This window comes from Spermophilus citellus, assembly GCF_964194105.1.
Source record: "Spermophilus citellus genome assembly, contig: SCAFFOLD_58, whole genome shotgun sequence".
In the NCBI taxonomy this organism is placed as follows: Eukaryota; Metazoa; Chordata; class Mammalia; order Rodentia; family Sciuridae; genus Spermophilus; species Spermophilus citellus.
In genome coordinates, this window is record NW_027672891.1 from 108308 (window position 1) to 212145 (window position 103838).

General features: G+C 35.5%; 2 long non-coding RNA genes and 2 pseudogenes across 5 annotated transcripts; 3 read left to right on the plus strand and 1 right to left on the minus strand.

Annotated features, from left to right (window-relative positions):
• Nucleotides 1-6264: 6264 nt before the first annotated feature.
• On the plus strand, nt 6265-52018 carry LOC308640461 (tRNA (cytosine(72)-C(5))-methyltransferase NSUN6-like; annotated as a pseudogene). The gene is made up of 11 exons (XR_014024356.1): nt 6265-6340; nt 9410-9565; nt 13198-13277; nt 21970-22079; nt 23465-23618; nt 25442-25522; nt 36231-36350; nt 39584-39728; nt 47408-47556; nt 50730-50855; nt 51785-52018. The product of XR_014024356.1 is annotated as a tRNA (cytosine(72)-C(5))-methyltransferase NSUN6-like (transcript).
• Nucleotides 52019-53201: 1183 nt separating this feature from the next.
• LOC308640456 lies at nt 53202-57435 on the plus strand. Its single transcript, XR_014020282.1, has 3 exons — nt 53202-53253; nt 55920-56045; nt 57359-57435. It is a non-coding gene; the product is annotated as an uncharacterized lncRNA (long non-coding RNA).
• LOC308640454 (voltage-dependent L-type calcium channel subunit beta-2-like) lies at nt 56520-86739 on the minus strand (annotated as a pseudogene). The gene is made up of 10 exons (XR_014024357.1): nt 86609-86739; nt 83355-83431; nt 78361-78494; nt 74406-74486; nt 73330-73389; nt 64255-64364; nt 60975-61126; nt 59481-59576; nt 58237-58416; nt 56520-57567 (listed from the first exon to the last, which is right to left on the minus strand). The product of XR_014024357.1 is annotated as a voltage-dependent L-type calcium channel subunit beta-2-like (transcript).
• On the plus strand, nt 57435-88965 carry LOC308640455. Of its 2 annotated transcripts, none has more exons than XR_014020280.1 (4): nt 57435-57602; nt 59435-59632; nt 66976-67142; nt 88768-88965. It is a non-coding gene; the product is annotated as an uncharacterized lncRNA (long non-coding RNA). The 2 variants fall into 2 exon arrangements; XR_014020281.1 differs by having other exon boundaries at nt 59435-59620.
• The last annotated feature ends 14873 nt before the right edge of the window (nt 88966-103838 follow it).

Consider the following 103838-nt stretch of genomic DNA (forward strand, 5'->3'; position numbering starts at 1 on the left):
CTGGGTTCTCGCGTGTTTTCTCGTCACCGTTTGGAAAGTTGATGGGGCTCACTTTACTGCGTGGTCTAGAGTTTTGTCTGGAAACGAGGAAAGTCCTAAGTTTCCCTGATTTAGCAGCTACTGTTTTGCTATTCTTTGTTGCGCTGAAGTGAAAAGTTTTGTCTGTTGACTCTTCCCGTCACTTGGGCAGGCAGTGTTGGTGTTCTGCCACGATTCTTAATTCTAAATAGGATTGATTGGGAGACGAACTATGGAATACCAGCAATCACGGAGTTCAGTTGGTGGCTCCCTCCCCCAACAGTTTTGCCAAGCATCAGGTAGGTTCCTGGAGCCTAAATCGAAATCCGTGCCTAAAACAATTCAAAAGGAGAGCCTCAGCTAGAGGTGTAATTCAAAGGTAACCCCCTTGCTTACCATGCTCAGGGTCTTGGGGGGGGAGGAAGCCTGGAATGAGAGAAAACTGATTTTGAAACCATTTGACCAAGCAAGCTTTGCATAAGAGACTTTGAACTTTAGTCAGGAGGTAGGGTGGCCTTTTAACATGCTAAAATATTTGGTCACCTGTACTAGAAGAAGTGTGCCGTCTTCCCAATGCTAGGGTTTTAAGATCCTTTTAAAACTTCCATGCAGCTGGGCATGGTGGTGTGTTCCTGTAATCTCAGTGGCTCAAGGCTGAGGCAGAAGGATCAAAGTTCAAAACCAGCCTCCGCAATTTAGCAAGGTCCCATCGAAATATAAAAAGGGCTGGGAATGTGGCTCAGTGCGTAAGCACCCCTGGGTTCAATCCTTGGTACCCCCCCAAAAAAAAAGTAGTAATTCTTCAACTTTATGATATTAAAGGCAAGCTTCAACTTATATAGGAAAAAAGGGATGTGCTGAATCTTTGCAAATTAATTTTAATGACCATCCTTTTGACTATATAAACTATCGTGTGTTTGTAAACAGGCTTAATCCGTTCTATCCCTGAGTCCTTTATAAAGGACACTTATAAAATTTTAATTGAACAGCAATAATGTTTTCAGTTTTTATGAGTGTCATGTGGGACACCAGGACATAATGCAATGCGCTAAAGAGATATTTCTAGTCCTAGTTTCTTTGTTGAAACTATAACAGCTTCTTTAGTTGTTAGACAAGAAGATAAACCACATTTTACATATTTTCCCCCCTGGATTTCAGATTTCTAAAAAACAGTTACCTTTTTAAAAAGAACTATTTTTATATAAAGGGAGATCTTTCAAGCAAAACTTTATAAATTTTATTTTGTAAAAATTTTCATGATAGCCTAATGATATTTTAGAGACAGTAATATGAATTGTTCTTTTGTTTTTAATAAAATGGGATTAATAATTTGAGCAGTGCTGTTGTCATTTTTATTCATTTTAATTCTTTAAAATATTGGAAAATTTAGGCTCAGCGTGGTGGAACATGTCTGTAATCCTAGCAATTTGTGATAGGATAGCAAGTTCCAGGCCAGCCTCAGCAATTTAGCAAGGCCTTTATCAACTTACAGACCCTATCTCAAATTAAAAAATAAGGTTGGGGTACATATGTAGCTTGGTGGTAAATAACCCTTGGTTTCAATCCGGGTGGGGTGGGTGGGTTGGGGAAACAAAGTAAACTATTTGAAAATTTTGTTAAAAACTTTGTCGTCGTCTTCTTCTTCTTGGTGGGTGGGTTGGGGAAACAAAGTAAACTATTTGAAAATTTTGTTAAAAACTTTATCTTCTTCTTCCTCTTCCTCCTCCTCCTCCTCCTCCTCTTCCTCCTCCTCTTCCTCCTCCTCCTCTTCCTCCTCCTCCTCCTCTTCTTCTTCCTCCACTTCTTCTTCCTCCTCTTCTCCTCCTCCTCCTCCTCCTCCTCTTCCTCTTCCTCCATTGGGGAAACAAAGTAAAATATTTGAAAAATTTGTTAAAAACTGTTTTCTTCTTCTTCTTCTTCTTCTTCTTCTTCTTCTTCTTCTTCTTCTTCTTTTTGTTATTTGTGTTTATTAAGCCCCTGGGTACTTTTCCATTCAGTTACACCCACAACCTATTTGTTTTAGACTTGGTCTTGCTAAATTGCTGAGGCTGTTCTCAAACTTTTGATCTTTTTGCCTCAGCCTCCAGAGTGGCTGGGAATACAGGTTTACAGCACCATGCCTAGATTTTTAACACCTTTTCTATGAACAGTTTACCTGGTAATGGGATAGCTCTAACATTAGAATTTTTTTTTCATTTTAAAAAGTTATATTTATAGGGTTTGAGGATGTGGCTCAGTGGTATAGTGCTGCCTAGCCTGTCTGAGGCCCTGGGTTCAATATAAAACACTCCAAGGGGGCCTGGGAAAGTTTTATTTATAGGTCAAAGCAGTGGCATGTGTTTATAATTCCCATCCACATGTGAAGCTGAGGCAGAATGATTGCAAATTTGAGGCCCGACAGGGAAATTTAGTGAATCCATGGCCTGGAACTTGCTATTGAAAGGGTAAAGATTCTAAGCTGGAAACCTTGAATTAAAATGTAAAAGATTAGGTACTATTAAGTTCCTCTGTTACACCCAGATTCCTGAGATAGTTAAGACAATGCCCTACTGGCCATTCAGCCTAGGGCCCTGTGCAGTTTGTCACAGGGCCCGAACCAATCAGTTTGAATGTGTACCCAGTTTAGAAGTGACCAATCACCCCTGCCCAACCTGTTCCCGCCAATGAATAGACTAATCATGTATCAGAGTTGTTGTTCAATTTTCCCGCGCCTCATGATGATTTGTTCTGATGTATGCAAAGCCCCCCACCCTCTCCAAAAAGTGTACTTAAGCTCTGCTTGACCTCTGCTCTGGGCTCTGGGCTGCTCTCCCTTCTTGAGTGAGCACGGAGCCCCAGCGTGCTGGTATGGATCCCTAATAAATTCCCCTTGCCATTGCATGGAGCTAGTCACCGGACCCTTACACTATCCTGTCACAAATTGCTAGGTGCCCATGTCTCAGTACTGGGGATGTAACTAATAAATAAATAAATAATTAAATAGTTTATGGTGTAATGTTCCTGGGTTCAAACCCCAGTACCACTGGGGGCAAAAAGAAACCAAGGAAACAAAGTTTTATTTAAACTTTTAAATTTGGGATTTTTACTAACTGGAAGGAAGAAAAACTGGCCCCAACTAAAACCTGAATATTATTGGTTTAAAGAATATATTGTATATTATCTAAACAAATCATGCTGATATACTGAGTTGTTAGAAAAAACACACCTCAGTTCACATTGAATGTTTTATCAACTGTAAATTGTAGTAGGAATAATTGTAAAGAATTGAAGTAGAGAATTGTGAGAATCTATTTTTTTTTAAATAGCCCTTAGCAACATAATTTCTCCCTGAATTTTTTTAAATCCCTTAAAATCTTTAAAACTGATTTCGGTGTAGTCCTTGATCTAGAGGAGATAACAAATTCTATGGAGTAATACTATTTGAAAATAAATATATTTTGAATACAGGAAATCAGAAAAGTCCTGATAGAAAACAACCTGATGAAACTGAAGCCAGATTTACAGATAGGTAGGTAAGGTTAGCAAACCAGGAGGTGCTAATCAAAGCTGCCCCAGGCCCTTCCTGCCCAGATTACTCCTCCAGTCCACCTATCTCCCACCTTTCAGGCCTTCCCACCTATATTCTATCACTGAAAGATAAAGGGAAACAAAAGAGTGTGGGAAAGCTGAAAGAAGACCTTAGCTATAAAAAAGGGAAGACCTCCCCTTCCAGGGATTCCACCTTTTGGGTCCCCTTCTTCCTCCTAGAGAAGTCTTCTTTTTCTGTCCTTTACTAAAGCTTCTACTCTCCACTCTGCACTTGCCTCGAGTGCTTCTCTGGTGTTATACTTCAGCATTCAGGGAAGCAAGGACTCCTCACTGGTAAACAGCGGTAATAAAACTATCTTTAGGATTATGACTTTTCTTAACTAGTTATTGTAAATTACTTCATTGAATTAAAAGGGAACTACAGTAAAATCTCTACAACAAAATAAAGAAAAAAAAAGAAAAAAATGTGTAAGTGCATACGTAGAACAAAACTGAAACTTCAATGAAGGAAAATATTGGCCAACTCCAGGAACTTAAAAAAAAAACTACATCTAATATTTCTTAGAAAGAACTATTTTAAACTACAGATAATACTTGGAAGAACCAGCTGCAGCTAGAATTGAATTGAATTTATTACTCAGATCAATTTGCTCATGACTTTAAGGAAGTGTTCAAGAAACAGTGTGTTCTGCCAGCTAGGAATAAATCTTTAAAAAATAATTTGAAAAACTCCTCAATCTTTAAGGTAATGTTTATTGTGATTTTAGTGCAGTTGGTCAGCTTTCAGATGAATTGGAATTGATAGATTTCCCATCAGGAAATTCTCTTTTGCCATATGGCCCAAGAAATCAATATAATTTCATTAATAAATGTCTGTAGAGATACAAATGCTTTTTAGATGGTATAGGTTATTCAAAAGAATGTTAATATTTCCTCCCTATCAGTAGGAAGAGTATGTTGGTAAAAACCTAACAAAGTCCCTTTATGTTCACCAAGGGGACCCATAATATCCTGAGTTTCAAAACATCTAACTCATCTTAGGTCTGTGACTTTGGTCATGAGCCAATCAATGAGTATTAACATCTCTTCTGTATTTTCTAGCTAAATATGATCAGCCTTCCCACATTTAGGAAATGGGTCTCTTCAACAGGTGCATGAAAGCATTTACATGAATACATGTGGTCTGCAAGGGATCTGCTGATTCTCTTCTTGATCAGTAGCAGTCACTATGGCTCATAAATTACCTGTGCACAGATTTTTAAAGCTGATCCAATCTCTCAAATTATCTAGGTACTCTCCTCTTTAGAAACCAACTGTAACCCTCTTTCCTTTGCTACAACCCCCATTCCTTAGGTTGGAACCTCTTACACATATTTCCATAACACCTAAAACTTGCTATCTTCACTCCTCTTGAGATAGAAAAGTTAGTTCTGGTCTATCAGAATTTACTTGACTTTAGTTTTTCCCTCCTGAGTGGTCTTCAAATACATGGATAACACTATCTAATATTTATTAAGGTCTAACTTTGCTTCAGTAGTGTTTGAAGCATTTTACCTAATTTAATTTTCAATAACAATATCAAGTAGGAAAATGAGTTACAAAACTATAAACTTTCCTGAGGTTACAAAGTGTAATTTAAACTCTATCAAGCCCAGCACTAGAAATCACATACTTCACAATTACAGAGATATGGGTCACCCAAGAATCCTGATAAACACCACACTTGTAAGTAACAAAAATTTTATTTTTCCCAATCTGTTCCTTTCTCAGGTGGGAAAGATATATTCACAATAAGGCAGGCAGGCGCTAGGATGCTAGGCGTGCTTCTCCACACGTGTAATCACAGCTGATGCAGGAGTAGCCTCCATTACAGGTTAGCCTGGGCAATTTAGTGAGACCCTATGTTAAAACAAGATGCGGGAGGGTGGGGGGTAATGGGGGTTCTGAGCAGTGGAGGGGCGCTTGCCTAGCAAACAATTCCATGAAATCAGAGGGAGCTGATGCGGTCAAATAAACTGGCCTCATCCTATTCTTGGAGGTCACTCAGAAGAACACTGATGGCCTGCCAACGTTGTTCAGGCTAGGAACGTCTTCCGCTCGATCCATGCCAGTCCACACATCTTCTGTGGGACACAGCGCTCTTTGCAGTCTCCCCAAAAGTCTTGTCACAAGCGCAAGAGCCGCCTGCATCTCCGCAGTCGTGACGTAATATAGATTTGCGGCTGTCAATTGGGTAGTCAGAGGGGAGGGGTGTGCCGCTGACGACGGAAGTGACGCAGACCGGAAGCGGGTTTCCGCTGCGAAGTTGGGGGGCGCGGGTTTGGAAATTAGGATATAAGGCTGAAAGGAGCTGCTGCTGACAGCCTCGTTTCCAGTTTTTCGTTCTTTCTTTTTCTTGTTTCTGTCACTAAGGCGTTTTCCTTAGTTGTCTTTGCAAAGTGAGTGGCATGGCCTCTCAGTGGCTTCCCCGAGCAACCTGGAGGATCGAAGCCAGGTGTGGTGGAGGCGAGGAAACAGCTTTTAATTTAGCTAACACTCGGGAAACCAAGGACTGTCCTCCTCGTTTTGGAATTTAACTCAGCAGGATCGTCGCGATTTCCTTGAGCACCTGAAGGTCCCGGGACTTTGTGGGTTGCTATTCATTGTGAAGATACTGCACACTGTAATTGGGACGGAAAAAAAAACGTTTCTCTTTGAGAACTGAATACGAGGGGAAAAAATGCCCATTTTTCCTAAAATATCTTTGAGGCCTGAGGTTGAAAACTATCTTAAGGAGAACTTTATGAATGAGGAGGTGGGTCAGACAAATACATCTGATAACTTTTTAAAAATTCAAATATTTACATATTCTTCAGGAATAGAAAATCTGAATAAAAATCTTTATAACTTTCTCTTTACCATTCGTCTATCTGAATATAAGAGAAAAGCCAATGTCTTTTCACAGGAATTAATGCTTACTGAGACAAGAGGTGAATAAGGCATGCGTTTTAATTCTAAGAGTGGGAAAGGGGATAAAAAACGTATCCTCATATCAGAGAAAACATTCGCATTTGTTTTTTTGTTTTTTTTTTGGATTGGCTTACTTCACTTAGCATAATATTCTCTAACTCCATAGTGTTATGTCACTGAAGGGGATACAAGAATAAACAAAAGATCCCTGTCCTCAAAAACTTAAGTCCTATATAGAAGAAAACACCTGTCTTGGAGCACTGCCTCTGACACTTAAGTTAAAAAGGATTTTGTAATTTGTTGAGTGTCCCTGTAAATGTGATCAGTTGTGCTAGATGATCTACAAACTCGTTCACTTTAATCTTTACGATTTTTTGGCAGTTTTTTAAATTTTTGCGGTATTGTTGACTAAACCCAGCTCTTTAAAAAGAATTTATGAAATCGTCTGCCTAAATTGTAGAGGCAATTGGGATTCTTTTCCCTCAGTCTCGGATTGCAGGCAGCTGTTCTCATTCTAATAGGTGAGAAGACTGGGGTCCAAGGAATCATGTAACTGACCCAATTTGAAATCTGAAGGCAATGAATTTAGGTGTAATGAAAAAAAATTTCAGATTTAGAATCTAAAGCAGTTGATTTGCGTTGTGGTTCTCTGAGTACATTAATTCTCATGGTTTACCTTGATTTCCTCTTCTGTGAAAATAGAGAATGGCTGAAGATACAAGGCTGAGGTGTCACACTTAGGTGAAAGCACCTGGAATCCATTTGGTGCATAATAACTCTTCAAAATGTTAATTGTTTGCTAATGGCAGTGTCTAGCATAGAAGTCCTCTTTGTTAGCAAAGGCTGTGCTCTATTCCACTTCACAGTGTTTACTATAGTAACTTTGTTTTGCTAAATCTTTTAACTTTTCTTATCAAAGTCACTTAAATGTTACTTGCTTCTTTTTTGAATATGTTAATGAATCCAGGACCTTTTGATTTGATTTTTGCATTTTATATTCAAAGATTAAAGGACTATACTCTGGAAAACATATTTTCATTTCAAGGGAATTAAAATATAAAGTGTGTGTTTAAAGAAGTGAAGGCATTTAGCAATTATTTTCAGCAGTTTTTTATTCTAATTTGTTATATATGACAGCAAAATTCATTTCAATTTACACTATACATATAGAGCATAATTTTTCATGTCTCTGGTTGTGCACAAAGTACAGTCACACCATTCTGTCTTCATACAGGTACTTGGGGTAATGATGTCCATCACATTCCACCATCCTTGGCCCATGGCCTTCCCTCCCTCCCCCTCCCTCCTCCCTCCCCTTCCCTCCCCTTTGCCCTATCTAAAGTTCCTCCATTCCTGCCATGCCCTCCCCCATCCCCATAATACAGATCAGCATCCTCATATCAGAGAAAACATTTGCATTTGTTTTTTGGGATTGACCTACTTAACTTAGCTTTATCTTCTCTAACTCCATCCATTTACCTGCAAATGCCATTATTTTATTCTCTTTTAATGTTGAGTAATATTCCATTGTGTATATATATCACAGTTTGAAGGGCACCTAGGTTGGTTCCACAATTTAGCTATGTGAATTGTGCTGCTATAAACATTGATGTGGCTGTGTCCCTGTTGTTTGTTGTTTTTAAGTCCTTTGGGTATAAACCAAGGAGTGGGACAGCTGGGTCAAATGGTGGTTCCATTCCCAATTTTTCAGGAAATCTCCATACTGCTTTCCAGATTGTTTGCACCACCTTACATAGTATGAATATGCCTTTTTTCCCCAATACTTATTTTGATTGTTTTCTTGATAATTGCCATCCTGACTGAAGTGAGATGAAATCGTAGAGTAGTTTAGATTTGCATTTCTCTAATTGCTAGAGATGTTGAACATTTTTTCATGTATTTGTTGATTGATTGTGTATCATCTTCTGAGAGGTGTCTGTTCAGTTCCTTGGCCCATTTATTGATTGGGTTATTTGTTTTGGTGTTAAGATTTTTGAGTTTTTTATATCCTAGAGATTAGTGCTCTATTTGATGTGTCTGATAAAAATTGGCTCCATTCTGTAGGCACTCTGTTCATCCCACTGACTGTTTTTTTTGTATTTTCAGCAGCTTTTTAAATGAACATTCTTGTATAAAAGATTCAAATATCTTTGACACCATTGCTTTTTTTTTATACCCACTAACTACATGATATTACAAAAACAAAAGCCATTCCTTTGCTTTTAAAAAAAAAGTACTGAAGGGAAAGAAATATTAAATTTTAACAGTACTTACAGAAAGTAAATTTTTAAGACCAGTGACTTAGTAGGCTGGTGAGTGGCTTATGAAAATTCAGAGTAGTCACAAAAAGGGAAAATGGGTGCCTTAAAAAGCTTTAATGGCAAGGGTACCTGGGTGAGACTTTATACCTTCATTTCTGACAGGTATGTTTGCTACTCTGCCAGTCTTTTTTGGATGATATCTATTTGTTATATTTAATACTACATTAAAAAGCGGATACCCTGGAGGATCTTTGACAGTGAGTATATCAATGATATTTATTCTGTATATATTGATATTTCCAGTTTGCTCTAGGATATATTAGTAAATAACTGTTCCATCAGTGTTATAGTGTTATTAAAGTAGAATGAAATCCTGAATTTATATGAACAGATGTAGAAGATATTTATATTTTGAAACTTACAATGTTTTTCTAAGTCCTTTATGTCAGGCATTTTGTTAGGTGTCTATTACCACAATTAATCCTAAGAACTCCAAAGTATTATGTGTTTCTTAAGGTTGCTAACATAAGACAACAAAATAAAAGGGAACTGAACAATTGTTAAAAGATGTTTCATTAGATGGAACAAATGTAGAAGCATATTTACTGTATTTTTATTTTGATGAAATATAAACATTCTTTTCCCCCCCACAGGTTTTAGCTGTTTCCAGTAAACAAGATGCACAAGGAAAATTTGAAGCTCTGTTAAATCACCTGTCACATCCTCCATCATTCACATCTGTCAGAGTAAATACACATTTAGCCTCAGTACAACATGTAAAAAGTCTGTTAGTAGATGAACTTAAGAAGGTTTGTGTAAATTTTTTGTCATTATATCAAATTACATTACCACAGTGTGTCATATTGGTCCACAGTAAAGCCAAATGAATGGTATAATAATATTGCAGTCTTATAAACAAGAAAGTTGAATAATGGATGTTAAATTACACAAGCTTGAATAATAAGTGGTAATACTACAAATTTGAATATGGCACTTCTCATTCTGAATTAGATGAGGAAAATACTTTTAAAATAGGACAAAAAGTCTTTTGTGTTGTTTTGACAAAATATTTTTGGCATGATACTTCGTAAGTGAAGACAATATTATAAAATGACTGTTTTTTGATTTCTAGCCAGAAAAGTAGTATCTTATTTAACTTGTATTGTCGTCTTTGCTTTCAAAACAGTTATCTAGCAATGGTATTGATTCATTTCTTCTTTTTCCTTCAGTCTTATTACACTATTGAATGTTTCATGGTCTCTTTAAGAATCATTCGATAAGTTTCATGTTGTAAGAAGATAAGTATATGAGAAAAAAACAATATAATAAATAGAAAGTAATATTGAGTGTAATAACAGGTAAAATATAAGCAGTTCATAAAATGACTAGGCTTCTTAAATGACTACTCTCGTACGTATATTTTTGTCTAGTAGAAAAGAAACTGTTCTGAAGCCCATCTGAGGTGTGTACAATTCAAGTAGATTAGATCATTTTCATTTCTAACAAATTGTTCCAAAAACTTGGGTGTATCACAATCTGATGGAAATCTAAGATCTCATGGACTAGGATTTTAGGACTGTCACTCAGAGATTTGGGTCTCTTTCTTTAAAGGTTAGGATTGAACAGTAAAGCCTGAGTCTTAGGCACTAGATGGGAAACTGTATACCTAAGTCTAGGAAGAACTTAGTTAGAAGAACTAAGTCTAGTTTTGACTAGTTTAAATTTTCTATTTCCACATTCCAAATTCCATGTGTGTCCTGCAGAGATGTCCCAAGTAGTATGGTACTAGGTAATTTGTCATAAATTTCTCTGGAACATACATTGCAATTCAAAATTTTTAAATTTCATATAGCTGATAGAGTTGTGAGGAAATTGGATGCTTTTGTAAATTACAGCTGGTAATATAAAATGGTGTAATCTCTTTGGAAAACAATTTTGGTAATATCTTTAATACAAATTTACTGTGCAGCCCAGCAATTCCATTCCTATGAATCTTCCCCAAAAGAAGTAAAAACATGGCCATACATATTCTTGAACATGACTATTCATTGTGGCATTATTCACAAGTCAAAAGGGGATAAATCCAAATGTTTATCAACTAGTGATGGACAAATGTAAAATATTCATACAGTGGAATATTGTTCTACAGTACATGTAATTAATCAATGCAATAAAGTGGATTAACATCAAAACATTATTGATAAAAATGAGACATAATATTACTCTATATGAAATTTCCAGAAAAGGCAATTTTATTTATCTATTTTTGTACTAGGGATTTAATCCAGGAGCACTTAACCACTGAGCCATATACCCAGCTTTTTTTTTTTTTTTTTTTTTTTTTTTTTTTTTTTTTTTTGAGACAGGGCCTTGCTAAATTACCGAGACTGGCTTTGAACTTGCAATACTCCTGAGTTACTGGGATTACTGGGATTACTGGCCTGTGCCACCATGCCTGGCTCAGAAAAGGCAAATTTATAAAGAAATATTAGTGGTATGAGAATGTATGAGAATGGGAACAGGATTTGACCGCAGATCATCATGAGGGATTTTGTGGGGTGGTGTAATTTATCTAGAATTGGATTGGAATGCCGATTGCACATTTTTAAAAAATTTACTAAAAAACATTAAATTTACTGCAAGTTATTCTATTTTTAAAATGGGTGAGTTTCTGATATGTAAATTATACTTCCTAGGACTGTAAAAGCAGATCATATGCTTGGTTGTTTTGTGTGTTGCTTTGATAGTTAGTTACATGTATGATTTTATGAAAGTTTTGTTTTTGTATCCTCTTAACAAGTTTCTAATAGAAAAGGAAAGAAGAAAACCTTTGATTTGGGAAGGGTTGATCTCTATATAAAATATTTCTATACTATAAAGCAAATAGTATTTATAAAACAAAAAGAAATGACACAATTTATTATCTTCTCAGATCTGTTTAGTTGATACCAAACAGGGAGAGAGAAAAGGAGTTTATCCATCAGATTACTCATTGTTAAATGTGGTTACAGTCAAAAACATCCTTTGGAAAATGCAGAAGTCAAGGGAGATACTGACTTGGTAGAAATATTAGAAATTTTAGAAACTTTCATTTCTAAAATATGTAACATGTTTACATTTATCTAGTTAGAAATAAGTTGATTTTACAAGTGTTTTCTAGCTAGAATACTACATAGGAATGCAAGTAGTATTGTTATTGTTCTTTCATATAGTATGTGAAGTTGAGTTGTTAATTCCTAGCCTACCTGGCATAGACTTGTTCTCAATATTTGCATATTTTTCTGTAATACTGTACATAGTCCTGTTATCCAATCCATTGTTCCATTTGCTCTTCATTCTGCATGGGGTGACAAGTCATCTGCCTGCAACAGTGGTATGCTGCTACATATTTAACAGGCAATTTTCTGGGAAATATAACCTTATCGGTGGTTTAAATACTCCCACAATGGTCAGTTTCAAGCTACCAGTGTGGCTATGGAATTTGGGAAGGACACACACTGTGGGCCTATGTGAGCTGATTCCATCCACCACCTGTAGTGCTGGTTTTGTGCTTATTTCCAGTCTAACCAACCAAATATAGAGGATACTGAAAATTCTGAACTGCCAAAAGCATTTGTTTCCTTCATTAAAATTGACATGGCTTCTGGTGTTAATATTGTATATTAATTAGTATTCGGTAATTTCAATATTTAATATCCTATTCAGAAACTTTTAAGTGACTACATTTAATTCTATATTAGAGGTATATACTCAAAGTAAGTCATGAAAGGTAAACGTGGTTTGTGTTCATTTATTTTTGGTACTGGAGTTTGAACTTTGGTGCTCAATCACTGAACTACATCCCAGTTCTTTTCTATTATTTTTAATTTTTTTTTAAGTACTAGAATTGATTATTTTGAGAGTTGCCTCAGCTGGCCTGGAGCATATAATCCTCCCCTTAGGCTCCTGAGTAGTTGGGATGATAGGCATGCATCACTATGACCAGCTTATAGTTTGTGTTTGTGAAGTGAAACAGTAAGCAAAATTGAGTCTTACAAAAGAAGTCAAGTTAGGGCTGGGGATGTGGCTCAAGCGGTAGCGTGCTCACCTGGCATGCTTGTGGCGCTGGGTTAGATCCTCAGCACCACATAACAAATAAAGATGTTGTGTCCTCCAAAAACTAAAAAAAAAAAAAAAAAAAATTAAAAATTCTCTCTTAAAAAAAAAAAAGTCCAAGGCCAGCCTTAAAAATAAAAAGGGCTGTGTTTATCTAGCTCAATAGTAGAGTACTCTTAGCTTTAATCCCCAATACTTACCTTCCCCCTAAAAAAGTCAGAATACATCAGAATTTTAAAGAAAATGTTATTTTGAGGTGCCCCCCATATCCCATGGAACAAAATGAAAGTGCTCCAAATCAAGCTTTATATTGATTTCTTTATAATTTTGTGTTTGTTTTAAACAGCAGCTTAATGGATTAATTGTTCCTGTTCTTCAACATCCAGACCTTCAGGATGTCTTACTTATTCCTGTTATTGGACCTAGGTTTGTGACTGTTTCATTTTCAAATTATATTTTTTCTAAATAAAGATTTATCACAGGATTGTTTTTTACTCTTTGGTAATAATGTGAAGTTTCTCCATAGATAAACAGGAATTTATAAATTGATAAATGTAAACTTTGGTCATGGGAAACACTAAAGAAGACTAGGAATGGGTGGTAGGACCTTGGTAATAAAACACCTTAACTTTATTTTGTGCAATGATTAATTTTAAAATTTTTTCCACTTTCTGAGAAGCTTTATTTCATTTATTTATTATGAGATTCCAGTGGTGAATTAAACTGGTTTTTGAACTGCACCAAAATACCATTTTTTTTTGTTTTTAGAACTGATGTGTTTATAAAATTTTATCCACAATTCACAATTATGTTAACTTACTGTGTACCAGGCATTGGTTAATTCATTTATATATTTGGAAGACATAAATTGAAAAACAGGCTTTCAGAATTCTTTACCTAAGGACCATTTTTTTTCTTTGTTTGGTCCTGGAATTGAACCCAGGAGTGCCATACAACTGAGCTACATCCCCAGTCCTTTTTCATTTTTTATTTTGATAGAAGATTTTGCTAAGTTGCTGAGGCTGGCCTCAAACTTGAATCTTCCTGCCTCCCCAGTCTCTGGAATGATGGGTGTGTGCTATTATACAGACTCCAAGAAGAATTTTAAAGTCACTATTATGGTACAAAATAAAGATTTTTTTAAAGCTTTAAAGTAATTTAGTGGCCAGTAGAAGAATGGTTAATTATTGGTTTATCCATGCAATAGAATATTATATGTCTTTTAAGGTGGAAGAATTTTATGTACCAATAAGATGAGATGTTAATGATATGTTAAGTGTTAAAAACAAATGGGCTAGGGATACAGTTCAGTGGTCAAGGGCTTGCCTAGCAAGCACAAGGACATGGGTTTGTTTCCCCAAACACACACATACACAAAATAGTTGTACTTAGAATAATTACTTTATTTGCAGTTAAGAAAATGACAGCTACACATTTGTGTATGCTTCTTTACATATGAAAAAAAGTTTGGAAGTTATAACCAGTTAACTATGAACAGTAGCTTAACTCTGAGGAAGTTGGATTGGGAGAAAGGGGAGGAATAAAAGATTTTTACTTGTAACACTTCTGTTTTGTTTTTTACTACAAGCATAGATTTTTTACAATTAAAAAATAGATTAACTTCAAAATCTGATTAGTTTAAGGTGAGATTTATATGTGAAATAGTGAGATTTTCAGTGTACAGTTTGAGCTTTGCCAAATATTCAACTGTATAGCCAAAACTCACCCCACCCAGGAACTGAGCATTTTTATCAGCCCAGAAAATTTTCTTGGATTATGCTACCCTACTAGGAAATTACTGTTCTGATTTCTGCCATTTCTTGATTTTTGAACTGGTCAACTACTGTAATACTGTTGTATTACAGATAGATCTTTTAAGACTACACCCCTTATGAGGATACAACATTGCTGTTCATAGGTTCAAAACTTTGCCACTTCTCATTCTGTTGAAATAATCTTATTCTTCAGATTAATACTTTTTAAAATAGGTAACAATTAGGGTTTCCTCTTTATAAAAGGCAAATTTATTGTACAAATTTAGAATTATACATAAATTTAAAAGCGACAATTTAATTTTTATCTACTTTCTCACCAATTCTGATTATCTTAGCATCAAATTCATATTTTTCCAGACAGCTTATCTTTACAACTGCACACCTGAATGCATGTTTGCATTCATTTGTATATATTTTTAGAAAGAAAATCCTGTGTGTAATGTTTTACAATTGTTTTTCTGTTTATTTAAGACTCTATTATGAATATTTTTCCATGATATAATTTTCTGTGATTTATGTATCATTATATTATTTTAAATAGCTATATATATAGTACATCTTATGATTGAGCTTAATTTTTTCAACTGTCTGTTGAAAGACATTTAGTTTTTTCCTGTTTTCCACTGTTGCTAAGTGTTGCGTTGATTATTTGTGGACTTGCCTAAGCATGTGCACAGAGTACTACATATTACATGGAATTCCTGGGTCAAAAATCTGTGCTTGTTTTGGTCATGGACTGTTTTATTTTTAAAATTTTTTTTAAATACTTTTTTTCACTTTTTGTTGATGCATAATAGTTGTACATATGGTGGAATTTGTTGTTGTATATTAGTACATGCACACAGTGTAACAGTGTAACAACATAATTTGGTCAATAATGGACTGTTTTAGAAGTGGCTCTCATAAACAGTGTAGCACATAAGTTGTCTGTCTCCTCCGTACTTCGCTTTCCTTATCTCTACTTATCTCTAAAATGGAAATTAAAAATACTTTCTAATCATAGGATTGTTGTGAGGCTTACATAATTGCTTAGAATAGTTCATGATACATTGTATATATTCAGTAAGTGTTTGCAATACTTCTAATTTTTTATTTCATATGTTTTGCTTTTTGCATTCAGTTTTACTAGTTCACTTTTGTATTTTGTTGCTGTTCTTCCTTTTTAGATGTTCTTTAAGCTTATTTAAAAATAGACATATTTGAAACTTTATTGTTCATATTTATGTGCTTTTTGCTTATTAAGGTTTTTTTGTACTACTCACTATAGGGTCTGTGTTTAATGTTGACTGAATCTTTTTTACTTGTAACTCATGAATGTACATGGTTGCATCCTAGTGTGCCATTTGCTAAAGAATGATATAGAATGTGGTGAAGAGAAAGCCTAGATGATTAATTTGACTTTTTTTTTTTCAGAAATACTTTCATCAGATATTGTGATAGCACAGCTCTAGTCCTGGTGAGCAGAGCTGATTAAAAAATGTAGGTTCTCTGTGAAAGTTTGTAGTTCACACTGTTTTTTGTTTGGGGCTTTAGTTAATTGTGTAGTTAACTGAGGTCACAAGAGTATTTAGAACATTGTATCTGAAACATTTTTGGGGGTGAGATGGTACTAAGGATTGTCCCCACAGGTGCTGTACTACTGAGATACATCCCCAGTCCTTTTCATTTTGAGACAGGGTTTTCTTCCCCCCTTATTTTAAACTCATTTGAATGAGAACCTCTTGATACGTTGTTGAGGCTGGCCTCAAATTTGTGATTTTCCTGCCTCAACCTCCTGAGTCACTAAGATTACAGGCATGCACCACAGTGCCTGACTTGAATTTGTAATTTTAAATTCTATATTTTCTTAGTTCTCCATTCTTCATTAAAACAAAATTTCAACACAATATTTCAAATAGGTTAGAATAAAATTTCCCCTTTTTTCATAATTGAATACATATCTCTTGATCCAAATGAGGCTAGATTTGCCTTCTTTAGCTAGCTTGATTTCCATCTTTTAAAGTTGTGTTTTCACCAATATCAGTATTGTTTTAGTTTACAGCTTACAGTTCTGGAGCTTAGAAATCTGAGATAGGGTGACAGGGTTCTGGTGAGAGTCCACTCCTGGATTGTAGGTGACTGACTTCTGGTCCTTTCCATACATTGTGAAAAGACGGTGAGCTGTCTGGGTTCCTCTTATGAAGGCACTGATCCCATTCATGGGATTCTACCATCTTACCTAATTATCTCCCAAAGCCACCTCCAAATATCACCACATTGGGATTAGGGTTTCAGTGCGGATTTTGGATAGGATGCACAGTCAGTCCATAATAAGCACTTTAAAATTTTAATTTATATGAATTTATAAGGTAATCAATAGAATTTCAAAGTAATTGCATAAAAACTGCTGGCTCAATAAAGATGGCAGTCTTTCTGAAAAGAAATTGGTTGACATATAACAGTATCCCTTAATATCACAGTTTTATCCATCTTCTATTAAAGAGTTGTTAAAATGTGCAGTTAAAAAATAAAAAGTGTCACAAGAAAAACAATTTTTTTAAAAGAAAAACAAAGATAAAAAGTGCTATGTAGTTTGTTGTTTGTTTTAATGAGACATTCCCATAATTGTTTAATTTCTAGTTACTTCATTTTTAATATTATTTTTTAATTTTTTAGTATTTATTTTTAGTTGTAGTTGGACACATACCTTTATTTTTTTTATGTGGTGCCTCACACATGCTAGGCGAGTGTTCTTTGATCCACAACCCCAGCCCCTCATTTTTAATTATTTTAATCGTTAAAATAATTTTTTTATTTGTTAATAAAACTTTATTTTACTTATTTTTATGTGGTGCTGAGAATTGAACCCAGTGCTTCACACTTATGAGGCAGGTGCTCTACCACTTAGTCACAACCCCAGCTCTTAATAGTTTTAATTAGGTGTCTTTGTACTATTTTTCCTCCAGTTTTTATTGTGTACTATTGCACCTTATTGTTGGTTTACTCAGTAAATATAAGCTTTTAACATGTTTTATGGCCTATGCCAACTCTTACATTTCCTCTTTTGTATTTCCTCAGTGTCCAAGATTTCTATTCAGAAAACATCATCATGTAAACATCCTCTGCCTGGTACATACCCAAAGTCTGAACTGGAAGAAGGAAATCTGGTGTTCCTCTTAAACACCAGTTTTTATGGCTTTAGGCACAGTGAACTACTCTTATCAGTTAATAGTAGGGACACTTCTGAAATCTAAACTGCAGATGCCAGTCAAGGCCAGCCTTAAAAGCAGACCCTTCAAAGGGAAACAGGCTTGTTAGGTTAACTTTTCTCTGTAGCTATCCATTCTAGAATTCATTATTTTCTCTCCTTAAATTCATTAATTAACATTACAAGTTTCCATTAAACAAATTTATGCTGTGGGTAAGGTGCAAGTATTACAAAGACAAATGGGTCATACTTGTTCAGCTTAATGGCAACTGTAGTACAAGTCACATGTATGATTAACATGATGAAAGTGTAAGTGAGGTGCTATTGGGTAATGAAGGACTGAGTACATAGAAATTTGTAAAGATTTTCTCTAAGCAGGTATTTTACTTGAGCTTGAAGATGAGTAGAAATTAGGCTGATAAGATTAGGTGGATAAATGAATGTATGCTAGGTACAAAGAAAGCATACCCAAAGATTTGAAATCATAAAAATCCTGATGGTTCATGATAAAAGAGATCAGATTTGGCTGCTGAATTGATTTTTTCCAGAAAGGTAGGTGAAGGACAGATTGTAGTTAGGAGAGACAGGTTGTGAAATAGGAAGGATATTTTTAACTAAGAATATTTTCCCCTATAGACTCTAGGAGCCAAAGAATTATTGTTAGAGTAATGATTAGATGTGTATTTTAGAAATATAATACTGGTAATAGTTTTACATTAGTGAGTTGTGAAGTCAATTTTTTATGAATTAAATGGATATTTATGTCCTTAAAATTTGTATAATAAAGTAGTTGTTTCATGAAATGATAAAAATGTGTGTCCACACACATGGAGCCATGTAGGTGGAGTGGGTTGTTGTATTTGGTGTTTTTTTGTTTTGTTTTTTAAAATGTTTAGTTGTTGATGGACATTTATTTTATTTATAAATGAATCGAACCCAGTGCCTCACGCATTCGAGGCAAGCGCGCTACCACTGAGCCCCAGCCCCAGCCCCTGTATTTTGTGTTTCTTAGACTACAATCAAAATTTCAAAAAGCTTTCTTTAAAAAAAATGAATTGCAGAGCTGGAGAAGTTAGGAATTTTAGTTTTTAGTTCAACAGTATGGTAAATGAAATAACCTGAATACATTTCTTATACATATACCTAGGAATGTAATAAAAAAATAAAATGGGTCGTAAAATGCATAGCCAAGTGATTAGTAATAAAGTAAAATAGGAATTAGGAATGGAGAGTAATGGGGAAAATAAAGCAGTCGAGTGATGAGTAATAGTAAAGTATTTAGAAATTAGGAATAGAGAGTAATGGGGAAAATAAAGCAGTAAGCATCTAGAGTAATATTAGAGGGGTGAGATTTGGAGAAAGAATGTCATTCATGGTTTTTGTTTTATTTGTTTTCTTTTTTTTTTTTTTGGTACTGGAGATCTAACGGAAACTTTACCACTGAGCTACATACCCAACACATTTTTTTCAATTTTGAGACAGGGTCTGGCTAAGTTACTGAGGCTGTCCTTGAACTTGCAGTCCTCCCATCGAAACCTCCTGAGATGCTGGCATTACAATAGTACACCACTGTACCTGGCCATTGATTGTTTTTTAAATTTAGAGTCTTTGATTTTTAATATGTGTTTAACACTGGGGACTGCGATCTGTCCAGCAATCATTATGAGACAGGAATTAGGAGGCAAGGAGTGTCTCTGTTAGGGTCTAGGTTAGAGAAAAAAAATTCTGATAATGCACTATGGTTCCATACCTCACAAAGGCTTGGAATTCAAATCTTATTACTCAAATGGTTTTGAAATCTACATTCTGGGAAATTGACATATAAATTGGGTCCCAAGCCAATTCTTCCACTACTTGGCACAAACCAATCAAAATCATTCTAGAATGACACACTTTTAAGCCAAACCTCACACTTTTCTCATCCTTAAAAGATAATTTAGGAATCAGACTATCATAGTGAAAATTAGTGTGTTCAGTAGACTACAGAAATAGAGTCCCCTAAATTCTAACAGAACTTTCTGGTAGAGGATATAAATCAGTTTTCCTAACTGATTAAAAACAAAAGAATAAGACAAAAAGGTAGAATTGATAAATAATTCATAGAAATATTGTTAAAATTAAGAATTCACTCCACAAACTAAACTTAGACCTAACTGATACAATTATTGAATTAGGTGATGATTCAGGAAATGATCCAGAATGCAGCAGAGATAAAGAAATTAGAAATATGAAATTGAAATTGATTAATGGTAAATGGAATGAAAAGACAGCTTATATTTCTAATGAGTCCCAGATATAAAGAACAGAAATAATGGAGATAAGACTATAATGAAAGCATTAAGAATTTTCTAGAATTGATGAAAGACAAATTTAAGAAGTACAAGTCTGAACCCAAAAGTAAAACAATGCATGTCTAAGTACTTCAGAGTGAAACTGTAGAACACCAAAGACATAAAGTGCTGAAAGTAATTAAAGGTAAAAGGAAACTGCATCAGTAACAAGTAAAGAGATGATGTATGTGTGAAGTCAGGTGCTAGACCCAAGAAGTCAGTCAAGCTGGGCATGGTGACACACATCTCCTATTGTCTCGGGAGGCTGAAGCAGGAGGATCGTGAGTTCAAAGCCAGCCTCAGCAACTGTGAGGTGCTAAATAACTCAGACCCTATCCCTAAATAAAATACAAAATAAGGCTGGGGATGTGTCTCAATAGTGGAGTGTCCCTGAGCTCAATCCCTGGTACCCAAAAGAAAAAAAAAGTCAAAACTTGAGGTAGCATTCCATAACTCAAGGAAAGTCAAGGCTTAGGAAGAAGAGGTTCAAACGTATTTTGGGATAGTAATTTATAAAGAACAGAAATTTCTCACAGTTCCAGTGGGTGGGGAATCTGAGAATAAGGTGCAGGTGCTTGGTGAGGTCTTGCTGTATCCTGGTTAGAGGGTGTTAGAGCAAGAGAGGTGTTAGAGCACCCCTGGGTTTAAACCCTGGTACAAAGGAAAAAAAAGACGATTTGAGGTCATCTGAGGAATATAGGAGAGAAAAATATTGTGTGAGACTTGCTGAGTTTGAAGTTACTCTGAGACATCTATATATAGCTACCTGCAAGTAATTCAAAATATCAGTCTAGAAAGACTGAACATTAGAATTTGTGGCTTTATTATTTCAGTAAAATTGGACCTTGCTCTGTTGCCTAGGCTGCTATTAAACTTGTGGGCTCAAGTGATTCTCCTATATGAGCCTCCCAGGTAGCTGGTACTACTGGCATGTGCCTGATAATCTCAGCTATTTGGGATTATCAACCAAGTGATTATTGAAATAATGAACTTGCCAATGGGTAGAGTGCAAGGCAAGTAGAAACCATGGTGTGCTTGAGCAACGTGAATAGGTGGGATCAGGTAGTGTAAAGTTGAGAAGTGTAGTGAGGTTTGATAATTGGATTTCAAGGAAAGATTATGGGACATGATTCATGTGTGAAATGTTGCCAACCAGGGAAGCTCATGAGAGACTCTGCTCAGAATTTTTATTGAAGATTGATCACATTAGGACCTTTGATCTTTGGAAAAAATCTCACCTAATATTAGAAATGATGCCAGATTTTAGTGGTATAAAGAATATGAGAAATTGAAAAAGAACTCAAAAATGTTGTATAGAAAAGATTTATCTGTCTAGATTTAAAAAAAAGTCACAATTTTCCATGCAACAATTTACCACTTTAGAAATCTTACTCTTTCCTCTTCTTTTGTGTGTTCTCTTCGGATTGATCCCAGTGCTGCACTCATGTTAAGTACTGTACCACAGAGCCACATCCTCGGCCCTAGAAATGTTTTTAATTTCTTGCATATTTCTCTGTTTTAGTCTTTGAAAGCAGCAAAAGTATCACAGTGCAATATGAAAATAGTAATGCTTATTAAGTGATTAACAGATTTTTATGCCACTCTCCTTCCTTCCACTAGATGGACCTCTTTCAATTGTTTTCTCAAATGCTCAGTTTTTTTTTGTTGTTGTTGTTGTTTTCTATTCCTTTCAATTCAGCTTTCTCTTGTTTATTCAGGAAAGTCGAGGCTAAAGAAATTATTTATGTAGAGTTCATACTGAAACATTGAAAATGTTTGTAGGCGTTGGAGGAATATTACTGTTAAATTTCTTTTACTATTCATAGAAAGAATATAAAAAGACAGCAGTATGAAGCCATCGTTGGAGCCCAATGTGGTAATGCAGTATTAAGAGGAGCTCATGTCTATGTTCCAGGAATCATGTCAGCTTCAAAATGTAAGTATAAGTTTTAGGGTTCCCTAAAAATCATGTGTATTTTCAAATGGAAAATTTGGTATATTTCATTGAGATGTTGTTCAAATTTACCTTTGTTATGTATTTTTCAAGCTTAGCATTTAACATAGCCAGTGAGGAGTTTACCTGATAAGGACTAACAAAGTAAGCATGCCCATAAAGCTTTCTGACAATTGTTTTCTCTGAACATAAGTATTTACATGGTGATATTTGTTTAAGGAGTCATTACTGATTAGTAGACAGTGTAAGTGAGATTCTGTTTTGTATTCTCAACTCTGTTGCCTTAAAACCTCAGGCTTCTCTCGTGTAATTTGTGAGGGTAATATGTAGAACTTGGAATCTGAACATTAGGTGAAATGTGATATTCTTAATTTATTCACTCAGTTGACAGCATATTGCATATGCTTACTAAGTTAAGATCCCATGGTTAACTGGTATCTTATTGGATTTGAAATCACAAGGCACTATTTATTTATTTTTATGTGGTACTAAGGATCAAACCCAGTGTCCCACACATACAAGGCAAGCAATCTGCCACTAAGCCACAAGTTTTAATCTATTGCAATCTTATTCTTCTCTGGGATTTGATTATCTTGCATAGGAAGTAAATATTTTGATCTACATCAGAATTGTCAGACTACTTCCTGCAGACCAGATTGGGCCTATGTTTGTTTTTGTCTGGCCTTCAAATTAATTTTTTTTTTAGAAATTTCGTTTTGAGGAATCTTAACATACATTATTTTTGTTGTTGTTTTTCATATCAAGGATTAAACTCAGGGGCACTGGATCACTGAGCCACATTCCCAGCACTATTTTGTATTTTATTTAGAGACAATGTCTTAGGGCCTTGGAGTTGCTTAGCGACTTGCTGTTGCTGAGGCTGGCTTTCAACTCAGTATCCTCCTGCCTCAACCTCGCAAGCTGCTGGGGTTACAGACATGTGTTCCATGCCCAGCTCTTAGCATACATTTTTGAGGAATCTTCCTTTGGAAGGAAACTTAAAGAGCTTTTGCATATTAAGCTAAGATACAAAGATTTACAGGAAATCTTTTAAAGAATGTGAGGTTTGGGGATCATAATTTATATGGAAAATATCTTCCTTTGCTCAGTTGAACATTTCCAACTAAAAGGATGTTTTAAAGACTACTCTTTTGTTTTCACTGAAAAATTTCTCCATTTAGATTTATTGTTGGGAATATTTTAAAGCCAAAAGATTTCTCTGTAAGGATTATATTGAGATAATTAGCAAATTTAAATGGCTTATTTCCATTGTTTATGTCCCTAGAGACCCTGATTGTAGCTTGAAGAACGTTTTGTTTTTCTCCTAGAACATGGGTTAATGTAATCTGGTTTTCTTCCTTTCCTAGTTATGAAAGCTGGAGATGTTATTTCTGTGTACTCCGATGTTAAAGGGAAATGTAAGAAAGGAGCCAAAGAATTTGATGGAACAAAAGTATTTATTGGAAATGGGATTTCTGAACTAAGCCGCAAAGAAATCTTCAGTGGGCTACCTGAAATGAAGTATGGTATTCAGTGCTATGGGAGGAATAAACATCCTTTGGGTGGTTTAAAAATAGTGTACACAATGTAAAAAATCAAATGGAAAAAAATTATTTAATCCATAATCCCATGATTTTTTGGGAAAAAAAATACTTTTGGGTAAAAACAGTAAATAGGTTAAAAAGCCTACCTAAGCAACCAGTCACATGCTAATTGTCAAAATTTTACTTGTCCTTTGAATTTTAATAATTTTTGCATCTTTGAGGAACAGTACTTACCTTGATAGAGAGTGAATTAGATGACTCATCTAGATCAGTTTAACATTCAAATTTTGTGGGGAAAAAAGTTTGTGATTTTAATACAAAAAAAAAATTTCCCTTTGATTCTAGGGATTGAAAGAAGGGGCACTCTGCCACTAATTTATATCCCTAGCCCTTTATTTTTGAGACAGGGTGTAACTAACTTGCCAAGCCATGAATTTATAAGCCTCCTGCCTTGGTGTCTTGAGTAGGTGAGATTACAGGTGTGCACAACCACACCCAGCAGAAATAGGTCTTTTAAATAAAAAAATTTACCAGAAAATCAGTATTCACATGAATATTTCTGTGAACAATTTGTTTGTTCTTATTTTACTTAGTTCTTTCAGCTTGTTGTAGAATACTGTAGACATCTTCATTTCTCCAAAGTTGACATGGACATACTGAGATCTCTGCATTTATCCATCTAGAACTAGACCATATCCCTGATTCCTGGAACAGTGTTTTTCATGTTACAGCAGTTTTTCTGTCTAATTAAAACTCCTCTGAAGAAACAAATTATTGAATTTCCTATATTTAGATAGCAATACTTTCTAAATTGTGTTCTCCTTAAAAGGCTTTGGGAGTATGAAAATCATGCAAATGTCTTCTGTTTCTCTTTGAGTCTGTAATAGGGGATTGATATTTTAGTTCATTATTAATGGTATACTCTCAATTCTTTTATTTGTGGTGGTTCCTATTACTGTGTTGAATAATGTTTTCGGATCAGTGTTCTGAATGTTTCCTTTATTGATAGGAGTAGAAAGCAGCTATTACAAAAAAAAAAAAATATTGACTTTCTCTGACAGTGTTTGTATGCCCTCTCTCCCCCCTTTAATAGTCTCTGACTATCTTTGATTGCATTGTTTGTCTTTATGAATCACTGTCTACTATGCCATCTGTGTCCTGGCCCCTTGCTGTTCTGATCAGCTCCACTGCCACTCATAAAATGGGACATAGGTAGAAAAGGTCATATTGGGATTGTGTCAACACTTGGGCAGTTATTCTATAAAAAGTTGATATGAGAATGTAGTATGTAGATGTGCAGCCAGGGGAGCCTGATTAACCCAGGGGTGGGAGCCTGGTTAACCCAGAGGTGGGAGACTGGCAAAGCAATAGTCTTTGCATTGCTCAGCATGATTCTAGGTATTTTTTTCATTTTTCATACAGGTACTGAGTAGAGTATCTTATAAACTCGATCATTCATGAAATGTTGATTAATTAGATAGACTAAGTTACTGTAAGTCAGTTACCAAAAAGATTAGAATGAATCAAAAATCAGATGTTCTTGGCTTTTTAGTTTATTAAGATATCTAAAGAAACTCTTGTGCCTAAATTAAAAACTTATTTATTTTTTTCCTTTTGATTCTGATGGGCTCTTTTACCCTACTCAAGGTAAACATTCACAAACAATTCTCAGGACTATTCAAAGTATTTTAGTGTTAAAAAAGGCAAATAATTTTATATTTGACATGCTACTTGAATATATTCATAGAAATATGTACTATGTAGTTTGTACACACTAATGTTAGATTTCCTCTTTTTCAGAGGTATAGGCATAAGAATGACAGAACCAATATATCTCAGCCCTTCGTTTGACAATGTACTGCCCAGTTATTATTTTTACAGGTAAGTATCTATAGAAGAAAAATATGTATGACATTGAAATATATTTTGGTGGATAACTCTAAATCTCAGTGTTTTTACTAAAAACATATTAAAATATTTCTTGTGGTCTATTTATATATATTTTGATTAAACAGGGAAAATCTGAGTGTTCCTGCTTTTTTCCTTAATACATTTTTTGAAAATCTTTTTCTCTCTCCTTTATTCAAAGGTGACTTTATGACACTAAAATTACTGCTTTCCATCTAAGAATGTCAGTCCCTAAATAATGCACACATTTGATGTTCATTTAAGTGTTCCATTTGTCTCTTTTAGTAAGATTTTAATGGTTTAATGATATCAGATTTATGAGATGGATATCAGTTGCAGTAATAAGTCATCTGGTTTGCCTTTTCCAGTTTAGTAAGCACTTTCATTCATTAACTCATTTGTTACTATTTGCTGGTTACATGATGATTTTCTCAATATAAGATGAAGATACTGAAAACCAGATCTGTTTTTGGCCAACTTCACACCACTAGTAGTTGGTAGAGTCTGATTACAAACTTAAGTTCAGTTGCCATGTGCTTTATTCTCTTTCTAGTATTAAACCAAAAGTTATTTACAAATTCAGAAATAATTTCCGTGGTGAATAATCAGAAAATGATTTATATTGTCATCTATTGGCACATTATTAATAATGTGAAATATTAGACTCTATAACCTAATACACAATGGCTTGTGCATCATTTTTGGTCATTTTGTTTGCTTAATTTTTGGTTTTTGCTTATTTGTTGTATAATCCATCTTCAAACACTTGTGATCATCTGACAATACAGCCATGCATCATTGCTTGCAGAATCTAATACAATATTATTTCTCTCTTCAGTAAAAGAAAGGGCCATATACCTGCTTATCCCATGATTTAGTTTTGACTTTGGAAAAGAGAAAAATCAGTATAGTGCAATTTTTATATATTTTTTGATACTTATACTAGGATCACTACTTTCCCTCACCTGTAACCTTAAGATCAACTTGACAAGTACATAAAATATAAATTGTGAAACAGTTTATGATTCAAAATATTCAAGTAGCATCATAAAGTCATATTCTTTATCACTTAATGACAAGGAACATGACATGTTATAGCTAGAATGAATCTTTTGTATCTGAGGGTAGAATTTTTGTCACTTCCCTAATGAAAGCTGTTTTATTGTATAAAATGTACATTGATGATCTTTGGCCAGTAAACTTATTAAAAATGAAAATGGTAATACCAGCTAGCACTTAATTGAGTGGGTATTGCATTCCATGTGTCATGCTGAGTGTTCTGGATACACTTTTTCATACGCTACTTGTAAACCTTCAGTTTCATAGACAAGGAAATGGAAGCCTAGAGAATTAAAGTGTGTGCACATAGTAGACACTCAGTAATTTTCTAGTGGCTAAATTAGGGTTTGCTGATTGCCACATATAAATCAAGAAAGCCAGAATTTGAATGTAGGTCTTTCTGACTTAAAGCCTTTGCTCTTGACCATATGCCAATGCTTACAGTGTGACTCTTGGAAGATCTGAATCACTTGCAGGGCCTGTTTCAAATGCAGGTTCTGAGCTGAGTAAGTGGGGGCTCCAGGTAATTCACATAGTCCTTAAGTTTCCCAAATACTTCTTTTACAACTTCCCAGAAATCCTTGTCTAGTGTTTAGTTTGTACATGATTAAATTTCCTTTTACAAGCTAGACAAGAGGATACACACCTGTAATTCCAGACTTGGAATACTGAGACAGGAGCCTTGTTAAGTTTAAGGTCAGCCTCAGCAACTTAGCAAGATGGTGTCTTAAAATAAAATTGACTGGGGTCGGGGCTCAATGGTAAAGCGCCCCTGGGTTCAATCCCCAGCACCAATCAATAAATTTCTTGCCCTTTACAGACTAATTCAGAACCACCACATTTTTAATTGGGTCATATCTGATACAGTGAAATCTAAATAGCTTAATTTAGTGCAGGCCAGACCAGGAAATAACAGTTTCCTTAAGAAACATATCCACAGTCTTGCTATTGTGAATTGTGCTGCTATGAACATCGATGTAGCAGTGTCCCTGTAGCATGCTCTTTTTAGGTCTTTAGGGAATAGACCAAGAAGGGGAATAGCTGGGTCAAATGGTGATTCCATTCCCAGCTTTCCAAGAAATCTCCATACTGCTTTCCAAATTGGCTGCACCAATTTGCAGTCCCACCAACAATGTACAAGTGTACCCTTTTCCCCATATCCTCGCCAGCACTTGTTGTTTGGCTTCCTAATGGCTGCCAATCTTACTGGAGTGAGATGGTATCTTAGGGTGGTTTTGATTTGCATTTCTCTGACTGCTAGTGATGCTGAGCATTTTTTCATGTGCTTGTTGATTGATAGTATGTCCTCCTCTGAGAAGTGTCTGTTCAGGTCCTTGGCCCATTTGTTGATTGGGTTATTTGTTATCTTATTGTCTAATTTTTTGAGTTCTTTGTATACTCTGGATATTAGGGCTCTATCTGAAGTGTGAGGAGTAAAGATTTGTTCCCAGGACGTAGGCTCCCTATTTACCTCTCTTATTGTTTCTTTTGCTGAGAAAAAACTTTTTAGTTTGAGTAAGTCCCATTTGTTGATTCTAGTTATTAACTCTTGTGCTATGGGTGTCCTATTGAGGAATTTGGGGCCCGACCCCACAGTATGTAGCTCGTAGCCAACTTTTTCTTCTATCAGACGCTGTGTCTCTGATTTGATATCAAGCTCCTTGATCCATTTTGAGTTAACTTTTGTGCATGGCGAGAGAAAGGGATTCAGTTTCATTTTGATGCATATGGATTTCCAGTTTTCCCAGAACCATTTGTTGAAGATGCTATCCTTCCTCCATTGCATGCTTTTAGCCCCTTTATCAAATATAAGATAGTTGTAGTTTTGTGAATTGGTTTCTGTGTCCTCTATTCTGTACCATTGGTCCACAGATGCCCTTTAATAGATGAATGGATAAAAAAATGTGGCATCTATACACAATGGAGTATTACTCTGCATTAAAAAATGACAAAATCATAGAATTTGGAGGGAAATGGATGGCATTAGAGCAGATTATGCTAAGTGAAGCCAGCCAATCCCTAAAAAACAAATGCCAAATGTCTTCTTTGATATAAGGATAGTAACTAAGAACAGAGTAGGGACTAAGAGCATGAGAAGATGATTAACATTAAACAGGGATGAGAGGTGGGAGGGAAAGTGAGAGGGAAGCGAAATTGCATGGAAATGGAAGGAGACCCTCAGGGTTATACAAAATTACATACAAGAGGAAGTGAGGGGAAAGGAAAAAATAATACAAGGGGGAGAAATGAATTACAGTAGAGGGGGTAGAGAGAGAAGAGGGGAGGGGAGTGGAGGGGAGGGGGGATAGTGGAGGATAGGAAAGGCAGCAGAATACAACAGACACTAGTATGGCAATATGTAAATCAATGGAAGTGTAACTGATGTGATTCTGCAATCTGTATACGGGGTAAAAATGGGAGTTCATAACCCACTTGAATCATAATGTGAAATATGATATGTCAAGAACTATGTAATGTTTTGAACAACCAACAATAAAAAAAAAATTAAAAAAAAAGAAACATATCCAGTGGCTGGGGATGTGGCTCCGAGATAGAGTACTCGCCTAGCATACTGGGTTTGATCCTCAGCACCACATAAAAATGAAATAAAGATATTGTGTCCACCTACAACTAAAATATATATGACTCAATATAAATATATATATATATATATATATATATATATATATATATATATATATATATATATATATATATTTAAAGAAACATTTCCAAAAGAAGAATAGTAAGTTTATTTTAAGAAGAATGTCCATCTTAAAGAATCATTATGGTCCTTGAATTTCTTTTCACAAATAGAAAAGTTCTCATATTTACAGGTAATGGTAATTGAACAAATTTGGAATTTCTAAATAATCCAATAGCTTGGGGGCTGGGGATGTGGCTCAAGCGGTAGCACGCTCCCCTGGCATGCGTGCGGCCCGGGTTCGATCCTCAGCACCACATACCAACAAAGATGTTGTGTCCGCCGAGAACTAAGAAATAAATATTAAAAAAAAAAAATTAAAAAAAAAATAATCCAATAGCCTTTTCAGACAAACATGAACAAAGGACTATAAAGTCTAGATGTCAATTAAAAGACCAAAAGTATAATGATGTGAGAAGTATCATCTCAAAGCACTTTTCAAGAGCTTCAGGTCATTGAAATAGATACTGACACTTCAATGTCAAATTGAAAATTCTGCTTGCTTTTAGGTGTCAGTTTCCATTCTTCTCTAAAAGCTAAGAGGCTGATAGTAGACATAGCATATCATTGCATTGTGGTTTTAGGAAGCAACATGATGTCTAAAAGATATTCAAGTTCTTTCGTAGGTTTCAGCCTACAGAGTCTTGATGTCTCACAAATTTTATAATTCCTTCATGCTGGTTATCAGGACTCTGGAATAAATTAGTATGCATCAAAACACTTCTAGAACTTAAAAGAACTTGTAGGTACCTAGGATCTGTTCTTGGAGATTTCCTAATTAAATAAAGTTTTATTTTGGAATTACAGAGTGGAATTTAAGAATTACAGAGATAATACAAGAATTCTTGTATGCTCTTTGCCTAGTTTCCCCTAATAGTAACAAGTTTTTTTCTTTTTTCAATATTTTTATAGTTTAAAAAATTCTAATTAGTAACAAATTATGATGGTACATTTGTCATTGCTTAGAAAACCAACAGTGGTTCTTGGGAAATTAAGCTGGGAAGAACACTAGAGCCCACAAGTTTAAGACCAGCCTGGGTAATAGTGAGATTGCTATGTCATTCAAAACAAACAAAAACTGATACATTAAACCATTAAACAGTATCCCATGTATATTACAGCACTCCAAATGTGTATACCATATTACAATAAACTCTAAATTTGATTCATATTTCACCAGTTTCTCCCTTAACCTCTTTTTGTGTGCGTGTCTGTAGGATCCCAGGCTGCATTTAACCATTGTTTATTCTTTTTTTTTAAAGAGAGAGAGAGAGAGAGAGAATTTTTAATATTTATTTTTTAGTTCTCGGCGGACACAACATCTTTGTTGGTATGTGGTGCTGAGGATCGAACCCGGGCCGCATGCATGCCAGGCGAGCGCGCTACCGCTTGAGCCACATCCCCAGCCCCCATTGTTTATTCTTAATCTCTTCTGGCCTGGGTAGTGGCTGTCGTTCCTTATTTCTAAAACCTCCATAGTTTTGAGACTAAGCTATTTTGTAGACTCTCTTAGGAATTTTCTAATGTCTTCTTTTGATTAGACTGGGATTACTTTGTTTGGCAGAAGAATACCGCATATCAGGGCTGATATCTCTCTGGAGAATTTAATTCAGTAGGTCTAGAGTAGATACTAGAAATCTTTTATTTAAATTTTTTTTTTAATTTTGAACTTCACAAAAAGTATTTTTTTGCAATTTTTATTGGTACATTGATTATACATAATAGTGGAATTTATTGTGATATATTTGTATGTGCATTTAACATAAATTTCATTCCCCAGTATGTCCCCTTTGTCTCTCCCTGGTCTCTGTCTTCTTGTCTACTAGTCTCCTATTTTAATGAGACACCCTGCTTTCTTTCCCCTCCTTTTTCTTTATAGCTTCCAGGTGTGAGAGAAAACATGACCCTTGGCTTTCCAAGTCTGGCTTATTTAAGTCAATATCATGTCTTCCAGTACCATTAATTTTTCTTCATTTTTCTTTATGGCTGAGTAAAACTCCTTTGTGTGTGTATATATATCACATTTTCTTCACTCATTCATCTGTTGATGGACAGACACCTAGGCTGGTTCTATAGTGGGGCTATTGTGAATTGTGCTACTATAAACGTGGGTATGCATGTTTCACTACGGTATACTAATCAGTTTTTTCACTATAGTATACTGATCAGTTTTTTTTTTTTTTTGAGAAATACCAAGGAGTGGTATTTCATATAGTGGTTCCATTCCTAGTCTTTTGAGAAGCCTCCCTATCAATTTCAATGTGAGTACACTAATTTACAGTTCCACCAACAGTGTATAAATATTACACTCCCATACACATCCTCATGTATTATTGTATTTTTGATGATTGCCATTCTAACTAGAATGTGATGAAATCTCAGTATTGTTTTGACTTGCATTTTCTGACTAAAAATAGTGAACATTTTCTTCATATTTGTCTTAAATTCATATTTCATTTGAGAAATGTCTGTTTAGTTCATTTGCCCACTTATTGATTGGATTATTATTTTGGGGGTCCTTTTGGAGTTCTTTATATATTCTGCATATTGATTGTGTCAGAAGAGTAATTTGTAAATACTTTCTTTCATTTTGTATGCTTTCTTTGTACTCTTAATTATTTACTTGCTGTGCAGAAGCTTTGTAACTTAATGTTATCCCATTTATTCTTGGTATTTGCTATGCTTTGGGAGTTCTATTGAGGAAGTTGTTGCCTGTATGTATATATTAGCATGTTTAACTGATGTGTTCTTAGAGACAGAAGAAGACGAAAAGACCTCTGCTGTTCTTGTTTAGAGTATTAATATTGTTAAAAAGGTAATATTACTAAAAGCAATCTACAGATAAAAATGCATTTCCAGTTAAGATGGCAATGACATCCTCAGGAACTAGAAAAAATTAATCTTAAAATTCATATGGAAGAATAAAACACCCAAAGTAGCAAAAACAATCCTGAGTAAAAAGAGCTATCCTGGAGGCATTACAATACCTAATTTCAAATTATACTGTAGTAACAATAATTGAATGGTACTGACATAAAAACAGACAGCTTGAAAGTTTCTGGTGTAATTCCTAATTTTGATTCTGTTTTTTTTTTTTTTTTTTTTCGGGTGGGGTTGGGGGTGGTGTACTGGGGACTGAATTTACGGGCACTCAACCACTGAGCCATTTTGATTTAAAGACAGGCTCTCACTGAGTTGGTTAGCACCTCGCCATTGCTGAGGCTGTGATCCTCCTGCCTCGACCTCCTGAGCTGCTGGGATTGCAGGCATGTGCTACCATGCTGGACAAGTCTGATTCATTCTGAGTTGACTTTTGTGCAGTGTGAAAGATAGTGATCTGGTTTCATCTTTCTATATGGGTACATAGTTTTGCCAGCATCATTTGTTAAAAAGATTGTCTCTCTTCTAACATATTTCTGATCCTTTTGCCAAGGATCAGGTGACTGTACCAGGGTGGACTTGTCTCTGTGTCTTCTGTTCTGATCTACATGTCTCTCCCCCACCTCCTTCTGTCTGTCTGTCTGTCTGTCTCTCTCTCTCTCTCTCTCTCTCTCTCTCTCTCTCTCTCTCTCTGTCAGTACTGTGTAATTTTTGTTACTATAGTTCTAATATAATTTGATATTGGGTATTATGCCCCTGGTATTGCTCTTTTTGCTCAGGATTGCTTTAGCTACTCTAGATCTTTTATTCGTCCATATGAATTTTAGAATTTTTTCCCCCCTGGATCTGTGAAGGATGTCATTGCTATTTTGTCATTACTATTCAATATGCATTGAATCTGTAGATTGCTTTTGGTAATGTGGTCATTTTAACAGCATTAATTTTGTCTAAACAAGAACAGGGCAGGTCTTTTCATCTAGTAGTGTTGTCTTCAATTTTTTTCTTCAGTGTTCTGTAATTTTCATTATAGAGGCTTTCTGCTTGGTTAGATTTGTTTCTAAGTTTTTGTTTGTTTGTTTTTGAAACTACTATGAATGGAATTGCTTTCCTGATTTATTTTTCAGTGGATTTATTGTTGCTGTATAGAAAAGCTATTGATTTTTGTATATTGATTTCCTCCTCCCTCCCCAGTTCTGGTGTCACAATATCTTTTATTTTTTATTTATGTGATGCTGAGGATGGAACCCGGTGCTGAGGATAGAACACAGCGCCTCACATGTGCTAGGTGAGCACTCTACCGCTGTGCCATAACCCCAGCCCCTGATTTTTTTTTAATCCTGCTATTTTAATAAATTTATCAGATGTAGTCATTTTCTAGTGGTTTCTTGAATCTCTTAAGTTTAAGATATCATCTGCAAACAGTGATAGTTTGACTTCTTCTTTTTCTATCCTTTTTTTTTCTTTCTTTTGCCTAATTGCTCTGACTACAATTTCAAGTACTATATTGAATAGTAGTGGTAAGTGTCAATGTCCTTATCTTGTTCGTGACTGTAGAGGAAATGTTCTGTTTTTTTTTTTTGTTTTGTTTAGGATGATATTAGCTTTGGGTTTGTTATATATACCTTTATGACATTGAGGTAAGTTTCTTCAATGTTTTTAACATGAATGGGTGTTAAATTTTGTTGGAGACCTTTTTTAAATTCTATATGTGATTAATTAATTTATTGATTCGCATATGTTGAACCATGCCTGTATCCCTGGAATGAAATCATCTTGATCATGATATACAATATTGTTAACGTGTTTAATTCGAATTGCTAATATTTTATTAAGTATTCTTCCATCTGGGTTGCATACATCAGGGAATTTGGTCTTTAATATTTGTTCATGAATGTGTCCTAGTTTGGGGATCAGGATGTCCCTTTTATTTTCTTGCCTAATTGCTCTGGTTAAAATTTCAAGTACTATATTGAATGGTTGTGGTAAGAGTTGACATCCTTGTCTTGGTCCTTATTTTAGAGAAAATGACTTCATAGAATAAATTTGGAAGGGTTCCTTCACTTTCTCTTTCATATAATAATTTGAAAAGTGTTGGCATTAGTTCTTCAAAGGTCTGGTAGAATTAGCCAAGAAACCATCTGGTCATGTTTTTTTATCCCCTTCAGCAATTTATTTATTATTTTTCTTTTTAAAAAATTGCTCATTCTTTTTAGTTACATGAGAGTAGAGTATAATTTGTCAGTTATACAAACATGGAGTACATCTTATTCTAATTAGTATCCCAATCTTGTGGTTGTATATGGGTTTCTTTGTTGGAGCTTTTTATTACTGTGTTGATCTTATTGTTAGCTCTTGGTCTGTTTAGGTTTTCTATAGCCCCTTGGTTCAATGTAGGTCATATCTGTCTAGAAATTTGTATCATTCCAGTTTATTGCAATATAAATTTTCAAAAGTCCTTAGTAATCCTTTGAATTTCAGTGATGTCTGGGATAGTATCTGTTTTTCCATCTCTAATTTTATTGTCTTCTTTTTCTCCTGGCTGAGATATTTTCAATGGGAGATATTTTCCTACACACTCCCGTATTTATAATAACAGGCATGGGCTCCCCTTTGTAGGTTTTGGTGCTTTTGGCAAAGGGACACATGGCAGAGGCAAAATGCAACTCAACAGCTACGGTACATGGCTGCAATGGGACACCAAGACTGTGGCCAGTGGCTAGAGCTCAGGGCACTGATTCATTTATTTACTTGACAAATATTTATTGAGCATTCATTATATGCAAGATGCATATACATGTTGATGATATAGTAGAAATATTTAGACAAACAATCCACACCCTTATTTTCTGGTGTGTCTATTCTAATTGGAGAAGGAAACAGGTTTAGTATGTTAAAAGACAGTAATACTGTGGCCCTGTGGAGCAAACTAAAGAAAGTAATGTGGGAGAGGAATGCTAGATTGTAATAATTATGAGTGAAGCTTTATCAGCTATCTCTAGATAAAGCATCAAACAATTTTTAGTAGCCACATGCTTTAATGTTCTGTTTTGGAGTTCAGTTTTTAAGTATTGTTGGAATAAATTAGGCCCATGAAGATGAACTATTTGTAAATAGGTTTTAGTCTTTAGTGTAAAGAATTGCTTTTCATATGCCCTAAATTACATTGATTTTAATGCTTTGTATAGTCACAGGGAAAACTTGCTCATTCATAACTGCTTTTTCACCATGGATCTTCCTTTTTGAATTGCTAATCTTGGATTCCTTTGGGAAGATTGCAACCTTGTCAGTTGTAGAGGGTGTACTTATGGATATAATTTTAAGTATTTTGGTAGAAATTGAAAACTTTTGGCTTTAAAAATTACTTCATGTTTGTTGGCCTCTATTTATTTGCTTCCCCTTGCCCAAGAAATATTTAAAAATGGATTATTTTGTGATAATATTACACCTGTCTTACTCAGGGCTATTGTCCTGAAATAGCAGTCTTTATATAATAATTCAAATAACAATGATTTAATATTACCTACTGCTATCTCCATGATACCCACAACATTTTGTTGTGGGTATCATGGAGATAGGAACACAAACATGACTTCTGTGTGAATTTAGTGTAAATCGAGGATTCTTACGTTAGATGATGCGGTGCCCGCAAATTGTAAAGTCTACTTTTTTAGAAAAAGAGCCAGAGCATTCTCATATTTTATTCTCTCAAATATTGAGAACCACTGGAAGTAAAAAAAATAATAATAATAATTATTGTTTTGCTGATACCCAGAAAACATCAGGGAAGGACCCTGAATTGACTGGAAAATGTGTCCTATGTGTTTATGTGCAGGTAGATGTATTGTGTGAGGTCGTAGGATACTCTAGGAATACTGATCTCCTGACATTAGTATATTTATAGAAATTGTACTCTTAACAAATTTGGGGATGCTGTACTGAATTTACACTGAAGATTTCTTTATATTCTCTGGTTCTGAAATTAAAAATGATTTAAAATCATTGATAATCTATTGCATCGATGCTTTTTTTTCTTTTCAGAATTTGCCGTCTGCTGTAGTAACTCATGTTTTAAATCCTCAACCTGGAGAGAAGATTCTAGATTTGTGTGCAGCTCCTGGAGGCAAAACAACACATATAGCAACACTAATGCATGATCAGGTAAGACTATCTTCATAACAAAACTATTTGATGTATTACCTATTTCAGTGGTGAGGGTAGACTGTAACTTAGAAAACACATCAGATTTATCCAAAGTGAAAATTGTTCAATTATGTCAGTTCACCAAACATTAAGTTCAGTAAACAATTATTTGTGAAGACTATCTAAAGACCCAATTGAATCCTCAATTTACTCTACATTATAAAATACAATTCTTTCCTCATATAATTAAGTTTGAAACATTTAAGAGATCTTTTCATATTCTTTCTTTTAAAGTTTTGCCCTTGTTCTAACTATTCTACCACTAAATATTGAGAGTATATTATCAGGGTGGAAATGTATATGTTGATATCTATATACATAGATATATATAATACATAAATAAACACATATAAATACTTACAGAATGTGTGCATCTTGAGTATCTTAAATCTTATTTAGTTTAATTATAAAATATGCTTCTTTGTAACAATGCAGGTAAGTGTGATCTTGGATAACTTTGGTTGAGATCTTATTGTTTTCCTATGAATGTATATTTGCAAAGTGCTTTATCATGGACTGGTTTTATCTGTTTTCAAAACTCATTATAGCCTTATAGCCTACAATTTTATTTAATTGGAGAAGTATTTAGCCATCTGATGCCATCTTTTGTTTCAAACTCTATAAAACTAAATGGTACCTAAAATCTGAATACTTACCAGTTTCTCAGTCTAAAGCCCTTGATTGGTTGGTTGAACACTCTTTAGTACTTACTTTGTGTTAGATACTGGGGATAAAGCATTGATATATTTATGTGTTTAATTATACTCTTCTTTGCCTAATAGGAACTTAAGTAGTGGCAGGAAAAACTCTTGAAGGATAAATATATTAAATACCAATAGTGTTTCTTAAAAAAAAATGCCAACAGTGTTTAAAATAAAGCTCATGAAATAGAAGGGTTTATTTTGTGACTATAGATTTTAATGCAAATCCTTTTTCAGTTTTCTTGAAACTTTAAATATGCAGATTGAGGGACTGGGATAGTGGCTCAGCAGTAGTACATTTTCCCAGCATGTTCAAGGCCCTGGGTTTGATCCTCAGCACCACATAATAAATAAATAAATAAATAAAATAAAGGTATTGTGTCCAACTACAACTAAAAAATAAATATTTAAAAAATGTACAGATTGATTATGATATGATCTGACAGTGAAAATAACCGCCTTTTAATTTATGACATGTTTATTATATTTGCCTGATGGCTATTATTCATACATACTTTATTCTCTCTAGTAAAGTCTTTCCAAAGAGAATCTGAATATTATCGATATATTCATTTTCAGCCAGTTTCATAATGCTGGGTAAAAATCACATCGAGGTAAAGAAGACAAGTAAATATGAACATTTTGAAAAATATTCAAACACAATATTAAAGTGATGAAAACCAAAAAAAAATCTAGGGACATTATTAGCAAATTTTATGTTATCAGTCTATGCCCCTGAGGCATATATCATAGACAGATGATATATGCAAAAGGAACAAAAGAAAATACATAGAAAAGTCAATTGCACCATTTTTGCAGTAATCATTTCATAGTACATTTTAAAGTATTACAATGCATTCTTAAAATTGTCATCTTTCTTAACTTAACACAAATTTTATCATATAAAGTAATTTTGAAGTGTTTTTAATATCAATTCCAGAATATTTTGCTGGGATGTACAGAGGTTTTGGCTCTTCTTTTTCTGCCTTTAGTTGCAAGAATTTATAGGAATTTTATGTGACTAGCTCAAAAATATTAAAATGACTATCAATTTTATAAGTAACCTTTATTGGCATATAAAGGCACTTTAAGTTAGATGTCTCATACATTAGTTCATCCTTTTTGAGAGGTGAGGAAGTCACATCAAATTGGTGATTTTTGATGTTTACTTTCAATAGGTGTTTTTGAGCTTCTTGAAGATTGCAAACACTATTTTCAGTTTTGATTTCTATTGATTAAAAGTAGCTAACTATAAGAAAGATTAACCAAGGACCTGAACAGACACTTCTCAAAGGAGGACATACAATCAATCAACAAGTACATGAAAAAATGCTCAACATTGCTAGCAGTCAGAGAAATGCAAATCAAAACCACCCTAAGATACCATCTCACTCCAGTAAGACTTGCAGCCATTAGGAAGTCAAAGAACAACAAGTGCTGGCGAGGACTTGGGGAAAAGGGTACACTTGTTCATTGTTGGTGGGACTGCAAATTGGTGCAACCAATTTGGAAAGCAGTATGGAGATTTCTTGGAAAGCTGGGAATGGAACCACTATTTGACCCAGCTATTCCCCTTCTTGGTCTATTCCCTAAAGACCTAAAAAGAGCATGCTACAGGAACAATGCTACATCAATGTTCATAGCAGCACAATTCACAATAGCAAGACTGTGGAACCAACCTAGATGCCCTTCAATAGATGAATGGATAAAAAAATGTGGCATTTATATACAATGGAGTATTACTCTGCATTAAAAAATGACAAAATCATAGAATTTGGAGGGAAATGGATGTATTAGAGCAGATTATGCTAAGTGAAGCCAGCCAATCCCTAAAAAACAAATGCCAAATGTCTTCTTTGATATAAGGATAGTAACTAAGAACAGTAGGGACTAAGAGCATGAGAAGAAGATTAACATTAAACAGGGATGAGAGGTGGGAGGGAAAGCGAGAGAGAAGGGAAATTGCATGGAAATGGAAGGAGACCCTCAGGGTTATACAAAATTACATACAAGAGGAAGTGAGGGAAAAAGGAAAAATAATACAAGGGGGAGAAATGAATTACAGTAGAGGGGGTAGAGAGAGAAGAGGGGAGGGGAGTGGAGGGGAGGGGGGATAGTGGAGGATAGGAAAGGCAGCAGAATACAACAGACACTAGTATGGCAATATGTAAATCAATGGAAGTGTAACTGATGTGATTCTGCAATCTGTATACGGGGTAAAAATGGGAGTTCATAACCCACTTGAATCAAAGTGTGAAATATGATATGTCAAGAACTATGTAATGTTTTGAACAACCAACAATAAAAAAAAGAAAGAATAATTATTGCAAGGATATCTTTTAAAAGGAAACACTTAAGTTATTTGCTGTAAATTTGATATGTTTGTTCAATGAGTTTGTAGAGTAGGAATGAGAGGATAGTGGGGAATACTAATTTTTCATCTGTTTTTTTTTTTGTTTTTTCATGACTACTTTTGATTTTTTATATAAGGGAGAAGTAATAGCACTGGACAAAATATCCAACAAAATAGAAAAAATCAAGCAGAATGCTTCATTATTTGGATTGAACTCCATCAAGGCATATTGCTTTGATGGAACAAAGGCACTTAAACTTGATATGATTGAGAACACAGAAGGTGAGTTAAATTTTGTTACTTTTAATGAGCAAATTGTAATTGCATTTTTTTTTTGTACCAGGGATTAAACCCAGTGGTGCTTAACCACAACCCACATCCCCAGCAGCCCCCTCTTTTAAAATTAATTATTTTTTTTTCTTAATTATGTATATATGACAGCAGAATGCATTTTGATTCATTGTACACAATTGAAGCACAACTTTACATTTCTATGGTTGTACACGATATAGTGTGTACAACCATATATGTTCACTCATATATGTACCTAGGATAATAATGTCCATCTCATTACACTATCTTTCCTGCCCCCATGTACCCTCCCTACCCTTTGCCAATCAAAGTCCCTCCATTTTTCCCATGCCTCCTCCTCCCTCATTATGGATCAGTATCTACTTATTAGAGAGAACAGTTGGCCTTTGGTTTTGGGGGACTGGCTTACTTTGCTTAGCATGATGATCTCCATCTCCATCCATTTACCTGCAAATGCCATAATTTTATTCTCTTTTATTGCTGAGTAATATTCCATTGAGTATATATACCACAGTTTCTTTATCTATTTATCTATTGAAGGGCATCTAGGTTGCTTCCACAGTTTAGCTACTGTGAATTGAGCTGCTATGAACATTGACGTGGCTGTGTTACTATAGTATGTCGATTTTAAGTCCTTTGTATATAGACCCAGGAGTGGGATAGCTGGGTCAAATGGTGGTTCCATTCCCAGTTTTCTAAGGAATCTTCATACTGCTCTCCTGATTGGTTACACCACTTTGCAGTCCTACCAGCAATGTATGAGTGTGCCTTTTCCCCCACATCCCCGCCAACATTTATGTGTGTGTGTGTATTACTGTAGTAACGATGCTGTGCAGTAGATACAAAAAACCTGTTCCTCCTATTTAGCTGAAAGTGTATACTTTTTGAACAGTATCTCCCCAGCCCCTCCTCATTCCCTGAGTCTCTGGAACCACTATTCTATTCTACTTCTGTGAGTTTGACTTTTTAAATATTCCATACATGAGTGAAATCATGCTGTATTTGTCTTTTGGTGCCTTGGTTATTTCACTTAACATAATGTACTCCATATTCATTCATATTGTCACAAATGACAGAGTTTCCTTTTTTATTTTTTAAGACTAAATAGCATTCTAGTGTGTATATACCTTATTTGCTTTATCCATTTATGTGTCAGTGGACATTTGGTTGACTCCATGTCTTAGCTGTTGTGAATAGTGATGCAGTGAGCTTGGGAGTGCAGATATCTTTATGACATTAATCCCAGTTCTTTTGCATATATTCTCAGTGAGGGGATTGCTAGATCATAGTAGTTTCATTATGTAGGTTTTTTTAAAGAACTGGACCACTCTCCATAATGGCTGCACTATACGTTTCTGATCAAAAGCATACCGGTGTTCCTTTTTGTCCATGCTCTCACCAAGTTATCTTTTGTTCTTTTGTTAGTAGCCTCCTGTCAAATGTGAGCTGATAAATTTCATTATGGATTTTATTTGCATTTCCCTGATTAGTGATGTTAAGCATTTTTTCATACATCTGTTAGCCATATCTTCTTTTGAAAAATGTGTATTCTAGTCATTTGCCCTTTTTTAAATTGATCTCTTGCTTTAAATTTGAGTTTCTTATGTATTATGGATTATTAAGCCTTTATCAGATATGTGGTTTAAAGATATTTTCTCCCATTATGTGGGTTTTCTCTTTACATTTTTTTCCTTTACTGTACAGAAGCTTTTTAGTTTCATGTAATTGTGTTTGTCTGTTTTTGTTATTGTTACTTGTGCTTTATGAGCCATATGTAAAAAATAATCACCTACCAATGTCATGGAACTTTTCTTCTATTATTTTACATTACCAGGTCTTTTATCAATTTGGAGTTATTTTTAAACATGGCTTTATATAAGGATACAATTTTGTGTATATGGATAGCCAGTTTTTTTTGGTGCCATTTATCTAAGGTACTATTGTGTGTTCTTACCATCTTTATTGAAAATCAGTTTTCTGTGAATGCATAGATTTATCCTCAGACTTTTTCATACCATTGATCATTATGTCTATTTTTTGTGACAGTACCATGCTGTTTTGGTTATTGTAGCTTTGTACTATAAATGTAGCAGGTAGTATCATTCTCCTACCTTTGTTCTTTTTGCTCGAGATTGTTTGGCTGTATTATTTTATGGTTCATAATAATTTTAAAATTGTTTTTTCTATGTCTGTGAAAAAGGACATTGAAATTTTGAGGAGGATGCATTGATTCTATACATAGCTTTCGGTAGTGTGGACATTTCAACAATATTAAGTTTTCTAATGCTCAGACAATGCACACCTTTTTGTCTTTGAATTTCTTTCCTCGGTGCTTTGTAACAGTCTTTTGTATATAGATCATCTTTGCAGTTACACTTTCTCTTGTGTATTTTATTCTTTTGTTTTTGTAAGTCAGGTTTTTTTTGTTTATGAAAAGTGTTTAATGTATGGAAACACTACTGATTTTTTAATGTGGCTTTTATATCCTGCAACTTACTGAATTTGTTTATCAGTTCTAATGTTTTCTGGTAGAATCTTTAAAGTTTTCCATATATGATCATGTCATTAGCAAACAGATAATTTCACTTCTTCCTTTCCTGTTAGGGTGCCTTTTATATCTGTATTTTGCCTAATTGCTGTGGTTAGGACTTCTAATTCTGTGTTAAGAAGAAGAGGTAATCCTTTTGCAAGCTGGGTCAAGTCAGCTTCAGTACGACATTGGCTAATGCCAATATTTGAAAACAGATAAATCCATAGTCCACTATGATATAATTTTTGAATGTTGTCCTTAACATAGTGTGTGTGTGTGAGGTGGGTGTCATTTCAGTAGGAGGAGGGAGGATAGTAGAATGAAACAGACATTATTATTACTGTGTGTATATATGTGAATGCATGACCAATGTGATTCTGCAACCTGTATACTCAGAAAAATGAGATATTATATCCCATCTGATTCAAATGTATGATATGTCAAAGTCATTGTACTGTCATGTGTAACTAATTAAAACAAATTAAAAAATAAATAAAATTATTTAAAAAGAAAAAAAAAAGAAGAGGTAAGAGTGGTCTTCCTTATTCCTGATCTCACAGGGAAATTTTTTTTAACTTTTTCCCATTGATTGTGATGCTAATTGTGGGCCTATTGTGTAAGGGTCTTCCTTTTTTTTACCTATTTTATTGAGAGTTCTTAATCATGAAAGGATATTGAATTTTTGTCCTATGCTTTATCTGCCTCCATAAGATGATTATAGGGTTTTTGCCCTTCATTTTATCACATTAACTGACTTATGTATATAAATCATACTTGTATTCCTGAAATAAAATCCCACTTGATCATTTTGAGTGATCTTTTCACTGTATTGCTAGATTTTTATTACTTTTTTGAGGATTTTTATATCCATGTTCAGCAGGGATATTGAAGTAATTTTTTTATTTTCTTGTTGTATCCTTGTCTGACTTTGACCTCAGGGTAATGTTGGCCTTATAAGTTTGGAAGAATTTCAAGATTTTGAAAAGTTTGGGAAGTACTGGTGTAAGTTCTTCTCTAAATGATTAGTAGAATGTATCAATGAAGCCATCAGGTCATGAACTTTTCTTTTACTGATTGAATCTCATTACTTCATCTGATATTCAGATGTTCTTTTCATGATTTAATCTTGGTGGGTTTGTATGTAGGAATTTTTCTTTTAGGTTATTCAGTTTGTGGGTGTGTAGTCATTTGTAGTAATAGTTTATGATCCTTTCTATTTCTCTGGTATTGGTATTCATGATTTTATTTTCATCTTTTCACTTTCAGTGGGTTTCCTTAAAGATGAAGTCAGTGTCTTATAGGGAGCATGTATAATTGGGTGTTTTTAAGATCATTTTACCACTCTGTCTTTTATTTGAGAAATTTTATCCATTTGTGTTCAAAATCATTATTGATTGGTAAGGACTTAGATGTCATTTTGTACTTTACTGAATTTGTTTGATGTCCTTTGTTCTTCCTCTTTTGATGTCCTTTGGATTTGGTGCTTTTTTCTTTCTTTTTTTGGTAGTGCTAGGGATTGAACCCCGGGCCTTGTGCAGGTGAGGCAAGTACTCTACAACTGAGCTATATCTTCAGCCCTGGTACCTTTTTCTAGTGGCATGTTTTGATTCCTATTTTTTTTATCTTGTTTGTGTACTGCAGTTTTTTTTGTTTTTGTTTTTGTTTTTGTTTGTTTGTGTTGGTCATGAGCCCTTGGTTAAATGTCTCATATTTATAATAGGCTATTTTAAGCTACTAATAACTGAAATTAGCATTTTAAAAAACTAAGATTTTTTACTTTATTCTCCCCACATTTTATACTTTTATTGTCATAATTAATGTATTTTATATTGTGTATCCTTACCAATTACTGTAACTTTACTTTTTTTTTTGTACTAGGGATTAGAAACCAGGGGCACTGAGCCACATCTCTAGCCCTTTTTATTATTTTGAAACAGGGTCTTTCTAAGTTACTTAGGGCTTTGATAAGTTGCGGAGGCTGGATTTGAACTTGCAATCCTCCTATTTTTCATAGCATTACCTTTTAACCTTCTAAAGATACGTGATTTACATACAATCATTACAAATGAGTATTCTGTATTTGATTATTATATTTATGAGTGGGTTTTGTACTTTCATATTTTTTTCTCTCTACAAATTAGCATCATTTATTTTTTTTCTACTCAAAGAGCTCCCATTAAGCTAGATCTGGTGGTGAACTCTCAGCTTTTGACTGGAACAATTTTGAATCTTCATTTCTGAAGGACAGTTTTTCTGAGAAGAGTATTCTTTGTTTTTTGTTTTTGTTTTAACTTCAACATTTAGAATATATCATCTCATTTTTTTAGGTTTGTAGTTTCTGCTAGTAAGTTTGTTGCTAGCCTATTGGAACTTCCTTATATGTGATATGCTTCTTTTGCTGCTTTTGTGCACTCAACCACTGAGCCACATTCCTGGCACTGTGATAGACTTTGAGCCTGAGTATTCAGGCACCAACTAGTTGCTGATATAGTTATGGGGCTAGGTGTACTGGAATAGGATTAGAGCTTAGATTATAGGGTCTGGCCTAGTAATGAGTCAGGCCCATACTCTGTGTCTGTAGGATTGGACCTGGATCCTGTGTCTGAGAGGTTGGTCAGGAACTTGAGTCTTTATGAATGTAAAGCTTAGTCCATTGGGTCCAGCCTGGCTACAGTGTTTATTGGGGCCGGCTTGAATTTAGAATCTGCTAGAACAGGCCTGGACCCTGGTTCTAATATAGTAGGTATTGTGACAGGTATGGATCTTGAATTTGTGGGTGCCAATCTGGCACCTGGGATTAGGATATTTGCCCTATTTGTACCTAGAACTATGGTGACTGTGATCCCTAAGGCTGCCTGGAGTCTAGGTATATTTAGGTAGTCTTCTAGTGGCTGGATCCTTAAGGGTTTGCCTGGGCCCTAGGACCATAGAAGCCTGAGAACCTGGATCCTCAGGGATACTCCTAGGGTCTGGTTTCTAATACAGCACTGGAGAATACTGGAGCAAGCTTGAAGTGTGGGACCACTTAGGCTGGCCTGGGGGATGGTGCTATTGGGGTCTGCTCCTTCTGGATGTTACTAGGGTGGGCCTATTTATTGAAATCTGAGGTGAAATGCTATTGGCTTACTTCCCTCCTCCTTCCAAGCAAAGGATATTTCTCTCCAGGTTGTGCTGCCTGGGATTGAAGGAGAGGCAATGTGAGTAATGTAAAATTGTCTTTCCTACCTTCTTATAAGTGAGTCTTATTTCTGTACTATACTCAGGTGCTCTTACCTGCTTGCTTTTCTTTTGTAAAGGTATTTTCTGGTGAATAATTGTTCAAATTGATGTTTCAAGGTATGGGCATAAGTGCACTAAAACCTTATTCCACCATCTTGCTGACATCCAGCCTTGCATCTGTATTACTTATGATGTCACTTGCTTTTAGTGTGAAGAACTTCCATGAGTATTTCTTAAGATAGTGGTGCCACCAACAAATAACATTTTTTTCCTGGAAGTATCTCTATTACACCATTATTTAAAAAATAATTGGTAAAACATAAGGTATTTGATTACCTGAGGATATTTTCTTTCTGCACTTTGAATTTGTCATCTTAGCATCTTTTGACTTTGGTTGTCCCTGATGAGGAATCAGCTGTTAATCTTAGTGCAGTTCTGTAGCATTTAACAAATCATTTTTCTCTTGTTGCTATTAAGATTTCTCTCTTTGCTATTGGCTCTGAACATTTTTATAATAATATGTTTTGCTGTGGATCTTTTTGCATTTTTCCTACTGAGAGTTAGTTCATCTCTTTGGATGTATATATTGAAAACTATTCATATTTAATGGAAAAAAATTCAGTCATAGTTTTCTAAAATTTTCTTAATATATGCTGGAGCAGAGCAGAAATACGTCAAATAGATCTTGGTGTATTTATCTGATTTTATAATGGAGATTATTTTAAAACATGAAAGCAGCAATACAACACAATAATGAAGACATATTTACTACCCAGCATTTATCTGTGCATGTAAAAAAGGACTAATGTAACAGATTGTGAAAAAAATTTATAAAATATTTAATAAAGGAAATATTAATAGATGTACAAAGAGCTACTATAACCAATGAGGAAAAGATAGTCTCAATAGATAGAGTAAGCAAAGGGTACCCACAAAAAAAGAAAAAAGTCACAAATGGCCAGTAAAGTAAAAATCACCTTTGAGGATTTGGGGAAACAAATACATTCATGATAATGAAAATGTAAGTGGTATAATATTTCCAGAGGATTTTATGTGTCAAAAATCCCAAATAATAATTTCTTTGAGCAGAATTTCTTCTAAGACAATAGGTAAGAAAGCAAGAGGTAGTAGTAGATGGAAATGAGTTAAATTGATAATTGTTTGTGTCTAATAGAGCTTTGCAATCAGAAAAGCAGAGAGTGAGATTTAGAATATTACTGTGGGTCCTGTAGGATCAGCTAGCTATAACTAAAAACAATCAGTAGCAGGTAGGTAAATAAAATGGTCTGTTTTTATATTTGTTAAAGACTTTCTCCAGTAACAGTAAATAGATCAGAAATTGGAATGGAAAAGTTATTCAAGTGAATGCAAAGGGAACCTTGATGAATCCAAGGAGGGTAATGACTCATCCTAGATCTTAGCCATACTGATGGCCACAGACAAAAGGAGGTCAAAGAACAACAGAACTAGAACCAGGATGTTTGACTACAATTCAACAGGCTCTCTTTTCTTCTGGAGCTGTCTGCTGTAGGAATTAGCAAGATAACTGTCAGTTTCCAGAATTAGTTAGAATTAATTCCAAGTCCTAGGTTTGATAAATAGTGGCTTCTAATGTTAGGGTACGGGGTATCATTTGATTAAACCTAGATCTATATGATATTAACAGAATAATTAGACACTATAATAACTATCTTTTTAACCTTTCTACAAAGTCAAATCTACATTAAATAGAAGTAGTAGGTTAACCAGGTGTGCTTGATTAAAGGGAGAAATTGTTTCCAGTATTTTTTCTTCTGAATTATAATTTGTAAATTCCTGATCATCAGTTCTTATATTAAAGAGTTTTCTATTGAAGACCAATATAGAAGATAACAAGTAACATTTACAATTCTCTCTGTAGGAGCACCTCCATTCTTACCAGAATCTTTTGACCGAATTCTCCTTGATGCACCCTGTAGTGGAATGGGACAGAGACCAAACATGGCTTGTACTTGGACTTTAAAGGAAATAACATCGTATCAACCGCTACAGCGAAAACTCTTTTCTGTGGTATGTGATGCTCCTTTGCTGTAATGGAAGTTGAACATCACTAGTTAAACATTGAAAGCATTAGGAAAATGTTTATAGCAGCAGTTTTCACTGTAATCAAAAAGTGGAAACAAGCCAGATGCGGTGGTGCACACTTGTAATCCCAGCGGCTTGGGAGACTGAGACAGGAGGATAATGAGTTCAAAGCCAGCCTCAGCAACATTGAGGCACTAAGCAACTCTAAATAAAGTACAAAATAGGGCTGGAGTTGTGGCTCAGTGGTTGAGTACCCCTTAGTTCAATCCCTGGTACCTCCCCCACCCCAACCCTAAATGTGGAAACAACTCAAGAGTCATAAGCAAATAAAAATTTGGTATAACTGTATGTTGAATATTATTCAGCCTTAACAAGGAGTGAAATTATGATATATGCTATAGTAAGTTTGGATCTTGATGATATTATGCTAAGTAAAATAAGCCAGACACAAAAGAAAATATTTTTGCATGATTCTGCTTATATTAGGGCATTGGAATAAGTAGATCTAAAAAACCATAGTTGACCATGGAGTAAGACAGTGAGAGGATGGGGAGATACTGTCTAATGGTTATAGAATTTCTGTTTGGGATGATGGCAAAAGTTCAAAAGATGAATAGTAGTGATGGCTGTACAAATGTTCTTTTTTTAAAATATTTTTTATTTGTAGATGGACCTTTATTTTGTTTATTTGTATGTGGTGCTGAGAATCGAACCCAGTGCCTCACACATGCTAGGCAAGCACACTACCACTGAGCCACTATCCCAGTCCCCTGTACAAATGTTCTTAATGCCATTGAATCATATATGTAAAAATGATTAAAAGGGTCAATTTTATGTATATTTTACTATGTATAAGGCAAAGACTGAAAAGAGCTCATTTTAAATATAGGGCTCTTTTTTATGTTGACTCATCTTTTAAATACATAGGAAGTTTCTTTGCTGTGACATCAGTGAATTCCAAACATCTTGATCTATCTTTGGAAAAAGAAAATTTGCTGAGTTGTTACTAATTTTTCACATGTAGTTACCTATTGATGTGAAGAATCTGATGTAAATTATTCTTTTCAAAGCCTGGGTCATTTTTATCATACAAAAAGCAGGAAGTCTACCAGGGGCAAATGCAGTAATTAAAAAAATGGGAAGAACAGTGTCTAGTGTAAAATGTAGAAAAACCATAAGAAATGCAAATTTATCTGATCTCCAGCATGTTTCAAAAGAAGCCTAGGTAGACTATTTGAGAATTTGTCATTCTTGGAAAAATGACTTAATGGATTTTTACAAAGTATAGACGACATTTGATTAAAGATGACTTTATTATTTCCTCTCAGCCCTCTAAGTATAAATACATAGACCACAGCAACAATGGAAATAGTGATTATTCAGTCTCAAGTTGTCTTTGAGTTCATTTATATTAATTTCTTCACACACCAATGTAGTACTCTTTGTAGATTAGATAACTATTTCAGAGACCACATCCTTGGCTTTAAAACAGAAAAAGCTTACCTAATGCAGCACAATTTGGCTGTTACAGGTTTTAATGAGAAAATCTGTTTAAAGTATTTCACATAATACCTGGCACAGAGTAATAAAGTTTAAATTTTCCAGTGAAGAAAACAGTAGTATATGTCCTGTGTGTGTGTTCTTTTTTTTTTTTTTTTTTGTACTGGGGATTGAACTCAGGTGCTTAAACCACTGAATCGGCTCCCCACACCTTTTTAGTATTTTATTTTAGAGACAGGGTCTTGCTGAGTGGCTCAGAATCTCTCTTAAGTGCTGAGGCTGGTTTTGAATTCGTGATGCTTCTGCCTCAGCTTCCCTGAGCTGCTGGGATTACAAGCCTATGCCACCAGGCCTGGCTATGTTCTGTGCTTTTAAAAACAGTTTTTGCAAAAAGTTTTTAAAATAGAATCTGAAAAAATAAACTTTAGACAAATTCACTTTAGCATAACTTTATTTTTTGATTTACTTGACAGATGTTTACTGAGCACTTATTATATGCAAGATGCTATTGTGGATGTTGATGATACAGTAGAAAAGTTTCACTAAACCACGCCCTTATTTCCTGGGGTTTCTAGTCTAATTGGAGAAGGAAATAAGTTTAATATATTATAAGACAGTAATGCTATGGCATTATGGAGCAAACTAAGGAAAGTAAGATGGGAGAGAAATGCTAGATTGTAATATTTTGGATTTTATGTGGGGTGGTCAAGAAGAGCTTTGCTGACAAGATGACATGTAAACAAATATAAGATTGTAAAGGTGTGAGCAATCTGAGAATTAGGAGAGCTTTCCTATGTGGTGCAGAGATCCTGCAGTGGAAGTCGCCCTTGCATGTTCCAGGAACAGCAGGAGGCCACCGTTTCTGAAGCAGAGTGAACAAGGGTGAGAAGTGTACCTAGGGGGCATCAGAAAGACAACAAGAGACTTGTTGTCTGTATAGGGCCTTGAAGGCCTCCTTCAATTTGACTTTGATTCTTAAGTGATAATGGAGGACATTGGAAAGATTTAGGCTGCAAGGTGACAAGTTTAGAAGGCTGTGATAATGAGAATAGATGGTAGGAGAGCAGGGAAGGAAGCAGGTAGTTGAATTAGGAGACTATAACTGTGATGCAAGCAAGAGATAAAGAAGGTTGGGCCAGAATGACAGCAGGGGAAGTATCGAAGTGGCCAAATTATTGATATTTTAAAAGTAGTACCAGTAGGGTTTGCTGATGGATGATGAACATGATAGAGGATAATCTATTCTATAAAGGATAATCTAAGGTTTCTAGTAGGTTTCAAAGGGTAGATAACAGTTCATTTCAGGACATGTCAGGTTTGATAGTAGCAATTCCAAGGAGGCAGATGAATATATGAGTACAAAATGCAGGAAGAAATTCTGGCCTAAAAATGTCAATTTGTGCAATTTGGGAGTGTTTAACCTATAATTGGTATCTAAAGACATGAAAGTCAGAGTGTTGGTCCATATAGGGTATGGGAGCTCCAAAGTAATGCATCTAGCCTTGAATAAAAGTATTTCATGCTTAATAATATGCCATAGAGAACATAATTTTAATTCTCCCCAATACTTGAAAAATATTGTACCTTAAGGCTATATAATCTTTTCAACTATTTCTGTGGCTTGGTGGTATGTCTGGTCTGACCATAGATTTCTTTAGGCAGTTCAGTTGTTGAAGCCAGGGGGTGTGCTAGTTTATAGCACATGCACTATAACATTGGCAGAAAATGAAGAACAAGTTGCCTGGGCCCTCGAAATGTTTCCTTGCCTTCAGCTTCAATCCCAGGTAAGAGTAATTTCATTTTATCCTCTCTGTAATCTCATGAATCACAGAAAATGAAGTGCAGTGTGTCATATGAGGAAACATGTCAAGTAAAACTTCTGACTCAGATATCATCATAAACAAGAATGTCTCTATTTAGGTCCATTTTAGATACCCCATAAGGAAATTCCTTATTCTGATGACAGTTCTTCCCTGGCTTTTTACTTTGTCATGTCTTAAAATGGCACAGAGTTTGGGTGTAATTTTTGTTACATGTTTATTCTACTTATAGGTGTTGTTCTATTTTACTTGGCACTTTGTTTCCAAAAAGGCTTCCTTCCCCTTTCCAGTCCTATATTTTTGTTATGAAATTCATTAAGAGCATTTTTCTCATGTCAAATCATAGCCCATACTGACTTTACTGAGGGGTATCAAAAGAGCAACCAAGAGAGAAAAAAAAAAGTCATTCAGTATTATTGCTTCTTTATAATTTATTATATGAAAAATGTTAATTTTTAAATGTTCAGAGGTTTAGAGATCATAAAGCTGATTTTTATCTATTGCTTTATTGATAATAGTATTCCATTTATTGAGTGGTCACTTTATGCAAGACACAATGCTACCTCTATGAAGTTTCAGAACTAAGTAAATGGGACAGAGCTGCATGCAGTTTTATGGTTCTGTGAAGTTTAGACTTTTTGTAATTTCATGGTAATTGATAAGCATGTAGGACATGTTGGGTACTCTTGCATCAGATGACTATGTGTTATTACTTTCCCACATACTATATACAGAAAACAAAATTTACGTTTCATAAAAGTGAAAGGCATTTATTCACTTTTCTGTTCTTGGAAGATGTGGTAGGTACAACTTGATTTATCTTCTACCTTAAATTGTATCAGTCCTGCTTACTAATTACAGGGCATTTGTCCATATTTATTTGCTCCCAACAGGAACCACAGATTGGAGGAGAAGGAATGGTGGGAGCTGGCCTATCACTTGAACAATTGAAACAGCTGCAGCGATTTGATCCATCTGTTGTGCCATTATCGGATACTGACATTGATTCTCTCAGAGATGCCAGAATAGAAGACATGATTTGGCTGGCAAATAAGGATTGTATAGGATTTTTTATTGCAAAATTTCAAAAGTGCAAAAGCACATTGGAAAAGGAACCACCGAAATGAAAATTCCAAACATTTGCTGCTGTTGGGTATTTTTTTTCCCCCTTACATTGTTGTCAAGCCAACTGAATGATGTCCTGGTAGCTATGGTAACAGACAAAGCTGCCAGCAGTTTAACCAGAGATCTGAGAAAGAAAAAGTATGTGTGTTGGAGGAGGGGAGGCTGAAATTATATTCTTGAGTTTATGAAATAATTTTTTCTCTGTATATTCAGTAGAATATAAATAAAAGGAGCTATGGATATCTGGAACATTTTCATGTAGGGTCTTAATTTATAAAGAATACTAGTTATATTTAGTATGAAAAAAGTGGATCAAACCAGTGGAATAAAATTAGTGATATTTAATGTGGTTATTTAAAAAGTTGTTTTCTGTTCCCAGGATCCTAACTAGTTGTTTCCTTAAGAATTCAGGGCCTGGGACATACAACATTTACCGTGTGCCAAGAACCAAGGGAAGTATTTTATCTTACTTTTTCTGCTTATTATTTGGTAAATCCTCTTTTAAATGAAGTTTGGCCTTTTCTAAATGATAGTTTTTAAACAAAAAAGTAAAATGAGTGTTTTCTTTGTGGGTAAAATAAATGAGAACATTTCACATTCTGGGTACCTTTATCATCTGTTGGACCACATTGTACAAGTTTTTAGAAAGTGCTTGGTAAGAATGAGAAAACCAGCTTCTGACAACTGGTTGTCACAGCTGGATCTTGTTCTACTGAACATAACCAGTTTCACAGGAAACAGTCTCAGACAACTATATTTCTGACTGATCAAGACAAAAAAAGACCACTTCCTATAAAACTTGAATTCATGCAAAAAACAAGATCACCATTCAAACTGCATAAATGACCAAACATAGTTCTGTGGTGGCCAGTGCATCTACTTCTTAAAAAAAAAAAAAGGCTTGCTTCATTCTACCCAGGTGTTTCTGTGTGTGTTTTGGGGGATAGGGTGCTGGGGATTGAACCCAGGGCCTGGTGCATGCAGGGCAAGCACTAAACTCTAAAAATACTCAAGACCCAACCAGAGTTTTAAGGTTGTCTTATGTGTTAAATACATCAGACTATTTTGTTAGCTTTCATTCAAATCACTCAAATGTTACTGGGCCTTGGGTATAAGAAAGGAACTACTGGAAACAATTCCCTAATATTTGATTCTTTTTTTCCCCTCATCAGTTCCTTTAGGAATTTCTCAAAACTACTTATTGTATCCATAATGATTGCAAGGTCTCTTGGATCAGGTAGGTAAGGTCTCTCCCTTGAACAAATCTTTCATGGTCACACTCTTCTGAGTTCTTTGTGTATACCTCTGGTACCCATATCTTTTGCTCTCAAGGCACCTAATACTTTTGTTTACCGCCATGTCCTGAGCCCCACTCCCATGCTTAGGAAACATGTTGGAAATGGAGACCCTTTTATATTTTTAATTGAGTCATAGCTTCAGAGTAGATGGTTAATAGATGTTTACTGAGAAACAACTTATTTCAAGCTTTACAGGATTCAAATATGTGACCCCTGCACACTCCTCATTTGGCCTTCTGTCTAGTAAATGTTATTTGAAAAATCATTATTACTTGTGGTACTTCTGTAACAGGACTCCACGTGCTCCCTCACATTTTAAATATTTCCTTTCATGCTGTCTGAAAAGTCTTAGCTGGGATGGATATGGTAGAAGAGCAGTGTAGCAAACTTGTATGAACTTTGGATCAATACCAGTAACTATCAAAATATAACTAATACCGGTGAAATAGAATCGATATTTGCATATTTAAAGCAGTGAGAACAAATAATATTTTGAAAGTTTTCCTTTAACCTCGGTGGTTTTCAGTGGGTGTTTTTTTCTTCAAACAATTGCAAATTGGAAAATATAACTGTTCAATTTTAAGGAACACAAAAATGTAAGGAAAATCAGAAATGTATCTTTTAATATATTTTTTAAAATACTTGAATTCAACAGTGTATTACTTTAAATCCTATCATTTTACTTTAAATCACAAAATGAAGTACAAATAGTTAAAAATAAACTTTGGCAGAAATTAAAGTGTTTTCTCTAGCAATGTGACTCCTGTTTTAATAAGAGCAGAGCATCTAAGACTAGTAGCAATACATCACTGAGCAAAAGAAAAAGGATGATAAATGAAATACATCATGAAGATGGATCTTCTTCTTAAAACGTAATCCCCAAATCATTGCACATATTAAGGAAGGAAGAAGATCACTCTGCTATAGCTCATACCTTAACAAATCCTTTACGTACTTTTATTATTATTATTATTTTAATCCAGGATAAAGGAACATCAAGTAGTTAGCAGTGCTCCTAAGGAAGATGCTCCACAATGGGAATTGTTGTTGAATATGTAACAAGTTCTTAACTACAAAGATCATTCCTAAAATTGGCAATTAATACTACTACTAATTAACAGTGCAGAAGCCAGCTCTTTATTTGTTTTATATGAACGACTTTAAACCAGGTTTTTTGAACAGTTCAGTGTAGCTGACAGTGCATGTTTAACAGGAATGCATAGCAGACCATGTTAAAATGTGGCATTGTCCCAAAGTACAGTATGACTAAGACATCCTACATTTAGCAGCACCTTTTTGTAACAGTAACTTAAATAAGCAGTAGAGAAAAGCATAGGAAAAAATTGAAATGGGTATGACAAAAACCAGTAAAGAACATTTCCAGCATTTTCTAGGTTGACTACAAAAATCATGATTGTATAAATGTATAGGTTAAGATTAAGCCTCTGCTGTGTGAAGACTAATTTTACATTCCACAAGTCAGTAAATATCCCATTGTTCTTGTGATTATTTCTTCATTTATAGATGTACTACACACATTTATGCATATGCCCACTATACAGTTTTCACATAAATGCTGTATCAGATTCTTCAATATATTTATTTAAGGAATACTGTAATTTATACTAATGTGTTCCATGGTCAAGTGAGAAACTAAGAATCAGGGACAAAATTAAAAATATGAAATCTATTAGCACTATTGATAGCAGCAGGAAAGGTAAATGCCAGTTATACTTCAAGAATTTAAGAATTCCAAAGTTGTTAATTGGGATGAACTAACATGTAAGAAAGGAATGGATTGGTAATTAATATCTTAGTGTGTGTTTTAAAAGAAATTTAAATTGGAATATATTTTTTTAATCATGTAAAGTTATGTCAAAACTAATGACTTTATATTCTGTAAGTTTTTATAAGCAGTACAGAAGACTAATTCTGAAATTTTTCACTTAGCTGATAAAACTCCAGTATTCTTGGGTGTAGGGGAAATAATGCCCAAGAATATTTGGCAAGAACTTGGAATAATTAAGAAAGCAAAATAAATTACTATAATTATTATTGTTAAATAAATTAATGTACAGATCTATAGATAGGCATTTTCCTGGGACAAGCTTCAAGTGCTAGGTATTTGCACACCTAATACTGTCTTAACACTTGAGAGACAGAATGTTTTAGCATTAGCAAAATAGCATTGGAAGCTCCTATAGCAGTATAATTGAGGCATGGAGATAGTGTCTTCTAGATTCCCCTTCAGAGTAGATGTATGAAAATATTAACATTTCATTCACTTCAAGTCACCCCATTTTGCCCTGATAACTTCTGAAGAGCAGAAACTTTGGTTGTAAGAAGCACTTCTGGGTTCTGACAGACAGTAAAACTATTCAAGTTGGTGGTGGGAGGAATGGTAGGTAACTAGGAGATAAACAAAAAGATTAAAAGGCAAGGTTAGAAAATGAAGTGGGAGAAGTTATAAAAAATTATTTTCCTATGAAATACTTCCACAAGCTATGTAAACGTTTCTTACTAAAACAAATACTCTAACACACAAAGATTGTATATTTCCAGTGAAACACTCACAGTAAAAGTTGCCTGTATTTTTACTCTCTAGGAGCAAAAATAAGGAGCCAGCAGATGAATGCTTTCCTAGTTACCTTTGGCAGCAAGCTTCCTCACCTTCCCTGACTTCTCAATGGATTATTAAAGCAACATATAGCACGATTAAGTACAAAGCCAGGTGAGAATTCTAGATAGCAGACTTTAGTTTCTTCATTAGTCTTCAGCATCTCAAACATCTCAGTCACTCGTGCACATTCTTACGTACAGACACATGCACACAGCGGGTTCCGGCTCATATACTCCAGTGCCGTGACTAGCTCCTAAGTATGTGTTTGTCACAATCTGGGTGAACTGTATGGAGTAGAACAATCTCTGGAGTTTGGTTATATTTACCATAATTTATGATTAAAATTATAAACTTACAAGGATGGTAGAACATTCAGAAATCAAACCTTTTTAAGTCAAGCAATCACACATATTTACATTATATACAGACTTTTTTTTAGAATGGGGAGAGGTGTCTAGACAACATTATTACAAATTTCCTGAATGTGGGCATTTCTGATCCCTGTAATTCATAAAGCAAATCTGCTGACTTGGCATTAAGACTCTAAAATAGTGTGATCAAACTGATATATATTATATAATAAGGTGTTTGCAGAAATAACATTTACAAACTGTCTATACAGTACACAGTACTAGTACATAGAAAATAGAATCTAACTTTATGATCCCCTTTGTATAAGGCAAGACTGAATCTGTCCCCAAATTTAGTCAGCCAGAGGTACAAGCAAGAAACAGTGGTCCATGAATGAATGAATATGCCCATCAGGTATCTGGGTGTTAAAAATCTGGAGAACCAAGAAATTCCACTTTTTAATCTGTGCTGAATCTGGCTTGCTGGATGTACATCAACTACATTTCTTAAAACACCAACGTTGTCTGGACGGCAAAAGATTTTGTTCATGTGGCAGCTACCTCAAACAGGTTTTGAAGAGTCTAGTATACAACCAGAGAACTGCTGTACCAGGCCAGTTTATATAGCACTTCCAAAATAAAATAATGGATATTAATACTCTATTTCATGCTATTGCTATTTAAGCAACAGCAATACAAAATATACAAGACAGATCACATGTGATTGCAATGTAGACCCCAAAGATTGTTTGAGGGGACTTGAGGGAGGGGGAGACAAAGGGCAAAAGTCATTGGCGGATGTAAACATCCCTATTCCACTCCCCGGCATCATTCCGCTTTTTGGATATTACTTCTCCATCCTTGTCACAGTAGCGATCCTTGGATTTATGATGGCTTCGTTGTTTGTTGCACTCATTGTGGTCCTGCTCTCGGTCTGTGTCCCTCGACCGGTGCCAAGACTCCCTATGTCTGTGGTCACTGCTCCCATGGGTCTCATCTCTGTGGTTATGGTCACGATGTGGGGCATAGTGGTCCACATGTTCATGGGAATAATCTTCCTTTGGCTCCACATAGGCAGAGTCTCGACTCTCCTGGGTTTCAGAGTCAAAAGTCTCTTGCCTGGAGAGCCCTCGACTCGTACCACTGCGATGATTATGGTGTGTGGCAGAGGAGGAGGAGCGATGCTGGGATTTCTTGACTGGTTCCAAACAAGGTTCTTCTTCAGCTTGGGAAGCAGAACGGGCAGGAGCTGAGCGATCAGTCCTCTGATCACCTTGAGAACCCTGGCAGTAAAGGGAACATGCAGACATTAACCAAGGTGAGTGTGTAAAGAACTAAGATGCAAGGCCATTCAGGTGTAGTTCTTTTTACGTATCTGAAATGTTTGACCTAGGTATTAATTCCTTTGATAATATAGTTACAAACCTTATTAGTGACACTAAGCTGGACTTTGTTGTGTGTGGAAAAGCACACATACTTTTTTTTATTTTAATGACTAAATGAAGGAGGGAGAAAGTTTTTATATATTGTAGTTTCAGTGCAGGTCTGAGGTTTTTCTATATGTGGGTATACACATAACTGCCTCTGTTGGAGTACATGTGAGTGGATTAATAAAAAATTATGAAGTGCTCAAATGGGACATGCCTGCACAAATTTCTGAGGGGGGGGCAGGGAAGATATGTTCACTTGCCCTTATCATTCCAAGTCCACTGAGACAAGAGCAATTAAGGAACTTGCCCAGGGTTGTCCAGGTGGTCTTTTAGGATCATGCAGTTAGTTTTAAAGTCTATGGATGTTGTGTTCATAGTGCTTCTCTTCAGGTACACAACTTGGTGAACCTGAGTATCCAAGTGACTCACACTTCTTGTCTTAGTTAGGATAGCATTAGTATACCACGGCAGTGGTGTCACCTTGGGCATCCCACTTTCTTTATACAAGATAACTCCCCTTACCTGTGAGTTAGAGGCTAGGGTGGGGCTCAGAGTTGAAGTGGCTAAGGTACGGCTAAGGAGAGGGTTGGGGAGGTTGCTGCTGGGAGGATGAGTGGCCTTCCAATAGGCCTCCAGATAGTCAGCAAGGTGCTCACAAGCATCTTCAAGCTGGTTCTCATCCAGGATCACATCAAACAATTCCTGGGGAGGTAAATATTTAAATAACACACTAACTCAGGACTGAGTTCCCACCACCCTCCACCAACTAAGGAGGAAGAGACTGATAAACCTGTACCACTTGATTTGCTTATGTGTTCTTCTTTTATAAGCTAAGACAGCCAACAGAAATGTGGCATCTCACCTCTTTGTGTAGAACACTAAGTGAACAGGTGTCATAATATTTGGTAAGGGTATAATAGTAGGTTTATCATCAATAATGAAAAACAGTGAACTATGATAGGAGAGATGAGACACAATAAAAATCTGAACAGTATAGGAAGAAGCCTCTTCTTGATACAGTGACTGCAGAAAGGCTTAATTTAGAAGTTAATGAGGTAATATCAGGATGTGAAATTTGACAAAAGCTGCTGAAAGCACTCAAATTGGCATGATTCAAACTTCATAGTAGTTTGTTGTTAATTTTAACAGTGAGGCATGTATTTTCTACAAACATTTTTAAAAACCTTTAATATACTTCAATCAACTTGATAACTTTTATAGCAGCACTTAATGGGGCAGGTAGAAGGGACTAGAAGAACTTTAATAGTTCCAAGGCAAATTATCCACTTAATGGATTAATAATTTGAATCTCCAGCCCAAAGAAATTGTTGGCTCACCATGGACTAACCTTCTGAACCTCGAGCCAAAATAAACTTTACCTTCTTTAAGTTGCTATTTTTCAGGTATTTTGGTACTAAAAACTCCTTGGGCAGTTAAGAGTAGACAACTGGCTCCCTGTGATCAGAAGCGAATGATAAACCAACCCCAAAGAGACCCGTCTTACAAATCAACTATGAGGCTGTAGTCTTGTAGTTGATATTTAAGTGAGTATACCATAAAGATGCACATAGCATTTTGTAAGCCATGATCATTATCTGGCTTATTAATGTGTTCAAAATGTGATCCAGGCAGACAGTTTTTCTTTGGAGAGAATATCACTGTACACAATGAAGATTCTCTTCCCTGACAAGCATTTATTGCCTTTTCAATGAAATTCCAGGTCTGATCTCTTCAACTGGATTCTACCATATACAGACAAAACTTACTGGAGGGCACTGAGCCAGTTTATCTGCTGCTACCATCTGGACATTGAGGTGTTTAGCTTGGGATTTCCCTCGAGATTTTATTAACCTTTGTAAAACCTGTAAAAGAGACAAGTTTTCAACAGAGAAATCTCTTCACTCAGGTAAACTACAAGGTACGTTAGTGACTCCTTTATCTAGGGACCTTTTTATATATAACAAAGATGTTTATAAACAGACTGAGCTATAAAAGACAATCTCTACAAAGTCAGTATGCTAACATAAATCTCACTTGCATCTTTACATACCTGCATAGAGCTTACTGTGTCCTTTCTAGCCTAAGTTTTCAAACTGTTTGCTTCATGACCTCTTCAGGTTTAAAAAAATCAAAACCCCCCAAGAGCTTTTTTATGTGAAATGGAAATATTAATAAAACAGCTACAATTAAAAAATTTTTTGTAGTTGTAGATTGGCAGAGAGACTTTGTTCATTTATATGTGGTGCTAATGATCGAACCCAGTGCCTCACACATACCAGGCTCAGAAGTGCTCTGCCACAGCCCCTAAAACAGCTATAGTTTTTGTCATAGAATACAGTTATTCTGTATGCTTCTACAATGTATCATTTTTGTTGAAATAGGCAAGAAAAATTTAACCTGCTACACAATGTAAAAGGAGGAATATTTTAGTTGCACCCTTTTAGATAGCATCAAAGAATATCACCTAAAATTCAACAAGTCATCTTGCCTTAAAGACTAGTTGACATGTATTATCTGAAACCATATCAATGAACTTCTCTCTCATTAAGTTCCACTGGTATGTTTGTAACATTTACTCATCATTTGGAAAATAATAGTTCACTGAGTTGATCAGATCTATCCAAAACTGTTGACATTTATATTGAATTAAAACATGATACAAATGAGTATATAACACGTAACAAAGGCTGTTGTTCTCCTTAAAGTGATTGGCTTATTGTGCTCAAGAAAATATTGACTACATACAAACGGTATTCCATGGGGGGAAAAATGTAGCTAACTTTGCTTTCCAAATAGAACAGGCTATGCCAAACAGAAAACACGTTTTAGTAAAATCTGGTTATAGAAAATCTAGCAGCAGTGTCCTCATAAATACTTAATTTTATTAAATTGTGGGTCTAGAATCTGTGTAATGAAAATTAACTATAATAGCATGATGGTAATACAATGACTGTTGGTGCTGTTTTACCCATAGTTGCTTTTCATCATTTTTGCAAATATCTTTAAGGTTTACCTCAAGTATCCACTGAAAGTGTCTCAACCCACCAGGGATCTATGGACCACACTTTAAGAATTACTGCTTTAACCCATTACAGTAGTGGTGTTTTGCTTATATCAATCATAAAAATTCCTAATAATATATTTTTCAACCTCCACACCCATCATAAAGGCATAGTCTGTTCTAATTGGAAAGCAAACATAAAACACATTTTAGTAAAATCTGGTTATAGAGCTAAGCTAACAGCAGCAATTCTCCTTACCTTAGGAGACGAAATCTTTACATACACTATGATAGGGGCCAAAGATGTTTTATTGAGTTGAGCTGGATGATTAATAGCATCCGCATCAAGAACTACCAGTTGCAATGTTCTTGCAAGTTCAAAGATCCTTTCGATTTCACTCTGAACTTCTGCTGTAAAAGGGTAAGCAGAGTTCAGTTATTTAAAAATGTCATTTTAAATGGTATATTATTTCTTCAACAGAAAGGTCAGATCAGCCAGTTTGTGTTTATAGGCAGCACAATTTTGATCAGTTATTTTTTGAAAAGAGCTATTTCTTTATAATACCTTTAGAATTTCTAAAATTTGCTTCAGCATAATACTGAGAGCCAAATGTTTTTGCTCTCTGCTGACTCATTTTTCATTCTGTGGAATCATAAAATTATTATATCTTTATTTCTAACCACTTCACCCAAGCAGTCATTGCATGAGCTGATGTACATTTGTGTCCCCTACGATCATGCTGTTGAGATTTTATTAGCAAGCTGAACCACATGAAAGGTACCTATTACAAACTGTCCCCATAACAAGAAACGGTCCTGCAACATTCCTGGTTTATAAGGGCAGTTATCTATTAGAAGAAGCACTCAAAAATCTAAGCTATCACCAAACATCTAAAAATCTACTTGAGTAGCTGGGGATAAAGCTCAGTTGGTAGAGTGCTTGCCTTGCATGCATGAGGCCCTGGATTCGATCCCCAGCACCATAAAACAAACAAAAGACCTACTTGCACTCCAAGAAAATTGCATTCAGCTCATCTACTACTCTATGATCTTTCCAAAGATTCTAAAACCTGTGATGATGAAAATATCCATGCTGCCTAGTATGGTAGCCTAGCTGCAGGGCACTTAAAATATAGCTATTATGAATAAGCAACTAAATTTTTAAAAGTTTGATTTTAATAATTAGCCAGAAGCTGCTAGACTGCATAGGCCTATAAAGTATAACTTGTAGTTTTCACTGCAATTATTGGAAGATCAATTCTATAAGACTCCTTTAAGCCAGCAAACTTGGTTCTATGAATACCTTTGATTCCTCTTATGCATCTGCATTCATACCAGAAGATTCCTAGAAATAATTTTAACTGGCATATTATTCCAGAAAAGCAAGTCATTAATCATCTGGCCTCACAGTGTTATAAATAGAGACCTCTTATTTACCTGAACTTCTTTAAGGAACCAGGGCTCAACATAATAGCTTTAAAATAATATTTGGTGACATAATGCTCACAATAAGGTCTTGCTAAAAGAAAAAAAAAAATACACATTGGACTTCCAAATTAAATAGTTTGTAAGAAACAGATGCATATAAATTATCTCAGTGTAATACAGTTAGGAAAATTTTTACTCTCAGTGCCTTACAGAATAAGTGACAAGGAAAAGATTTATGCAAACCTAAGAGATCTGTGAACTATGATGTATAGATTTAATTTGAATCCTGATTTAGTCAAGTAGTAATTATAATGCACAAATGAAGAAACTCAGCAAATTATGTTTGAGATTTGCTTCTAAATAATCTAGGGATGGTTGTTGATGGAAGAAGAGGCAGGACTATAAATGAAACAGGAATAGTGTCTTTTGTTTTGCAGCTACTTGAGAAAAGTGTTCCTGGCATGCTAAATACCGCATCCATCATTCTGCTAAAATGTCACTTCCTCAGTGAGGCCTTCACACTATAAAATTATACCTTCCTTCTCAGCTTAACTCTACTCCCTGGCCTGATACTACTTCAGGACTCATTATCCATTGACTAATGAATGGTCTGTAAGTTTTTGGCCTTATCTCTCCCATGAGACAAAAATCCCTAAGACCAAGAACTTTGTATCCTTCTATGTCTCTGGCACTTAGAATAATGCCTATCACATGGTTGGTTCTCAAGTATTTATTAAATGAATGGACACAAATCTCTACATGGTTCCCTAATACCTTAAGCTCCAAGCTCCTTAATATTTTACCTTTACCTCTTTCTGGTGTCACCTTCCACCTGCCTCTTCTTTCAATGATACACTTCAGCCACAGTGAAACATGGTTTTTTTAAAAATTTTTTTTAGTTGTTGATGGACCTTTATTTCTTTATATGTGATGCTGAGAATTGAACCCAGTGTCTCACACATATTAGGCAAGCCCTCTACCACTGATGTACTTTTTTCTTGACTAAAGTACCATGCATGCTTCAAGTCTCAGCTCAGACCAGCTTCTTAGAAAACCTTCCCTTATGGTTTTTGTCCTCTACTCTATTGAGCTCTTATGTTTTTCTTATTGCCATTAAGCTCTTAGGAGGAAGGGCTTTATCTAATTCATCTTTTTATTTGACTCTTCAACATTGTATTGAGTTAGATACCATTTAAAAATAATGTGTACACAATAGTTTTAGAGAGCGATGACAATCTAAATGCATCTCATTAATTCAATAGTAAGTCTAATTAGTTAACTATCAGTTGAATCTATGAAATGATCATTTTATAACAATTCCTGTGAGCACTCAATATTGAGAGTAGTTGTCAGATAAGGACTCATCAGTGAAGAATTGTTTGGTAAGGGATAAAACAGTTTTATAAAGTACCATAACTAACCTTTGATTTCTAGTAGTTTTTCTACTTACATAATCTTACATCAGACTAAACTAAAAACTTCTCTGTTAAAAGCTAGCATCTCAAAGAATTTATTTAATATATAAATGAAAAAGAACTAAAGGTTAAGTATCACACAACCCTTGGAAAATTTACTTTATAAAAATATAAACCCAACAATCTAGTAAGTTAAATGTGTAACAGTGATTAAGCACATATTTCAAAGAGAAGAAATAGTTGGGAAAGGTCTGAATTTAATCAGTATAGGTTAATAAGCAATTTTCAGAACTACTCTGTGAACAAATTAACCAAGACCCTATACTATTTTTACAAATAAAACAGATATTGGTATCAATGGAGAATAGCCCTGAATTTACTTCCTCATTCTCATCATGTATACAAATTACATTATTCTGAATATGATTTCATTATTGATAATTCAAATTCTCAGCTCCTATTAGTGAAAACAAACCACAACCAAAACATCAGTACTGATAGCATGTGGAATTTTTAACTTGAAACTGTAACAAATCTTTCCACACAATAAAATGAAGATTGTACCACTAGCTACTGACAACACATGCCCCTTTGTTTGTGCAGTATGTGGAAGCATCATCTGGCTAGATCTCTTCATTGTCATTCTTAGGAGAGCAATGTCCACATAGCTTCAGCTCATCAGTATTGCAGACTTACCTAAGCTTGATCTTGTGTTGGATCTTTCTATTATTGCATGCTTACTGGGATTGTTTAATACTGAGCGTTTGGCAAGGGAGATGTCAGCAGTGACCCTTGTGATAGATATCCTGTTGGAGAAAAAAGTAACAAAAGACCCTAAGGTTGTTAATCTTATAAAAGGGAATTGAACTATATGCCCAAAATTCATCCCAAGAATGAAATATATATAATGACCATATTTTCCAACCACATGTTAGGATACTTCATTGTACTTTTTTGCTTATCCTGTACTTGCCTTACTTAGCATTTATTGGTTGTATACAAGTGCCATATATGTACTAAGCACTTTACATGAATTTTCTGATTAAATTATTCCAAAAACTTTTAGGAGAGAAGTTTAGTGTGTATTTACTAAATATACAGATTTAAACCCAGACTTCTGAGCCCTATATTCTTAGGCCCTGCAGAATATATAATCATGAAAAATAAGATCAAGGCAAATCTGATCTTCCTTCTAGTGGCAGAGATGAAGAATAAAGCAATGAAAGATTATGATGATTATTGTGAAGAGAATATATAAGGTATTGTTATATTGAGTGAATTGAGTGGGTTCATTTTAGATAGGGTAGAAATGAGCAAAAAGATCTGGAAGTGGAAATAGTAAAAGATATATTCCAAAAAAGTATTCAATGAGTGTTCAAGTTGGAAGGAGAAAAAACTATGAAACAAAATTGAATGCTGACAATATCTTTGAAGAGGATGGTGAAGTTAGGACTGATTTAAAAATCACTTTTGCACCACTAGCTACTGACAGGCCCAATTTAAAAACCTGCTTCAGAATTAGAGCTCGCCACAAAAAGTGGCCAGGTGAGAATTCTTTTCCTATCTTGTATGAGACCACAAATTATCTGTAGGCAGAAAGAGTGCCATTTTGAGTGAATTTTGGTAGCCAGGCTTATGTTTATATCCTCGAGGTGTAAGAAAGGAAGATTGGGGGAAACTGCCAAATAATTAAGGCATAAAGTTGTGAGCTGGGGTTATGGCTCAGAGGTAGAGCACTTGTCTAGCATGTGTGAGGTGCTGTGTTTGAGTCTCAGCACCGCATATAAATAAACAAATATTTAAAGGCCTGTTAAAAACTTAAAAAAACATATATATAGGCATAAAGATAATGTATATTGGATATCTTCTATGTAAATTATCCATCAAGATTGTCCTATAGGTGAGCATAACATCGGCAAACTCCACTACCAGCACAGAACTTCCAATTAATTAATTTGAGCACAGCAGTGTTTACTAGGCATCTTAGGAAAACATTTTACATTAGGGGCCACAACAAATAGAAAGGTCATCCATTAATAAGGAATTATTATCTATGAAACTGGAATAAAGTTGTTTAAAAACAAAATAAGATGTTTTAGAAATTAAAAGTGACAGTAGGAAGCAAAATTTAAAAGAAAGATAAGGGGATCTTTAACAAAAAAGCCAAAGAGATAAATAGAAGAAAGCTAAGAAAATTAGAATTGCCCAGGAAGTTCAAATTCCACAGATTAGGAGTTAAGAGAGAATAGGTAAAAGAAAATAATTCCAGAATTAACAGTCTGATTTTTCAAATTGAAAGCATCTAGTGTAGTGATTAAAAGATATACACTAAAATTTATAAATTTCATAATATTTATGGGACAAAGAGAAAACTAAAAGTTTCCAGAAGAAAAACAGGACAGGAGTTGAAGTGCTTTGTATTTCTTAAGAACAACAATGGAAACCAGAAGTTAATGGAGCAAAGGCTTTCAAAATTCTGAAGGAAAGCTATTCTAGTCAGAAAGCTCTGACCATTTAAGTCAACAGTTAAATGGGAAGGTTGATTATATACATTTTTAGGGCTGGGGTTGTGGCTCAGTGGTAGAGTGCTCTCTTCGTATGTGCGAAGTGCTAAGTTCAATACTCAGCACCACATAAAAATAAATAAATAGAATAAAAGTACTGTGTCCAACTACAACTAAATAAATAGACATATTTTTAAAAAGATTTTTTTTGACATTTTGGGTATACAGTTTCATGAGTTTTTACCAATTCATAGAATTCTTCACCCACCAGTGCATTCATGACACAGAATTATCTCATGACTCCACCATTCCCTTATGCTGCCCCTCTGTAGAGAATCCTTCCTCCTGTTCCACTCTGGCAACCATAAAACTAGTAACTGTCTCCATATGGTTTTGACTTTTCCAGAATATCATATAAATAGAAACATATATTTAACTTTTCAAGTTGAGCTTCTTTACCTAACAGATTTGAGATTCATCTTCATTGTTGTAAGTCTGCTTGATTTTTAAAATTTTTGTGCTTTGATGAAAATTTGAGCATTAAAAAGCACAACTAAGCCTGGGATTGTAGCGCAGCGGTACAGTACGTACCTAGTGTGTGTGAGGTTTAAGTCCTAGCACCACAAGAACAAGAAAAACAAAAACCCAATAATAAACCCATAAATTTAAAAAATAATTTATTATTTCAGAATGCATTCACAAGTGAAATCAGGCTAGAGGTAGGAAGAACCAGTGCTCAATGATTACTTTAAAATTCCTATTTACTTGGGGATTGGTGTGGAATGTAAAGGGAATTTTCAGCTGTATGCATGTAATAGGACTCCTTTATTTTAAACACCTGCATAGTGCAAAGATAGTCATTACTTTCATCCATATTTATGGAGTACCAATTATGTGTCGATCATTGTTCTAGGTGCTGTTATGGAACTTACATTCTTACAGAAGAGGCAGAGAATGGAGAGAAGCAAACAGATACCTGATGTCGGGTCATGATAAGTGCCACTGGAAATGCAGAATAGTGAGGATGAAGATGGGAATGCTGTGAAAGGTTTAATTAAATGTTCAGAGATGATCTTTCAGGTAAGGGGACATTTGTTGGAGACCTGAGGGAGGGAGGGAGTGACCTGGTATATTATTATGGGATGGGGATTCCTAACAGAAATAAGAGTGAGTACCTAAAGTATTAGGCACTTGATTATTACAGCTGTTTGAGACCTGAGCACTGCTGATGACCAGAGCTCTAGTTATATGCCTTGAAAGAGCTCTGCAAACTTATGGGGAAGCAGCTGCCCTGTGATGGTGACATCCTGGGGAAACATGACACTGCTCAGCTAGGCTTCTATTGACCTGCTTATGTGGTTATCTGCATATGCTACATGAGACAGGCCACTATCTGAGTTCTTAACAGTCATGATTTGGGCATTGTCTGCCAAGCAGCAGACCTTGAAGATCTAAATAGCAAAATTCATAGGAACAAATCATTTTAGAGCAGTGAGTCTCAATTCTCATGGTATGTCAGAATCACTATATATACTTCTACAGTTAGAAATCTCACAACCTGCCCCCAGAGATTTGATATTAAATAGACAAAAGTGGCAAAAGGCCCCTTGAGTTTTCTTAATGTGATTCTGATAGGTATCCAAACCTGTTTTGAAGATGTTTACTTACACCAGAAAAAAGTGATACAGTGTTTCCCAGGATTATTGATTTCCAATAAGGTTTACTCACACAAGATTCTGGCACTGGTATACAGTATCTTTATAGCAATTCAGTACACATTCCTAACACTTCAGTACTGATAGCTGACATTTTAAAAGTCACTGGTGGAGAAAACAATTTGTCCCAAATGGTAGCTTTCCTTATTGTTCATGATTTTGTTAATTTACCTTTCATTGTCCTACAAGGTGAATCTGGAGATTATTTTGTTGGCATGACACAGTTGGTTAGGGGCTATTCTATTGTACACAACAAAAAGAGGATGATTTATCATGTCTTTTTTGACCTGACACACAAAACACTAATAACTGGAAGAGTGATTCCAACAATTCTCCAGAGCTGTTAAATTAACTAGGTTTATTAACAAATTAAATTAACTAGGTTTCAGAACAGAAAAAGAATTCCCAAATACCTAGAACCTTTATTTTCTCTCTTGTGGGCCTAAAGGAATAATCCATTTTTTCCCTTTTACAATATAATGGATACACATATAGCTGGCACCTTCTGATGATTTTCTACTTTCTACTGTTGTCTTGCCTTGCCAAAAACATTATATCTTTTGAAATTATACCTATGGACTTTTGTTACTTCCTTTGTGGATCTTTAATTGGTAGTGAACTCTAGCTCTATGACTCAAGATGGCCCAAGGCAGGTCCATTAGTAAAGCCATATGGAAGTTACTTCTGGTGAGAATCAGTAGATGATCCAACATTCAGATATTTTGTTTCCTAAATGAAATCAATCTGAATGATACCAAAGAACATCATTCCGAGATACATATCCTGACTGGAATTCACCTTCCAATCCAAATCATAGTAAGGGTTACTTAGAAGTGGTAAGTCAATAAATTCCATTCCATTTTAGGAGAGGGCAGTGAGTTAACATATTCATGACAGTACAGTTTCTATTTTAGCAGAATATTTTAGGTGTGCATGTTCATGTAGACAATTCCAAATTGTGAAAAATGACAGAACTGAGAATAAAGAAATAATTGGGCAGATTAGATGTATGCCTTTTAAACTTGGCCAGTGCCTGACAGTCCCAGGCCAAACCAAAAGCCATTTCCTGGCACTTACTAAATGGAACAATAAACATCTAATTAGTATTGATGTAGGTAGAAAAGAATATATATATTTTTTTGTATTTAGAGGAAAACTAGTTTCAATTCCTTTTAGATCTTTGCTTGACGCTTATTAATATCTGTCCAGCCATAAAAATTTCCCTCCCTACTCTTGCCTTTCCTGTCAAAAACCAATATAAGGGCTGAGGATGTAGCTTAAGCACTTTCCTAGCATTGTGAGGCCCTAGCTTTAATCCCTAGCACACCCCTGCCTTAAAGGTCAATGTAAATTAGAATGATAGGAGGAATAAGTATGATCTAGAAAATATTAAGAAATTTATTAGAACACTAAAAACTGTCTTTTGTACTTATATTATTAGGATCAGAGAAAGGAGTGTGGCAAAGAGGCAGCAAATTTATCTTATTTAGAATGGAGAAATATGTACTAGTCCAGCATGTTCCCAAGTCCCCTATAATCTATTCTTAAATTTTGGACTCCTATCATGTCTTTGATATTTCAGGAGCTAACTTAAACTTTACTATGCTACCCATTGATTCAAGGCTGTCTAAGTCAACTTCATGAAATTAAAGCCCTTGTCTGCTTTGACACCTCATAATTCTTGGTACATGGAATATACTCAATAAAGCCTTGCTTAGGCTGCAGAGGCATCACAATACCTGATCTCAAATTGTACTACAAAGCTGTAGTAACAAATAGCATGATATTGGCATAAAACTAGATGAGGATCAATGACTAGAATGTGCAGAGAAATCCACAGGGACACAGTCATCTGATCCCTAACAAAGCTGTCAAAAACATACCTTGGAGAAAAGATCACCTTTTAGACAAACAGTGCTGGAGGAACTGATTTCCCTATGAACAAGAATGAAATTAGATTCCATTCTTTTCACCCTGCATAATAACTCAAAGTGGATCAAAGACCTGGGAATTCCACCAGAAACAGTATAACTGCTAGAAGAAAACATAGGGTCAACATTCCAACATATTGACACAGGTAGTGACTTCCTTAATAAGCTTAAGAATAAAAACCAGAAATAAGTGTGATGGCATCAAATGAAAAATCTTCTGCACAGGAAAGGAAAAGAACATGAAGAGAACCTACAGAATGGGAGAAAATCTTTGAAAGCTTTTCCAAGGGAGGATTAATATCCAGAATATGTAATGAGCTCAACACCAAAAGGCAAATAACTCAATCAAAAATAGACAAAAGAATAAACAGTCACTTCTCAATAGAAAAAATGCAAATAACTGACAAACATGAAAACATGTTCAACAGCCCTAGCAATGAGGGAAATGCAAATCAAAATTATACTGATATTTCATATCACTCCAGTTAGAATGGCAATGACCAAGAACACAAATAACAACAATTGCTGGTGAGGATGTGGGGGTAAAGATACACTTATATATTGTTGGAGGGGCTGCAAATTAGTGCAACCACTCTGGAAAGCAGTATGGGGATTCCTCAAAAGGCTAGGAATAGAATTCGTGTATGACCCTGCTGTCCCACTATTGGTGTATGTATATCCCAAAACACTAAAACCAGCATACTGTAGTGATATATGCATATCAATGTTTATTGCAGCTCAATTCATAACAGTCAAGTTGTAGAACCAAGCCTAGATATCCATAAACAGACTAATGGACAAAGCAAATATGAAACACATACCCCACACCTGGAGTTTTACTCAGTCATAAAGAAGAATGAAATTATGTGATTTGCTAGTAAAAGGAAGGAACTGGGGAATATCGTGCTATAAGTGAAATAACCCAGACTAAAAGTTGAGGGTTGAATTTTATATGTGGAAAGTAGGGAAGGGGTAGCAAAAACAAAAAGAGCTCCCCAAATAGGAAGGAGACTCAATATTGCGTATAGGAAGGGAGGAGGAGAGTATATAGGGAAGTCCTAGGGAATGAAATTCCCAAATCATGCTATGTCCATGTAAAAACATGCTACAATGAGTTTATATATAAGACGAGATCAAGTGGATCAGGGAGAGAAGAGGGAGGAAAAAGGAAGGTATTAGGGAATGAGATTGATGCTTTATAATTATACATAATTTGTTCAATTTAAAAAAATACACAACATTGGCTTTATTGAAGGGAAGGGAAGGGGAGGAAAGGTAATGGATTGAGTCCAAGCTTACTGGTGTGCCATACTAGATACAGCTTCTTGCTTTGTTACTAATCATTCCCTGCATAGGTCCTTGAATACCTCTAGGTGGCTTACTTCACATACAGTACATCATACCCTGCTACCTGCACACTCTACTAGACATGCCCTTCTCCTCTTCCTCCTGGTTCAACTGGTAAGATCGTAGGTCCATTTAAAACCCCATACTATCTGGGGACATCACTAAATCTGTATTAATTGCTCCTATGCTACCTATACCTTGTGCTACACATACTGAGGTGCCCCTTCATCAGTGTACTGTTTTACTGCTAGACGTTTCAACTTATGGTATTCATATGAGTCCTTCATAAAGACAGTAGCTTCAACATTTCTGCATTTCTTTAGCACAGAGTACACAGCAGACATTGAATCAGCATTAATCCATTCATTGTTCATGTCAAGTAGCATTTTAGGTACCACAGTTCACAAAACTTTAAGAACCCTTATCCTCCTGGAGTTTTTTCTAGTCAGAGAAGGCTGATAACAATATATAGGTAAAATACATAAACAGAGAAGGTAAAGAGTGTGTGTGTACATATGCACCTGTTACCAAGAAGAATATTTGAGGAAAAAGTGTTCCTATCAGAGGGAACTACAAAGTGCATATACACTGATGTGGACATGGATCTGAGCTGTCTGGGGACATAGCAGTGAGGAAGTGAGTGGCTGAAGCAGAATGAGCAAGCGGGAGTGTAGTGAAAGATGAAAATAAAGGGTGTGTGCAGGGTTAGATCCCAGAGGTCATACAGGCCACAGAAAGGACTTTGGTTTCAATCCGAGTGAAAAGTCACGAATGGAAGAATGGTGAGCTCCAGCCCACAGTTAACAGGGACATTCTGGCTGCTGAACTGAGAGCAGACTTTAAGGGAGCATTAAAAAAAAGCACTAAGACAAATCTAGGGAAAATACGATAGTGTTCAGACCAAAAGGCTAATAGAGAGTAGAAGAGGTATGAGAAGTAGTTAGAGATGGATGTATTTTGAGGATACAGACAACAGCCTTTGGATGGAGGATGTAAAAAAGAACAGTTGAGGATAATTCAGTGATGTGGGGCTGAAGGGTTTGGGGAATGAAAGATGAAAAAGTTATTAAATCAGGTTAGGAAGACGGGGAGGTTTGGGGGGTTTGGAGGTTGAGTTTGAGAATTCCAGTAGACATCTTAGTGGTGATGCTGAATAGGCAGTTTGGTATTTGTGCCTGGAATTCAGAGAAATATCAGCAAAGAATGAAATGATCTTTAAAAGGAGTGAATGTATTTGGAAGAGAGAAAAGTCCAAAGGGTTTAGCCCTGGGCTCTCCAAGATGTCTAGCTGATGAGGAAGAATCGACAAAGGAGTAGCTAGGGCAATAGAAGGAAAACCAGAAATGTGGTTCCAGAAACCAAGCAAACTATTTCAAAGAGGACAAAATGGTCCACCATGTCATCTGTTGCTTGTGGTTAAGTAACATAAGGGGTAAGAATTCACCTCTAGATTTAGCAGTGTGCAGATCACTCTTGATCTTGACTAGTTCTTGTGACAGCATAACTGGAATAGATGTGAGAGAAAAAAGGAGAGCAAGTACAACATACACAAGTCTTTAAATAAGTCTTGCTATAAAGATATGAAGAAAAGACAGTTTGAGGGGAATATGAAGTCAAATATGAGGAGAAAATGCATTTTTTTATGTGTATGGAGTTTCCGTTGGAACAGCAAATACTGATGCAGAGATGGGGAAGGAGTGATAGTTTTTTATCTAGATAGTTTGAATGGGATCTAATGCTAAAGTGATTGTGAGGTGGTTTAGCCATTGCTAGAATGTATCTTAACACTAAGCAGAACATTCTGGTAGATTTACAAGCTGGGATAGGTGTGATGAGACCTACTGGATGTTCTCCTCTATTTGCCCCCATTTTCTCAGTGATATAGGATGCAAGTTCATAAAAAGAGATTGACATGAGAAAGTTTAAGAAGAGATGCTGAAAAGTCTTTGGGAAGAATAGGAAAGTGAATTGAAAGGAATATTTATTTATGATGTCTGGGCAGTGATATGAGAGCTGGTTGATCGTAAACTGAAGGCCATGACCAAGTTCAGCTTATAAATGTAAGTACAGGAACTAGATTTTCCAGGATTGCAGATGTAGAAAAGAAACATGACAAATATTTATTGATTCTGATTCAACTTTGAACAAAACTTATTTCTGTCATCATATAGATATTAGTGGGCAGTTTACCCTTGAGATCATATGCCTGTCCCACCACTGTTTGGTTATCATGAAATCAAAAATCCACAAAGGCCAATATTCTGAAATACTCACCGCCCTTCAAATCTGTGTTTTAAAAAAATCAAACAATGCTTTTTGCATCATATCTGTGACCTGTGAGAAAGCAATAAATTATGATAAAATATTACTACTTTGATAAAACAATTTTTATAGCCATATCAATGTTTATAGCAGCACAATTCACAATAGCTACATTATGGAACCAACCTAGATGCTCTTCAGTAGATGAATGGACAGGAAAACTTTGGTGTGTGTGTGTGTGTGTATACACACACACACACACTGGAACATTACTCAGCATTAAAAGAGAATAAAATCATGGCATTTGCAGGTAAATAGATGAAGTTGGAGAACATAATGCTAAGTAAAGCAAGCCAATCCCCCAAAACCAAAGGCTGAATGTTTTCTTTGATATGAGCATGCTGACTCATAATGGTGATGGCTGGGCAGCATGGGAGGAATGGAGGAACTTTAGATAGTGCGGAGGGGACATGGGGGTAGGAATAATGGTGGGATGAGTTAGACATCATTCCCCTTAGTACATGTATGAAGACACAAATGGTATGAAAATACTTTGTGTACAGTCAGTAACTTGAAAAATTGTGCTCTACAGGTGTAATATGAAATGAATTGCATTCTGCCATCATGTAACCAATTAGAATAAATAAATAATTTAAGAAAAATAAAATACGAAAAAGGAAAAAATGAAAAGAACTCTTAAAATTACCTTAACTTTGTATTTGGAAAAAGAAGCATGTGAGGTTACAATATTTTTCTGTTTCTAAGTTCCAATGCAAAGATAATTCAAAAGAGTTCCCCAAACTTATCCTGATACTTTAGTGACAATAAATTAGACTGCAAATGGTTTCAGTTACTCTCCATTTAATATGATTTCCTGGACTGAGGAAACTGTAGCTAGCAGAAATATCCTAAGCAACAACCACGAGAACACACCAAACAACATATACCACAACTTGAAAAAAACAACATGCTTTGCTGCTCTGGGCTCTTTAAGTTCAAACTCCATAGTTTAAAGTGGGAGGTAGAATCACAAAGCAGTTTAACATGAGAAGGTCAAGTGTGCTACCGAGGCAAAGGCTGCTACTCACCTCATAACCCTTCAGAGAGGGGCCCACTAGGACCACTGGCCGCATGGAAGGTACAACATCATAAGGAGGAGTGTGCTCTGTCTGCAGAGAGAGGACATGCATTTAGATGTTTCACAGACAGGGGAAACATAGGATTTTGCATCTAATAAAATAACTTTGCTGAACTCTAATATGAGGCACTGGTTTTCCAGTCATTTAAATTTTTTTCTACTTGCCTCTTTTCTAAATAAACCCAATCAAAGGTTGGTGGGTTTATTTTCCTGAATTTCACGTTACTGAATAGTGCAGAGATTTTCTTGCTCATCTCAAGAAATGCTATTATCATAATAGTTCCAAAAGCATAAAGTGCCACTTTTGAACAAAAAACTAGTTGTAGAACAAACAGAAACATGCCTCATGCAGAATAGGTGCCATAGGCTTGACTGGAAGTTAATATTGCTTTTCAAATGCATTTGAGTTTTTTGAAGAATTGAGATGATCATGGTTAATTACGGAAAAAAGAAAGATTCTATTTTCTTTGTATCTTAGATGTTTGTCTTACCTGCATAAAGCCCAATTTCAAAACATTGTGAATCTCATTACCAAATACTTGAAAATTCTGTTTTGTGAGCATTTAAGTTGGCATGAATGTATATTCCAGTAAACAGTAATTATGAGCACTGTTTCCAGGTTAATAATTAATGCTTTTGGATTTTTAGTTTTTATATGTTGGCATTTAAAAACATAAATGTAAGATTTGTGTCTCAGAAGATGATTAATGTGTAATAACATTCGACAGTGCTTCAGTGCCCTCCAAAGATTAATTATCAACTTGCATATCTAATATACTTCTCAAATGTAGTTTAGTTAGTGTTTCTATTACATAACTAATTCATGTTTTTCTGCAGGAATTTGTTTCTTTTCTGGAAGTGCAGGGGAGGAGATAATTTTTGTTGTAATTTCTAAAACTATCAACATTTTTCAGCTCTCTTCAAATACAGTTTTTTCAAAATAATTATATATTACCTAATTTGATTACATTAAGACTGATTTGTTTGATAGTATTTGTATATTGTATTATTTTAATAACAGAAAATATTAAATTGATCCAGAAATAATCTTTTTAATAAAAAAAGAAATGCAGGAGAGCAATAAATATGGCCTTAGACACTGGGAAAGTTAATATTAATTTTTTCTCTATATAACTCTTTTTTGGTTAAGGAGTACCCTTCTCCACTAAGTATATATATTCATGAAAATATATATACTTAAAGAATTACATGTACCAAAAGAACAATGCTTTTTAAGTATTTTAAGAATTTGGTAAACTAATGTGCAAATGTAATTTTTGTATCAGCCTGTCATTGAAAAACATTTTATTGTTGCTTAAAATTGCTTATTATAAAGTTTCTCACTTTGTTTGAATTTAAGTTGCTTGTGGGAATGATTTAAAAAGCATTTCAAATTCAATAGTTTCTGTCTGAGATTTCACCAATATTTGTAGACAGCATGATCAAGGGGAAGAAAAATATTACTGTGACTGTGCTGTCATATTTTACTGATTAAAATTTTACCTAGCTCTTAAAATTAATTTTAATAGACACAATTAAGGTAGGATACATTTTTAAACAGAAAAAAAAGAGACAAACATAATACAGTGACAGCACAAATGCCACACAAGCACCACTCTAAAAGCAACCTAAAACACAGAAAACAGTCTTATTGTTGAATCTCAGGCTTTTTTTTTCCTGAGCTCTATGTTGAAAGTTACCACAGATTTGATAACATAAGAAGAATGAATACCAGTGCCGAAGGCATCATAAGCATACTTACTAAATTATTATGTTATACCACCTGGGATATTACTGAAAATGTTTAGAAGCCAAGTCCTTATAACTATGCAGTATAAGAACACCTTTCCCACCATCATAATTAGGAATATAAATTGCATGCATTTTTAATAACAGCTACCAAGAAATTTTATTTCCAAGTCTTTAAGTCTAAAGTGGCACAGTGTTTAACAGCTCTTTCGTTCCTCCAATCTGTGACTGCCAACTAGCAAAGGGTTCCCATGCTGGTAATCAATTGGCTTCTTAATAAGGTAGCTACAGAAATTACCTTATTTGATGGAATATTGGTACTTTGTTCCCTATTGATAAAAAGTATGTCTTTTTTGTGGGGGAAGGGTGCCAGATATTGAACTCAGGGGCACTCAACCACTGAGCTACATCCCTAGTCCTATTTTGTATTTTATTAGATATAGGGTCTCACTGAGTTGCTTAGCACCTTGCTAAATTGCTGAAGTTGGCTTTGAACTCGGAATTCTCCTGCCTCCGCCTCCTGAGCTGCTGGGATTACAGGCATGTGTCACTGCACCCAGCCAAGAATACGTCTATTTTATCTTCCCTTTCCTACTTACCCTATTTTGTTTGAATCATTTAGTGAAAAATTTGTGATAAGCTCTTTTTAAAGTTGTGAAATTTAAGGGTAAGCAAACTTCAAACACTATCTTGACCAGCATCATGGTTTAAGTGGCTGTTCTTGTCCTGTGATGTCCAGAGTGGTTTACCAATGATGGTTTTCTAAGTTCCTAACCTGTGGACACTGCTGGTCACTTGGCTGCAAGATTTAGCTGTGATCAGAAGATAGGACCAGAAAGATAGGCCCACTGGAGTGGATGAATATTAAGTTGGGGCTTTCTGTATTAACACAAAAATCCAGGTGTTTTAAGTTTTGCCTTAAGTTCTGAGGTCTTCCCTTCTTAAGGTATCCTAAATTTATTTTTTTTTAAAAAAACAACTAAGTGTAGGGTTCAGTATATGACACAATGAGTTAATTAACCTAGAGTTCCTCTACAGAGTAAAATACTTGTTTGCAGAGGAAAAGATTTTAGTATTGAGAAACTATGGGGCAGAGAGTATTCCCATGTTTGTGCTAGGTTGGTGACATTAGGAAATATGAGTCTAAAAGACAGCAGAGTAGCTTCTGGAAAGTGGCTTATAAATGAAGGGGAAAAATGGAAATTTGGGGGTATGTGTTCCTTTAAAAAATAATACTTGAAGCTACAAAACATGCTGAAAGGAATCAGGCTATCTGGTATAAAGAGAGCTCAGGAATTCCCTGGAATTTCCAGTCAGGGGACAAGCAGCATCAGTGCGTAGCATCTTGGTTGGCCAATGGCAAAGGCTCTATGCATGGCCACCAGCCCCATTGTCCAACAGGTGAGATGCTGAAATCTGACTGATGGAGAAGGCAAGAACATTGGGAGAGTATTTATATATGACAATAGGAAAAACTCACAGTAAACTGCCAAAACAAGCCTGCAGTTTTGCACTGGTCTTGTTCATCTGCAGATTTTGTACCTAGTGGATTAGAAGTTTAAATACTGACTAAATTAAAAATTGAATCATCTTTTTTTAGTACAAGCTATGTATCTGGATATCATAAATCAGTATCTAATAACTGCTTTAATATGCTTGATTATTAGTTAAATTTCTGGAAAAAAGAAAGAAACAAAGACAGAATAAGCATGCACAATTGAGGTGCATTAGATGGAGTTGTCAGTGTTGGACATCCTTTGAATGCTGAAACAAATTCCCTTGGTGGTAGATATTATTCCATCAAAAAGAATAAGTACTGTAATGGTATTTTAACAGGCCACTGAATTTAGCCGGTTTGAAATGCATAGACTCAGTTAGCTTTGATAGGTTCTTTTCTTAGGACAGAAATTATTGTATTTAATAAAACTGTGAGAATTAATGCTAATGATGCCAGTGGCAGGATAAACACAGCTTATTTCAATGTAAACTTACCAATTTCTGCTTCTGCTTAGCTACAGCAGCGTGGAAAAGAAACAAAGAATAACAGAGCATGCATGTTATTGGCTTGTCAAAGGACACAGACAGTCAACAGGACTAGAAATGTGACACAGTGCAGTTGAGCGGGTGGACAACAGGAGCTGGGAAGTTCATGTTACCTTCTTAAAGAAGGGCATTCTTTTCTCTTTGGAGTGGGGTGACGTTACACTGTTTGCACTGGGCTTAGGGGAGCGGTGGTTTGCTGGAATATCATTTTCTTCTGCATCTAAGCCAGTAGCATCTATGTCTATAGCTATATACAGACAAACAATTCAAAAATCATCAGGTGGACAGGAGAGGAAAAACAGGTTATAAAGAAAATAAAATGAAACCAAATAAACTAACCACTGTAAAAGAGCTATCATAAATAAGTGTTCAACACAGTACACAAAGAAAGTAAAATTTAAAGGTACAGCACATTAAGAACACAATGTAATCAAATCTGATAAAGCTGAAAGATACCCTTATCATATCTGTTTGCTTGAGCAAATCTATTCCATGTTAGATCTCTTGAATATTTTGAGAAATGTTTTTAATTTATAGTTTCAGATATAATGTTGCTATTCTCCACATAGATTATATAAAACTACAGTACAGAACATTCTGCTTCACTTTGTACAGTGTCTTAACCCAGCTTTTAGATAATAGGCAACTATATTGAAAACTTAACAGGATTTGCCTCATATTTCTAATTTTGTGGAAAATAGGGGCCATGTAAAAAGATTTACTACAATTGCAACAGGCATTTGAGGGAAAGAGAATAGAAAATCCTCAATCCAAACAGCACAGAGAGGGATTCAGGATAGACAGGATTAAAATAAATGGCAAGTGCACACTCAGAAAGGCCTGATCAAAGACTAATTGGAAAACACTGGATCTGATGATATCCCAATGAAATCAGTCTAATAAAAACAATAAGGCTTGTGGTGACTTATGAAACCACTGGTTATAACCCATTAGGCAGAATGGAGGGCACAAAGACCTAAGATAATAGGTCACTGTTCTTTTCCACTGTACAGTGAGGGTTTGGGATTGTTGCTTGACATCCTTCCATTTGAAATCATTCAACATAAAAATACTACTCTTAAAAAGTAGCAAATGGGAAAAGGATGCATAATCTCAGAGTTTATAAAAATGTTTCCACACGTAATTATGATACAATTCTTTCAACTATAGAAGCACTTAAAAATAAGAGGGTTGACGTTGATATAAGATTTAAAGGCTGAACTTAGAGTTTATGCTCTCAGTAATAACTCGGCAGGGCAGGACTCAACCTAGTTCTCCCATTGCAGTGAGTCCATTCTTGTCCCTATACCATGCTGCCCTCCAGTTCAGTCCTTCTCAATCTGGGCACACACTTTCAATTCCTTTTGCTTCTTCAAGGGGGTCATGTCTTTGGTATCAGGATTCAGGAGGGTATCAAGAGTTGAGCTCACTAGAAAATTATTTTATAGTTGAGATTAGATCAGGAAGATGAAAAGAAAATTTATTTACCATGTGGGAAAACACCATATCATACATGTTAGCCCTCTAACAAAAACCACAGTACTTTCAGATTGAAGGAATGATTTACCATTTGGAACAACAGATTGCTTGGTGTTGCAACACATATACATTCCTGTGACATACAAGCTGAATTGATGCTCACAATAGTCTCTTTTAACCTTCCAAAGAAGGGGAGATCATCTTATAGGCATGTTATTTTTCAGTTTTGTGGTTATTAAGGATTTTAGATCATTCAGCCATTTGGAAATTAGGATCTCATTTAATTTTTCTGTTTCATTTGATAAGGTCAGAAACCTGTGATGGAGTGAATACCTGGCACTGTTTGTACAGTGTTACAAATACCAGTTTGGGCTTGCATAATAGATCAGGTACCGTCTTCTATCAAGGGAAAGTAGTAATAAACTAAATTAATTCCACATATTTACCTAGTAAATATGTCTTTCTTTTTACTGTCTATGCATATGGAGTAACTAAAAGGTTCAGTGTGTGGTGTGCCAAGAAATTATAAAATGTGCCCAGGGCTTTGAACCTACCCTGGCTTTTATAGCACACTATGGTTAACCCTTTGCTCAGATAGGTATGTTTCATTATGGGGTTTATTGAATGATTATCATGGGAAAAGTCTGAAAAATAGAAAGTTTTGAGGAATAATTTTTCTGGAATCCTAAAAAGGAAGACTATTGTTAGTACTTTTCTGGACTAAGGAGAGGATCTGGGCCATTATTTCATTGTTCCTGTAACAGGTCTTAACCAATATTAAATACATTTCCTTTCTGGCCATAGATTTCCACATACTCTTTCTTTTTTTCCACCTCTTATTTGGCTTAGTAAGGCTCCAATCAAGGGACAGTTCCCTCTGAATGCCTTTCTGAAACTAAGGGTGCCCAATTGGAGGTCAAAGTTGATAGTACTCTGGGATGGCAAATTTCATGAACTGAATTTTATGCTTTGCCCACTAAACCCTGTCTGCTGTAATCATCAGATGAATTTGTTTTAAAAGGAAGAGTGGAAATGCATAAATGTTGTGATGTGCTCAGATATTTGGCTACCCACACACATAGCCTGAGTGAGGACTAAAATTTATCTTTATTTCAACACAGGGGCCCCATATCCCAAAGAGACAACTTTCCAACTTACTGGTTCTGAATTTAGTTAACTTAAGTCTAAAAGCATTTGGGTTTTCTTTATAACACTGATAATTCAAGAATATGTGGTCACTTTCAGAACACATCAAAAAGAGAATCTTTTTTTCACAGTTCTGTATAGTATGTTGGATTCACATGGTTCTCCTTTTACTAAGAGATGTTACTGCTTTTTAAATTCAGAACTGTATTTCCATACCTTGGCAAACATTAATATTTAGTTGGAAAAAATACTTTGAAAATAGCTTTTTCAGTCCTTCTTAGTAGCATTTATGTTTATATATGTGCATACATGTATATGCATGTATGTATGTAATTATGTACAGAGCCTTGGGAACATTTTTTGAAAGGTATATTTTGTTTTATCTCAGAACTTGGGTCAAGGTGAGCAGAGCTCAAGGGTGATGTGTCTACACACATGCAGGTGTGTGGCGTACTTCCCCATTATGCAAATGTGAAGTAGAAAGTTTTCCTTTCCACACCCTTGAGAACATCCATGCACATTTACTTCAGTCAGATGCTAATATTCCTTGGTCTAGCAATGATTGAGGGGAATTATAGATAGGGCCTCTGAGAAACAAAAAGATGAAATTATAGGCCAATCCACACTTGATAATTGGGGTAGTTGTTCCTGGATCCTCTAAAATTTTCTGAAGGTTTACCTTAGATCTATTGAGCTATTGATGTAAAAATTACCACAAAAAAGATATGCTTATTATTCATTTCACAGTTGATCACATCTCCAAGCCAGTCGGTCAAATGTTTTATTCTCTTGGTATTCAGAGAAGTTATTCCAAAGTCCTGTGTCTGTATAAAACTTTGGTGAAGTTTAAAGTCATCTTTATTTTATTATATTCTTCATGGAACTTATTTTTAGTAATGATAAACATATGACTATAAAATGAAATTTTATTTTACATATACACCAACTTATTCTCCAAAATGCATGCACTGGTTTTCATTATATGGCTAGAATGATTAGATGGCTACAGTCTGGTTAGAGGAAATGAAAGAACTGTACTGGCCGACAAAATAGGGGCTTTATCACAATGTGATGTAGCATTTTTTTCCATCTTAAGAGCCTAGTAGCAGTCCTCAGGAATCCTGGAGATATTCTTTTACATATATAGGAAATGTATGAGTCTATGTAGGAATCTGTACAGCTTCACACATTTGAGTGGAGCAGGATTAGGTTCCTTTCTTCTGTGCATTCAGGGAAGACCTTCTTCCTAATGCTCAAGGGAAGATACAAGCCTCACATAATAGCTACAGTAGTTTAATCTTCCCTTCAACCACCCTGTTACTTCATTTTGAGCATCTTAGAATTGCTGCAAGTTATAAGCTCATTGCTTTTGAAATCAATATGCATCCTAATTTCTCAATGTGTTCAGATTTTGCTCACTTAAAAAGAAATCTGTAGTTTTTGCTAAATCTCTAGTTTCTAAAAGCTGTCCACATTCAGGAACTTGGTATGATTATTAATAGAAGAATCGTGTTCTTAAGACACTGTAGTCAGAGTGCCAACAGTTTCTTACTTTTCTATAGATGCATAATTCTCTTTATGATTTTTTTTCTCATTTCCAGCTTCTTGGAAATCACACACAAGATCATTTTGCTATAACACTCTGGCAGCCAATCCTTATAATCCTACTGACCCCCAGTTATGTCGTATAAAATCCAAGGCACTGATTATGAGCTTTCATGCTAAGACAGTGAGTGTTCTATTGATATAGAAATGTAAGCTCTACTCAAAATGCTAGAGTTGCCACATAAAACAAAATACACTTAAATTTGATTTCCAGATAAAAACATTTTTTTTTTAGTTTAAGTAGGATCCATAAATTTTCAGTGTTAAGTATTTCCCATGAAATACATACTTAGACTAAAGATTATTTTTGTTTACTTGAAATTTTCAGCTTTAAATGCTGTCCTTTATTTTGTTTAGCACTTATAAGAATAAATCCATTGCTTTGGAAAAAAATAAGTAGTGTTACTCTGCCTACAAGAGTTTTTGTTGATATTTCTGTGCATTGTCTATGTCTTCCACAGAGCCTGTCTAGTGTTTCTTCTGAGAAGCTGATCACTCCATCTTCACTTAATTGTCCATTCCTCACTCTATTCTAAAGTTTGAATGCTATGTTCTCTTTTTATTTAATTCTGAAGCCCTACAACTCACACTATACTGTGATAGTTGGTGGGCATTCACTTCTTTATTGCTATGGTCATCTATAGTAATTCAGAGTAAATTGACACACTTTTTTTTTCACCCGAAGCCAGGAAAAGTTCTCCAAATTCTTGCTAACTCCACAAGTTAGTTTTTTATTTAGTTAGTTTTGATTTCTGATATATCTTAGCATTTGTAGGATTGACAGAGTGATTCAGTGTATGTGAATTCATGAAACTAGATCAGACTGGGGGAAGCATGAAATGCAGTATATACTGTTCAGCACTTATCACCTACTTACCAGATGATGGAGGTGTAGATTTTCTGGAACTAGGAACAATGTCACCCAAACTGGATGAAGAATTTCCTCCTGATTTACTGAAGTAAAGCAAAAACTCATATTAAATCTGATACTTATTTCAGATTCTAAAACATTCATACAGCTTAATAGACATGCTACTTGATTGTATTTTTATTGAACTTTAAAATGTATTTTCTTTTTCTTTACAAGAATGTGAACAGTAATTTCCTGGTGGAGACTCTGGAGTACTTGAAATGATTATGTGATGGTCTCTGTTCACATTTTCAAATCCGAGATTTTATTTTAAAAAGCATTCAGAGAATAGAAGCAAACTAGGATAATTTCTGCAGGCTTCAGGTTCTCTAGCCAGATCAGAAGTGACTAAACAACAGAGACTTCTTCTGCTTTTTTTTTTAATTTGGAGGCCTTCTGAGTTAGTGAATACAAAGAATATTATTGCTAACACCCAAGTTGAATGTTTTCTTCTTGTTTAGTTCCAGCTCCTTTGTCTTAGCTTCATTATTTTTACTATACTAAGATTCAAAGTGCTCAAGCCTTCATGGGCAACCTATAAAAGTAAAACAAAGCAATTTTAAAGCTTGCTAACCTTTCACATGAAAAAATGTGAAACAGAGTACTTTATGATTTAATCAGCAATTAGTACCCAGAATATTTCATAAGCATAGTTAATATGGAGAATTAAACTGGGTTAATTTAGAAATGATCTGAAGAGCATATCCTTGAAAACCACCAAATTCTAAAATTTGATAGAAGATACATTTCTGCATCTTAGAACCTTTGGAGCTAATATTAAAACAATAGCATTGGCCGCATGGTGGCTCATGTCTATAATCCCAGTGGCTCGGAGCTGAGGCAGGAGGATCACAAGTTCAAAGTCAGCCTCAGCAAAATCAAGGTGCTGAGCAGCTCAGTGAGACCTCATCTCTAAATAAAATGCAAAATAGGGCTGGGGACCTGGCTCAGTGGTTGAGTGCTCCCGAGTTCAATCCCCAGTACCAAATAAAAAAGCATTTATGGTTTTCATCAGTGTACAAGAACGGCAATAACATATTACTCAAATTCACAAATGAAGATGGCAATCAGCATCTTTTTCTTTAAATATTTTTAGTTGTTGATGGGCATAGTACCTTTATTTTATTTATTTATTTTTTTATGTGGTGCTAAGGATTGAACCCAGTGTCTCAAATGTACAAGGCAAGCACTCTACAGCTGAGCCACAACCTCAGCCTGACAAGAAATACCTTAAAAGAGGACACAGAATTTGGGCAAAATGATCCCATTGCTTAATGTTTATTATGCATGAGCAAGAATCTAGTTGAAAGAATTCGTCACAGTGTCTGTGAATCAAAGGGCAATATTCACTATATTAATGTTATAGTGAATATTAATATGAAATCTCAGCAACAGTAAATAATAAAAAACTGAATCATTGCTGTTATTCTAGCATTTTCATATATAAAACAAACATGACATATCAAAAACCTATTAAGTAACTACCAGGGGGGCTCTACATCTATTTTAAGTTTTTAAGAGATACTCCTTTATATTTAATAAGTAACCAGACAGTATGTAAAATTAGTAAGAAGTAGTATTTATAGAGGCAGTTTCTGGCAGTTATGTAAGGACACCTATTACCAAAACCAAAACATTTTCTTCCAGAAGTTTATTGTATTTTCTTTTTCTAAAACACTAAGTATAATTTCAGTTTAAGTGTGGGTTTATTTTACATTCTTTTTACAGTTTAATAGTCAAAATATTATTTTAGCTGTGTAGTATTTTGACAGATAATCCTCAGTTAAAATGTCCAGGATGCAAATTTGCCCTTTACTTTTTTTGGGGGACGTGGGGAGGGGTACCGGGAATTGAACTCAGGGGCACTCAACCACTGAACCACATCCCCAGCCCTATTTTGTATTTTATTTAGAGACAGGGTCTCACTGAGTTACTTAGCACCTCGCTTTTGCTGAAACTGGCTTTGAACTCATGATGCTCTTGCTTTAGTCTCCTAAGCCACTGGGATTATAGGTATGTGCCACAGCACCCAGCCAGTCCTTAACTTTTACTTGTATAAAAAATGCCGAATTTGTAAACCACATCCAAGTGTAATCGCCTTTTCTGTCCGTTTTGATAGTTTACTGGAATTTTGAAACACTGCTCCAGACTCTGTCTTAATTTTTTTTTTAATGTTAGGAGACAAATGAAAAAACCTACAAAGGCAGGAAGTGTTTTTATTCACTTAGGCAAGTTTGTGTTTAGAGATGGGGCTGAATCCTGAGAACTAAAGGAAAGATTATACTTCTATCTGAAAAGTTAACCCTGGAATTAATTATAAGATGCTATGAACTTGACAGTTGTAAATGCTACTTAATGAGGATGGCTATTCCAAACTGACACATTCCATTTCATTTGTTGATACTTGGGTAAAAAAATCCTTGCTGACATTTAAAATGTTATCATTGACAAAGGAATTTGCATCATCATATGAACAAACAAGACATAAAGCATAGAGAAACAGAAACCAAGCTGTCCAAATTAAACTAAAGTCTTGCCTGTAGCCCATCCTTCATGTGGGGAGAAGTTTGTCATGTATGTCCTTGGACTTGTCTGCATAGGTTTCAGTTTAAAATTCACCACCTGTCTGGGCAGCCCCCTAGTGAGTTGTCCAGTGAAGGGTAAATAACCTCAAGCCTGCTAGGAAGGATTATTCAGCCCCAGCCGATTACATAACTCACATAATCGCTATCTGCAAAGGCAGTTTTAACTTGTTTCATACCTAGTATCTCTTTAAATACTTAAAAGTGGATAGAACTGAAAATTGAGTTTCTTAGGTGAAAATGAAACTAACAGATGACAAGAACTGCTATTTGCCAATCATGTCTGAGACTGTCATCTCTAAAACATCTCCCTGCCATGCCAGGCAGCTAAAGACACTCGGATTAGTCACCACGGCTGCTCTGTGCCAGAGTATTTTCAGCAAATGATTAGGACTTCAGATTTCCTCTGCACTGAAGCTGGAATTTAATACTGTATGACCTTAGCTATTTTCATTAATGATCATATTTAACTTTAGTTCTCTACCAAATGGGATGAAGTTTTTAAAATGCAGTATTTATGCTATCAATAGACCATATCACCAGGCTACTTTCAAATACATAAGACTGTAGAATACAAACAGTATATATATGATGTTATACTCTGAACTTTTTCACAAACTCTTGACATTTTTCTCATACCTGGAGTAGAATTTCCCTTGCTTGGCTCTCTGCTCATGCTGTAGCCTCATGTTTTCTAGTTTAACTGGGCTTGGAATGAATCCGATTTCACAGCCTTCTTTAACCAGTCGCCCTATCCACCAGTCATTATTAAATTTCTAAACACAAAATCAGAAGTGTTAAAATCAGAAGTTCAAATCTTTGAATCCTTTTTCTTCCACATTAACCATTTTCAATGGAGAGAGAATGTGACAATTACAATGAACTATGCCTTAAATATCAAAACTCAAGAAGCCCTTAGGTTCATGGGTTTAATGCGTTTGGTGTGTGCAGCAGTCCATTAAAGGCTTTACGCTTTCTTCTTTTGCTCGGTGCTTGCTGGCTCAGATTCCCCCTGGCCCCCGGGGCTTGGCGCCAGCCCTGGTTTCTTGTGTGCACGCCAAAGAGGCCAGCTCCCAAGGCCTTGAAAGATTTGTGGTTTCTGTTTTCATATTTCAGCCTATAACGGTCATGTGGGAACGTCCTGACCTGCTTGGGTCTGATAAGGTTCCTGGTTGAAGGCTTAGTATGAGTCGACAAGAACCACCTGTTCCCCTCCGTCCTTGCTCCCGCCTACCAGTAACTTTCCATTCTGTCTGCAAGAAATATATAAGTATGAGCTGAGATAATAAAGTCAGTCTTCCCTGGATGAAGAACCTTGGTGTCCTGTGAACTCTTTTAACCCCGACGCCTCTCGCCGGACTCGGTCCATTTCGCCGGACGCGGCAGGTGCTGCCTTTACGATGGGGTAGAATTCTGTCACAGTTGCTGTTGTCACCATGAGTAGGACAGGCTTTCTAGGTTCAGAGATTAATAGCTCTTCCTAGTGAAAGACCATCAGGAACTAGGAAGAATTAGAGATTTTTCCCTTAAATAATCAGATTAACTAGAAGAATTAAGAGTGAGATAAATACCGGAATCTATCTGAAATATTTTGTGTTTGTAAAACTGCACAAAGGTAAATTTTGCTAACAGAATTCACACATGATTTTTCTTTATGTTGATGCTGATACTTTATCTCCTATAGGTAGAATATTTATCTTTAGTCTGTATAATTTAATTTCATTTTCCTCAACTGAATAAGTCTATTCTGGAACACTTCAAAAAAGAATATTCATTGTTTTCTTTTTCTTTCCGTGGTAGAAAGAGATTCTCCTCTGAGCACTATCCATCAAGAGGAGACCTTATGTTACTCTAATTTCTTGTTATAGTGAGGTTCTAGGCACACTACTACTTCTGAAAACTTTTTCTGTCTTTTCTATATAACCAATATTTTATATCTCTTTTATGTTACTTAAATGATAGTCTTTTAATTGGCACTTATTACCTCTTTATAATGTTTAGTGCATTGATAAGTTAAATTTACATATGTAAAGTGTTACACTATGACATATGTAAAATGCTCCAATTGTAAATCCCTCCAGATCCAAGAAAAATATCATGTGCACACACACAATATTATGTAGGGGGACTTTCTGTCACTTAATAAAATGTCCCACATAGCAGGCATTTCATACATGTTGAGTCCAAACAAAATTTAAACATAAGGGTGAATTGTTCCAATTTTCACATTATATTGTTATTAACTGACAGGTAGAGACATATGGCATAGAGGAAAATAATTTTCCTAATATCTCTTTCTTGCCTCACTGGCTCCAACTTCTGCCATTCTCCCTTTCACTACAGAAATTTAGCACTCAAGGGGGGGAAAGGGCACGCGTAATCTGAGTTTAGACATTGTCAGCAGAGAAGAAGAGTCGTGAATTCTGGAAATTATTAAACCTTCCCCTGATGGCTAAACTTCAGACATCAGAAAAATCTACACATAGTCAAGGTTAAACCTTAAAAGAAAAAGTAGAGGTTAAGCATAAAAAAGGATCATCTACTGTAACAATTCCTGATATCTGGGCCACAGAGCCCAAGGGAGCCCTGAAGTTATTGCCAGAAGCCCTTGATTCCTTTCCACTTTAAAAATGTACATTTATATCAGAAAAACTTGAGGGTCATTGATTCAGTGTATATTATACAACTGCAGCTGTATACTCAGGCTATTTCACAATAATAAGAAATGAAAAATGATGTTTCAAGGTGAAAAATAAAACTGATAGAAATTAAAATTATTTTCCTTCCTTAACATGCAGAAAATCTTTTGCTTCAAACGAAATGGCCATGCCTGGCACTGGAACATCATCTTCATGGGCTGCACTATAGCTGACATTTGTCCAAACTGCAAATGCAACGGGTTTTGTCTAAGGAAGAAAAGGAAAAAAAAATTAAGGAAAGAAACAATCGCTCCCTTCCAATCTCCCCCATCAAATAAAAGACACAATGAAAAACTGTTGCAATCATTTTCTTCCCCTTTTGTTCTTTATCACATTACAACTTGTTTGTATCCCCAATGCATGAAATAGTTCTCAGCTATATACCACCAATTTTTGAACTAGAAAAAGGCCATTGTTCTCTTTGAAAGCACTACAAGTAATAAAGGTGAAGATGATCTGAAATGAGTGTTTACAGAATAACAGCTTATAGTAATTGGACATCAGGAATCACAAACAGGAATACAAATGCCCAGTTCATTAGTTTGGGAACTGGAAAAGACAGAGTTTGCCTCCCTACCCCTACTTTAAAACATCTAATATAATTAGTAAAGACATGATTTCTAAAGACATAATATTTTGACAAAGGATCAGAGAATATATGTAACAACTTTAACACTATTATTCATGGCTACAGGGAAGTTTGAAAGTGGTGACCTTTCATTCTCTTTTCCCCCTTGAGTTCACTCAGCCACTAAAGATAACATTAATTAAGTCATCCTTCATTATTTGATGTCTTGAGAATTCTCAGATAAGCAAGTACTGCTGATAGAGGGCAAATGCTTATCCTCAAGATGAACAAAGTAAGCAAGCTCAGAAAGGATGAAAAAGGGGTATTGTTCTAACTGGTATCTGTATTTCACATTGTGGACAAGTGGATGTTTTCTGAACAGTTTTGCCCTACTCAACCAGTGCCCATCTGGACCTGCCAGGAAGGACAAGGGAGAGTAAAGTAGAGATCTGTCTTATTTCTGAAAAATCCACAGTTAATCTGTGCTGTTACTGTCTGGGTTGGGGACTAAGCTAAGAGTCCTACTCAGGTCCACTCACAGTTTGCATAGTAGGAAAAGAGGCCCACACTCTGGATATAGGCACAGTAGACACAAAGTGAACTGAAATATCTGACAAGCCAATTTTTGGTATCCATTACGAATTTTAATGATACAAGGGCTACTGCTCCTTAAGTCGAAATTTAAAATACATGCTTATATATGTGTATATATTTTTTTAATTTGTAAAAATAAGTATCACCCATAGTTCTACCACTGAAAATCTTTTTAAATTTTTTTTTAGTTGTAAATGGATCTTTTATTTATTTATTTATTTATTTATTTATTTATGGTGCTAAGGATCGAAGCCAGGGCCTCACACATGTCAGGCAAGTACTCTACCACTGAGCCACAACTCCAGCCCCCTGAAAATCCTTGATAGCATTATGCTACTTCCATTTTTTTCTTGGAATTTTCCTAAATATGTAAATTTTATTCCAAGAACAATAATCATAATATATTTCATTTTTATCTAGTTTTTAATTTGACATTTTTCATGTGACATATTTTGCTATATACCAAAATAAATATATAAGTAAATGTTTCCCCACATTTATTCCTCCTCTTCTAAGGCCCAGCACAAATCACTTCCTTGTACCATCACTATCTTTAGACTGAGATAATTAGCACCTCATAGAAATTAGTGGATTTAACTGATTTTTGTGGCATAAACATTTTGAGGTCAGTAGCCATTTATATTCTCATCTTTCTCTCCCCACTCACACCCCCTATCCCTAAAAAGGAAAGCAATGTCCCCAGAGCAAGAACAGAAGTCAAGAAACCTTGGCCCAACAGAGGCTTCCTGGGGACACAGAACAGAGGGGATTATGGCAATAGATTGACAACTATGGGTCACTAATGAGGTGTTCTAGATCTTGAGGGAAGCAAAGCTCCTGCAGACCCCAAGACCAAAAGTAACGATGAGCTCTGAAATCTGTGATAAAACTGTCCTTCCCCCCACCCTCTATTCCAAGGTCTTCCAGGTTTTCTGGATGGCTAGAGGAAGAGGAAAGAAAGAAGAAAGGAATGAGGCAGAGGTATAAAAAGAAACACTCTTGAGGAGGGAATGAGACAGCCCTCCAGCCCCATTACAATAACTAATGGCTTGTTAACTATTATGAGTATGTGCCTTTTGCTAATCTCTCACTTGCTTACTCTAAAACCATCTAATCAGCCTCAAAAGTCAGGTGCATCAGTAAAGCCAGGAAATCCTCATTGTGACTCTCATGACAAAGAACAATGGTGGAGGAGTCACCAAAATAGCAAATTCCCAGGACTCTTAACCTGTTGCTCACGTGATTTGTTTCCTTCCCCCACCCTACATATGTGTTGTCCTCACAGCTGCAGCCATGCATTCTTATCCCAAGGCAAAGAAGATTCTACTGAGAGAGATGTAACATTTGGCTGATTGCGCTCCTCCAAGGTTAATGTGTGTGCACAGTGCCCACAAAGAAAACACCTTGGAAGATGTGCTCAAAGTCAATTAAAATTCCTAGATTCTAGTATATCCCTGTGTTCCTTACATGGGAATAAAAACTAGCTACCTTCTTTGTTTGTAGGTCAGTTTGATACTCTCAGTCAATGCTGTATCTCCTGCTCAAGAAAGATGAAAGAGGGCTGGGGTTGTAGCTCAGCAGTAGAGTGCTCACCTAGCATGTGTGAGGCCCTGGGTTCGATCCTCAGCACTACATAATAATAAATAAATAAAGGTATGATGTCCAACTACAACTAAAAAGAGTAAATATTTTTTTAAAAAAAAGAAAGATGAAAGAACTACCAGTAAAGAGTCTTGTTCCTCAAAAAGCTAAACACCAAAAAAAGAAAGAAAGAAAGCCCAATCAATAAATGGGCCAAGGAACTGGAAAGACACTTCTTAGAAGAGGATATACAATCAATCAACAAATATATTAAAAAAAATGTTCAACATCTCTAACAATTAGAGAAATGCCAATCAAAACTATCCTAAGATTTCATCTCCAGTCAGAATGGCAGCTATTAAGAATACAACAATAACTGTTGGTGAGGATGTGGGAGAAAAGGCACACTCATACATTGCTGGTGGGACTGCAAACTGGTGTAGCCAATATGGAAAGCAGTATGGAGATTCCTTGGAAAGCTGGGAATGCAACCACCTTTTGACCCAGCTATTCCACTCCTTGGTTTATACCCAAAGAACTTAAAAACAGCATCACTTCAGGGACACAGCCACATAAATGTTTATAGCAGCAGAGTTCATAATAGCTAAACTGTGGAACCAACCTAGATGCCCTTTAGTAAATGAATGGATTAAGAAAATGTGGTATATTTACACAATGGAATATTACAGCAATAATAAAGAATAAAATCATGGCACTTGCAGGTAAATGGATGCAGTTGGAGAATATAATGCTAAGTGAAGTTAGCCAATCCCCAAAATAAATGCTGAATGTTTTCTCTGATATAAGGAGGCTGATTCATAATGGGGTTGGGAGGGGAAGCATGGGAGGATTAGATGAACTCTCGATAGGGCAGAGGGGTGGGAGGGGGAGGGAAGAGGCCATGGGGGTAAAATCAATGGTGGAATGAGATGGACATTATTACCTTAATTACATATATGAAGACACAAATGGTGTGAATATACTTTATATACAACCAGAGATAATAAAAATGTGCTCTATATGTGTAATATGAATTGTAATGAATTCTGCTGTCATATATAACAAATTAGAATACATTTTTAAAAATGTAAAAAATATTTTTTAAAAAAAGAGTCTTGTTCCCGTTGAAGTTGTACTTTTATCTGCTTCTTCTGATGCAGAGCACAAGAACCCACTGATCCTGTAACAAATGTGGTCCATAATACCATTTTCACTTAACTCTTTTAGTAACATAAGGACTTTATTCTCACATCAGTATAACTTGAGTCTACATTTGCTGTCTCTTTCTACTTAGATTCCTTATAACTTGTTTTGTGGCTATAGAGGAAAAGGCACCTGAGGTCAAGGTGGATTATTGTACTAGTTTTTGCTTCTCCTGCCTCATGCCATGATAAAATACAACTGATTTCTTTCCCTGCTTTGGGTACCTTCTCTTTGTCAGGTGGGCATGCGCTACATAGCAAGTCATATGCAATAGTCATTCATTCTCTCCTGTAACAGCATTGGATATACTGGCTCAATACACTGCAATATCAGGATTCCTTAGAGTCCATCTGGGTGGCTCAACTGTAGAAACTCATATAGTTCTACTTGATATATGACTTTTAGGGTGGGCTTCTTCTGATAAATGATTATACTTAGTCATAAACAGAGCAATTTAGTCACCTTAATGCTGAGGGCCATTGCCAAGTAGGAATGACGCATCGGAATTTCCTTGCCAGCGTACCCCATGTTAAATGGACTTGCCTTGGAATTTCACTGTTGACATTGCATGTAAGGTGACCTTGCTCAAGGACCAGGGTGGATCCAGGATTAGGGTGTATCCTGCAGGTTTGAGGAAGTATCCCGCTCCTTGGGTTTAAGGCATTCCTGGTTTAAGACTATGGGTTTTAGGGAAGTTCGATGTTGAGGATTATTGCTGCTGGAAATAGGGCGTTCCTGCTACCTGAGCTCCCTTGGAGTTCTCGTGAGATTAAGAAAGTATTGGGAAAGAAAAGCCTCGTGGAGTAGGTGATTGGGGCGGCAGCAGAATGGGATTGCCCCACAATGTGTGTAGAGGCCGGTGTGAGTTCGGGAATAAAGATTGCTGTTTGAATCTACAAAGCTGTGAGTGGCTCGTGATCTTGTGCCCAGCCAAGACTGCGGCACCTTAAAAATGCTGCTGAAGACCTAGAATGCCTGGCTTCACCACTTTCCTTCCCACCTGGACTCCAATTCTTTTTTATTTTTTTAAAAGAGAGAGTGAGAGAGGAGAGAGAGAGAGAGAGAGAGAGAGAGAGAGAGAGAGAGAGAGAGAGAGAGAGAATTTTTTTTAATATTTATTTTTTTTAGTTCTCGGCGGACACAACATCTTTGTTGGTATGTGGTGCTGAGGATCGAACCCGGGCCGCACAGATGCCAGGCCAGCGTGCTACCACTTGAGCCACATCCCCAGCCCCTGGACTCCAATTCTAATAACATTTGGTCTGAAGACCTGAAAGGATGATCCAGAAAAAACATGTATTCAGAAACATCTATCCGACTTTCCAAGTTCTAGATGCTTCTGCTGACTCAGGCATTGTAACCCCTACCTTCAGGCCTTAATCATACTGCCATATGCTCCATTTTTTCTACACAGATGCCAGACCAGTCATTAACAGATGTGTATGTGAGAGGGCTGTCTGGCATGTCCATGAGGGTATCTGTGGACAGCTGTGTGCATACAGGACTTGTTTCTTCTTACATCCAAAGGAAGCTCTGTTAGCTCTTCAGAGGCCTGGCCTGTGGAAGCCTGTCAAAGATGTATTATAACAGGAGCAGTTTTATTTGCTCACAACCTTCTAGAATCACTAAGACTTTGTCTGTTTAAAAAGCTATCATTATAAAGAGAAAACAATTAACTTTAAAAATATCTCTGATCATGAAGTAGAATAAACAGATTAGCACAAATTCATGGTTCCATTTCTAGCTTTCTTTCTAAACAATAACTCAACAAGTAGTGAAACTAATAATTTGAACAAATACAACATAATGTTTACTTTAAGTTTACTAAAAAAATGTGCAAGTAGCAGAATATCTACCATTAAAAAAATCAAAGTGAAGCCAGGTGTGATGGTGCACATCTGTAATACAAGTGACTCGGAGATTTAGGCAGGAGGATTACAAATTCTAGACCAGCCTCAGCAACTTGAGAAGACCCTCAGTAATTTAGCAACACCCTGTCTCGAAATAAAAAATAACAAAGACAGAGGATGTAGTTCAGTGGTAAAGAACCCCTGGGATCAAGTACAGTATTAAAAAAAAAAAAAACCTAAGTGAAATTCACTTAAAAATTAATTTCTGATCATGATGAATGAATAAATAAACAAATGATTAATAGTTAGGCCAGGCCCAGTGGCTCAGGAGGCTGAGGCTGAAGAACTGTGAGTTCAAAGCCAGTCTCAATATCTTAGCAATGCGCTAAGCAACTTAGTGAGATTCTGTCTTTAAATAATATTAAACTGGCTAGGGATATGGTTCAGTGGTTAAGTGACCCTGGTTTCAATCCCCCGTATTTAAAAAAAAAAAAAGTTAGTGTCCCATGTATTGACTCCTTAATTTCTTATTACAAAGATTTACTATGTGAAATAGCAAAGCATGCATTCTCATTTTCTTTATTAAACAATATAAAAGAAACAATATAAAATGATATATATTGGATTTGTCTTAAATATTAACTACTCCCAACTTGCAATCTTTTTAAGATAAACTTTAAAAATATTACCCAAATATCTATTAGACAATAGAAAAGAGGTTTTAAAAAAATCTTAAGATTTTAACACTTATTTTCTTATGGTATATCATAACATTATAAAACTTAGTCTATGCTTCTAAAATTTTACTCTATTGTATTTTTCCCTAAAACAGTCATATCCTTTTGAATTGCTAATTGCAGCATAACCTAAATCCATCACAGAACTGAGACAGAGTCTTTCTAAATTGCCAAGTCTGGCCTAGAAATTGCAATCCTCTTGCTATAGCCTTCCAAATTGCTGGAACTACAGGCTTGCCTCATGGTATTTGACCAGGATTTTTGATTATCACAAGTTGCAAAATGGTACTGAAAAGTTGTAGAGAAGGACTCTGTCTCAAAATAAAATAAAAAAAAGGTTAAAGATGTAGCTAAGAGTTGAATGCTCCTGGGTTCAATCCACAATACAGGGAAAAAAAATCCTTGTAATATCAGAAATATTTCAATTTTATTTTATCCCAGGTAGATAGGCAAAAGTTTCTACAATGTGTTGTGAAAAATCTTACCTGGAGTTCTGCCAATCATTGAACTTTCAAAAATCTTTGCTTTATTGATTACAAATGATCAAAGGCAATTTTAGAATTCTTCTGATGGCAAAACATCAAATCATAGGGATAAAAAGAATGTAACAATTACTTTTGTAACCTGATAACTAAACACTGAGTCAGACTGAATAAGCAGATAATCACAAAAATCATAAGATAAAAATTATACATGCTGCTAACTGATTTGAGAAATCCAAATGTCTTCTCCAGAATTCCTTTAACTAATATTTACTGTACATGCTATAACTGTCTCAAGTCACTGCCCTCACGCAACCTGTAGAAGAGATACTGTAATTGATATAATTTCCAATAACAAAGAAAGTGAACTAAAGTGATGTGAATAGAGAGTAACCATGGAGAAGGGTGGACAGGCAACTTGAAATGGAGTGGTAGGGAAAACCTTCTTTGCATTCTCCTGTGAATCCATCCATCAGTTCATTCATTCACACTCATTACTCATATATCAGACACTGTTTGGGCCAAGTTTGAAATATATCAGTGAATGATTGATAGCAATAGATTCCCTACCCTCTGGAGCTTACATTCTACAGGGGAGAGGTGGATAAGCAAATGCAGTATATAACATGTTAGAAGGCAATAAGTGTTGTTGAAAAAAGGATGAATAGAAACACAGTATGGAAATTCAGGATGCAAGGTGAGAAAGGAAGTGTAATTTTAAATGAGGAGTCCAGGCAATCTACATCAAGGATATTTGAAGAAAAGCGCAAAGGTAAGGGAATGCATGTATCTGAACTCGAGGCAGAGGGGACAGCCACTGCGGAATGGCTACAGTTGGAGCAGGACAGCTGAGTTTGCTTCTGAATGGCTGAAGTGGAGAGAGCCAGGGAAAGGAATAAAAGATGACAGTAAGAGCTCTCGGGTCATAGACAAGATGTTTGGCATTTTTTTCCAAGTGAGGTGAGAAGTAGCTAGAGGCTTTCAAGCAGAGAAGTGATTTGGGCTGATATGTTGACAGGACTAAGAGGACTATGAAGTTGAAAAGGAACATGACAGGCAGGAATGGAAACAGATTGCAGGCAGAGGCTACCACAGTAATCCAAGTGTAGAAATGATGGTCACTCAAGGCAGAGGCAACGGAGTAGTGAAAAAATGGTGGGGCTATAGATACAGTTTCAAGATAGAATCAACAGGATTTCTCAGACTTTATGTGGGTGTGAGAGTCAAAGATGTTGTCGCATGTTTTGGGTCTGAGCAATCTGAAGGATTACCCATCAAGGGATGTGGAAGATTTTAGATGATGATGAGGCAAACATCAGAAGCTTTGTTTTAAATAAGTAAGAGATTGTGTGCAACATTTATGTAGAGTGTGGCAGAGTCTTCAAAGTGAAAGTTTGGGAGGAAAATCTGGGCTACAGACAGAAGGTTCTAAGTCTTAGGCATGAGTCTTAGGCACAGACTCATAGCCACGAGTCTGCTTGAGATCACCAAGGAAACAAGCACACATAGGAGCCCTCCAGCCTGCAAGAGAGGCTCAGAAGGCTCAGCTGTAAGGAGAATGACTTCTTAGATTAGGAAAGACAGTGTTCCAAATAGCAGAAAGCAATCAGCTGTGTCAAATACTACACAGTATTTGTCAAATAGGTCAAAAAGATGAAGGCCTAGAACTGCCACGTTGACTTGACAAGCCAGAAGTGACTGTTGATTCAGACAAAAGCCAAGTCAGCAGCTAGCAGGGCATGAAAGTCCTACTGGAGTGAAGAAAGGAGGAGAAGAATTGAACTTGGTGGGTATAGGCGATTCTTCCAAGGAGGAGAAAGATATGGAGTAGTAAATGGCAGGGAAAATGTTGTAACGTTTTTTTTTTCTTTTACAGTAGGAGAAAAAAACAGCTTATTTCTATGCTGATGAGGATGATCCAGTATTATACAGGATAAGAGAGGACATGATACGGGAAAGAGAGGACAGAATTGTAAAAGCAGTGCCCCTGCTGAGACAGGAGGAAGCAGTAGGATCCAACACACAGGTCAAGGACCAGGTCTTAGAGGGAGACAGAGCATACACATACATGCACAGATGGTCATCACTGAGTGATTGGTAGGCCATCATCTTCTAATTGTTTTTAGTGTCTCTGCAAAATAGGAAGGTGGAATTAAAGTCAGGGAAGAAGGTATTAGGCATTGGAGGAGACAGGAGGTGATACAATACAGACTTGTAAGAATGTGGAAGATTAAATGGACTAGTGAATTACTACGGTTGCTAGCCTGGCAGCATCAGAGGCCCCGGGAAGAGGCAAGGTCATGGATTTATAGTACGATAGTCATGTCATGCTAGAATGCAATGAACATCATCACACAGGTAATAGGCATAATCTCTCACTAAGATAACATGGCTGGAAAATCACCTTTTCCTATTTCACTTTGAATTTTCTACAAATATATTCTTTCTGCGTTTGAGGGCATTTTTATCCATTTCCCTCGATTTTTTTCTGAAGTAGGTTATTAACCCCTTTCAAGCAAGTGATTTATACTCCTTTTTGCTTTTTATCCCAGCCTCCAAGTATTTCCTATAGTGCTAGATGTGCATTAGTAACTGCTATAGGAATCAATTAAGAAATTGATTCCTTTCTGTTAGAAGAACTGAATGTTAGGCACCAATTCAGTAACTACTCTGTGCAAAGCTCTGGGACAAATGGCAAAATCACCATAAAAATCAGGTTGGTTTGCTCAGGATTTTGTCTCAGAATTAACATTCACATATGTAAATGCAAATGTACATATATTTATTAAATTTAAAGTAGCTACATTCATTAGAACTTTAAAAAGAACTAAATATCTAAATGTTTGAAATCTGATCACTCTAAAAGCATGAAACTTAGAAGTCAATGTTGTATATGAAGCAAAAAATATAAATATTTTATAAAATTATAAATAAAAAAATATCCTACATCTTTTTAAATAGATGATTTAAAAGGAGATAAAAGTCTTGCCAAGTTTTTTCAACGTAATGACTAATAATTCTTCAAAACTGTAGTAACTCTAAAAAAATACATTTGAAAGCAAAAATAAAGGCGATATTGATGAATGCAGAAATCAAGATAGTGCTTACAGTCACAAAAACAATATACATGATGAATCGAACTTGAATAATGACAGACATAAAGAAATGTAGCCCAACTCTTTCCTTCTGCCTATCAGAATTAATCAATCATTTTTGGGTCTGAGCTCCTCAGCTGAGGTATACAAAGGCTCAACTGGTAGTGGCTTTAGACTGCTTATGGTAAAACCACACCAAACCCTGTTTAAAAAAAATTATTGATTTACCTTAAACAAATTAATATGATGCTTCATATTTCTAGGGAAAAACAGATCTTTTATTTGTATTTTTTATATCAAAGTTGTTAATAACCAAAGATTATTTCTTTATCTTAAATTCTTATGTGCTTTTTTGGAAAAAATTAGGCAAATGTCATGTCAATAAAAATCTCCTCCTCCTTTCAACACACATCAACTTAGCATCTATTAACATCCAACACTGAAATGACAGGACAGTGCAGGACTTCCTTTCTTATGATCCTTGAGACCCTATTGGGGGAGTTCATGCCTGTATCACTTTAAGACAAAACACTTAAGCTAAAGCTTAGATTCCCATATGTGGTTGAGTTCTCTAGTATTGGTTGGCTGAACCATTTCTGTAGTTGCTGCCTCCAATTCTTAAAAAAAAAAAAAAAAAAAAAAAAAACCTTTTCGTTAATATTCTTTCTCTTTGCTTTTCTAGTACACTTTGTCAACTTAGCTGTCCTGTTTCTTAGGTGGTTTTCCCTACTATTGTTTTTATGTTTTGCAAAGTACATAAAAACTCAAAAAAGCAAAAAGAGGAGGCTGTTTCTTAGGCTCAGGTGGCACCATTCTTTGAAGTCCCTTGGCCTGGCACTCATTCAGACCCTCAAGCACTGAGTAGTTTTCCTTTGCCATCTTGGTTTCTCTCCATTTATATTCTGTCACAAAGATGGAAGAATTAAGAGAAACCAATAATGGTATCCCTTTTAAACTACTGCTTAACATTTAAACTGCTATAAAATGTCTATTCTGTCCTTATTTAGAAAATTACACACTGCAAAGAATTTTCAAAGAAGCATTCTTAAACAAATGCAAGGAAAGCCTTTACAAAGTACATGCTGACAAACACAGGCAGACACATTATATTTTGTGTTAATTCAGTAATCTTCACTTGCTCCTCTGCTCCAACAGCTGCGGACGTAGTCAAGTTCACAGACTTCCAGTGATTCAAAGACATGCAGGTTTGGGTACATTTGTTTTATTGTTTATTTTGCATTAAGTGTCTTGTTTTTCTTAAACCAAAAATACTAAGCACAGTATCTCCATGACCAAAACCTTTTTTTTTTTTGCAGGAAATAAAATTAGTCTCTTATTTTTCCAGATGAATTTCATGATTACCTTTTTTATTTCTATGAGGAATGTCATTAGAATTTTGAGTGGAATTGCATTAAATCTGTATAGTGCTTTTGGAAGTATGGTCATTTTGATAATATTAATTCTAAGAGCAAGGTAGATCTTTCCATCTTTTAAGGTCTTCTTTGATTTCTTTCTTTAGGGTTCTGTAATTTTCATTCTATAGATCTTTCACCTCTTTTGTTAGGTTGAAAATAAAGTAGTTTTTCTCATTTCCCTTTCTGAGGATTTGCCACTGATACACAGAAATACCTTTGATTTATAGGTGTTGATTTTATATCCTGCTACTTTACTGAATTCATTTACTAGTTCTATAAGTTTTCTGGTGGAAATTTTAAGGTTTTCTAGGTATAGAATCATATTATCAGCAAATAGTGCCAATTTGAGTTCTTCTTTTCCTATGTGTATACCTTTTTCTTTTGTCTAATTGCTCTGTCTAGTATTACAAGAAGTATGTTAAATAGAAGTGGTGAAAGAGGCCATCCCTGTCTTGTTCCAGGAAGAGTGAAGCAGGTGGTATCACTATATCAGACCTTAAACTATACTACAGAGCAATAGTAACATTAACAGCATGGTATTGGCACCAAAACAGACTGGTAGACCAACGGTACAGAATAGAGGACACAGAGACTAACCCACAAAACTACAATTATCTTATATTAGACAAATATGCCAAGAACATGCATTGGAGAAAAGATAGCTTCTTCAACAAATGGTGCTGGGAAAACTGGAAATCCATATGCAACAAAATGAAATTAAACCCCTATCTCTCACCATGCACAAAACTCAACTCAAAATGGAACAAGGACTTAGGAATAAAACCAGAGACCCTGCGTCTAATAGAAGAAAAAGTAGGCCTTAATCTCCATTAGTGGGATTAGGCCCCAACTTCCTTAATAAGACTCCTGTGGCACAAGAATTAAAATCAAGAATCAATAAATGGGATGGACTCAAACTAAAAAGTTTCTTCTCAGCAAAAGAAACAATCTGTAAGGTGAATAGAGAGCCTACATCTTTGGAGCAAATCTTTACCCCTCCCACCGTGGATAGAGCACTAATCTCTAGGGTATATAAAAAACTCAAAAAGCTAAACACCAAAAAAAAATAACCCAATCAATAAATAGGCCAAGGACCTGAATAGATGCTTCTCAGATGATGATATACAATCAGTCAACAAATATATGAAAAAATGTTCATCATCACTAGCAATTAGAAAAATGCAAATAAAAACCACTCTAAGATTTCATCTCACTCCAGTCAGAATGGCAGCTGTTATGCATACAAATAACAATAAGTGTTGGTGAGGATGTGGAGAAAAAGGTACACTCATACACTGCTGGTGGGACTGCAAATTGGTGTAGCCAATATGGAAAGCAGTATGGAGATTTCTTGGAAAATTAGAAAGGGAACCACCCTTTGACCCAGCTATCCCTCTCCTTCGTCTATACCCAAAGGACTTAAAAATAGCATCCTAGAGGGACACAACCACATCAATGTTTATAGCAGCACAATTCATAATAGCTAAACTGTGGAACCAACCTAGATGTCGTTCAATAGATGAATGGATAAAAAAAAATGTGGCATATATACACAATGGAATATTACTTGGCAATAAAACAGAATAAAATTATGGCATTTGCAGGTAAATGGATGGAGTTAGAGAAGATAATGCTAAGTGAAGTTAGCCAATCCCAAAAAAAACAAATGCTGAATGTTTTCTTTGATATTAGGAGGCTAATTCACAGTGGGATAGGGATTGGGAGCATGGGAGGAATAGATGAACTCTAGATAGGGCAGAGGAGTGGGAGGGGAAGGGAGGAGGCATGGGGTTATTAATAGTGGTGGAATGTAATGATCATTATTATCCAAAGTACAGGTATGAAGACAAAAATTGGTGTGAATATTTTATATACAACCAGAGATATGAAAAATTGTGCTCTATATGTGTAATAAGAATTGTTATGCATTCTGCTGTCATATATAAATAAGAAATAAATAAAAAAATAAAAGTAGTGCAGACAGTTGTGGGTGGCAAGTTCAGAACATGAGACCCTGTCTCGTTGCTCACTTTAGAAATTCTTTAAAATTTCTGCAATTACCCTTATTTCAGTATCCTGAGACACATTGCAGCAAGGCTTGGTGACTGATTGACATTCTCCTTGAGAGGGCAGAACAAGGTCTATAGGATCAGACACCAGAGAAAATCAGGTGAATAGAGGAAGAGTTGTCTAATAAGGATACATGTTCAACAATGACTAAGTCATATTTTTAGATGCTAACTTATCATTTAAACACCTACAAATGAATTCTGGTGGCAACTTGTAATGATTTTAAAAGGTTAAAGACGTTGCAAATATCCCCCAAATCATCTGTGATCAAATTAGGGGATATTTCCAAATTCCTTATAGATTTCTGTGAATTAAGGTTTCAAACAAAGCAATTAGTTACTGTAGACAAATCTGAGGAGTATCAATTCCAACTTTGAACAAATCTGTAGCACTTACAATGGTATGAGTTAGCTTGGTACACACCTTTTTCCTGATATTATTAAAAAGTGGTAATTAATAATTATATTAGAGTACTTGCTTCATATAGAATCACTGCACTTAAACATATTTAGTTCCCATAAAATACCTAAATTGTATGGCGTTACTTCTAATTACTACAAAGAAAGATTGGGTCACCCATGATCATGTGTCTAGTGAATAAGAATCCAGAATTCAAACCTAAGGGTTCTTTTTTGTTGTTTTGTTTTTAACTATAAGAGCACATGCTCTCTCAGAGCCACTATACTGTCATTAAGAGAGATCACAGCTTCTTTGGTAATACTTTACTTTCATTTATTTTTACATATTTTCCAATTTTTACAAAATTCCTACTATATGTCATAAAAACTAATGAAAATACTGTGAAGTTTACAATTCATAAGCTCTTATAAAATTTTACCAATTTATATTTATGGTAACTCTTCAAAAAATTTTAATTTACTGTTCCTTGGTTACAGCTTTTACATTATAACCTTTTATATTTTCCAGTTGAAATTCTTATAGAAAATATACCCAACTGAATTTTCCCTTAAAAAGTTAATAAAAGTAGAAAATTTAGGAAATGCAGGAAATCAGAGAAAGAAAATAACATCTGTGCTCTCATTATCTAGCTAAGATTTCAGAAATTATATACCTGGTTTTAAAATAACAAATACAGGATCATAAAATAGACTTTTGTAACAATTATCTCATTTAAAAAGTCACTGCCTCCCTGCCCCTCGATTTTTCTTTTTTTGGTACCAGAGATTTAACCCAGAGGCGCTTAACCACTGAGCCATATCCCTGGCCTCATTTTATTTTGAGACAGGGTCTTGCTAAATTGCTGAGGCTGACTTTAAACTTGGGATCCTCCTGCCTCAGCCTCTGCTGAGCCCATATCATTTTTAAAGACTGCACTGATCTGTATCTCTTTCCAGAGATAACACAGCTTCTTTAACCAATTAGACAATTTCTCAGTTCCCCGGGATTCCCCAGGAATCAAAAGCAGAAGCAGAAGCAGGGGGTAACAGTTTAAGTAGGTATGCAACTGCAGGAATGGAAGTAGTGGCAAGAGGAGGAGGCAAGAAAGACAATGTGAGCCAGTTGCAGCTGGGTATGATTGATTGCTTATCCTTCTGGACTCTCCTCTGATGAGCC